The sequence below is a fragment of the Anolis sagrei genome, chromosome 2 (genome assembly GCF_037176765.1).
Source record: "Anolis sagrei isolate rAnoSag1 chromosome 2, rAnoSag1.mat, whole genome shotgun sequence".
Lineage (NCBI taxonomy): Eukaryota > Metazoa > Chordata > Lepidosauria > Squamata > Dactyloidae > Anolis > Anolis sagrei.
The window spans coordinates 86,479,166-86,586,294 of record NC_090022.1 but is presented as its reverse complement, the minus strand read 5'-3'; the positions used below and the strand labels follow the sequence as shown (position 1 = coordinate 86,586,294).

The following is a 107,129-nucleotide window of genomic DNA, read 5'->3' as shown; positions in this document are numbered from 1 at the left end:
CACATACTTATACATGGCTATCATGTCTCCTCTCAGCCTTCTCTTCTTCAGGCTAAACATGCCCAGCTCTTTAAACCACTCCTCATAGGGCTTGTTCTCCAGACCCTTGATCATTTTAGTTGTTGTCCCCTGGACACATTCCAGCTTGTCAATATCTCTCTTCAATCCAGTTCAAAGCAAATAATCTGGATTTTATATGGCAGTGTAGAAGGGGCCCAAGTTGCTGTGTGGTGTTATTATGTGTGTGTTCAATTCACCTGTCCATTTATGTTGGTCCCCTGAATTTCCTAGGGTTTTTCTTAGGTAATGTTTTGCCAGTTCCTCTGAAATCTAGCCCACAGCACATGGTTGATAGTATTCCATCCAAGCTTAGGCCCTTTCTACACTCCCATATAAAATCCAGATTATCTGCTTTGAACTTGATTATATGGCAGTGTAGACTCAGATAATCCAGTTCAAAGCAGATAATCTGGATTATCTGATTTGATCATCTGGATTATATGGTAGTGTAGAAGCAAACCAGACAGGATCCGGTACCTTTGGGGTATTGAGTTCTCTGAATACACAGCTATGACTACACATGCATTCAAAGGGATAATCTCATTATATCTTATGGAAATTGTTATTAAATATATAGACTGTGTGTATATATGCCTTTAAATCACCTGTTGATTTATGGTGACCCAATGACTTTTACAAGTTTTTGGGTTTTTTAAGGCAAGATTTGCCAGCTCCTTCTTTAGAAACATAGCCAACAGCACCCAGTTATCATTGGCAGCCTCCCATCCAAGGACTAAGTGAACAGGTCCTGTTTAGCTTCCAAGACTGGATAGGACCTGACACCTTTAGGGTATTGAGGCTGCCCACTTACTTCTCTCTAAAAAGCTCTGTTCTTTGTTTGCGTACATATTCTTTTTGCATTTATGAGGGAAGGAAGACAGCTCACCGTCAAGATGAGGCAAGCGCTGGGTTCTTTGTGGAGGCAAGAAGAAGAAGGAAAGGGAAGTAGCTAAACTTTGTTGAGTTGGTTGCATGAATGAGGTGGTGTTTGTATTATGCGAGGAAAACGTCTTCTGTAGGGTTGCTGAGTAAAAAACTGAAGACAGCCTTTTGTTGTCGAACATAGCACCAAAAGGATGTATAGTTCACCTAGGACATGCTAGCCAAAAGATATAAAATTATTTCCGTTTTCCGGCTCCACGAGGCCTCTGTGACCACATGATGGGCCAGAAGTGGCAAATGCCCCTCAATGCATACTTCCCACCTTATATATATATTTATTTTTTAAAAATCCACAAAGATGTGCTAATTCGTACCAGTGGACGTACAAACTGAATATGTTGCAGCGGATCTCTTACACAACAAACCCAATCTCCCATTTTGATAAAATATATCATTTCTCTCCCCCAATGTGTCCATTTCTATATACTTTTTATCATTTGCCCCATCTCCCCTCGCATTTCTTTCCCATATGTCTGTACCTATATGACTATCCATTTCTGTGCATGTGCGCATGACTGGAGGAGCCCCAGCTAGAAAATAAAAACAAAACTTTAACCTTCTTTAATAAAATACAATTAATATGATTTTCTCTATCCCCCCTGTATCCCTACTTATAAAATGTATTAATTAAATATGATTTCTGCACAAAACCAGCCTCAAAATTTCCTGTTGAAGAATTTTCTGACATGTCTAGGATGGGCACATTCCGAGACAAAGGTGACCATCAAGATCTATTGTGTACACATGCTGGACAACAGGTGGTTTCCTCTGTGGGATCTGATACCATTGAATTGGCTGTGGAAACATGAACTCCAAGTGTATATGCATATCAGATCCCTTTGTCTGGCATCCAAGACTTGATTGAGGAGAATCATCATCTTTTGTCTCAGGACACCTCACCCTCACCTTTACCAGGAAACATCCTCTTCACCCAACATTAAGGCAATTACAAACAATCAAAGATTTATTTGCATTTCCCAAGATGGACACAGAGTTTGCAGGTTCACCTCCTCCCAGGAAAGCTGTCCCTCAACAGCTGATTGGCCCTCCCCAGGCCAATCTCCTCCATCTCCTCCCCTTTGCCAAGAGAATCCCTGCCTGAAGGTGGCAACTTCAACAGAACAGCAGCCAATGGGAGCTCGGATCCAAACCTTGTCTCCTTCTGGCCAATCAGAGAAGGGAGTGGGAAGTTGGAATGCCTGTCAAGTGTATAAAGTCTTGCATTTTCTGTATTCATGTTATGTGTGTATTTTTGGCACTAGCCTTACATATATCCCTTCAGGTTGGATTGTGAATAAACCTCTGTAGCTGCTTCCAATCTTGGTAAGTGTGCTTTCGATTGGGAAAAAATTGGGTTAGTGTAACCCAATGGGCAGGACCTTATGTAAATGTAGTTCTTAATCTAAATTCAACTTCACCTTGAGACTTGCAATAGTTACCTAGAAGTAGGCATTTCAGCAGGTGTTGCTTGTTATAAGTTTGCATGACAAATGTCCTCTTCTGCACAATGATATAGAAGCGTTGGCACAGCAAGTTAAACTGCTGAGCTGCTGAACTTGCTGACTGAAAGGTCAGTGGTTCGAATCCAGGGAGCGGAGTGAACTCCCGCTGTTAGCCCCAGTTTCTACCAGCCTAGCACTTTGAAAGCATGCAAATGTGAGTAGATCAATAGGTACCACCCAGATGGGAAGGTAATGGTGCTCCATGCAGTCATGCCAGCCACATTACCTTGGAGGCGTCTATGGACAACACTGGCTCTTTGGCTTAGAAATGGAGATGAGCTCCACTCCCCAAAGTTAGACATGACTAGACTTAATGTCAAGGGGAAACCTTTACCTTTTTACACAATGATTAAAAGTAGAAGCAACTCTACATGCGAATGGGTATAGCTCTTTGCTAGACTAAAGGTTTTGCCTACAGAAAAGCTCACATTCAAATAAGCCTGCCTCACCAGCTGCACCCGTCATGTGAAAGAAATATAGGTCTATAATTTAGGTCACTAAAACAGAAATTATAAGTGAAAGAAATAAAGAGGGGGAGTTTTGGATGCATTTTGGAAGAAACTTTCAAGTGTTCTCTCAAGGATTCAACTCCCTCCTCCCTTTACTTATGTAAGACTTACCTGACTTGGTTGTTAAATTTTGCATGTGCATGTTAGTTCTGGATGAAAAGTTTGCTGAAACGGGTGGCACTGGTCTTTTTGTGGTTTAGGAACCTATTCCTATTCATTCCGCATTATTTTTATACCTCTGGTACCAAATTTCCTTTGTAAAGAAGTAATGCCCCAAAATACACCCACACTGAGGTATACTTGTACATAACAGTAATAATTAAAAACCATTAAAAATAGGGACTGCCTCTGTTAAATAGGACTGGAAAAACTGGAAGGAAAAGATGCTCAAGGATCAGCCTCCCATTTCTCTATCCACAATCATAAGAGAAACAGGTAAATATCAAACAAGTTACATAATTTTGCAGGAAGGGCAGGCACAGAGATAAGGTGATTAATGTGTTTGTTTGTGTCCATGTGATTTGTATTTTTACTGTCAGAAGGAGTGTTTGATAATTTTCTGGTCATTTTCCAAAATAATTCAACTGGGCTTTGATTTGGATGACTAAAGAATGGCCATTTTCTATTGAGCTTCAAGCAGCAAAATATCTCGGGTCAGCACTAGAAATAGGTTCAGAATAAGCACTAGAAATATGTCCAGCTATACCTCTCCCTGTGCCTTTTGGAATGATTCATTAATTTAGCTGCAAGGAAGCGAGAAACAGTAGACATATGTACACCTTTTCCTGGCCAGGGCAAGCAACAACAGCAAGTATGAAAAGTGTCAAAAAGTCAACCCTACTGTAGGATTGTGGGTTCCTTAGATGTAGCTTTAGTGTGCTTTCAGCCAGTAAAGGCAAGTGAAGTCATATTCTTATGGCTGTTAGGCAATTTTACCCTGACCACAAATAGAGCAAAACTAACACTTGACCTAATTCACAGCCAGAGGCAGGAGCTTAGATGTTAGCATGCTACTGCAAACGATTTGAAAGCCACATTTTTGCTAGTGTGCTGATTTGGCACTGCTGTTCGCCAGATGCACAACTAGCTTGCCGTGGGCTGGAAGCCAGGCAACCTGCATGGAAAGACACGTGTCTGGAGTGGAAATTGATGGCGCTTTCTTTGAAGATCCTTCAAGCCCTGCAAAAAAGGAAAACAAGCATAGGAAGAATTTGGTCGTTACAATTATCCTACAAAAAAGAAGCATCTTATGTTGCCCCAGATAGTGTATGGGTTGAGAGCCAATGTGATGTGATTTAAAGTGTTGGATCCACTAAAAATATACGTGATGGGGATGAGCTTTTTAAAAAAAATAGTGTCAGAAGCAACTTGAGAAGCTGCAAGTCACTTCTGGTGTGAGAGAATTGGCTGTCTGCAAGGACATTGCCCAGGGGACGCCCCGATGTTTTGTCATTCTGTGGGAGGTTTCTCTCATGTCTTCGTATGGGAAGCTGGAGACGACCGACAGGAGCTCACCCAGATTTGAACCACCGATCTTTAGGTCAACAGTTCAGCCAGCACTAGGGTTTAACCCATTGCACACCATGGCTCCATGGCTAGACTGTCTTATACCTACTCTAACCTTCCTTCCCATCACAGGTCAGTAATCTTAGGATGCATCTACACTGTAGAATTAATCAGCTTGACACCAATTTCACTGTCATAGCTCAACACTGATACAGCTCATACGGAGTTCTGGGAGTTGTGGTTTATTGACTTACCAGCACTATTTGGCAGGGAAGGCTAAAGATCTTGTAAAACTCATCCTCCTCCCATGATTCCATTGCATTGAGCCATGACAGTTAAAGTCGTGTAAAACTTCATTAATTCCACAGTGCAGATGCACCCTTAGTTGCTATCACGTTTTTGCTCCTTAGGTTTTACAGCATCTGCACAGAAGAATGAGATAATTGTTTCTACCAGAGGGACAGCAGGCAAGCATGGCTTCTACATCTTCACCTAGGGATTCCTGTCTGCTTTCCTTTCATAATGTATTTTCTACAAAAAAGGCAGCTTTCTGATTTTACTGACCATTGGAAGAGTCTCAATGTAGTTGCCTTCCAGGATGAAAAGTGTGCTCCTCCAAGCATTTTGTTTGCCATATTGCTAAACCCTTTCACTCAAATTGAAGAAGGGACTGGAAGCAGCAGTGGATGACATACAGGAAGCAGCTCCCTACTGAGCTATTGAGTTTGAGAGCACAGCAATACTTGATTAATAAGTTACAACTCCACAGAATGAGACTATGTCTACATAGCATTTCTCTGCCAGTTCCTGAAAAGGAAGCACTTAGAGCAGTAACAACCTGTTTCAGTTTTAGTACTGTGGAAAGCAACAGTTCCCAAAGCACAAAGGATTTCTCCACTCCTTTTTGTCTTTGTGATCTCTCTTTTGAAAAATACCTACTGTGACAGAGCTCACATAAGTGTATTTGTGCCAGAACCATTTATAAAATAAAGTGCAGTGGTAGGCCAATTAAGGGACTTTTCATGCTACACAATTGTAGCACTATCATTCAACTTGATAGCACTTTGATTAAATTTTAATTCCCACGGCAACAACCCATGGCATGGTTTGCCATTTAGGGACAGATATTAAAAATTCTCTATCAGAGAGCTCTAGTGTCTTATCAAACTACAAATCCTGAGATTCTATGTGTTATGATGTACTGAAACGTATCGCTATAGATTTGTTAATCGCTGCCTGTCCATTTGTTAATTGCAACCTGTAGCTAACTCTAATAACCTGTCCCAGTATTTGATTCCTCCTCCATAGCCATCACAACTATTTTCCATGAAAAGCTGTACCCTGATTTTTGTTTGTGAACATTCACAAGGTGGCTTCATCTTTAGACGCAACTCTGCCACCTTACCATACAACATTCGCGGGTTTCCCAATTTCATGGGGAAAAGGTGGTATAAATAAAAGCTGCCTAGAAAGTAGTCTTAGTCAAATCTGCTTTCTGGTCAGAATTAGTGCTTGTAGAAACATTGCAATACATGAACCAAACAAACTAAAATGGACAGGAATTGAACATTTTGAATTAGATAGCTGCATAATTATTTAAAAAAAATGAAAATCTAAGAAGCAGTGGGCTGGAATTAATAGTGAGCGATGTAGTGAAAGCAGTCAAATGATATAATGAAAACCCATCAGTATAATCATAACCCAAATTTATGTTCAAGCTACATTCGAGGCAGAAGAATGTAAAAGATTGCATGCTGGAGTCCAAGCAGAAATTGACAACAGTCCAAAACAGGACTCCTTGTTAATCATAGATTGGAATATGAAAGGAGGAAATAGCAGAATCCAAGATTGTATGAAGAAATTGGTCTAGGATGGAGATATGAAGCAGGAGAACAACCTGGGCAACTTCTACACAGCCATGTGATTCAGATCAGAATGTGGATTAAAGAAATCTGGTTCATTTCAGAGTGTCTACACAGGTACCCTATGAACCAGCTGGAAGCTGGGCTGGTGACCACAAAGACCTGCTGAGTGAGGATCTATCTGATCCACGATGTTGTTTCCTCCTAACTCCTCTGATGAGATATGCTGGTAAAAACAGCTTCACATTGCCTGATTTCAGCAAGATAAAGTATGAGATGTCAATCACGCAATCCCATGGGAATGTTGTGGTTTCCTTTCTGAGGTGTGTGTTTACCTTCATGCTAAGCTGTGTATCTGCCTTCTTTCTCCAACTGCTATAGCATTATCCCTACTAGGCCTGCTGTGCATTGTTTATACATAGATGAGCTTCAGTGGATTTTATGGCTTGATGAGAATTTCCTGTGAGTTTTTAGCATACTGTTTGTGTTGGAGATGTATTGCAGTTCAATTGGGGGTGTAGAATTTTAGACACCCCAACCTCGAGCTGGCCTCAAGCTGGATTTTAGTGCCAGCGTAGAAGGGCCCGGAGGTTTACACGTACATTATTATTGTTCTTTTCTATACAGTTTTATCTAGGGATGATGGTACCACACTGTTTCTCTCCCTCCCAACATTTATTTTGTGATGGCAGCTATATTTATTTGATCATAATTTTGACTGTGTGATGTAAAGCCTCTAAACAGAGACAACATAAGTGACTATGTAAAAGCCCAATTTGTGAAAAAAAAGTGCTGCTTTTTTTTAAAAGAGAGAAATGCTAAGTGATCAGGCAGATGAGTTTATTTTAATTTCTCCATGGATTTCTTACCTGACAATTGATAATCCTTGCAAAGAGCTCATTAAACAATATTAAAGAAACACAGATTGAATTTTTAAATAGCTTTTTATTGAAATGTATTACATTAGCAAACCCTAACTTAGAGGTATACACTACTAACGTATCAGTATATACCACACAGCTACAATACAGTAGTATACTTACATCAAAATAAGTAGACTGAGAATTTGTTTTTGTGGCTGCCAAGCTACAGCTTATCACACACGTTTGAAAATTTCGATTGTCAAGAGGGTGGCATCTCGCTTGCACATGCCTGGATTAGAAACAAGGCAAATAGTCCTTTTCACTTTGCCAGGCCTCTGGTAGCTTGTTTGCATTTTTCAGCTCTTGGTTGTTCACATTGGTATAATTCACAATATGGCAATGAAGAATTCAGATACATAGGCCCCGCCACTGTATTCTACATACACAACCCTTGACATTTTTAATCACTCTTGCCAATATAGTTTTCTTTTCTTTTAAAAAACCCCTTTCTGTTAAAAATTGTTCTCACTGCATTTTGTGCATAGTTAGACTTGGTCTGTACTTGGGGATCCTGAGCAGACATATAACCTTTAAGGACACAGCTATCTACTTAATCTTTTATCTGGGCTAACAGTCTGAACTCAAGACTGTGGTTCTATGTGCTGAAATCCTGGCTCAGCACACCCCTGAAATGGTGCTTCCATCAGCACTTTGTGATTGTAACAAAATGCCCATACAAATATGTTCTACCGATAGCTACAAACCAAAAGATTGCACGCATAGCCCTTAAATGGCACAAAAAGGGCATCTATCTGATATCAATTTCTTTCAATATGAAGTTGACCGAATAACTGAGATACCACTAGCTTTGTGCACTTCTGAGAAGTTTTTTTTAAAATTTCCTGACAAATAAGGCTTAGTGTGGAGATTTTATCACCACAGTGAGCAATGTACAGATGCAGAAGAGATAGGAAAGGATGACTAATGTTTAATTCTGGCGGTGGCATTTCCCCTCAGATCTAACAATGTTCATTTCCACAAATATCCAGAGATTGCTGCTTTCCCCCCATCCCCACTCTTTTCCTGGCAAGGCTCGTGAGGTTGCTGCATGACAGGAAGGAACCTGACAAGTATAGCTTTCTCCTCTTACTGAAGTTTTATGCCAAGAGGAGCTGTACAAATTCAATTTGGTCTAGGGTGCCACTGTCAGAAAAAGGAAAGGTGGCAAACCTTCATATACGTTCTTTGGATAGGTCCAGGTGTAAGGGTTTTTCATCCTGCAACAACAATTGTGAGCTTTTTGCCAACCACCACATCTGAACCTGTGCAGCCTAAATAATGATAGAGCAAGATTATTTCCTCTTCAGTGCCCATAACTGAAGACATTTTATTTGACCTTGGAAGTAAGTTAGTCAAAGCCATTGCAAATGTGATTTGCTTCTGTGCTGGGAAAAATAGCAAGTCTTTTTAAACAAGCTACGGAGCTGGGCAAGTGACAGCCATTTTACATGCGCTTTTTGTTACTGGAATTCAACCCCCTGTTAACAAATGTGATAGCTGGGTCTTTCTGAATTTCTTACATCCTTGTGAGCAGTGCAAAAATTACAAGAAGGCAAGAAAGGCCTGTCCCGTCTCCTGTGCCCCTCCCCACCCGACTGCTATTTCTGGAAGGCTGAAGGTGATCTCATGGTTTGATTTAAAATTGGGTTGAGACAGAGTTTGGGACTTTGGATTTCATTATCCTACCCGCCATAATTTGAGCACTGTTCTCCAAGTCAATAAGAATTTGTGATTTTAGCAAGTAGTTAGTCATTGCTAAGTTATTTACAAAGCTGGCAATTTTAAGGAGATAAGGCATTGATCCTTACAACTGTGTAGATATCTTGGAATCACTGGCACTACACCAATTTAGTAAGTTAGCAAATCATCTCCTTAAAATGATAATCCACTGTACTCTGTTGTCTGAATGCACCAAAAAGAAAGAGAGATAAATAAGCGACAAGGAGAGCTGACCAAATGTAATTGAGCAAACACTGAAAGAATAAAAGGAATGGGAGACAGTAACCAGGGTCACTCCACAAAAACTGATCACAAAGTATCATCCAACATGGTCCAGCACTGCAGAATGCCTGACACCTATAAGGGAAATTTTGGGCAAATGGAGACATAAGCAAACAAGCTGTGGTTCTTTGCACAAGTGGACAAACGTGTAAGCATTTATATAGTACCATCCATGCAAGAAGCTTGCTATTCATAATTATCAACAAAGTCTCACACAATTCCTGTGAGCTAGGAAACGGAAGCAATGAACAATTAGGTGTTCTGGACCATCTGGTGTATTTGAGTATTTTCTGTTCAAAACTTACAGTTTCCAGTCTGGTATGTAACACACCAGATTATTTTCATTTGTTTTGCTGAACTGATAGGAAAGTGAACCAAAGTCTCTTCCTATGGCAAATGCATTAGTATAGTTATAGAAATACATTTGAATACATTCTATGTTTGCCCTTCAGAACACAGTAATGTTTGGGTGTGCACATTGCTAGTTTTCTGCAGATTAGTTTTTAATTACTACTGAAGTTCTCTTTGCACTCTAAACTAAGATTATCAGGAAATATAGACTGTTAAATGTTGCATTACATAAATGACTTCGAGAAATGCAGTACTGTCCCATCACTGCATTTCAGAATGAGTTTGACATATTGATCAGCATCCAACATGGAATTCATGTTTACTGTTTTAAAAAGCAGGGCGAGTGTTTTTGCTAAAACTGATTATTAAAAAACATGTAACCTTCTGAACGGTGCTGATCCTCTTTTAAATAGGTGTTAATGTGTGGTCCTATCTAGGCGAGACACAGTACTCTTGTGTCCTTCCCACAAAGTCCACCCAGGTGATCTTTCTATTATCATAACTTTTTGACCATTGTCATTCTATCTGCAAGTGTTCAAGTTTGCAGTTACAATTTGTGCAGTTGCTTGCTTCACTGTGACTAGAACATACACTTCTGATTGTGTTTCTCACTGAAATAAAGAACAACTAAAAAGGATTAAACACTTTCCCGCTAAACCTTGGGAATATTTAAAGTACCATTGATATTAACTAGGTACAAATCAACACTCATTGGAGAAAGCTCCATTTTCAATTTCTGCTACCTCTAGGTAAGTTTAAAAAAGGATTCTGATTGAAACCTTGGAAAATGGATGCTAATTGGTTTCAACATGGGACAATGACCAGACTTAGTATAAGGCAGCTTCTTAGGCTCTTAACAATAAAACCAAAATGTTCTTTTATTAATGGCGAAGCTCTAGATGAAAAGGACCATGTCTCAGTATTTAGTATAGGGGTACCTCAGAATGAAAAAGATTGATTAAGTAAAATAATTGGTAAATTGAGGCAAAGCTTAATGTAGAACAGGCCAAAACAGAGATATGTTTATGGACTGAGAAAAGTATTATTTGTTTACAGCACAGAGATTTGTTATAACTCCTGTTACAAATATGATATCATTTTCTAAGATTTTATTTTCTAAGCAGGGGTTAAAACATCAAATGAATTGGGGGAATAGATTTGTCCTGTTTGTCTCCACTAGATGTCACCATAAACAACAGAAAGTTATGGGAACCCATGATGTCATCATTCCTTTCTTTATTCTAAAGCCAAACAGAGCTACAGAAATATAGGCTTGCTGCACTCCTACAGTTTTTCTGTGTTCATGCAAGTTTTAAAGAGGCAGATTATTTCTTTGATCTCCTTTTATAGCTTTTGATAAGAGATTCAGCCATAAGTAGCTGTTATAAGGCATACAATGCTGTGTGTGTCTTGGCGGGGAGTATGTACCAGGCAGGGGAGTACAAGGACAGTTTCGGGAAGTGAACACAGAAAAAAATGAAGGTAATGGGAATATTTAGCAGCAACCATCAGTTGAGCAATTTATTAAAAGAGATCCTCTTATCTGAGTATTTTTAAAAGGGGGGGGAGGGGAGATTCACATTTTTTGTGGAGCATAAAAATTAAACATGAATACTCAGGGATAAATAGATGGCCTAGATGCTTTAAGATCACCCAGCTTTAAAAAGGCATTACCAGCTGACACAATCTTAATTGCTTCACGCAGATGGGATGTCTCTGTGGGTGGAAAAATGAGTAACACTTGAGCAAGGTCCATGGACTGGAAAAATACTGCATCATTCAAAATGGGATGAAAGCTACTTTAAGACTTCGCTTTGATTTTTTTGTCTTCTCCTCAAATACTAAATCCTCTCTTCCAGGCAGTGACATCTCCAGCCCATCCCATTTGGATAGCAGCCAGCACGCCAACAACTTAAATAAAAAAATAGTTTTCTAAGATCTACAGAGACAACCGCTGGAACACCTCAACAGGCAAGAGTCCAAAAGTGGCAGGCTAAAACCCAGAACCTCAATCAATGGCTCATACCAAATGAGAGACTCCCTCCTGGGCACACAGAAAACTGGGCAACTTGGAAGGTGCTGAACAGACTGTGTTCTGGCACCACGAGATGCAGAGCCAACCTTAAGAAATGGGGACACAAAGTGGAGTCCACGACATGTGAGTGTGGAGAAGAGCAAATCACAGACCATCTATTACAATGCAACCTGAGCCCTGCCACATGCACAATTGAGGACCTTCTTATAGAAAAACCAGAGGCACTCCAAGTGGCCAGCTACTGGTCAAAGGATATTTAATAGAATGCCAAGTTTGCAAACTTTGTATTTTTTAAAAATAAAATGCAATGCTACTGTTTGGTTCACTCCTGACACGTTAAATAATTAGATAAATAAACCTTCCACCAAGCCAGGTCAATGATTTAGTTCAGGAGAGAGAGGCCTAACAATGTTCCTCTTTTTGTGCAAAGAAGGAAACTGTTTGGGGGGGGGGGGGGGGAGGCATGTGAGATATTAAATGTTAGTGCCATCAACTTTGTGAGATAACAGAATCACCAGCATTCTTTGGGGGAAAAACTGGTGGCAGAAATGGCAAAAATATGTATTTGTGTAGATATGCCCATGTTTGCAACTCCTTGGTGCTTAAGACTCAAAAACTCAAGACTCCAACAGTCATAAACAAAATGCTTGTCCTAAGTTACTGACTGGCCTCATTCAGTTCTTTCCCCATTCCTTTGGGACAATTGGATACTTCTGCACACAACAAGATGGATGCTTTCAACTTATGGATTAATTACTATGAGGAGTTCTTTGAGGAGGGTCTCATACAAATAAATTATTACAATATGAATAAAGAATAGCACTTAATGGACTGAACTGAATGATTCCTCTGCAATTTTGCATGTACTTAGGAAGGTCACAAAGATGACTGCATCAAAGCAGAAAGTAAACCATCATTCCATGTTGTATTTTCTATGTACAGTTTCTTTTTTTTTTTCACAGTACTCACATTTTCTGCATGGTTATATATTTATTGCGCTTTCTTAGGGCCCCTCCTAGAAGATCAGACATAAAACAGATCCTCTTCCTATAAGTCCACCTTTGACACTTTAGAAGCAGGCAGGCAGAAGCAGGCAGAAACCTAAATCTTATTCACACACCTAGCAGGCCATTAGTACTCTTAATTAACTTGTGGCAGAGCCTCCGGTGGGGACATGAGAGAAGCATCCCTCAAGGATGATAAAACATCAAAACATCCAGGTGTCCCCTGGTGTCCCCTGGGCAAGGAATTGGAATATGAAGGATTCCAATTCCTTCATACCAGAAGCGACTTGCAGTTTCTCAAGTAACTCTTGACATGGAAAAAACAAAAACTTCTGGTACAAGTTATATCACTTCCTTCGCCATGATACATACCATGAAAAGGATGATTCATGGAGAGGTTGTGGGAAATTATTAGAAACAGGTTGTGGACTTGGCCCCCTATGCAGTGCATGCAGTACATGAGATAGGAAATAGTTACATCCTCCTTCAACACAGACTCTGTTGCACATTAAGTGTGTGAACACATGTGTCTTGCCATAAAGTCCTCATAAAGTCTATTTTCTTCCAGAGCTGCCTACAACTACAATGCTAGGCTCTGGAATAATAATGAGAAAAGGAGAGGGTACAATCTCAATGGTCTAAGCCACTGTTGCTTTCATCTGCAAGAGAACTGGAGACACATGAGACAGTGGGACTGCAACTCCTAGTATATCTAACTATTGGCTAGCTGGCAGGTGTTGATTAATGTTAAGCCCAACCCTGTTCTCTATATTTGAAAACAGTAAAATCTGGGGAATTTTATTTTAAAAAGCATCATTGTTCTTAGACACTGTTTCTGCAATGATATTACTTGAAAGAGTTCAATTAATTATTATATACATTAGCTGGGAAAACTTTGGCATTTCAAATAGACCTTCTAGTCATTTTTGGACAGAATATTATTAGGATTATGGCATTTACCATCATGGCATTTACTGCCTACAAAAAAGTGAACACATCCAGGTATTTATAAAATGATTGCTGCCCCTGAAGCTGTGAACTGGGAAGAAGTATTGGCAATCGGGCAAAGATAACTTGGCAAAAATATCAAATCCCAGTCCAAGCAATGCTTCCTGTAAGACAGGGTACATGGACAAGGATATTTCTCAGGCCATAGTTATGAAACTCATTTCCATCTGGGGGAGGAAAAAAAAAAGCACAATTATCTGTCTTATATCTCCCCACCCTCCATTAGACAATCTCTGCATAGAAAAAAAATGTTATGGCTATGCTTTTGCTATAAATTTTTGTTGAACGTTTTTTAGCATGCAAACTAATCACTAACTTCTTATTTAAGTCTTTTTTTAAAATTAAGCAATGTTTCTGCTTGAAAGGCAGTAAGAATGAGCAAGTTTATAAATTGTTTAATTTTCTGTGGTTTGCTTTCTATAGATTGCTTTCTATTTCTCTGTTTTAAAATACTATTACACATACTTAGATATTTAGACAAAACCTGTGACCATTCCTTTTCATCTATGAACAGATATGTCCACCCACTTCAATTTTGAGAATCAATTTGCATGTGCTCTCATCCTAAGCCAACTTATTTTCAGAAATTGTGACAATGAAAAAGCTACCATAGAAGAAATGAGGGAATTATATCCTCGTGGCATAAATGAGCATTTGCCTCTAAATATAAGCCATTTTTCTTCACAGGGTGACTACATATCAATTGCTATTTATTGAATTTTATTCTCCCTGGAATACTTATAACAAAATGTAAAATAATGGAAGATAGACAAGATATAGAGGGGAAAAAACAGTCCTAAAAACACTGAGATAGGCATAATTGAGGCAGAAGAATTATAACACTTCTCCTTAAGGATATTGTTTTTAAAATACCAATGGTGCCTAGTGGTGAATCCACTCTGGGTTTTGTGTGTATTTAAAGCAGGTGTCCATGGTGCTGAACACTATCCTCAGAATAGGATGAGGATTCCCCCCCCCCCCTTTTTAAATGTCAGAGTCACACTAGAATGTATAGCTTAGCAAAATTTGAAAAGCTATACAGAAATGAATCAGAGAGATATTTGAATGCTTTCATTATTAAAACATAAGGTAAGCTTTTCTCCAGCTAAGGCGATCCAGAAATTTTGGACTAAATTTCCCATCAGCCCCAGAAACATTACCGATGATGAGAAGTGATGAGAGATATAATCTAGAATGTTCGGAGGGCACCAGCTTGGTCTAGGTTCATATAATTATATCCTCATGAGTCAATGTATCCAGCATTGCAAACAAAACAAAACAAAAACCAAATTCTTAAGACTAAGATGAGTTAGTAATTAACTGCAGTCATTAAATGTTTTATGTCTTATTCTAAGTGCTCCCTTTATATCATTGACTGCAGACACCACTGCCAATGCTTAGACCACCAAATTAAAATATTAGTGATGGGGAGACCGGCTACAGCCATGCAATTGAAGTATCCTGAGAGGATAGCACAACTTTGAATGGAGAAATTTCCAAGTTCAATCCCAAAAAGCTTTAGTTAAAAGAATCACTGATTCCAGGCCCTGGGAAAGAACCTTTTGCATGTGATTCTGAAGTAAAGAAAGACAATGCAGAGGTACAGCAGTGGCTGTAACTGTTTAGTTCCCCAGATATTAGACTGCAACCTGCAGTATTTTTCACCATTGACTGAGTTGCCTCGGGACTGCTGGGACTTGCAGTCCAACAACATCTGAATGACTTCATAATTGTCATCACTGTGGTAGGAGAAGTAATGGTCTGCCTGATTTAGAGAGGAAACTAGTTTGTTTTTCCTAGCAAACAATAATCCAGTCTTAAACCACTTAAAAACTAGTGATTGCCCTATTCATCTCTATAGAGTGATTCCAGTTTGAAAAGTTAAAAGGTGGACACTGGACGCAGGACATTTTGCTGAAAATTGTACAGATTTGTAAGAACAATGGGGTTGATGTCTGTTGAAACGTGTCTATATTACAATTCACTCATGAAACATCCTATCTACATCCTATATTTTATAGAGTTGAATTCAAATGTAAAATAAATCAGGTATAATTAAGCTCTAGAAACAATATATTTGAAACAGAATTTAAGAAATACTCTTTCCTCCTCTGGATTGGGTTCTATTTGCATTTTAACATGGGGAATGTATTTTGCTTCCAATTAATGTTTTCTCACGATCTATCCAATTCACATTCTTTTAGCCTGTGGACTACCCATTTCATCCCACCCTCACCCAGTGCTCAAAGTTACTATTGCACTACTATTGGAATTTGCAAAGCCTGGTGCAATCAGCACTTCAGAGTTTTAAATTATAGCTTGTTAATTTTCTAAAATTCAGATTTACCAAAAGTGTGCTGTTATGACTTAAGGTACAGCAAAGAGTACTGAACTTGATTTAGTTTTTTCTTATCAAAGTTCTACTAATATCTTTTTCCATGAGTGCACTTTACATAATGTGATACCACTTTCCAATCAACAGTTGAATGTATACAACATTGGCAGTTTGTACAAGGAAAAATGAATGCTGGGTCTGTGTATGTGTCCATTCAAGTAATATCACTGTAATCTTTTTAAGCATATTACTATTTTTCTCTCCCAAACCTCTAAATTTAATTCACAACACTTCAAGACTGTGCTTTAAAAATATTTTGTTTAGAATTTCTCATGGTTAGTGGTGAATATTAAAACTTACCTGGCACAAATAACAAACAAACGGTTGCCAGTGATAAACCCTTAAGCTCTGCACCATCCAGTCAAGAATGATTGGACACAATATGGCGATCACAGCAACGCAAACCAAGCATCCCTATTAATATCCCCCCCCCCCCCCCCCCAAGATAGCTTCACAGAGCTACCTTCAAGTCTTTGCATCAAAGTTCCACTACATTCCAGGACAAGGGAGTTCTTGTTTTAGTAAGAAACAATTTCCCAGTTACTGTAAATCTTTACTCTCTGTAGGAAAAAGACCAAGACGCTTTCCATCTGGCTGCATACAGCTTAAGTTGCCTAATTGTACCCACACAGCATTCCTTACCTTTTCTTTTGGCTTCCAGGCTCTTCAGCAATCAAGATTGACAAGAGAATTAAGCTCATGTTCACACTACAAGGGTACCATTTCTATCTCTACATAGCTCAGATTTGCAGTGGGGGAAAATGACACTTGTCAGTTGTTAATGTTTCATGTGGCATCCTCAGCAGGAAAACCTACTCCAGAGAAACAATTCCACAGTTCAAATCAAATCTGAATATTATCATACTTTTTTTTTTGCTCAAGCAACACTGTTGACAGTTTTTTTTTTAAAAAAAAACATTAGTCTTTCATCTTTAGCTGTCCATTTTTGCATCAGAAAATTTATGTCCTGCTACTCATGTCCCATTATAGTAAAAAGGGATTCATTTGGATGTCAAAGCAGCTGCTGATTTACCTCCTTGCTGTATTCATAATATTTATGTCCCCTGGAACAGGAGCAGCTTTGGAAAAAAAATGTTTGTTGCTCTATAATGTGGAGTTATCTCAATAAAAACATGTAGGAAGGAAGGTTTCCAGTTCCTTCAGCATATAACACCAACATAGCTGGCTTCTTAAAAATCAGAGTGAAAAAACAACACATCTTTTAAAAACAAGCAATAACCTATTGTTTTTTTTTATTTTTTATTCCTGGATTCTTCTTAAGATGTCCGAAATCACCTAAAGGTCAAATATTGGGTATATAAATTTCAGCAGCATATTTTAAAGTTAGAGATTCCTTCTGGAGAAGGCTGGAAAAATGGCTGTGTTTTTGTTTTGTTTCGTTTTTTGCATTCTTTCTAAGCAGGTTTTGTCCGTAGTTAGGCTCAGCAACAAAACACAAAGATCCCCAGAATCTTGTATGGATGTCGCAGGCTGTAAAGTTGGTTTGCTCTGCCATCAGCCTGTTAAAACAGCAAAGCTGGGATGTTAATACATTTCTTGGAGATCCCTTTGAAATGGGGACTGTTCAGTGTAAGAGCAAAGACAGAACAAAGAGTAGCTGGAGCGCTTTGGGCAGTCAGCCTGCCCCCTCCTCCGTCAGGCAATGAAGCTGGCAAACACTGCAATTTTTGTATTAAAAAAGAGAAATACCATGTGCCTACTCAAGAGAGGTGATTGTTGTACAAAATTAAAACCGAGTAGGGTAAACCTCTAGCATACTGACACCATCATTCTGGCACTGCTAATGGCAATTCTGCCATTCGGCAACCTCCCACAGCCGACGTGTGTGCACACTTCATCCGTTCACAGATGTCATCCTCAGATATTGCCTCAGCTGAGCTTCACCTTTGCAGCCTGGCAGCCAGGCACATGTTCTGGAAAAGGCAGCTCTTCTTCAGACAAAGGACACCCATGGAAGGAGTACACAACAATAGGAATGAGAAACGGAAAAGGAAAACGGGAAAGAGAGCAAAGCAAGAAGGATGCAGATCCTCTTCAGGTCTTGTTCTCATCATACATGTCCAAGACGGGCTCAATGGAAGAGAAGTCATTCTCATAGACCAGGCTCCGAGGAGAGAGAGAATTGCGGTGGAAAAAATGGCCACCTGCAAACAAACAAAAAGCAATTGTTAGAACAGCCCTATTAGGATTGAGGCAGGAAAAAAATGTGGTTTGTTAACAGCTGTCCATAATAACCCACTCTCTTCCATTAGTTTCCATTCAAATCCAGATAATCAAAAGTATCCATCCTTTGAAAAGTTAAACCAGCACTACTTTAGGCTACAGGAAACATCGGAAAATGAGAAAGAGAAACCTATTTCCTGTTATACATCACTGCATACAAGCACTAATTCAAGTATCATATGGACATGTCATCAGTAGGAATCAATGAAATCTTGATTGATTAATTGAGTATTTAAGATTTAATTTTAAGTTTTGATTATACTGCTATGACTTTTAAGATCAATTTGAATCCAATCAATAATCCTACTAGAAAGACCCATTAACTTAGGAGTAGGTATGCTCCAGAGCTCACATAGCTTCAACAGCCAAGGTTCGACTCCCTCAAAACTGAAATTTTTGGGGGATGCTGGCTGCTAAGGAGAATCAATGGAAGTCCTCACAGCCATCTTATTCCCTCCCCCAAAGCCACAAGCAGCCTGCGGGCTGCATAATTACCTTTCAATGACATAATAGCAACTTGGCAACTGAATACTCATGTAGAATCCATTGATCCAGTGTGTCTACTCTATGTGGGACTAATGACTGGATTTAAACCAAGGTGATTCAAATATTAACTTAAAAACACAAAAATTCTAAATAAAAAGTATACATTGCTTATTTTAAATGACAGCATTGTTCAATTAGAAGAATCATTCTCCCTTCTCCCACCAATATCTGTCTTAAGAAACAGAACTTTTTCTTGACAGTTTCTGTTCTTTTTAAAAAGTAATTGTAATAAAGATTTTTAATCCACCAGAGACACCTGTTCAGTTGACAAAAATAGGAAACATCATCTAGCTGAAAATTCCATTGAAAGGGGAAAAAACCTATTTACTATTTTCCATCTACTATCATTCTCTTCAGTGCCCCATGGGTAATTTCAATTTTCAACAAACAGAATTTGGTTTCCTTCACAATACAATAAAATAACATTGAAGAAAAGAAAAAAATCAGCCACAAACTTCAGTGTGCTTATTAAAAATATCACCCTAGTTCCCAGTATCTTAAATGTCACTTTACTATTCGTGGTAAGTAGAAATGGAGGCAGGCTACACCGCATGCCTAGCCATGCTGCGTCTTCCACTTGTTTCTATGAGAGCCAGGTTGATAGCTCAACCTGGTACCTTCACATACATCTTTAAAGATTTGAAACATCTGTGTTGTTGTTGCTGTTGTGTGCCTTCAAGTTGTTTCCAATTCATAGTGACCTTATCATGGGGTTTTCTGGGGCCCCTCTGTGGGTTTTTGTGACTGAGCAGAGAACTGACATCTGGGCTCTAGAACTGTGGTCCAACGCTCAAAACCACCGCACCATACCATTTTCCCCCAAGAAAAAACTTTAAATATTCCTTGCAAAAAATGCAGAATACTGCCCTTGAGAACAATGTAATTGTAAGAGTACCAAGCTGTTGTCCACCTGGACCGAGAGTGGGAAGCTAATTCAAAGTTAATAAGAGACACAGGACAGGGAACTACCCATTTCATTCTCTACTGTGCTCTCCTGGTCTCCTCTGTGCATCCTTTGTGCACTGTAGCAGGGCTTGTGCTAAAGATACTGAGATGCTGGAGGAGATTGAGGGGAACACAACCACCTACGACAAAATTGGATCACCATGAGCCCAATATAGTTGGGCCTCCTTAGGAATGATCGGCACAGAGTGTCTGAAATGAACATGTTGTATTGAGAGACAATACCATCCTTCAATTTCTCCCTCCTGATACTGGACTAGCCTCCATCAATAGATTATCAACAGGGTAGGAATGGATAAAGGATGGCCTTTGTGGTGCATCTTATCTTCAAGACAACCTTGAGCCACTCAAATTTCACAGGCTTCTCTTTGTATAGGAAAAAGGGGCTGAATTATGTTTCCCATGGCAGCAATTTATGCTAACATATCTCCCTCTAGATATTTTTAAGCCACTTCTTATTTTATTTTGGAATGGCATTATTTGGCAGCCCAAATAAACTCTGGAGTGTGTCAGAGGAAGTAAGCAAACCCTGATATTGGGGGGTGAGTGCAATTCCCCAGTGGCCCAGGTCAGACCTTCCCCAGACATTCTCTTTCACTCTTCCTAACTATAGTCATTTTGCTACTAATACAGATGGAGAGTTTCATGCCTGTATCTGCATAGGTCAGAGACAGATGTCCGCTCTTGCCTGATTTCTCATATGAATTTCCTTCTTCATAATTGATGAAAGAACTCTGTCAAGACACAATCCACTCCTGCGTATATTACTTTCCTGAAAAACCTTTCAAACAGACAAGCAAGTTCAGTCTTTACTGGAAGCAGGTCAGTCGAAACTCTCACTCTTGACAGCCTAGCTGTACAAATATACCATAAAACAAGACTAAAAGAGGCCTCTTAAAAGTAATATCATTTATTTTAATCTTAAAACCTTGGTTTCTTGCTCAAATGTGCACTGTTTTTCTTAACAGAAAGCTGAGTGGGAATACGGTGCTGATCAAACTGAAAGCAGCTTCACAGCGTCAGTTAGGACAGAAATAGAACCATTATATGCTATGATGCTACGCAAACGATTACATTACATAACTCTCAAATTCAGATATTCTGCTCTGCTAATCCCAAATCTATAGAGCAGAAGGCATGCTAATTATCTACATACTCCAATTCCACTCTTAACTTTGTTCAGTGTTTGTCTCCCAATATTTTCTGTGTTTTCTTCTCAGTACAAAAAATCTGGTTAAATAAGAAATGTGCAGCTATAGGAAGACATTCTTTATTCTGCCAATAAATCTTGCTATTTCTGTTATGCACCTTCAACTCTCACCTATGGCAACTCTATCATTAAAAAATATTGGCAAGAATTTGTGGGGAGAGGTTTGCCATTACCTCCTGCTCAGTCTGAGTGAATATGATTTTCCCAGCTAAGTGGGGATTTGAACCCCAGGTTCCCAGAGTTTACTCCAACATTTAAACTACTCTATCATGGTGACTCTTGCTAATAATATACGCATCAAGAAGACATAAACATCTCGAAGACATAGTCAAGATCTGGAATAGGAATCAAATCCACATGTTAAGCACCAGTAAGCATAGCAACTAAGTTTCTGTTTCTTTATCGTATTATATATGTAGGTGTGTAAACGAGGGTGTGTATGTAGGATATATGTGTGTCTCAAGAGGTACAGCAGAATGGAAATAGAGCATTAGTCAACATGCTTATTTCAGTAAGATTTGAGAATTGCATCCCACTTGAGCTCTTAGCATTCTTGAATATCTCAGTAAAAATCACTGATCTGCCTGGGGGAAGCATCTTTCAGAAAGATTGAAGTAGTTCTTGACACAGGTTTATTTAAGACTCCTACTCAGCTTTGGAAACAGGGTCATGTGAACAATCAGAAAACTGTGCCACAGATCACACACACACAGAAAGAAGAGCAATTACTGAAAACCCCATTGCCTGTATGGTACATTTTAAAATACTACCTGAAGTAGAGATTTTATTCTTTGAAGCTCCATCTCCTACAAGTACAGCTGGCCCTACATATCCAGGGATTTTGCATCCACAGATTCAATCATCTACAGTTTGAAAATATATTTAAAAACCCAAGCTTTCATTTCCCATTTTATATAAGGGATATCACTGTACTATGTATATAATGGAACTTCAGTAACTATGAATTTTGGCATCCACATGAGGTCCTGGAACCAAACCTAGTAGATACCAAGGGTTCACTGTATTGGGTGAAGCTATCCAGTTTGTCTTCTATTGACTTTTTTTCATTAAGCACATTGTCTGCAATGAATAAAAACCTAATATAAAAAACTTTATCTACTCATGTCACAAAACCCATTTCTCCTAATAATGGAGGTATTTCTGAGCAATAACTGCATTTTTTTTAAAATGAGGGAAACATTCTTTATCTCTTCATTCCACCACTACAAGGAACACTCTCCTTGCAACTGGAACTCAGTAGAGCACCTGATGAATCTAATTCAAATGTCTGCATTCATTTCCCATGTTCTATCTTTAACATTGTATCAAGTGCAGATTCCGAGGTAATCAACTAATCAACTTTTTGAGTTTTTTAGTTCATTCTTCCTGGAATTTAGCTTTGCTTGTAGCCTGATGGGGAATTCAGGAGAACTTAAAAACATGCATGTTGTTTATAACCCGTGTTTGACTTAATATGCAATCCGCCTTTTTTTTCTCAGGACCAAGAGGGCTATCTTTGTTTTTGTATAGTAGTCAAGGATTTCAAAGCACAGACACCGGGAACTGGGAAGCACTGGCCCTTGAGCACTCTAACTGGAGGCCAGCTGTAACCAGCGGAATTCGAAGAGGCACGAATGGAGGGTGAAAGGGAGAAACGTGCCGAGAGGAAGGCATATCAAGCCAATCCTGATCGGGACCACCTTTCACCTGGAAACTGATGTCCTCAATGTGGGAGAACATGCGGATCAAGAATAGGACTCCACAGCCACCTACAGACCCACTGCCAAGACACCACATCTGGAAGACAATCATCCTTGAGCTAAGAGGGATCGCCCAACCTTTAACAAAATAAAAATTAAATTACAAAGGCTTCTGAAAGGGAAGGTCTCAGTCTGGCTTCTATAGGAATATGCCAGGTGGGTCTCCCGTAGGAAGTCATTTCACAGACATATGGCCACTATTGAGAAATTTCTTTCCCTGGCAGTCACCTGGTATGTATTTGTAGATGGTAAGACTTACTGAAGATGATTTTAATAATTATGTTGGAGTACATGGTACAGATATACCTTTAGGCACAGTGGTCCTAAGTCATTTGGGGCTTTGCACTATCATAGTGATAAAAGTACAATGATTAAAAGTAATAATTGCTAAAGAAAACAAATATAGCCTACAGTATACAGCACATTATTAAAGGCCCCTTTCCAACAAGCAATTAGTTCTCAAATATCAGATACCCAACCCTGGAAGATATAAAGTCATTGATATCCAAGCCACAGGGACACTTTCACAATTACTTGCACAGCAAGGTCATCCCAGATGACAACCAAGGTAATCCACTAATGAAAATCCACTGAAAGCTCAACTGAAGTTGACTACCAACTCAATCATCAACTGGCTGCTGATCCTCAATCTGATACCACTTCGCTCAGCTAACACAAGGAGATTTCTGGGCAGCAAGGAAAGGATCACAGGAAGAAAATCCCTAAGTAGTGATAAGAGCTCAGTCAAAGTCAGGTGCAGGCCCTCCAAACTGTGGCTAACCCAGACAATATGGAATTCTTACAGACTGTTGCCAACTGTCTTTGTCCTCCTCTGTCCTGATGCTCCACCAAGTACTCAAGTGAGGTCAGCTGTGATAGACAAAACCCATCCTGTTCACTCACATCTTGGTGATGCACACCAGTTTGGTTTCTGTATGCATGACTAAATCATTTATACAGAAGGTGCTATTGTGAACTGACCTGGCATCAGTTATTAGGAACTGTAGACCCAAGGGAAATCTGATAAGACAACCAGTCTGGTCAATTTGATATGAGTATCACTTATACATGATATGAATGTGCATAAATATATGGCAAAGGGAAGAATGAGAACCATAATGCATACTACTGAATAGTATCCACTTCAAATACACTGTAATGTTCATGGCATAGCTTAATACAGAGCAAATTACATTTAAGTCCATGATTCCAGTGTGCCTAAGAATGCCAAATTATGTGTTAGGACTGTGGCTATTATGTATAGACACATAAATGAGAAATCTGATTTTCTTTTTAAAAAAATGAAGTACCTTCATCAAAAGGAACAGGTTATAGCCAAGTTCTTCAACATGCTCCACCAGAATACAAAATGCTTCATCTGGCAATGTCTTCGTCACCATTCTGGGCCATTCCAATAGACATTCTGAGTCATGTAAAAGGGGAACAGAACTGTGCCTATGTCAGATTTCAAGCTGACACAATGTACTGTGTGTGCATGTGGAATTGTTTTAAATTCAAGCATGTAAAAAGTATAACTACCAGAATAACCTAGAGTTACATTGGTGTAATGCTCCAACAATATTTTGAATAATATGTTTACTAAACGCTGAGAGAGAGCCAAAGTGTTCTTAGGCAGCCCAGTTATCCAAACAGCAATTAAATGATTTTAATCCTGACAGATGTACAGCATAGCCCAATTCAAACTACAAAAAACACACAGTGAGGATGACTTGCTGGGCAACTATTAGGGACTGGAGTGGATAATTAACTAAACATGAATCGTTAGTGTGATACTGTAATACAAAAGGGCAAAAGCATTTTATCCCAAGACTCTGAAAATTAATTTCCACCTCTATTTTGTTTGCCCTGACATGACATCATTTGAAATACAATGTTAAATTCGAAGCAGTGAAATTCAACAGGACTTTAGCAAATTAGAAGGGAAAAATATTTCCATGTAAAAGCAAAGAAAGCTAATCTTGTCAGGAAAACGTAGAGATACTCAATCTATTGTTGACACATTTAAAAATGACAGCAACAATCATGTACTTGTTCTCTCAAGGATATTAAAAATAGTTTGGAAATTGCAGAAGATTTATCTAAGTTTATGAAAAAAATTCCACCCCAAACAAGTCTTTCAGAAATAGAATATGGTGCCCAAGATATGAAGGCGTGTTTATTTACAAGAGGCATCTTGTGCCTCTTTATCATCATCTTGTGACAGCATTAGATTTGACCAGAGAACTCAAGGATTCCCTTCAAAGTCTTTCAACCCATACCAACATACCTCTGACAAAGATGGTCTTTTTTACAAAGGTCTTTTACACCCAACCCCCCCCCCCCCCCCCGCTTTGCCCAATGTTAAACAGGATTAGCCTTGGGAAAATGATGAAAAGTTAGGGAAACACAGATTTTGGGTAGAGCTCTCTACAGCAGTGCCTATGCTGCAACTAATGCAGTTAAAGCTTGAGGTCAGAAAAATGGGTTTCTACTCCAACTGATACATGTGTGCCTGCTTATTACGTTTATGGTACACAGCAGCTGAAAAAAGGGAAAGGAGATCAGCTTGCCTCGCCAGCTACATCAAACATGTTATAAAAACATAGATCTGTAAAGTTGAAGTTTAATCCAGACTAGAGAGAGTTGCTGCTGGTCAGTCAAAGGACTGATCTAGGAATAGGGTTTCAGCCTGTGCTAAATGTGGTCATGCTCCCCCTGAAAATGCAGGTTTGCAGTTTGGGGTACTCCTGAATTCAGCTCTGAACCCGGAGACTCAGGTATCAGCAATGACACTTTTGCACAGTCAAAGCTAGTGCATCAACTGAGCCTGTCCCTGGAGAAGTTGGATCTGGCCATGGTGGTCCATACCTTGGTTACATCCTGGTTGAACTATTGTAATGCACTTTATGTGGGGCTACCTTTGAAAAGTGTTCAGAAACTTCAGTTGGTTCCAAGAGCAGCAGCCAGACCGCTTACTGGGGCTGGCTACATGGAGTGTACAACTCCTCGGTTGCAGCAGTTCCACTGGCTGCCAACATGTTTCTGGGCACAATTCGAAGTGCTGGTTTTAACTTCCAAAGCCCTGTATAGCTTTGGACCAGGTTATCTGAAGGATCGTATTGCCTCCTATGAACTTGTGAGACATCTACGATCAACTGGGGAGAGCCTTCTCTCTGTCCCACCACCTGCTCAAACATGTTTGATGGGAACAAAGGAGAGGGCTGCTCCGAGCCTGTGGGACACCCTTCAAGAGCAACCAGGAGAGCCTCATCCCTGATTCCTTCCACCTTTCTCTATTAGCTGGCATTTGGGGAAGGATAAGGGAACGCTGCTGGGGAGGTGTGGGAGGGAATCAGGGGAGAATTGTGAGTTTTAAATGCTATTTTAAGTGTATTTATTATATTTTAACCTAAATTCACACTGTATTATTGTTGTTGTTGTTGTTGTTGTTGTTGTTGTTGTTGTTGTATTCACTTTGTTTTAAATTATGAACAAAGTTTGTGATTGTTAGCCACTTCAGTCCCCACTGGGGGGGGGGGGGGAGAGGCGAGGTATAAATAAAATAAGTAAATAAATAAATGAAGTTTGGCAACCCAAATGGAATTTTAAAAAGTGAAGGCAGTTCAAAGAAAAAAAGAACCCTTTAGAAGAAGGGTTAAAGTAGACTTTAGAAAGTTGAACATGTTTCCGTATACTTGTACAAGGTTTACTTGCCCTGGTTGTTTTATTTCAAATGTAAATATTGTTAAGTTTTGAATATAAAGTTTGTTGGTGAAGTGCTCTCTTTTGTGGTGTAGGATTCCATCTCTGTTTTTTTCCATGTTATTTTTGTCTCTGGTACCACATTTCTGTTAAAGAAGTAATGCCTTGGAATGTATCTGCTTTGTTAATTGAGGTATATTTCCCTAATGAATCCTACAATTTCTGTTGTGCTTCCTATGCATGATAGTTTCAAGTGAAGTGATGCTCAGATATCACCATAAACACTACTAGGGAAGTGGCCTCCGAAACTACATACAATTTTTAAGGGGGTAATAATAGGTGTGCATGGCAATTTTGCTTTACCTTTGATTTTCATATTGGCACACCTTTCTGGGGGTGATCTTCTCACTGTCTCTAGAAATAATATACCTATATTGTATCTAAATAAATATCCATCAGTTCTGCATCTTTTGGTAAAATATCCTGATTTACTTTGCCTATTTCTTACAATGCTAGAACCTATGCTCATCCATTGAAGCAGCATGGAGGGAGTTTCAGGGCAAAACAAAGGAAGTGCTACACATAGAGCAGCTACATTCTAATTAAATTCTACAAGATGTAATGATGGCCACTAGCCCGTCATACATAAAAGATTAGACAAATTCACAAAGGGTAACACATCAATGGGTATGAATCATAATGTCCGAATACAATACTTTTTGAGTTGCAGGTAGAGATGCTTTGAGTCTCCTTGTGGAGAGAAAAAGTGGGGTATAAACATCATCATTGGTGGGTAATAACATTATTATTATTATTATTATTATTATTATTATTATTATTATTATTTTACTGACACAAAACCACAGTATGTCACAGCAAACGAGATCTATATGCTGGATTTCCTATCACAAAATCACAAGTAAAACACTTCCCAAGCGTCTAGGACTGTGTGATGTATTTTCAAATGATGTGTGCAGATCCAAGAAAGGTTGCCTTCTGCAGTTGACAGATTGTTGTTGTTGTTATTATTATTATTATTATTATTATTATTATTATTATTATTAGACACAGTAATCTCTGAATACCAGTTGCTGAAAATCACAAGCGGGAGCATGCCATTTCGTTCAAATCCTACTCAAGAGCTTGCCAAATATATCTCATTAATCAAGGTAGGGAAAGGGTTCTGGATTAGATAGCCTTTTGGTCACATCAAACAGGGCTCTTCCTGTGTTCTTCTCTATTGACCAATTGAGTTAGATTTGCCTCTAACCACATATGCTTCTCACTCTCCCACTCACACGCATTCCCATTGCTTGACCTCTGGCAGTTACCACCTTTGTCATTTGGATTGCCTCACCCACTCTGCTGAAAGGCAAGTATTCCTTTAAGTTTGCATGGCCCTTTTCCTCTCAGTCCACCTTCCACTCCTTTATTTCATTTTTTTTACTCTAAAAAGCCTTATACCAGTATAGCCAGATCACGGGTAAACAGATTTCTGCTGCAGTTAAGTTGACTGACAGTCTGAATTGATTTGTATCAGGGGTTTGCCTTTCACCGCTGAGAAAGCAGCAGCGTGGGCTAAATTTAAGCACAGCCATGGGCTTTTTGACTACACTTTTGTTCAATTTTCCTAAACTCTGCAATGAATATGATATGCTTACCTGAATGTGCTAAAAAGTGTTTTCATCACATCTTGAATGAACACATTCCTAATTTTTGCTTTAGTCTGAAGGACAAATACTATGAGTTGATATTGTGGTCTCAGTTTGGGTTTTACCCATGACCACAGTCTTTACCTGTAACCGTAATGGTTGACAGTGGAACCAACATCTAGTAAAATGCATGTTTGCTCATCTTGCTCATCTTGCATCTGACAAAAAATAAAAATAATAAATAATAAAAAACCCCAGATGGGCCCATTTTAAGAGGGATTGAAAGGACTGGCCTCTAACATCACATTAATTTCCTGTTCATTTTCATTTGTAACATTTACAAATGAAATTGTTGCTATGTCTACATATAATTTGATACAATCAATGCAAACATTTATCAATCTAGAAAGAATTTCAGGGTTCCACTACTGTAATATTAGGAGCATTATAAACAATGTAGAATTTCTGGGCAGCTTATGATTCTCAACCACATTCAACTCATTTGGTAAATGCAAAAGCATATGGCTTTGCTAACATATAGCACAAAAGCTGAGATTTCTCATATTAGGCACTGCCAGTATATATCCCCTGGCCTATGCATGATTTTTAAATATTATTTTTTTCTGCCTGAACTGTCAAAAATGTTGTCACTGTTTACATTAATCTATTATACGACAACTCTAACCTGATCATATAGAAAAAGGCAGGTACTATGAATGCAAAATAGAGTCAGGTTGTGACAACTGCCTGTACTATCTAGCTGTAACATGATATTTGGATCAGATAGATTCTGAAAATACTAGCAAGTTTGGTTTATGGATACTGAAAAGAAACCTAAGACTAGTTGTATGGGGCTATAGTCCTTCTGAAGATACAAGTCTGCAGTTTGGAGGTACTCTTGGACTTGGTGTTGAACCCGAATGCCCGGTTTTTCTGTGGTAGCTAGGAATGCATCCATACATTTAAAACTTGTGTGCCAAATGCACCTGGTCACTGAGATATTGGATCTGGCCATGGTGGTAAATGCCTAGTTACACCCTCTTTGGATTGTTGTACTGTGCTCTATGTACAGCTGCCTTTCAAGTGAGTTTGTAAACTTCAGCTGGTCCACAGAGCTGAGGCCAGATTACTAATTGGGGCAGGTTACAGGGAATATTACAATAGCTTCACTGGCTGCCAGTCAGCTTCTGGGTACAATTCAAAGTGTTGATTATGGCCTATAAATCCCTAAACACCTCATATCCAGACTATTTGGCAGATCTTATCTCCTGGTATGAACCTGCTTAGACTCTGAGATCACCAGGAGAGGCCCTTCTCTCAGTTCCACTACAACCGCAAACATGGTTGGTGGAAATGCAAGAGAGTCTTCCTTCTTGGTGGTTGCTCCTCAACTCTGGTCCCCTGCTGTCCATCTGGTGACAGGCTAAAACCATTTTATTCAGGCTGGCTTTTAAAGAAGAGAATTTTAAAGACTTTGTGTAGTGTTTTATGCACCATTTTAATCATTTTTAATTGTTTTAAAAGGTGTTACAGAACTATTATCCAGCTTTTTTATTCTATTTTAGTGCTTATCTGTTTTACGTTCTACGTTGTATATTGTATTGTTTTTAGTATTTTCTGCTGCTTTGGGCTCCTTTTGGAGAGAAAAAAGATATAATAATAATAATAATAATATACCAAACCCAGTGAAGCTTAATGAGAACCTTCTTAAGCAGATCTTCTGCACCAGTCATGTTCTGTTTCTATTCACTGTGTGAAGTAATAGCTATGCATATAAATAAGAGGTCTTAATAGTGGTGACATTCAGCACTAGTTGTAATTGATGAGACTTGTTAAAACTTAACAAATCATTTACATTTCAATAGCTGTATTATTTTTTTTTTAAAAAAGCTGTATTATAAGAAGGGCTTATGTTGGATTCAACCCATAATTGTTATGTATTTATAAGGAACCCCCACAAATCCTATATACTGTGAAATGATTACATTGGATACTACTAGTTACCTGAAATATTTCCAAAAATTTCCAATAACAATCTAGCCAACCCTTCCAAGAAGCATTGACATGTTTAAAAGAAATCTTTACATGATCAAGAGTGTGCATAGAAATATTGAGTCTAAATCTAAATTTGAGAATATTAATTAATTCTGGCCTGTTTCATATAGTTGGTACAAGGACAACTAAGAAAACACGTGATAACTTTAAACATATTAAAGAGTGTTGTATAGCTATTATCCAGCTTTTTAAAGCAAAAAGGAAGAGTTTGGAGATCCTGATAGTTCCCTCCACTTAAAAGTTTTCTGAATTTTCCAGAGCAAAACAAATATCCTTTTTGTGACATTTCTCTCAACATTTAACAAGGACATTTTGAAATCTCAGTTACCATACATTATAGAAGCTTTAACACACTTCATTTCTAATTATAAAAGCTGCCTTCTCAGCTGAAGCCTTCTTGACAACTACAAATTAAGCACTATATTAATATAGATTTTTGGCTGCTTTCCCAAGTTCAAGGAGTGCCTTTTAAGTTTCCATCTGTTGTATTTATTAAAGAGCAAATCCTATTATAAGAAAACCAGTTTTTAATAGCTAGAAATAAAAAACTGTATTATTTTAATTAAACAGGGTACTAAATTAAAAAGTAGGTTAAACTCTGATTGAACAAACACACAAAAGGTTCAGGCTCTGGCCAGCTTATGCACTGTTGTCTGCTGATTCAATAGTCAATCTCATTAAGTCTGACATTAGCTTTTGGCTAGAAATCAGAGCTTAACAGCTCCATGTTCGCTAACAAGGGCACTATTTTTTTAAATTTGAAAGATCTACTCTTGCAGAATGAATAAGCATGCTTTCTGTGTGCAACACAGAAGAGCAAATAAGCAAAGAAACCTTTTTAAAAACAGAATAAACAGTAGAGACCTAGCCACCTGATGTCACAAACCATATTTCATCTTAAAGAATTTCATTAGAAATCAATACCATGGAAAATACACATCACATCCAAAATTTGAATAAGTCTCCACACTATTTGAGCAAAATGGTAAATATTGCCAATATGAGCCCTTAAAGAATAATCTGAAATATAGATGAAGCAGAGAAGGGGCAACCAGATGATTTAGAAAGATATAATCCTGACCTTGAGTTTACGCAAATAAAATTACACAATTAAGCTTCCATTACCAAATCATAATAAAATGTCTGGGTGTGTTTTCACTACATTGGGAGTGTATGAATCAAGAGCATTGAAAGAGAGAGAAAACTAGTTTGTGAAATGCATAAAACCAATGACTGAATTATATAAAACAAAACCTGAATTAGCTTGTTTCTATGCAGTCAAATTATGCCTAGGCACAGAGTGAGCAGTAAGGATCGAGTCACCTGTTAACAAGTAGTTCCATGATTATGGGTAAAAATAGCAGGGAAAGTAAAAAACGAAAAACACCATGCAAATATGTTACCGAGTAGTGGCTGTGTAAATGGTATCAAGTAACATTGAGAACAACTGAAGGCAGTCCACTTCAGCACAGAGAACTCTATAATGGGAGAGAGGGATTTGTTAGTTGGACAGGAGTCAGTCAGCGATAGTTGGAGAAGTCTGTTATGACAATAAGGGAGGGGATGTGGACTGAATGAAGAAAAGGAGTTCATATGCCTATGTTATATTCAATGCTCCACCTTGCTAAACCAAAATTGAGCAATTTTGGTAACCTTTTAGCATTGACTCTAACCAGCTTTCTTCAACCTGAATCAAGGGGTGGTCACATACCCCTTTTAGGGTGGAACCTGTTCGCACCAACATCACCTGGAAGCCCAGGACCTGAATACACAGAGGGGTTTTATAAGGGGACCATAAGAAAAGGTGACAGTGGCAAGCTTCCAAAACTAAGATTTTCAGGACCAGCCTTGAGAAAGCATTCGTCACAATGAGCATCCACGTTTCTCTTTTAATTGCATTTGCCTTTTAACACAGAAAAATAACAGGAGAAAAAAGGCAAATAAAATAAAACAAATAAACAATTCTAAGTTAAAGACTTCTTGAATTTCTGTGTTGTAATATATTTTAAAAAATGGATCACAGAATCATAGAGCTGAAAGAGACCACAAGGGCAATCCAATCAAAGCTCTCCTGACAGATGGCCATCCAACCTCTGTTTAAACACCTCCAAAGGAGATTCTACTACAGTCCTCAGCAGCATATTCCACTGTCAAACAGTTTTTACCATCAGGAAGTTCTTTAATGTAGACTCTTTTTCCTGCATTTTGAATTAATTGCTCCATATCCTAGTCTCCCAAACAGCAGAAGACAAGCTTGCCCCCCCCAATGTGCCATCCTTTCAAATTAAATAACAAACTAAATGTGCATGGAACTATCAGATAGTATTCTTCTACTTTGATTATTGCATTACAGTCATAAGCTCTATACATTCCCAGTACAAATGGAGTTGTACTCATAGTTCAGGAATTTCCAGTGTCCTCCATCCTTCTAAAGCATCTAGAGAACTGCTCTTAAGAATTAGATGGATGAGAAAATATATAGAACTCATACACATACTGGGTCTGCCATTTACAATATTATTTCATTGGACCCCAGTAACTAACTGAATGTCATTTTGTTTGCTTATAATTTTGTGTTCATGAGTTGTGGATGATCAACTTAAATTCGCATGTACAAATGTAATAGAATCAAGCTGAAAGACTACTGAATTAGAAGACATGTTCCTTCCATGATCCATGCAACTGTGAACAATAACACTCAATTTCAGCCTTTTTTTAATAACTAAAGCTTTATTGATATATATCTTAATACAAAGTTTTGGCATTAGCAAATTATGAAAATAGAAGGTACTAGCATATTGTGTTACATGATCAGTAAATGATACATAAAAATATGTTGCTTTTTCTCCAAAGTAATTGGTCAGATGTTATGATTCAGAATGGCCAGATTTCTTTCAATACCACTCAGCTCTGTAAAAAAGTATGAGAAAATCATATAAATAATAATATTTTATTATTAATCCTTGTTTATAAATGTTAAAAATCAGTTATGTACAGAATGCTATACACAAATAGCAAGTAAAACAATATATGATAGCATTTCCAGTGAACTGGAAGGACGGCATGAAGCCATTTTTCTGTAAGTGGCCACCACAGATACTGAGAATCAGAAAAAAAATTGGGAACAAGCAATGAATCTGTTCTGACATTTTGATTTGCTAAAGTGGTATTTAAATATTGTCAGAAAATAGTATGCCTGTCATGCTTTCTGATCACTTCCATGTGAACTACTGAATAAAGCTTTGATTAGTAAAGTGGGACTGTTTGGATGAGAACTTTCCAAACTGCATGTTGTGACACATTAGTATGTTGTCTGCAGTTTGTAGGTGTGTCACACAAACCTAATGGGAAACCTTTGAGTCTATGAGAAATAAGCAATAAATTGATATTTTAAAAAATACAAATGAGATAAGTTGTGTTCCCATATATTTCATTATTACAATTTATGTATGTGTCTATATCTTGCTCTCCTCTAGATATTGGTTTGTTTAGCTGTCCACTTTCAAAGGGGAGTTTTTTTTTTTACAGGGCAGGGTTGGAGGGCATAAAAAAGGGGCTGGGGCTGCATGCTTCTTGCTGATCACACTTTCTCCACTTTTGTGCTAAAGGGAATCAAAGGCCCTCATACACCACTTGTCCCTGGATACATAAGACAGCAAAAAAAAGTATTAAATAAAATAGCACTTTTTTAAAAAAAAGGTCATTATTTTATTTAATACTTCTGTCTTGTTGTTATATACATTTAAAAATCATTTCTACTTTTTTGCACTTCCTATTTAACCATCCTTTTTTTCTAGAATAAAATCAGTAAAAGGGTAAAAAAAGAAATCAAATATAACTTCAATTTTTTCCCTTTAAAACCTGTTTTCAAATTGCCAAATTATTTTGTAATCAACACAGCAATGGGGAAGCACTGTAGTTTGAATATTTTTTAGATCTTGTCCCTTCTAGTTCTTCTATAAGAATGTAATGCTATCATAATACCAACACTGTGAACATTTACTTACTCATCAGCATTTAAGCTAGCTGTGGCTTTGATGATCATGTAGCAGAGTGTCAGGGCACTCAAGAGGCCAAAGCTGGCAATAATAAACCATTCTTCTGTTGACAAAGGAAAGGGAGGAAATCACTTGTGGAAGAAGGCTTATGTCAAATCGATGGCAACATTGACCTCAAAGATCGAAAGCAGTCAAGAGAGGCACCAGGAAGGGAAACTCCAGAAGAAATCAGAAGGTTAGCCATAGAAGGTACTAAATGGAAAAGGCTAGCAAAGAAGTTATGGGGAAAAGAAAGAAAAATAGGCATGATCCAATAATACTAAGAAGCGGAGCATGTAAAATGCAAAATAAGAAAAGTATAAGCAAAGGTTTTACCTGCAATTAAAAAGTTTCAAAATTGAGCATCTCCAATGAAGCCTATATGTAAGAATCTATGAATGCTAACATCATATATACATACATTTCATACAAATGTTTCAGCATTACACCTCCTTTATTCAAAAGGGAAGCAGACAACGTATTAAAAAAAAACAAATTTCCTTGTGGAATCAATAATACATAAAATGATATTTAATTTTAGTCTATAATTGTTTTAAAATAAAGTACAACTTAACATATGTATGATTATTTTACATTGTTTTAGTTAAGTGATGCATTCTTAGATGTTTACTATTTGTATGTGATGTAGAAAGAGTGAGAAATACATATGCTTCTTCTCCTTTATAATGGCCTTCACTTTTGAGGGGCCAGAAAGGGAAGAGGACTGAGGTTAAGTTAATATACTTACTTTTAAATGTGTGGGTGTAAAATGTATTTGTTGACAACATTTTTGAATTTTGTGAAATGTAAACCACATAAACAAATCTTGCATATCTAGTCAAATGAAAGAAAGCTGCTAATTCACTGGCCATACACTTCCTTGACTATTCGGCAGACATATAACTATTGCTAATTTTCAAGTTGGCAGAGCCATCAAAACTGCACAAGGATGTAGAGAGGTTTCAGTATAGCTGTATATTTCATGCTCATTTTATTGACAAAAATAATACTGTCACATTAGGCCTAAAGCTAATTTGTAGTTGCAATTAGTCCACATGTTGGTTCCAACCAGAGTAGACCTCAGGAATTCACGGAACTGCAAAGTTCCCACAGATTCAATGGGTCTAAACAGCTGGTTGGGTTTAGGTTGAAGAATTTCAGGGCTACAAGTTCAATTATTTAAGAAGTAAAACAGAACAAAATCCGATCCCTCCTTGAGCTTTTGCAGCATGTATTATGGAAAACATTAGGGGTAAAACTCCTCACAAACTGCCTGGTAGCTTTTCCATTTTCAGATTGATAATACTTGTTATGGTCATTCCTCTTAAATTAGTAGTTCGTTAAGCAATACCCAAGTGTTACTTCTCAGGAATTTCTATCTATCTTCCACCATCAGAACAGGATCAGGTAATTTCTAGCTAGCAAATGAAATACATCCAATCAGGGAAATAGGACACAGTTCACCAAATAAAGATCATAAGAGTCAGTATAATCTGGTGTGCTAGACAAAAAGAAACCTACACAAAATTTGCTTATTATCAGAGACAGACTACACCAAGGCAGAACTATATCTTTTTGACTGAATCATAAAATTCCCATCCGTATATCTGGTACAGTCAAGATGTTACACTTTCTCTAAAGAACACTCCCCTAACTCATCTAACAGACACAATATAGGGTTTATTTATTGCTACAAAGAGTTTACAGGTAAAAGGTAGAATCCTTTAAAATATTTCAAATGGTTTTTTGATGAGGCTCAGACTATAAACTGTTTGAATACTTTATCAAACACAAAAATCATTTCTAAAAGATAAAAATATATTATAATTAAATATTTTTTAATATTTTATTAACCTTCAAGATGATAATTTAAAAAATATAAGAAAAATATTGAACAAACTTTAGTCAGCAGCACTTTTACAAGTATCTTAGAGATTATGAACCAGTTAGCCCACTTCATTCATCCCCACAGGGAAGAGATGGAAGTTCAGTTGTTCCTCCATGTTTGTGGGTTTAACCTTAGTGGATTTGATTATTCACTACTTATCTGCTGGCACCTCTACTGCTGCCCTACACAATTTCTAATAAGGAATTTGAGAACATCAGTGTCCATCTTGAACTGTGTTCAATGAACTCATACTTAGTAATTGGTCAAATCTTTAGTTGTTGGAGGAAATCAAACTGATGGGGTGGCTAGTACCAGGCACATGCACATTACTTCAGTTACTCGCATGAGGAAGGTGATGGGATAAGGGAATGGGAGGAAGGAGGGTGGATGGTAGGCAGGTCTCCAGGACAGAGGTAGGACAACCCCATTGCATTGTCCTTCTCTTGTCATCACCCTCTTCCTGATCTGCCTTCTCCTCCTCCCCTCTCCCATTCTCTCCATCCTGGAGTTGTCCCTCTCCCTTCTCCCACCCCCCTGTCCCATGCCCCCCATCTGCCCAAGCAAGTGAGTAAATGAATGCACAAGAGGATACTTGTACCCTCCCCTCCTCCTGTTGTCCACCCTGGCAAGTAAGTGAGCACATGAGGGAACATGCATACCCTCCTTCCTCCCATTCCCACATCCCTTACCTGCTGGTTTGAAAACACGAATAAACTAGTAAGTAAATTAACCAGACTAATACTTCAGCAAACTGAATTGCTTCTCATATAAATTATCTTACACAACTTATTTGCACAATTATTATGCAATATTTTTGCCATCAAACTGTTTTTAATTTTATTATCTTGATATTCATCCTTTAGTGTCTTGACATCTATTGTTATCCAAAATAAATATATTTATTTTATTTTTTAAAATATTTTTAAATATATTATATAATAACACTCCATGAAACATGTTGTTTACATGCGTTCTGTAAAAACAAGAGAGTAACACAAAACCAATGATTTCCATATTAAAAACAAATTCACTTACTCGTCACAGCTATATTTATCTCTCCTGTTCTTGGAGTAAGCTCCCCATCTTGTGGAAATTGTGATATTCCAGAGGTACGCAAGGGCTCAAGAGTGAGTGAAGTGTCACTGCTAAGGTCACCAAGTACTGATCTTCTGTTGCCTAGCTGACCTCTGGTAAGCCTTTCCATATCAAAGGCCATATTGTCAGCACATGGCACATTTGTCTGGAATACAATAATATGATGTCAATGTATTTTATTTCTGAAGGAACTGTCAGTTATGTCAAAATTTTATAGAATGTATAAATGGGATATACATATAAGCAAATGATAGTAAATAATGATACTCTGTAGTACTGTGCCTTCACTGCTTAAACTAGTGAAGTGGAGATATACAGGTTTTCAGCACCAAGTAACATAACCTTAATTTTCACTAAGAGTTAATGATAAAGAGATGGGTGACTCTATTCCTTGTTGTAGGAAAACACCACCTAAATTTTTACATTTACTCCCATATCTAAAATGCTTAGTAACAGAGCTATTCACTTAAGGAAGAATGTAAAGGTATACTGAAGCCTAACTGTAAGAACAAATAGAAGCTTCTAATACATAAATGTTGAGAAGAGACCAAAATCAATCAGCAGTATACAAAAAAATAGAAATGCCTTCCAGACATGGGTGTATGGCAGCCATGACACAGATACACTTTATAAACACACTTTTGATGCAGCGGCAAATCCAAAGGGAAGAATATGATTAGAAGCGGTCACTGCCTAGAGCAATGGTTCCCAACCTGGGGTCCCCAGATGATTTTGACCTACAACTCACAGAAATCCCAGCCAGTTTAGCACCTGTTAGGATTTCTGGTAGTTGAAGGCCAAAAACATCTAGGGACCCCATATTGAGAACCACTGGCCTAGAGTAAAATGAAAATATCTTTCATGTGCAGACCACAAGTACTAAATAGACTTCCTCAAAAAGGGGAGGGGTAACTTGCATGAGGGTCATTATCTGAGAACTTCGTTGTGGTAATAAAATCATTCAGGATTTGTCGGTCTAAGGAAACTGCTGCCACTCTGGTAACAGAAACAATGGGAATAAAATCTGTGTGATTCATCTCCTGTGGTAAAGAGTCAACAGTTCCCTTTTGCAGCAGATTGCAGTAGACTGAAGCAATATGGGAAGTGAACATAATGTCTGGACTTCATTTGGTGCACTCTGTTCACAGAACAGCCCATTACATTACCTGCTACAGTGTTTATTTATTTATTTATTTATTTATTTATTTAGTACACTTGTATACCGCTAATATCTCAGCCTAGAACGGCGACTCATTGCGGTTTACAACATTTAAAAACAACAATAATACAGATTAAAAATATAAAACACATACATATACAATACACAGTATTGGGCCACCAATACAGACCAATGCATCTCTTAGTTAAAATCATAATCCAATTTCGTTGTCTGTGATTGCCAGTCCTTGATCCAAAAACTTCATCGCATCGGATTAGCCGAATGCTTGCTCAAACATCCATGTTTTCAGTTTTTTCCGAAATGCCATCAGCGAGGTGGCTGATCTTATCTCTATAGGGAGGGCATTCCAAAGCCGCGGGGCCACCACAGAAAAGGCCCTGTCTCTCGTTCCCGCGAGCCGCACCTGTGAAGCAGGCGGGATGGAGAGAAGGGCCTCTCCCGAAGATCTTAGGGTCCTGGTGGGCTGATAGGCCGAGATACGTTCGGATAGATATGTAGGGCCAGAACCGTTTAGGGCTTTAAAGGCCAAAGCCAGCACTTTGAATTGGGCCCGGTAGCTAATCGGTAGCCAGTGGAGCTGGTACAGCAGAGGAGTTGGTGCAGTAAGGGAGACACAATCCTCAATGGTACCAAAAAAGGAGATTACTGTCTCCAAGCAATGCCTGACTTCCACAGATATGTCCCCTGAGGTAGGCACTCTGAGGAGAGTGGCTTGAAAAATTATCTGACTACAGTAGGACAGGCAACTGTTCATGTCTATATTCCAAGTTTTATCTTTGCTCCAAGATTCCCTCCCTGCTGGTAAAAGCCTTTGAGGGTACATTAAATAATATTTCTAACTGTACTGATCCACTGCCTTGCCAACCATGAAAGCTGACAATCTCTGCCATTTCCTTTTGCTGCCTTTACAAACCCGTAAAACAGCAGGGATTAGGGAACACTTATGACAGCTGGATGATAAATGTGTTTGGACTAGAAGAGGACAGGAGATCAGGCCCATGTTCCTGAAAAGGTAAATCTGAAAACTTACATAATATGTTCCTTAGAAGCTGAGCCTATGATGCAAGCAGAAAATGACATTTTTATTTTCTGGAGTTTGTTTTCCCTTGTCTCCTTGTGTTCTATTAGAAGAGGCAGAGAAATGTGAACTCCAGAAAATGATGAAAATATCACTCATGGGGGAAATGAAGAAAAAGTAGTTCTTTGCCTCAAGCATTTCTTAAATTTATCCAACATAAGTGACACTCTCAGGATTTAATGACACTATTTATTTATTTATTTATTTATTATGAGGAGCATTTCTATCTTGTCCTTCTCGCCTCCGAAAAAGGACTCAGGATGACTACCAACAGGCACCATTTGGTGCCAAACAATAAAACAAGCATCATATACAATTAAACTACATTAAAAAACAATTATAGATACATTAGAACAGTTCACCATTTTACGTCGTCTTCCAAATCAATCCATTGCTGTTAGCTTAAAAGTCAATTAAAACCATCTATTCTACGAATGCTTGATCCCATAACCAGGGCTTGAGCTTATTCCGGAAGGTCATGAAGGAGGGGGCAGATCTGATCTCATTAGGGAGGAAGTTCCACAGCTGAGGGGCCACTACCGAGAATGCCCTGTCTCTCGTTTCCACCAAGCATGGCTGTGATGGTGGTGGGACCATGAGAAGGCCTCTCCAGACGATCTTAAGGTCCTTGGGGGTTCATAGAGGGAGATACATTTGGACAGGTAAGCTCGGCTGGACTGTTTAGGGTTTTGTTGGGACTCAGCGTGTGATTGAACCTGAGCCTGTGGGGGATGCTGGGACTGACTCTGAGGTGCAAGATGGAGACACTTTGGGCAATGAGTTTCATGCAGACACTCACAGAGAGGTTTTGGGGCAAAGGGCAGATTCTCATGAGAATGCTTCTGTCATGCCTTGGGAGAAAGGTTTATTCCCTCCGTCTGTGAGCCCTTCAGTTTCTAGTTTGGGAAACAGTCTGACACCTGCTAAAGTTAATGAAGAGTCAGATAAGCAGAGTCAGTGGCTGGAGATTAGCCAGAATCGACAAGAGGCCCAATGTTTACATAGATCCAAAAGAATTCGTCAATTAAAGTCAAAGACTAGGGGAAAACAAAATCTTGGGATTTAAGGTTTGCCAGTAGAAAATCTTGTCAGATCAGGCATTGTTTGGAAACCTAGCACAAGCCGCATGGAATTCCTGTTCAAGTGATCTCGTCTTCATGGTTTTTTCTAGCCTTTCAACTTGACTAGCAACTTCTGGTTGGTTCTTGCTTCTTGGTTAATTCCTGTCTGGATTATCAGTGCCTTGGAATATTATTTTATGCTTTTCGAACATTGCTTTTGAATGCTACATTTGGACGCTGTGTTTTCTTCCTGCCTTTAAATGCCTTATTGCTTTTTGGAATCTTATCAATCTTTACAAGCATTTATTTTTACTGGCTTTTTTTTTGCTAAGCTTTAATAAAAAGGATTGTTCCTTCACTCAACGTGTGGTGTGTTTATAGTCAGAGGGGCCATTTCCTGTTCTGGAGGGCAACAGTTTTATAGGTCAAGACCAGCACTTTGACATGCTTTTTCAGATGATTCAAAAAGTCCGGATCATTGACTATGGTGGCTATCAGTACCAAAGCAGCAGCTGACATCATCACCACTATCAGGCCCGTAGCCAGGATTTCGATTCGGGGGGGGGGGGCTGAGTTTGTTTCAGGGGGGGGGGGAGCTGAGTCTGAGTGAAAGAGGGTCTACCCTAGCAAACCTTTTGTATCGTTACCCCAATACCCCCATGCATATGGGATATATTGAGTATGGTGATCAGATCATGATATGAATAAACATAACAGTTTAAATAATGCATCAGTAAGGCCTTTTCGCGAACCACCATGAGAATTTGGGGGGGGGGGGGCTGAAGCCCCTAAAGCCCCCCCTCGGCTACATGCCTGACCATTATGGATGCTACAAGCTGCTGGTCCTATGTTGTCTAATAGGTGAAGAACAATTAACCACGACCAGACGGTTGAATGTGTGGGAGAATTCAATGCCTCCAGGATCTTTTTCCAGAGGCATAAGGAGCAGTTTTCTCTGGTCTGTTTGGCAAAATGTTGATAAATTAAACATGCATCAACATTCTATCCCTTGCTCAAGTAGAATAGGCAAAAGGAGTGACCACCAAAAGACTGAATCATGTTTTGTATAATGAGGGAAAAGGCCCCTCGTTGCCATGAGCCAGCAAATATCAGAAGAAAAAGCACAAGGCTAAAGATGATGACAATGAAAACAGACATGAATGTACTGATTTGTGATATTTTTGGAAAGTAGCTTCCACATTCATGACTTTTTAAATAAATATCAACTTACCACAATTCCCAGGGCCTTCAAAATGTTCAGTTTACACATAGGACAGGTGCAGTGTTCACTGAGCCATGGATCTACGCAGGTTTTGTGGAAAACATGTCTGAAAAAAACACAACGAAGGTCATTTGTAAACTATTAAAATCAAAGTTCTGGGTAGGCTGTAACATTATAAGTAGCTATTTTAAATTCATTTAGGGGATTCTAAAAAACTGGCATGCATCCTTCAGTTGGGATTAGTGAATGACTATGTCCTTAATAAGACATTTTAGTCTCTTCTAAAGTGTGGGTTATATATTTCACACTTTGCTTATTAAAATTATTCTGAACTTAGGAAAAACATTGGAAGTAAGAAACTGCCCCACAGCTTTCAGAGATACAGTGTGTGGTAACAAGGGAGAGGATCCTGAAGCTCCCTTCCTAAAGAAGTGAGACCAGCACTTTCCATTCTATCTGTTAAATAGAGGTGAAGACCTTCTTATTTTGACAGGTCTTTGGGGGCTGACTGTCTTATTTCTTATTATTTTTAATGCTTATGCTTTTAATTTTGTTTGCAGTTTAATTATATTTTTGACTCTTGGATGATGTAAGCCTTTTAGATGTATCTTTTAACTATTATAATCATCCTTGAGTTCAAGACTAGGGAAAATAATATTATTACCTGCCTCTCTTTGTAGCATGCAACATAGTTATAATGCATGATTAAAACAAAGGTCCATAAAATGCATACATTAAAAACTTAGAACGAAGATGAAAACACCAATACAAATAAAATGTATATTTAAAATTCATAGTTTAGAACTGACTGGGTAGGCCTGCAAAAAGACATAGGTCTTTAATTGTGTTTTAAATTTTAACAGCTCATTTAGCTATCAGAGCTCTTCTGGCAGGCCATTCCAGTGACTAGGAGCCGTCAATGGAAAGATTCTCTGGGTGACAGTTGCCAGTTGGGTTCTGGCTGGCTGAAGTAAAGGTTCCCCAGAGAACCTAAGTGTATGGGAGAAGGGGATCCTCTAGGTAACCTGGACCCCAAACCATGTAGGGCTTTAAAGTTAATAACCAAAACTTTGTTCTTTTGCCCAGAAAGTAAAGGGCAACCAGTGAACTACTGGGCAATAAGTAAATAAGTGAATGTTTGACTGAGTATCTCATTTGTTCTGAATATGCTTCCCTGTTATTGTTGCCTGTAAGACTGGAGATTGATGTATTCTCTTTCTTTGGAGGCTTTCGAACAGAGGTGTAAACACTCTTTGAGGAGTCCTTTAACTGTGTACTTTTGCATAGCAGGGGATTGGACTAGATGGCTCTTGGGCCCCTCCACATAAGTATAATTCAAATTTAAAATGTCCTATTTATGCTTAAAATATTTGTTAAAGGCATGTTGTAAGAACACAGGTGTTTTGAAATGAAACCAAATCTTTCCTTGCACATCAAATAAATAAATAACTTGTTTTGGTCTTAGTCAAAATAACTTGTTTTGGTCTTAGTTCCTATATAATTAGGAGCAAATGGAAACAGTACAGGTTCAGGGCAGTATGCATGAAATATCATCAATGACCAAGAATTATGTTTTTTCTCGATTACTGAAACAAACTGAGATTCTGGCATGAATCGAATCAAGCATCCTGTCCACATCATCGATGCCAACAGCTAAAAGCCATCCAACCAAGTCTGCCCACATGAGCTTATTAATGAAGTATATTTGCTTCTGTTTAAATAGATACACGGAAATGTAGCATTTGTATATAAAATCCTAATTAATAGAAAGTTATGTAGCTTGATTGTAAATACTAATCCAGACCAAATGGCTTGTTTTTACATCCATCTCATTTACTAAAAAAACAAAACAAAAACATTCCTTGGTTTGAGCAGGATAAAAATTATCAAAGAAACTGATTTGAATACCATGTTGCTTGTAGAACTGGCTTATGGGGTTTACTGGAAGCTACCACAAGATATTCCTGAGAATATACCAGAGTCCTGCTGAAAATCACTGGGAACTTTGTTCCAGAAACTTTTGCCCCAAACTTCTCAATTATTGCAGCTAAAGCAAGACTACTAAAACTCTCAGTGTAACATAACAGTACTAATAAACAGTTAAAAATGCCAGCTGCAAAATGAGTTTAGAAGAAAAAAAAATAAGGCTGTTGCTTGTTAATAGATATGAGTCCCTTTTGGTTAACCAAAGGCCATCTATTTAACAACATGGAGTTATTACAATGAGGTATCCACTTTAAAATTACAAATAAAATAAAATAAAAAGCACATATGAATTATAAAAATCTACTTGTTAGCAATAGAAATAGGGATCAATACTATAGTATCTTCCTCATTTTTCTTATTAAAAATATACTATAAATTAGTACCGTATAACCTACTAAGCCAGACCACAGAAAGGTGCCAGGCCTTCCATATAATGCCACATTACCCCCCTCCCCCCCTCTCTCACACACAAACTTACTGTATTACACAAACTTACTGTATTACTGTGGCATAGAGAATTTGTTTTTATAATTTTATTACACGACACACTATAGCATAAAATTAAGAAAGCAACTGGAGATACACATTAAGGTTTTTTTTTACTAGCTATAGCCAATTACACTTTTCATCTTTGCCCAAAAAAGTATCTCTGCTTAGCGAAGAAGAACCAGGCAAGATGGGAAATTGTTATTCTAGTTGCAAACTTGCAGGACACCGAAGCTATGCACCTATTTGCTCTTCTTTTCATTGTCCATTTCTCGTTTAACTGAAGCAAGTGTTGAGTAAAGATTTGCACAACTCATAATGTGCTTATTGAAGAGTAAACAGACTGATATCTAAGCTTGTGGTCTGTTGCTCATGCCAGCCATAGATGCAGGTGAAATGTCAGGAAAAAATGCGATTAGAACATGGCCATGTAGTCTGAAAACCACACAACACCCCAAGAAGAAGTTAGCAGGAAAATCGTCATTCAATGAATAAAGATCAGATTGAGAAATACAGAACACAGACTAACTGACTCTAATGAAAGAGGATGCAAGTTCTTGCTTTCTCACATGCCCACTTACCCCTTACTTTCCCTACCACATTCAAAGCTTTTTAGTTCTGTCCTCCCTTCCTCTCCTATCACTCCCTAACCACCCCTTTCCATTCTTTCCCTATCTTTTCCTTATAATTCCGCTCAATTGTTCTACCCCTATTTTATGTAAACTTGCCCATTTGAAATGTACCTTTGCACCATTGAGTAACTTATGTATATCAAATAGCAACATGCTAATTAAATCCATTTCAACTTGAAAGGGAGGTGGGTCAATATTTCTACAGGGCTCTATACAAATGTAAAGGCTGGCTATACAGTATTACTTTTCAATTGCTGCTTCCATCAGATGCGGAGAAAGGCAATAATTCAGAAACTAATGTAACCTCACAATTGACAATGCACACATTATGTGCTTTGCTATTTAAATTAAGGTACTTTTGTTATCAAGTTTAAAATCAGGTCTTAATGGAAAGGTGGACAAAGGAGTTGAGCAAGTGTAACTGGGAACTTGCTGTTCTACCACAATCTGTTTCTTTTCATGAGATTGTTAATCTCTTGCTAGTTACTTGGGATAATTACTTCTTTTGTGTATTCTACTATGACACCACCAGTGGTATTTAGTGTAGAAACCAGCTTGTATGGGTTTTCCATTGATACAAATATTTTCATCATGGAGAAGTTCTATAAGAAATAAATGCAATATGATAAGGCACAAACATATATTAAAATACCTTAAGCCTGAAGATGGGATCTGTATCTTTGTAGAGCTTCAATGAATCATAGAAGTTTTTAACCTGGTAGGCAATATGCAGTATGTATGCAGCTACTAGCATCAATTCAAGCAATTCTTAACATGTTCTTGGCTATGCATACCTACACACATCCTGAGAGGGATTTACAGTCAGGATGGCCAACAGTAGCTACTGATCTAGCTTTGTCTTTTATATATCTAGAAATCAGTATCAGCATTAAAAATATTTAACTTGCCTTTCGTTATTGATCCATGAATTCCTCTATGATAAACCTTTTGCTTTCCTAGCCCCTTTTCACATGGTTGTACCAGCTCACCCCAGTGGAAACATGACAAAGAATACATTTAGTACTCACATTTCTATGATAGTAAGTGAAACCAATAGTAACAAAAAACGATGAAATATTGAACATGCTTATTTTCTAAGATTACACATTCTTTACTAGTGTACAGAATTGTTGGCTTACTTGCATGGCAGGATGCGGACAACGTCATTCTGCTTGTAGCTTTCAATACAGACAGCACAATGGTCGAAGTCTGGGTCTGTTTCCTAAAATAAAATGAAAGCTCAGATAATAATGAAGTGAACTTATACATAAAAGTAAATATGTTTTAACATATTTTCTAAAGTTTGTGTATCTTGTAATTTTTATATGTAATGGTCAAAACATGTCACAACATTTAACCAGAGAATGGAAATGTAACTGTCTTGGACCAGAACAACCAGAATACATCAACTAGCCTGACCAGTGGCATGTTGGCTGACAGATTTTGGAAGTTGTAGCCCCATGCAAGCCTTTTCCAGAATCTGCCAATGTAACGTTTCTGCTATCCCTTCTTAATAGATTGATGTACAATAAACAGAAATGAAGTTGGCACTGCTACCATCAAAGATATAATAACTGGTGCCAATCTATTTTCACAGGAGAAGAGCTAGAAGATCTCATGTAACAAAACACCTGGAAACTATGACAAAGGAATGGTTTTAGACTTCCATATAGAACAGTTTTTCCCAAATCTATTACAGATTTATCAACTCACTTCTTATGATGTGATGCACTGGATTTCCCAACTGGCCTACCATTTTAACATTATTTCAGAAAATGTGAGATATGGCCAAAGTTGGGAAATTAGATTTGAATATTAAGGTTACATTGTTAAATGTTAGAAATGGAAGATTATTTCATTACTAACATCAATGATCATTATTTAACTTGATGTTTGAAATTTACTTTCCAAGGCAGTTTATGAGAAAGAAGAGAATGGTGACTCTATTGCTCGTTTGTTACTGGCACCTTCAAAAGTTACCTTTCTGTCATATTAAGGTTGCTTTCCCCAACTTGCTTTATTTTTTACTTCAAAGCTAGTATTCTGGCTGTTGCTTGGAGATCTTTACCATCATCTGTATACAACATGTACGCTGCCCCCTTTTACTTCAAATGCCTTGTTTATTAAAGGTTAATAACAAGTTATGTAACAGCAATGATAGGAATAGTGTACACCTCCAGAAGTTGTTAATCTGCATCTCTCAGCATACTTCACCACTGTCTATGATAGCACAACCACATCTGTAGAGTGACATTATTTCTACCCAAGTTAAAAGAGTAATAAAGAACGAGAAGCACTCATTTCAGCTACACAATGTGATGATATGTAGACCTGTGCCAGACCATGAGGCATTTCCAGGAAAGAAACAAACAACTGAAGCCAATGGGCACAAATATACTGCTAACTCAGATTACATTATTAAAAAAACCCCTGTGAGCTACCCATCAGGTTGCTTAAGAAACACTGTGCTAAAGGACACTAACTTACTGGAGATAAAACAAGAACTGGCTAGTTACAAAGACCACACAGTGAACTAAGAATGTACAATTCTTAATGTCTGGATAGGCAGGAGGAGCAATTCACAGAACTTGGGTTTCTCCATGCTCCAGCTGGCCAGGCAGGTGTCCACAATTCTTTTTCAATTAGATCTGTTGACTCCTCTCCCTTTCCTGACTTGCCAGCTGGTCATGGTTTTTTTTTAATTCCTTTTGTTGGTTTACAATGAAAATAGTTAATTAGTTAAAATGGAGGCTTTTTTGAAGAAGAAAATAATATTGTGGGACAAAGCAGGGAAGAGAACTATGGCTACAGTTCCAGACAAAAAGAAAAACTAAAGCTCAATACAAGTGACAACAGAATCCATGGCACCAACTGTGTTTTTTCACCTCTGAACATACACAGAATATTTCCTGCACAACTGAATCACTGCGTGTCCTAATTCTCCTTTCCTATGAAGAATTGTGAGCTGTAGAGATTAAAGGTAGAATATGGAGTAGATTTTTAAAAAGAAAGTTATAAACAGGATTTTTGGTGGGGTGGCATGTGAATCAAGCTCTAATACTAAAACACACAAGCATGTGATTCACTGAAAGTGTGCATGTGTGTGACACATTTGCTGGAGTGCATGTAAAAAATAGAAACCAGAGAACAATCAATCTGAAAGAAGAATTTAAGAGCATCACTATACAGAACGAAGAACAGACCAATAAGTGGTGGCAGGAAATGACACTTTTTCAGGCCTAAAAGGCATTGAAGTCTGCAAAGGTTATGATGCCCGAGGGCTAAGTAAACCAATCACTCCCCTATTCCATTCAATTTCACATCAGGACTCATTTCCCCTCCTTTCCATACTTCTTCAATTGCTTCAGCTCTTCGCTTGTTCCCAATCATTATTCTGCTGTACTTTCAGAACTTCCCCTATCACACTGTTCCCAAAGACCAAAGATACAACAAACAGATTAAGCTGCCTAGAAACAAAGCTGTGTGATGCATTTCCTTCAAATCCTGTTCCTTATTAGGGATTCCTGTCTTACTGTATGTGAGATGAACAACTATCCAGTTTAGCCAATTCTCACTTTATAATGCACAACTTTAATCAGGACACCTAGTGAGTGAGAAAAATCTTAAGATAACTGACAAAATATTTCCAAGTTCTGACACTACAATTTATCAAACAAATATGAACAGTTAGTAAAAAGGTAAAGGTTGTCCCCTGACATTAAGTCCAGTCATGTCTGACTCTGGGGTGTGGTGCTTATCTCCATTTCTAAGCCGAAGAGCTGGAATTGTCCGTAGACACCTCCAAGGTCATGTGGCCGGCATGACTGCATGGAGCGCCGTTACCTTCCCGCTGGAGCGGTACCTATTGATCTACTCACATTTGCATGTTTTCGAACTGCTAGGTTGGCAGAAGCTAGGGCTGACAGCGGAAGCTTGCGTTGCTCCCCAGAATTGAACTTGAGACCTTTCGGTCAACAAGCTCAGCAGCTCAGCGCTTTAACCCACTGTGCCACCGGGGGCACCTTAGTATAGTTAGTATAAATGGTAAAATTTTATACAGTTAGTATAAATGGTAAAAATGGAATGTATACTAATAATCATATTCAAACAGGTTAAATACAAGTTTTACAAAGACAAATGATATAAGAAAAATGGTTAAAAACCCTGCACAATGATAGACCAAATGAACATGTCATGCTGCCATCTTAGCTTGAACAGTAGGAGTCATATTATTGAGGATGTGGGGAGAGAGGGGGGGTTTATCACATATTACAGCACTATGATTCCACTTTATCTTCTAAGACTCCATCCTGTGGAGTCCTGGGATTTGCAGTTCAGTGAGACATTTACAGTATCCAGCCACAGAGTTGTGCTTTACCAAACTACAAGCCTCAGGATTTCCCAGGATGTTGACATGGCAGTTAAAGTAGAATATAGCACTATAATTGTACAGTGTGAATGGGCTTGGGCTTTCTGTAAAGAACTTTGTCAACAAATTCCAAATGAGACTCTGTTCAGCTATATATATTATGCCCAAAAACTACAAAGAAAAATACAGTGCAACAAATAAGAGTTTGATAGTTTTTTAAAATAAGCAGGAAACGTGTTTTATTTTTTTGAAGTAGCAGAAGTTTTTTTGACCGAAAGTTTGACCGAAAGTGATTTGTAATATTTGGTGGTCCATTTTGTGTAATCCCCCAAAAACAGAATGGGGAGGAGAGAACCGAACAGCAGGGCAAAATGGATCAAGAGAGCCATATTTATCAGATACTGGATGGGGTTAAGTCTGCATTATACCTGAGGCAGGGGTCTGCTGTGGAGCTCCTGGAGAAGATCCTGCAGCATCTCTTCTCCCTCCCTGGCAGTGGAAAAGTTCCCCAGGCTCCTCCTCCAGAGAGAGCCCTGCTGGAAACTCGCTTTCCCAGAAGCATTTGCATTGAGCGAGAGTTGAAAAGTTCTGAGTTCCTCTTGAAGCATGATGGCAGTTGAAGTTTATCTCTCTCTTTGTTTCTCAGTCAATAAAAGACCTGGTTGTTTCCATGCTCTGATTGATTGAGAATGGACACAACCAGTGACTACAATTCCCTGAATCCCCTCTAGCGGTTTGTCTTTGTTTAAAAAATGTTATGGTAAAAATTTAAAATAATTCTAAAAAATCAGTAGGCTGGTGAATTGTTCGGAAACTTGGAAGGCCTGCAGTTGTAAATGGAGCCTAAATCTGAGGTGGGTTTCGTGCAGATAGGTCTGAAAAGAACCGAGGATTGAGCCTTTAAAGTTTCCCATTGTAGTCAATGGGTCAAATCTTTGCCGAATAAAAATGGCAACACTCCTTCCGATTCAAGTTATTTTCCGGTAAACAAAATGAAGGGTTAGTCGAAAATGGCCCCTGAAATGGCATGCCTTTTAGCCGAATTGCAGAAGCCTATTGTTTAGTAGTAAAGCAAAGCTGTTCTCACAAAACTGGAAAGCTTTGCATTTGAAAGGCAACTCCTGCTGCCACCAAAAAGGGAAAAGAAGAAAAAGACTGGGAGTACAGCACACTTGAGGGCAGGGAACAAGTCTCAAAACAAGCTCTAAACTTCTCACAACACACATATAGAATCCATATGCTGGACTGCGTAGAAACCTAGGACAAACATTTGTTTTTCCTCTGGCTTTCAAAGCATAGCGCTTGCTATATTTGATGAGCTACCATTCCTAGGTGATAATATCGGTTCTTTAGCATTCCTATGTAGTTACAGTCCAACTGAACAATAACTGCACAGTCTCTGTATCACAGATTTTCAATATCATTATATTTTTATAAGTGTTTCAGTATTTTGGAGTATATGCAAAGCCTATTTTTTTTCTGAAGACAAACAAATCATATACATTTCCTCCATATATAATAAAGTACAGGCACAGACTTCAAAAAGCACCAGAAGACAAAATTAGCAACTTCACTGCTGGAAATGGACAACCAGTATTTCACACAGAGAACCCTGATGGTTAACATTGATGAGTGACAGATTTATTCCCATATGCCTGTCAACTACATGTGCATCCCCTGCTGTGTGAATTGCATCCTCCAAATAATTCAATCTTGGATCAGTGTCATGAGGAAGGTGGCAACTTCATTGTCAGTATTCATTATGGGCAATCACTTGTGGACAAGTATGATTGTCTTTCAGAGGTAGAATCTTGGTGGTGGATCTGTAAGTGATTGTGAAGTCCTATTCTGGATTCACACAGTCTTTCACCTTGTGGACATATATTGCCAGATGGAAGGCAGTCACAACAAGGATTTCCTTGAGGTGCCTTCTTGACACATTTCTTACTTTTGTCCTGTATTTGTACCTCTTCAAAATCCATAGCACTGTTGGACTTGGCTGACCTCCAATTACAATGCTTGAGTGCTTGGGCTTCCCAGTTCTTGTTGTTTATACCACATTAGTATTAATACTGCTCTAAATGTATGTATCTAGGTGACTTTCTTAATGGGAAAGAGTCTTGTAATCAATTACAGGATATCTCTGTAAATTAAATCTCTTTTCTGTCAATGGCATTCAGATGATGGTGAAGGAGGGCTGGATAAAGACTCTGAGGAGTGGATTGCAGCAGCATGCCTGCAGTAAACAATGCAATAAAACTTGAGTTGGGAAAAGAGTGGGATTATTTTCTTGGTGATCATGCTGCAGATAAGTATAATTGCATACAAACAGAAAGAAAAGGGGAAAGAAGATTAATTTGCCTCATCAGCCATTCTGGAATGTTGAAAAAACATAGATGTATATTATTAAAGCCCTGGCAGACCTTTCAAAAAAGAATCTGCGAACTCCACCTCCTCCAAGATTAACTGAACCACCTAAACTAGGCGTTACAGGCCAATGGATACTCTACCATGGACATCAGAAGAGCTGTAAGACCATCAACAAGCCACAAGAGTAAATACAAAGATCCACCCAGAGAAAAGTGTTCTTGCCATACATCAAGGGAACCACTGACTGCATAGGGAAGCTGATGAGGACAACCTACAAACTATCTACAGACCCACTAAGAAAATCCACAGATTGCTATGTTCAGCACAGGACAAGCGAGATCCTCTCACCTCTGCAGGAGGCTACCATATACCATGCAGCTGTGGGCAAGTCTACATAGGGACCACCAAACGCCGCATCGCCCAAACACGAATCAAGGAAAATGAAAGGCACTGCAGACTAATTCAACCAGAGAAGTCAGCCATAGCAGAGCACCTGATGAACCAACCTGGACACAGCACATTATCGGAGAACTCAGAAATCCTGGACCACTCTAACAACTACCATGTCAGACTACACAGAGAAGCCACTGAAATCCACAAGTATGTAGACAATTCCAACAGAAAGGAAGAAACCATGAAAATGAACAAAATCTGGCTACCAGTATTAAAAAACCCTTAAATCATAACAGTAAATAAAGAAGGATCTCCAGACAAGAAACAATCAGGGACAGCTAATCACCTTTCAACAAAGATTTCCCCCAGGCAGTAACAGGGCACACCTAAAAACTATCAGGCCGTCAAATGCTAATCAAGGTATCCAACTGAAACATTCACACCTACCTAAAACAGACAAGGGCTCTTTCTCTCACCCCATTTTCCTAGTTTCCAACAGACCTCACAACTTCTGAGGCTGCTTGATATAGATGCAGGCAAAACGTCAGGAGAGAATGCTTCTGGAACATGGCCATACAACCCGAAAAACTTACAACAACCCAGTGATTCCAGCAATGAAAGCCTTTGACAATACATAGATGTATATGCTTCATCACCAAAATTGAATCATAAGAAAGTGTTGAAAGAACAGGGCTCTCTAGAATATTCAATATATTTTTGTTTATATATGCAAGGCTTATCTGACCTAGTTGTTTCATTTCTAATATACATAATATTAGTTTTGAATTAAAAATTTGCAGAAACATATTAGCTTCTTTTCTGTGGTATTATTATTGCCCCCAGGTAGCAGCATTTCTTTTAAAGTAGTAAAGCCCAGAAACACATCTATGTCATTAACTGAGGTGTACCTGTACTTAGAACATAAAATAATTTGGAATAAACTGAGAAAGAAAAATGCTTGAAAGCTCAAATGAACTTTAATATGTCTCTAGAGAAAAATACAAATAATAGGGCAATAGGGCAATGCTGGGCAAAAGGCTGGGAACCACTGATTTAAAGCTTATACATATAGTATGGCAAAGGAACAATTGAAGAATTTGGTATGCCAACTAAAGAAAAAATAAGTTTATCCCAACATCACAGATAAGCATTGGAAAAAAGGAAGACAATAAGCAAAGACTGGAAAAATAACAAGGTTTAGAAAGATAATGTAGACATGAGCCATAATAATATAATATGGTTTCCAAAGCTGCGATGGGGAGACAGTCAGCAGCAAAGTGGGACAACAAAAAGCATGTTTGAAAAACCTGAAAAATAATGATTGAAAATGGAAAAAAACCCTAGAATTAGGGGGATATATCCAGGTGTAATTAATAAAATTTACTGTGAAATAAAAGAAACAACTAACATTTTGATCATATGACTATACCTTATCACCTTTCTTCACAGTCCTCGTTGTCAGTTTACCAACAGCTTTCTTGGCAGCATCTCCAAGACGGCGCTATATAAGAAAAATATTGAGATTAGATACTGGACAAGAACATTTCCCTCTTAAATTTCCCTTTACAACATATTATGTGCTGTATTAATTCAACTACTCCAGTATATTTCATAAACATTCCCTGGAAACTATGAATAATATGCTGGTAGCTGAGGGCATTTGTGAAATTCTTTGGCAATAAACATCAAGTTCATTTCTTTATGGGAATCCATTTTGGTAACAAGCAAGAATATTTGCTTACAGTGCTAATTCCATCTTAGTCACATCTTCCAAGACAATTAAGAATGACTGTCTGCCAGCTAATGAAAACCATTTCTATGGTAAGTCACTTTTACAGAGGAAATGTCACATTTCTTTGCTTCACTAACTAGGAAACCTGACAAGAGAAGGGCTATCTTTTGCAATGGCAATCAGGCAAGGCAAGTTGGTTAAAAACAAAAAAACACCATGCATTTAAGTAACTATAATTATGTCCTTTGAAGAATTACTTTGAAGAGTCTATCCTAACAATGATATTTTCTTGCGTCTGTCTTGATCATTTTGTAGCTTTTCTGTAAACTGTGGAAACCAGAAGTTTGAAAAGGGGTGCTTACATTAATCTTTTCTTAATTTTCTAAGATTTGACAGGAATATGTAAGAAGACATTTGATTTTGAATTAATTTATCCTAGTATTTATGTGCCATTCTGCAATGCTTCTTAAAAAGAAAATTCTTAATTTAAATATTTCACAGCCCCAAACAAGTAAGTCAACCTATATGAAATATATATATGAAGAAACAAGACTCCAGCATACAAACACATCAAGTGCTATACATTGATTTCCTTAAGAAAATGTGGTGTATGAGTCCACATTTATCAACACAGATTGGTTTTGAAGGACATGTTACAGAAAATGATTTCGATGAAGCCCTGTTTCGGGGCAGTGTATGTACTCTGACAAAACATTTCACAGATTAACACTATAATAGTTCTGTAAGACTGACTTCTTTTGGTGACTTGTTCGTTTTGAAACATTTTTGAGTTCAAAATGTGATTTCTTAAGTATACTTAATTAAAATAATATTGTTTTAAAATGGCCTCATTCCTTTTCATCGTTTTAGCTAGGTTCTATAACCAAATAAAGACTAAGATGTAATTATACTACCACCAGTAGTAAATCATTTCCTTGCACATAGCCTGTCCAAAATTTAATCCTTGGCATATCAAGTTAAAACTATGAGGTAGTAGGTGATCACAAAGTCCTCTTTCAAAGATTTTAAAGTGCAACAGTCAGTCATAGTAGAAAATACTGGGATAGATGGACAAAACATTTGAGACGACAAAAGGGTTAATATTAGAGCGAGGGTTAATTGTCTGATGAAAATTCTAGTTTACTGAATGTTATGACTGAAATTGTCTGACAACAAAAACGATGTGGAAAATGGATAAACCTGGGCAAGATTGCAGAAAAATCTTGCAGTACAATGTTGCTGACCATAAGGAAGGCTGAGCGAAAGAAGATAGATGCCTTTGAACTGTGGTGCTGGAGGAAAATTCTGAGAGTGCCTTGCACTGCAAGAAGATCTTCAAACTACAAGAGAGGAGATTCCATCTGAACATGAGGAAGAACTTCCTAGCACCCTAGCCACCAACAGAAGGGACCAAGCTGGTAGATTCTGCAGACTACTTCAAGGAAACTTAGACTAAGAAAGCTTATGTCACAATTTTCATTCTCTCATTGAGATGTTCAGGTACTACAAAATTCCAATCTCCTCTCAAAATTCATCTTCCCACAAGTATAATCCTCTTTTGAAATAATTTTTTGTATGATTCAGTATATTACGCCTTTTAACATTATTTTAACTTGTGGTCTGTGGTTGTTTAGTTTTGAATATTATTAAAGAAATAATTTCATTTTACATACTGGCACCTCTCCTCAAATCTAGCCTCAGATCTTGTCGCCTTTGTTTTATAGTTTGGTATTACAGGTCTCACTGTGTCTTTGTGAATAGTAATGTGAACTGTGCCTTCACTTGCATTTTTTCTTGTGTATAGAGAAAAGTACACACGACGAATAGAGTGGGTGACCTACTCAACCTCTCACCCATAAAGAACCCTCTTGTGTGAATTTAATGGCCTTCATCCCCTTCACCACCACATCCAGACACTGGCCCATATGCATATCACCAACTTATTCAAAAAGTTACCATAGCTGATGGTATCAAAATCCACTGAGAAAGCCAAAAAGACCAACATGGTACCATCCCACCTATATATTTCTGCTTATAAAGATTTAAGATCAAGTTGGCTATTTGATTCCATAATAGTGCTGTAACAAAAACTGTTGTGGGTGCACAGAACTGCCTTGAATCCCAGTTTTGGTAAAAAGACAGGATAAAGTTAAAATAACTTCAGTATTTAAATTGATGGCTATGCTTACCAAGTTTGGCCGAGATCCATCAAGCCACATAGGAACCCTTGTGGATCAAACAACCACCCATCCATCCATGTAAACATACTTACATGTACATTAATGTACTTTGTATTATATATATATATAGATGACCGATAGGTTCAATAATGTTGGTCATTCAAGGAACCAACTAAGAATCTATTTTGCACAATACATATTTGGTATCTATTTCTACATTTTCTTCCTTTAGTTCTAGAAGGCCTGTGACTGTTCAAATGCATATATGAAAGGGTGATATTCTGATAATTTTCAATGTTAAGAAGTAATAATTGTAGTTTGCTTCCAAACTGTGTGAAGTCAACACAAAGAAAGTGAACAGTTATTCTATCATTAACTGCTGCTGCCTCTTCATGAAACTTTATAATAGCTAAACTTTTCAATCTGGGCTCTAGCTGTTGTTACCTCTTTATGAAACTTTAATAGGATGTGCTTTTTAAATCATATAAAATTTTTATCAGATTTCTCTTGACCTTTATGAAATTTGGAAGAAAAATGATCTTAAGATTTTTACCCACAGAGAAATAAGAAATATACAAAATAGGATGAATACACAAGTCACAACATAGAAGACAATGATCCAAGAATGGGCTCTAAGCCTTAAAAAAACCCAGTCCATAGATGCACAGTGCATTGCTGTTGTGTGCCTCAAGATATTTCCAACTTATGGAGGTCCTTGGGTAAACATATCGTGAGGCTGTTTTGTTTTTTTTTGCAAGATTTGTTTAGAGGGAAGTTGTTTTTGTCTTCCTCTGAGGCTGAGGAACCCTGCCCAAGGTTACACAGTAGATTTCCCTGGCTGATTTGGATTTGGACACTGACCTCCAAAGTCCAACACTCAAACCATTATATCATGCTGCCTATCTGGATAGTATATAGTCATTATAAGTAAGTTGATGTTCCCCCTTCCCTGTAACTGTAACTGAGAAACACATCTCAAGAAAACTGGAAAAATCTACTTCATTTTTTACAGCACAGAAAAACTAGAATTGCCTTTTCAGAAGCCAGCTCTTCAAGATCATTTACTCGAAATATTTATGTAGAAAACTAGATAAGGTAACAAAATTGCTCTCTATGCACTGCTACTTCAAATATATCTCTTACTAAAAAAAGAGGACTTGTGTTAAGCACGTGATAGCTACACCTTGACAAATAGACATTCCAATGTGCTCAGTTTCCTCTATGTAAATCTGAAGCAACGAATACTGATTTTCCAACACATTCTGCAAAACCTAGTCTACATAAAGCCATTATGTCAAGTCCGAGAAACAATGTGGGAGTGAGACCCGCAAAAGATGCATCAAAATCTATGACACAGTAAACATCCTACTCATGTAAATGGAGCCATAAAAAAGCAAAGAATTGACTGCATAAATTCCACATTCTGAAATCACAAGGATAATAATTATTTCTTAAAGACATTCTTGTAAAAAATTTAAAGGAAAAATATCTGAAGGAAAAATGCTTGAATCAACATCTGAAAGGTCAACAATAATGCACGTAAGTGTGCTTTCACATGCTCATGCATTTACAAACAGTTACCAGTTAATTTCACTTAATATAAAAGCTAGAGAAACCTGAAGCTAGAAAGACTCAAGGCTCGCTGCACTGAAAATGAAAAATTTGTAAGACCTCATTCTTTCACTGGACATATTATGCTGGTATGTTCCTCAAAACAAAATGTTTGTCCTCCGGACATGCAAATCTCCACTCTACATTTGTAGGCTTCGTGTTACATGTTACAGATGATAGAAAAAAGATGTTAATAAAGACACTTGATTCTACAATCATTCAGTAAGCCCTGAATACATTCATATGTAAGTTTTGAAATTTTATCAAAAAAATTGACACAAAAACCTAGATGATTTATCCACAAGTCAAAATATGTACTGTATTTTAACCCTTCTGAGGCAATGCTGGTACTTTCCTCTCTCTGCAGAATGACTATCAGCTTATCTATGGTCACGTAAAAAACTGTAATTTTGGCCCCAAAGCATGACTGCAACCAGAATGTTTGTTCACCTTATACGTATACTGTTGATGTTGACTAGGGGAAGTATGTGAAGTGATCCTCTGAATGCTGTACACACATTAAGATTCTACAGGAGACTGGCATTCCAAACCTCTAGATTTATAAAAGGAGTATAGCCATCAACATGTTACAAGTAACGGAAGCAGCTAGAATCTAGCCTTATAGGTCATCAACATGTCACAAGCAATGAAAGCAACTGGAATCTGGCTATATAAGTAAGTTATAGCACAAACTCAGAATTTGGAATATGACTTTAGGAAAAAAATACTATTAATTGTGCAGTTCAATATATTAATTTCTTGATGTTAATGTCAGTAGCAATTATATTATTTTGCTATAATATTCAATACATTATGCATTACCTATTAAAGAAATATAACGTGGCACTAAGTGGTGGACATGAGAAGAAAATGAGCATAATGGGATTATGACACTGCACCTACTACCTGAAATAGCAGAAGTGCTTCTGCCTCCTTTTTGTTTGCCTCCCTTTGTCCCATGCATGAGGCCTCAATTTCTTGTTGAAATGTATACTTTGTAAGGCAGCACTATGTGCTGAAATACATCTCCTGATGGGTTTTTGAAGCCATAGATTTTGGAAGGGATATCCTTTGACATGATATAGACACTCTCCAGCGACAACCCTTCTGTAATGTCTAGCATATTCTTTAGAACCAAACATTTCAGGCCAAGTTGTTGTTCTGTAAAGTAGTACCAGCCACTCTGTGTGGCCAAGTATGTGTATGGACAGGCAGGTGGAACAGAACAGATGCAGAGCATCAAAGCATAAAAGAAAGGTATTTGCGTGGTGAGAGTAAAACAAGAAAGCAACTGGGAGGGGGGATCAAGCTCAGGAGGCAGGACCAGGAGTGATTCTGCCTTAAGATGACATGAGAGTTTAGGCTGCCATTGCTACATGATATTCATTTCCCTCTATTAACCATTTTAGTGCCACTACACGGTTTGGGACCACCCTACCTGCGCGACCGCATCTCCATCTACGAGCCCACACGCTCACTTCGATCATCTGGGGAGGCCCTGCTCGTGATCCCATCCACGTCGCAAGCGCGCTTGGTGGGGACACTGGACAGGGCTTTCTCTGTGGCGCCCCCCCGACTTTGGAACGCCCTTCCAAAAGATCTCCGACAGGCCCCTACCTTAGCAGTTTTCAGAAGGAATTTAAAAACTTGGCTGTTCCGCTGTGCCTTCTCAGAATAGGAACCCCCATCCCAAGCCATAGTAGCACTTTAGCACAACTAATGTCGCTGCACACCGCACTTTTATCCTACGTTCCTCCTACCATTTCAGCACTTTTAACCCTGTACCCCATTGCACCGGCCGAGCCAGTTTTAAATAATGTCTTGATGTATTGCCATTGTTGTCGTTTTGCTTAATTGTTTTGATTTGCTTTGTTTATTGTTGTGTTACGTTTTTTTATTGTATTGTGTTTTGAGGCTTCGGCCTGTGTAAGCCGCATCGAGTCCTTCGGGAGATGCTAGCGGGGTACAAATAAAGTTAATAATAATAATAATAATACACAAGTAAATAGTAAAAAAACCCATTAATATTGAAACAAATTAATGTTCAGCGATTTGTGCACAAGGCCAAGAATTACTATAATAATCAATACAGAGAAAAAGAAAGTGAAAGGAAGAACAAGCGATCTTTTCCACAAGATATTAAAAATTAACTGGAAATTTAAACCAAGAAAGGGGGTGCTCTATGACCAGCAGGGGAACACATTACGTGACCAACAGAAATAATAAGTCAATTGTAGCAATACACTGAAGAACAATATAAAAGAGATGAAAGGATGATAGATTCATTCAAGGAAAAACCATATGAACACAACCACCAGATTTAGAAAGCAAAGTGGAAGCTACACTCAGAGCATTACGTAATTGTGAAGCAGACAATGAAGACACTAAAATAGTTCCAAGATTTTCTATACCTTGGCACAGTCATTAATCAGAATGGAGACTGCAGCCATGTAATCAGAAGAAGACTATTATTTACTTTACTTTATTTCTACCCTGCCTATCTTACCCCGAGGGGGGCTCAGGGCTGCTAGGAGTTGACTAGTAGTTGAAAGGGCAGATATTAAGGAACTAGACAAGTTCCTGACATGTCAAGATATATTACTTAACCATCATTTCCCCAATTTCTATGTATGATTATGAAAGCTGGACAGTGAAGAAAGCAGACAAGACAAAAATCAAATCACTGAAATATGGTGCTGGAGAAGAGATCTACAAATACCATGGACTGCTAAAAAAAAAAAAAAGACAAATAGATAGGTCCTAGAGCAAATCAAATCTCAACTCTCTCAAGAACCCAAGATAATTAAACTGAGACCGTCATATGTTAGTCTATCATGAGAAAACATGGTTCACCATAATAGACAATAATGCTTGGTAAGATAAAAAGCAGTAGAAAAAGGGACAGGGTGGATTCCAGATGGATAAATTCAATCAAGTAAGCTACAAGAATTAGGCTGTCAGACCTGAGCTAGGATATGCCTGCCCAGCCCTAAGTTATTTATTGTTCTGGATTTCCTAGCACTTTACTTCCAGCCCTGGCCCTATTGTTCTGCATTTTTGCACAAGCCTTGCCCTTCCCTGTAGAATTTGAACATGCCCACTTTTTCCATTTACTGGTTGTGATGTTGATTGATATATTTTATTATGTTTCTAATCTTTTGGTTTTAATTGTTTTAATTATTTTGTTTATTTGTTATTTGTTTTTTTAATTTTGTAACTTTGAATTCTCTATGTTGGGCTTGGTCCCCATATAAATCACCCTGAGTCCCTTCAGGGAGATGGAGGTGGGTTATAAGAAGTATTATGATTATTATTATGATTATGATTATGATTATTATTATTATTTTGATGTTACTTGGAGGTCTCTTATTCATGAGGATGCCATAAGTCAAAGCCAACTTGATCGAAGTTAACAACAACAGTGTGTGTGTGTGTTCCATAATTAAAATGGTGTGTGTGTGAGCCAGCGTAATGTAGTGGTTTGAGCACTGGAATATGACTCAGAATACCAGGGTTTAGTCAAGGATACCCACTGGTGGTTTTGGGCACCTCAGCCTCAGAGTAAGGCAAACACAAAATCCCTCTTAGAATCACCATAAGTTTAAATCATTTGAAGGCAGACAACAAGAAATTGAGTGTGCACTTTACTTTCAATATTTTTTTTTGGTAATAATGTTTTCATGTTTTTAATCATTTTAATCCTCTTCTTTAAAATATTATTTAATTCTTTTAATACTTGTGTAAATTAATGTTTTAGCTTAATTTTTTTAAATTATGATAAATTGCTTGCCCATTTTGGGAGTTAAACAAAAAAATGAAGCCTTCATTTAGTGAAAGCATAGTTGTTGTGAGAAAAGAGAGAACGAACAATTAATGTATTATTTTAATTCATTACTGTACTTTCAAGCTATTTAAAGTCCTTGATTCTTTATCCTATGACAACTAATTATGATATTTATTCTTAACGAGTTAAAGAATTGAATTCCACACAACACTGTAAGATTAGCACACTGGGATCAAGCATTTCACTAGAGAGCTTTCCTTGTCTTTTTCTTCCTCTGTGCCTCTACTATCCTTTGATTCTGGTATTTTTAACCACATGTTAAATTTCAGAGTGTAAAGTTGTTGAAGCAAGAATTCCACTTTCTAAAGCACTATCTGCAGTAATGATACAATATTAGTAGTGATAGCAATAGAAAAAGTAGTGGTCATAATGATAAAAGTAATATCAAGGAGGAGAAAGAAGAAGTGGTAATAACGGAACATATAAACACAATTGGAAATAACTGTCGTTGTGGGCAAGTTCCAGAATCAACTAGACAGACTGAGCCCTTTTATATAGTTGATAAAAACTGGAAAACCAACTGGACTTCTTATAATGGGATCAGAACGTATGATATTTACTTAATGTTATTTCTTATTCCAACATTGCGCTGCCACAATTTTAAGCTTTGGCAGTATGAATGAAATGCCAAGAGATAAACTATTCATTGGAACCTTGGACAGTACAACATCATAAAAATTCCTTCAGACTCTCGTAACATGCATTTTTGAAAAAAAAAACCCCAAATTAATTATTATATGTAAAGACAAACAATCTTCACAGGTGTTTCATACAAGATGGAATGGTATGAGCTTTAAATTTAAGGATCATAACCAGAGAAAGATGAATAGAATTTCAGAAGCTTAGAAAAACTTTAAATAAACATATTTAAACATAGAACTTGGAAATGTTAATTTTGGGATGCCATTTCCTGACCCTCTCATGTTGGCTGTGGGCTCTGGAAGTTGAAATAGGAAAATCTAACTTTTCCAAGTCCTAATAAGCAGCTGAAATTTTAGGAAAGACTCACCTATGGAAATCGAATAATCTAGGGTTGTATGGGACTTTTTTCTCATTAGACCGGGCATCCTCAGACTGCAGCCTTCCAGCTATTTTGGCCTTCAACTCCCAGAAACCATAGCTAGCTTCTTCAATGGTTAGGGATTCTGGGAGTTGGAGGCCAAAACAGCGGGGCAAGCTGCAGTTTGAGGATGCTTGTGCTAGACACTCATCTAGCTTCCTCTTCATTGTTGATGTAGGATATATATTTAAGGTGAAATTGATCAATCTGGTACAAGAACGACAACTGTAATGCTACAAACACTATGGCATGGGATTGTATTCATTATGTGAGAAGTGAATTTCCCGTTCTAGCGGTATATTTCCCTCATTTCCTGTTGTCTCGCTTCCGTTCTTAAGTATGAGTCATTTATAAGTTGAATGTTTGTAACTCAGGAACTGCCTGTACATTCTATGACTCTGATGTACAGTATATTCTTTCGCAACCTGTCTAATACTTTTCGCAACCAGCATGATACTTTCCCTAAAGTAGGACTTTCGTTTGACACAGATAAGGTCATCCTCCCCCATCATATAAGGATGCATATTAAGAGAATCTTAAAAATCATTCTATGTTATTTTGAGAAAATAATCCATCAACATTTAGCCCCTCAATACCAGCAGATGGAAGAGATATAGTTGAATCATTTCACATTTTAAATAGCTGTGGAAATTGATAACCAGCCTAAAAGATCTAATCTACAGATCCCGAGAAAAGCCCTTAGGCCTTGTGAAAATTGCGAACAACTTGTCCTGTGCTTCTCCTGGCTCATCACCCACAAAATGTTGTTTTTCTGTGAAGACATGCAGAGAAACAAAGGAAGGGCAACCTGCATTGTACACAAAGATACCCAACTCAAATTGCTGATTTCTTATGTTACAGATAAAATAGATGCTGGTGAGTCACATAGATTTTATCTAGTACGAAGTTGACATGTTTCGTTACCTTGTATCGCAAGGGAGTGATAATTGGGCAGGACTACAATATGTGGACTGGAATTCTTCCTATCAGTTATTTCTCCCACAAACAACCCAGTTTGCCCCAATTTATCTTTTATCCTTTTATTCCTAAGCTTATTTATTGAATCCATCATTCTTGGCACACAGGTCTGTGACCAATCTAAAAACAACACCACCCACAGACACTGCTGAAATATTTCAGAGTCCAATGGGACACTGGATTTCTATGAACAACCATAGTGATCAAACACATTCTCTTACAGTGTTGGAAATCCTACCCTCTGCATCACATAAAGTAATGAAAAGAAAATATTTTAGAACAAACAGTAAAAAACAATGTAGCATTTAAGAGGCAAGAGGACAGCAAAAATAAATAAATAAATAATCCAAAATGTGCTGTTCACATATTTGAAATTGATAACCAAGATCTGCAAGGAAACATCAAAACATCACTTTCCCTATTTTCACCCCTTTCCTATGTTTTATCTCTTGACCATTTGTCCTGTCAGTTATTATGTATAGTTAAATTACATGCAGTAGAGTCAAATCTAGCTGCAATTATTGTGCACTGTATACATATGTTAACTGCTGAGAATGGGGAGGAGTAACATGAAAGAGGTGTGAATATGTTGGCAGTAATGGTTGGTATTCTTTTGTCATATCAAAAACTATTAAAAGAGGGAAAATATTAGCTTTTTGTTAATTTTGTTAATGATCAGCCCCATTATTATCACCACGTCATTAACATATTAGCTAGTAATATATTGTTGCAATGACAAAGATTTCTACAGGAGAGAAATACAATTTTACCAAGTTCTTTTCTTTTCACAATTGCTGACATTATTTCAACTTTAACACTTGTAGAACTAAAAAAATGTCTTTCCCAATGTTCGAGCTATGTTCAAGGTAGCTTACTACAGTTCATAACAATCACAAAAATAAAAATGTATAAAAATGTATAACCACAATCAACCAGGAAGACAGATTCACTTACCTGGTTTCGATCACGGGCACTTGTATATCTTATCTTCTGAATGAAGTAAAAGATTAGCCACGCTGAAGAAATTATCATCAAAACTATAAATGATATTGATACGAAGACAAGTGAGCTACGACTAAAGTTTTTGTTTTGAGAGCGGGTTCCAACTGCTATTGCAATTAGGACAGACATATTTTTTTCTAAGTAATTTAGGATCTCCTTAACCTTCAACTCGGTGATCATGACAGTGACTATGTCACCAGTTCCTACAAAAAAAGCAGATGAAACAAATTAATTGACATCTGAATTAACGTGCGTATTTTTTTAAAAAAAACAATTTTTCTAGTTGCAGTCTTTCAAATGTGTATTGAATGACGACTGAGCTATATGTCATGCTGGAATGATTCTGATTCCCAGTTGCTTAACTACAGTAGTAATATATAAACTAGACTGATGAAACAAACAAATGAAAAGCTAGAGGTTAAGAGCCCCTTTTCCTGATTGGGCTTTTTCTCTGAAACACGTTACTTCTGTAATGGAGGGCATAGATGGAGGAATGGATTTAGACTGGACAAATAACATCTGAGGAAATGAATCTTCTTTCAAGCTCTGATACAACTGAGGTGGGAAGCACCAAAGTTTTTTTTAAGAAGTGCAAGCATCACACAAAATCACAGATCTCTTTTTTCAACAATTCTCACAAATCTTATGAAGCTATCTGGTGCTACATAAAACCACAAAGCTATTTAACCAGTCTTGCTTATAGAACATGTGCAAGTATGTGCTAAACCATCTTCCCACACCAAGTTTTGCTACAACATAAAAGTTGAATCTGTAGTTCTAAGGGCATTATTAATACATAATTGCTATGATCAAACTACAGTATTGGGAATTGGGTAGATTGCAACAAATCTGCAATTGCACAGGTGTTCTGTCAAATAAGCATCACTCAAATCCCTGGCAAGATATAAATGGGAGAGAAGCAAGACAGGGGATTGGGATACTCACCAGAGAAAGGGGGAACTAGAATATGAGATTACATGTAATACACATGAGTGCATAAGAATTTATTTATTTATTTGCCAAACTTGTATCCTGCCTTTCTCAACCCCAACAGGGATTCAAGGCAGCCTTACAAAGGCAACAATTCAATGCCACATGTATACATATATCAATGGATAAAGAAAACATTAAAACCATCCAATTAAAAGATAACATTAAAACAACAATTAAAATCACATAGTCTGGGTCATATTTCAAGACTAGTCTGGATATCCATTCCACCATTTTTCTTAACATGTCCTAAGCTGAAGCAAGGAATTTTATTGACCAGACGGAACCTGAAGATCTCCCTGAAGCAAAAGTTTGATTTTAAGACTTTAAGAAGATAAAGTCTATCTAGCCATAAAGTTATTTCTCAAAGTAGCTGAACTGAAAGTGACCCATGTTCCCAACTAGTAAACAATGAACATTAAGGGAACACTCTTTATGTATACAGGCGAAAAAAGATACCAGTAGTGGGAGAAAGTCTACCTGAACATTATTAAGAGACCCATCTATATAGTGCACCCTTTAATGGTGATAAAACTACTCATGTTATTATAGAGCGCTAATTGCTCAGATATTGTTAGAAAAACCAAAAAGGCACTGGAATGCAATGTTTTAAAGTTATAGCAGGTCTAATAGCTATTGGTCCCGAGACTGTAAGTGCCCTCTAGGTTTCAAAGACAGTACATTTCAGTGCTGTTTGGGCTTCCATTGGGTACCTGCCTAGCCCCTGTGGGACTACATGAACAACCAGAATGAATAAACAGGGCTCTACTTAAAATGGGCAAATGAGATTCTAAGAGCATGGAACTGAAAAAGATGAGTAGCAGAATAGGAAAAGGAAAATGGGAAAACAACAATAAAGAGAATATATGCACACTGCTGGGAACGTCAAAAGTTTATAAAATTGAAATATTAACTTAATATACCTTTGGCTACGAGGCTGTAGTTTATTTTCATGTTGCTACAGTCTGTCTACACTGAGGGTGTCAGAACTTCACTTTTGTTTGTAGGCAACATGTTTGGGTTAAATTGCACTAATTCTGTTTTGGATGCAGTGCAAGTGAAAAATTAGTTTCAGGCAAATAGAAACAAGGTTCATATGAAACATGCCTGAACAAGATTTCCAACCCTAATCATGTGGGGATTTTCCTCTGTAATCTTTCTCAGAAACTGACAACTATCAAAATTGGGAAACCTTGGAGAAAAAAAAGGCTCTGCTATAGGAATGTAATAAAACATTTTCTATAGATTCCTATGTATTTTTTTTGCAGAAGATTTGGTCCTGCTCCAAATGTCTGCCCCTTTTCTCCTACATTAGCAAATTCTGCCCCTGTTAGGTGTATTTATTGTTGTGAGCTGTCAGTCTTTGTTCAACATCTCTGACCAGGCATATGTGTTTATATGCATGTAAATATGTATGTCTAGATGGCATCTCCAAACTGTCTGCCTCAGAACAAAGAGAAGCTGGTAAGTAGAGGCTTCTCTAGCCAAATCCTGCAGCCAGCACCTACACTGAAATAATGTGACACCACTTGAAGTGTGTCAAGAATATGAATTATATTCTTGGATTTACACGTATATCCCCAGGCTTTGTGCTTTCTCTCCTATTATGACATTGTTAAGATTATTTACTTTTAGCATTATGTACAATATACAGCATTATGTACTGAAAATGGAACTAACAGGGGAGGTCACCTTTGGGACAAGGCTAATCCTGTATGTCTTTCTTATTTAATAATAATAATAATAATAATAATAATAATAATAATCTTCCAGTCAGATATGAAGCAGCAAATGATGCAATATAGTGAGACACTAAAACACTGCAAAATATGCAAGCTTGACAAAGCATAAAGACTATTTTCTTTCCCCAAATGCTTTATAAACACTCAAAATTCCAAAGACTGATCATCTTAGAGGAAGGGTCTCTATCTTTTACTACAAATGTATGGGTGAACATTCTACTTGATTAAAAACACAGCTTCCCAAGGAGAAAGTGCCTCCTTGCTTCTCTAGGCCTCTTGTGGAATCACTATGAAAGTCTGGAAGTTTCTCTTTTCAAGTTGAAATCATTGAAGTCCTGGCTCTAGTTTGGTTAGCTAATGCTCCTCTTCTTTGTACTGCTCTGAGCAAGGGGACAATGTTCTACATTTTTTCTCTGCAAAGGTACAGGAGTTAAGAAGTAACTTTTGCCATCACTTAAGTTTATCTTTGGTAGGGGCTGTTATAGAAAGTATTATATCCCCACTACTTTTGATCTGCCTGTCTGTTCCTCTTTTAGCAATGCCTGAACTTCAGACTGCTCCAAATCTTCTCAGCCTCACAAGTTAGTTTGTCTGAGTTAATAGCTGCCCATCTTTAAAAAACTGTGCTTTACTATTTTTATTTTGTATGTAATATTTGTCATTTGCTAAGATAAGAATCCACTATTCCCAAATGCAATTACTGTGTTTGTTTTGGTTCTTGTGTGTTAAATAAACTTCTCCTTTTGGATAGTTTTGAGTGGATGTAGGTTATTGGCCCCAATTTGCCTAAGATACCCTACTGCTAGGTTCACAAGATGCTTCACAGACTGTTCATGAATACATACTTGTGCTTTGAGAGCATACCTGGTAACAACATATATTCATTTAATAGTCGAGGACCATACTGTGTCTATGGCCTATAGCCATACAGTTAGTGGAGACTGCTCATCTACAACTCTGTTCAGCATTTTATCACAAAAACGACAAAATAAAAGTCTATGCTAGATAAGCATAACATTGCTATTTATTATTTACTATTAAATATTTGGGCCCACCTTCTGAAGACAAGTCACATATTTTCATATTTGAAAACTGGCAATAGTTCAAAAATACTTTTAAATAGTCATATACCATATAGGACATAAGAATGAAAAACAGAGGAGAATGGAAAGAATCTGCCATCTTAAATTGTACCTTGATGAGTCATAGTGACAGGCTCCTCTCCTGATACATTGTTGTAAATTACCACAGCTGAAGCATTCTGTAAAGCTGCTCGCATTATTTTTTGTTTAAAGGTGCAATTTCCTCGCTGCAGAAGAGCAATCCACTGTTTGGTGTTTGGGGGAACTTGAAACCGTGTTCGTTGATCACAGCCTAAACGATCTACAACTGGGGGAGAAAAAAGTAACAGTTGGTGAAATAAAACAGATTGGTGAAATAATTCTCTGGCTACTAGAAAAGCCAAATGTCCTTTTAAGGGTAAAACATTAATGAGCAGGCATGATATCTGATTACACAGTTTCTAGGCTGTTTCCAGTTATATAGTACAGTCTTAATTTAAAACGTATACTAACTGTAGAGTTAAGGATAACACACAAGCCTCTTCTGCCAATCCTCTTCTTCTTTCTCATCTTAAATATCTGCTGACAAAAATGCTAACAAAACTTCTCTGTTGGCTACAACTTGTTGGCAGAATAGCCAAATGGCGAGGTAAAGACAGGGCAGGGTGAGAGAGCTAAATCAGGGCATATACCAATTCCTCTCAAATCAGGGACACAGCTATGGTGTAAGAGCAAATTTAGGCCTGGGTAGTTCAGAATAAATTCCAGTATTTTCAAGATGGTACTGGGGAGTGATTTGAATTCAGTAAAGCTTCACGTGGTCTAGTGTCAAGTCAGCTGCCTTTTGGTTGTCTTGGCCAATTAGCTTTGTGATCTTAGTTTATACTTCCGCTAGATTCACTGAAATCAGCAGGGCTTAAGTTGGTCATGACTAATTTAAGATCTATTGATAGGACAAATTATTAACTAAATTAAGCCTTGCTTATCAATCTGAATGGAAGGAACCTATTGCTATTTTCTACCATGGCACAACATCCCATCACAGAAACATCTACACAGAACTTTAAATTTTCATTCAGAAAGTTTCTGTTGTGTTCTTCCACATTCAAGAAAAGAGCTTCAAGAAGTTTTCCTTGGCATACTAATGAGGCATTATACCATTTAACAAAAACTGATTAACTTTTGTTTTTTGTTACATACAGATTGACTTTGAAAATATTATGGTTTGTCCAACTGTCATTACAAGAGTAATATCAATTCTGGACCCTTCACATTTTTCTTTCTCATGACAATGTATTTTAAAAAGCTTTGCTCCCACTAGCTACCATTACCTGAAGTGCAGCATTTCTGACCTACTCGGCAGGATAAAATGAATCAGCATGTTTTTTAAAACATTCATCTCACCTTAGCTCTTCTACTTAAAAAAAAGAAGAAGTAAGGACCTTTTAGTTATTCAAGGAGTGATAGAAAATAAGTACAAAGGAGGACAGAAAATAAGTTGCGGTATACACCTGTGTAAAAATCTAGAAATTTCAGTCAAGACTGACCCTAAAAATCTAGATCAACATATCCATGGGTCCAATTAAGTACTGTAACTGAACTCTTATCAAAAAAAGAATCATCTCCTTCTCTGAGTAGAGTGGTGAATTGACATATATAACAAACTAGCCATCCCCTGCCACGCCTTGCTATGGCCCGGTCTGGTGATCTGGAAAATAAAGTAATGAGAAAGTGTTGGTTTCTAATATATGTAATTTCTTTATGCTTGTGGGTAAATGGTCTTTCTTGTTTCTTTGTCAGTGTTGTTGTAGAGATTGTCTGGTTTGCCTACTCTGAAGCATGCAACATATAATTGTCCTTTTTAAGGGGACCGTTTCAAATCTATGATACTTGATCTGTCTTATACACAGTATATGTGGGTGCGAGTGTTTGTGAATCTATCTATATCTATAGCTGGATGGCTCTTTGTCAGAAGAGCTTTGTGTTTTCTTGCTCAGGTGAAGGAGGTTGGGACCCCTGGGGGGTCACGAGGGGGTGGCAGAAGGGTCGCCGAAGACCACCAAAAAACTCAGCATTTTCTTTTGGTCATGGGGGTTTCTGTGTGGAAAGTTTGGCCCAATTCTATAATTGGTGGGGTTCAGAATGCTCTTTGATTGTAGGTGAACTATAAATCCCAGCAACTACAACTCCCAAATGTCAAGGTCTATTTCCCCCAAACCCCATTTGTGTTCCTATTTGGACATATGGAATATTTGTGCAAAGTTTGGTCTAGATCAGAGGTCCTCAAATGTTTTAGGCAGAGGGCCAGTTCACATTCCCTCAGACAGTTTGGGGGGGGGGGGGGAGACGGGATGACGGGACGGGACTATAGTTTGAAAAAACAAGAACAAATTCCCAGGCATACTGCATGTGTTCTATTTGTAGTGTCAAAGAAACATGAAAGAACAATACAATATTTAAAATGGAGAACAATCTTGACCAACATAAACTTCCCAGTATTTCAATAGGAGGTGTGTGTCTGCTTTTGGCTGGTGAGATAGTCAAGTTAAATAGGATTATTATTGTTGTTGCATGCCTTCAAGTCGTTTCAGACATAGGGTGACCCTCAGTCTAAAGTTGGGGTGGGGGCCAGGTCAAGGGCCTTGGAGGGCCACATCTGGCCTGTGGGCTTTAGTTTGGGGACCCCTAGTCTAGATCCATCATTGTTTGAGTCCACAGTGCTCTCTAGATGCAGATGAACCACAACTTCAAAACTCAAGGTCAGTGCCCACCAAACCCTCCCAGTGTTTTCTGTGGGTCATGGGTCTTATGTGCCAAGTTTGGTTCAATTCCATTGTTGGTGGAGTTCAGAATATTCTTTGATTGTAGGCTAACTATGAATCCCAGCAACTACAACTCCCAAATGACAAAATCTTTTTTTTTAGTGGTGGTCACTCCTTGGGTTAGCAGGTGTCTTGTGGCCAAATTTGGTGTGAGTTGTCCAGTGGATTTTGAGTTATGATGTCACTCAAAACAAACAGAGCATTTTTATATAGATGGGCTATTTCTCCCCATGCAATGCACTGTTAGGAACCTTTTAGAGCTACTACATAAGGTTCTTGGTGGTAACTCATTCAGGTCTTAGGCACCTCATGTTTCTTGCCTAAACCATCAGTTTCATGGATACTGAAGCATCACCATCTAAGGAGAAACAGTGAGAGAATGCACACAGCATGGGAAATAAACAAGATGAACTGGAACTCAGCACAACAAAACAGTTATGTAATAGGCATCACTGAAACCTAGAGGAATGAGTCCTATAACTGGAATGTAGTAATGGAGTGGTATAAGTTATTTCAGAGAAATAAACCAAATAGGAGAGGGGACGGGTAGCAATATATGTTAAAGATGTTTACACCTGTGAAGAGATAATAGAATAATAGAATAATAGAGTTGGAAGAGACTACATTGGCCATCTAGTCCAACCCCCTGCCATGCAGGAAAAGCACAATCTTACTTACTTAGGTGATGACTTGTTGTCCGAGTATGATGGCCTTCCAAGTGTAGGGTCTTGGCAGTGGATACACAGGTGACTGTAGAGCCCTATTCTTGATCTGTATTGTTCTTCCACAGTGAGGGTATCAGTTTCCAGGTGGAAGGCGGTGCTGGTCAGGGTTGATTTAACGCATCTTCATCTTGGCATGTTTCTTCTCCCTTTTGCCCTCTATTCATGCCTCTTTGAATTCCGCAGCTGTGTTGGTCACAGCTGACCTCCAGTTAGAGCACTCAAGGGCTAGGGCTTCCCAGTTCTCAGTGTCTATACCACAGTTTTTAAGGTTTGCTTTGAGCCCATCTTTAAATCTCTTTTCCTGTCCACTAACATTCTATTTTCTGTTCTTGAGTTTGGAGTATAGTAACTGTTTTGGGAGATGGTGATCAGGCATTCAGATTATGTGGCCAATCCAGCAGAGTTGATGGCGGAGGAGCATCGCTTCAATGCTGGTGGTCTTTGCTTCTTCCAGTACACTGACATTCGTCTGCCTGTCTTCTAAAGAGATTTGTAGGATTTTTCTGAGGAAACGCTGATGAAATCATTCCAGGAGTTAAGTGTGACATCTGTAGACAATCCAGTTTTCACAGGCATATAACAGGGTTGGGAGGACAAGCTGGAACATGTCCAAAGAAGGGCAACTAAAATGATCAAAGGTCTTGAGACCATGCCCTATAAGGAGTGGTTTAAAGAGCTGGGCATGTTTAGTCTACAGAAGAGAAAGTTGAGAGGAGAAATGATCACCATGTTTAAATATTTTGAAAGGATGTCCGGAGGAAGAGGGGGAGACTTATTTTTGCTGCCTGGAGAATGGGAACTAGGACTTGAAGCAATGAGTTCTGATTACAGGAAAAGCGATTCCATCTGAACATTAGGAATAATGTCCTGATTGTAAGAGCTGTTCAACAGTGGAACTCTCTGCCTCAGAGCGTGATGGAAACTACATTCTTGGAGGCTTTTAGACAGAATTTGGCCATCTGTTGGAAGTGCTTTGATCATGTTTTTCTTGCTTGGCAGGAGGTTGGACTAGATTCATGTGGTTTTTTCCAATTCATGTGGTTTTTTCCAACTATGATTATATGAACATTGGGTGGGTTGTGTGAGAAGACAGGCAATTGAAACTACCCATTTGGAAAAATGGTGCAATGAAACAGGCAGTTCTTTTCTCTTAGACAAACTGCAGATGAAAATATGGATGGCATGATTTTTAATACTGAATGTAATGTTTTTAAATGTTCAATATGTATTAATTTTAATGGTCATTGGAATTGTATGTTGTTTTAAGGCATTGGCCTATATGTAAGCTGCCTTGAGTCCCCTTCGGCGTTGAGAAAGGCAGGGCATTAATAGAGCAAATAAATAAATAAATAAATAAGGAATTCAGTGATCCTGTCCAAACAGAGGACTAGGGTCCATGTAACATGAAGGCAGTGAAGGCTACATCCCATCTCTGAGGTAGGCTTCTGCATAAACATGAACAGTACAATGTCCTGATTGATGTGGAACACTTATACCATCTTGAGCAGAAAAGAGATGAGAACCAACTTGTTCTGATGACACCAAATATTCACTCTCAGGGTGTACAACTCTCCAGCTCTCCTGGCAGTTGTAATATCTACTATGACAGTGGTTCTTTTGCATAGACCTAATTGCGATGATTGAACCACAACAGAATTTGATTTTGGCTGATCTACTAGCCATTGAAAACCAGACTCCAAAATCCAATAAAAACCATTAAGTCTTTTCAAGGTGAGTTATATAATAGATGGAGAAGGTATGATTTGTGAGCCAATTTCAGAAACAACAAGAGCAGTGGATGGAATTTGGAACCTTGGCCTGAATTCATCTGTAGACTGGATCAGTTAGTTTCACCTCAGGCTGTTTTACTTCTAATTCCAAAGCTCATACCTTCCATACCATCCATTCCACAAAAATATGAATGTCATCAGCAGGAGAAGCTGACTCATGTTCTCTCGAAACCCTTGGGGAAGGAGGCGGAGAAAACATTGGAAATGTATCAGATGTGGAAAAATAGGCGTCTTCTGAGGAAGAAGACTGAGGATTAACTCAAGGAGGCAGGGAGACTTCTGAACCAGAGGAGGAAGCAGTGGAAATTTCCTTTTCATGGCAGATCCATAGATCCTGAACTCCAACAAAGGGACAGATCAGTGTGCCAATACAAAGGTTTGGAAAGGAAGAAGTTCCTTATTGGACTGCTCTCAAATTGGAGACTTTTGCCTGTCTGAAAGAGATGGTACAGGTCTCATGCCAGTATGATGACATGCAGCCTTGCTGGTACTATGGTTGTGGATGGTGATTACATGATGAATTGCAGTGAAAGTTAAGTTGGGTAGGTTCATGAAAATGATGCCAGTCATTATCAGAATCTTCATAATCTAAGTCAGAAGACTATTCAAACTCAAGACAAAAGGAATGTTGATAAGACTTATCATGATCACAATCATGGTCTTCAGGAAAAGGACCATGATGGCGGTGGATAGATCCATGGCAATGGTAATAATTTAGTGGCTAGTGCAGGATCTACTTAAAAATCTATAATGCTATTAGCTTTTCTTTTCCTTGTGGTGCCTTTTTCAATCCTGTGATTAACAGAGGCTTCCTAGTCAAGAAAACAGCCTGGTGACAAATAAACCTCAGGATGGATGTTAGCATCATTACAGGCAATCAGAGTAGAAGAAGCTTTAGTGGTAGGACAGTATTGAGGATCCTCTTTTGGTGATTCCACGGGACCTCCCTCCCTTGCAAAGATCTCTTAATCACCAAATGAACTGATAATTCAGATGCAGTTCAGGCCAAAAAAGATCAACGCAGATGCCAATGAAGAAAGCTTAGCAGAGAACTACAAGGTCTGCTTATACAAAAGATTGGTTCTGCTGTGTTTGTGGGGAAAAGGCTTTGGAATAAAAGCCTTTGCTGAAGAACCAAGAATGGCATCCCTCTCAGGGAGTTTACTTTTTAAATGATCTAGAAAAGCCATATAGGTCACTAAAGAGAGATAAAATTACCATAGGCAAGTTAACAAACCAAGTCAAAATGAACCAAGACAAATAATGATCCAAATAATCGTCTGAAAAGAAATACAGATTCCAAAACTGTAGAGATAAGAATTAAAGATGTGCAGCAATATAAAATTCAAGTCAAGAAAGAACAGTCCAAAAGTCAAGAAAGGCTGAAAGACAACAATGCTCAGAACAGTATTTGATGCTGAGGCAGTGGTAGATGAAAAGGAACTGAGAGTTTAGATGGAAAGCAAGGAGACAGGGTACCTAAGAATGGGCAGAATTACCAATGAACCTTTATGTAATAATTTCAGAAAGTTCTGAATTATGCACTGCATAGGTACAAATAATCCATATATGAGTCACAAAGACCAGAAGAAGTACTTTATGCAAAATCAAAAATATGCTCATGTGAACTGCATCAACCAAGTCTAGTAAACCTTGCATAAAAACTCATTTTGAATCTTCTATAGGCTTCTTCCACAATGCATGCATAGATGGATTTTTCTTTTGTTCCCTTCCACTTTCCTTATAATATTTATTTTTGCAGCCAAAATTGTAGATGCATGCTATTAATCATACTATGCATAGCCGGTGAGGCAAGATACTCTAATCTACTTTCTTCTTCTTTTCCTGACATGTTCAAGGGATTTCCTGACATGTTCAAGGGATTATGGTGGTAATTGCCCTTGATATCTGTTTGGAAGCTGCAACTAGCATGCAATGCAACAGCCAGAGCAGTATGAGTATGCACTTTATAGGCCATATAACACAAATCCTGGAATAGCTGCACTGACTTCTAATTTTGTCCATGCTCCATTAAAGGTGCAGTTGTTTACCTACAAAACCCTACATGACTTGGGTCTGGGATATCTGAATGACCACCTAATCATATCAGCCTGCCAGAAATTTTGAGACCTTCAAAGGAGGCCTTTTTGTATGTCTCAATACATTGTGATGTTACTTTGGTGGATACATGTAACATAGTTTTCTCTGTAGCAGCACCTCAACTATGGAACTCCCTGCCCAAGGAAATTAAGTTGTGTCTTTAAAGCTTCTAGTGGGGAAAAACTATGCTATTCCATATCCATATCATCATCATCATCATCATCATCATCATCAGTGATACCCCGCTTTTTCTCTCCCCAAAAGAGACTCAAAATGGTTTACATTAAAAGAATTCAATACAGTTTAAAATCCAAAAATATTCAAACATTAAAATAAAATTAAACATCCATGATATTAATTAAACATTAACAGTTAAAATCCTTAAAATGATTAAAAATGCAGTCAAAACTAAAGCTACAGCTTTAAAGCCTTCCTGAATAAAAAGATTTTAGCCTGCTGCTGTAAAGAAAGCAGTGAGGAGGGGGCTATTCTGGCTTCCCTGGGCAGGCAATTCCAGAATCGAGGAGCAGTCACTGAGAAAAAAGGCCCACTCTTCTCATTCCCACCAACTGAGCTTGAGATGGAGGTGGAAATGAGAGAAGGGCATCTCCTGAAGACCTCTGGGCCCAGGCAGGCTTCTACAAGGAGATGTGGTTGGCTGAATAGCCTGGCCTGAGCTGTATAGGGTTTTAAAGGACATAACTATCACTTTGAATTGTGCCCAGAAACAAACTGGCAGCCAGTTGACCTGCTGCAATAGGGGGTTGTATGTTCCCTGTAGCCAGCCCCAGTTAGGAACTTGGCAGTGGGTCTTTGGACCAGTGGAAGTTTCCCAACACTCTTCCAAGGCAGCCTCACGTAGAGCATGTTACAGTAATCCAGATGGGATGTAACTAAGGCACGTACCATGGTAGCCAGCTTCAATACTTGAAATGGCTATTTCAACTATTTCAAAACTGGATCTAGGATTGTTTTAGACTGCTGTTAAGCGTTTTAAAATAACATTTAATGTGTCTTTAAAATATTTGTTGGTTGTATTACTGTAATTGGTTTTTATTTGTTCATTACCTTGGAAGCCCTTGTTGGGAGGCAATACAGAAATACCACAAAACATACCTTGCCTGTTTTAGATAGGCACACTTGGCTATCTAGGAATTGTGAGAGTTGAAGTCCAAAACACTCAAGGGGATGAAATTTGCCCATGCCTGCTATAGCAGGCATGGGCAAAACAGAATCCAACCTTTCCCAGCTTGAACTTTATAGCATTTTTACTACAGATGTTTCTGCAACCTGACATTAAAAGTTGTGTTTTTCCAGCCATCCTCTGTTGTTTTTTCTATGTTGTTGTGAAAAAACTTCCAGCTAGATAAAGCTTGAGAGGGGAATAGGGGAGGTGGCTTTGTAGCCATAAGACGATTTTGTAAAAAAGGAGTTTCACTATCAGGGGCTTTGAGGCATACTTGTACTGTAATTTGTTTGCTACCAGAATAAATTTGTAAGTGACAAATTATGCATTATCAGTAGTAGCCACCATATTCCTCTCCTTTATCTCATTCCAAATCCTTGATACCAGAATTAGAACAATCCTTCAGTTCCTTCCAGGCTTGATCAGTATGGAAAATATAATCTCCCAATTGATGCTGGATTTCAACTCTCATCATCCATATTCATCGTAGCCACTCATACAAGAGTATACTCATAGCTGCTAGACTACTTCTAGATGTCTGCCACATGTCGCAAGACAAGATTCCAAAGAATCAAATTAAAAGAAAACAGAAAGGAATGGGATAGTAATGATGATACACTGAGCAATATCAGGACTGTGAAGATAGGAATAAGATGGTCAGATATCACATTGAAACAAAAGTCAAATTATCATTTTCCTTGCCAACCCCTTTCCTGCCAGTTAGGTTAGAAGTTGTTAAATGTTTAGGAAAATCTGAACTCAAATCCATACAAAAAAATCTACTGGCTAGTAAATTCTACAAGAGAATCTAAATTAGGTAATATGTAAGTCATCTTAGCAATCTAAAATGAGCTAAGTTGCTTCTCTGCAAGCATCAGGAAATAAGATGCAATTAAGCTAGCATTCTCACAGAATCTCCCAAAATTTACTGGAACTAGGGAAGATTACTATACACCTCAAGTGCCAGACATATCAATCAGCATTGTAAAGGATACAGACAAACATATCAGCAAATTTAATTGTCAATAGTTGTCCATTACCATTTGTCATCCACAATCAGTTATTCAGCATCCATTTGCAATGTATATTTTTCCTGAGCCGAGCTTCTGGATATATATGTTGGAAAATCTCCATAACATAATGAAAAGCAATTTAAGAGTAATTTCAAGCTAATACAAATCATTTTTAAAATATGTGGTCTGATGTCATTTGTGCGATGTCACTATTGTACAAAAAGCTCAGTAAATAATATTTGAAGGAGTTGCCAAGTTCCATAACTTGTATTATTTCAGGTGAGTTTCTAAGGATAAATGCATTCATATTTTAATTCTGCATTGCTGTGCACCCAGTTTACTCACAATATAGCCTAAACTTTTTAAGTAGAGCAATTTGACCAAGTTTATGCTACACTTCCCATTCCAAAATTTATCTGGCTCAGAATACATAAAATTCCTTCTTTTTATTCTTCTTCTTACAATCTTGGTATATGAAAAAAAAGAATGAAAGGTATAGGTGTAGCATACCTTGATTTCAGTATGAAAAAGTCCCACATGATAGAGTTCCCCATGATATTCTTCAAAATAAGCTAGAAAAATGCGGGCTTGACAATGCTACTGTTAGGTGGTTTTGTAATTGGTTGATCAAACTCAAAGAGTGCTTACCAATAGCTCCTTATCATCCTGGAGAAAATGAATGAGGTGCTATAGGTTTATATTCTAGATCTAGTGTTATTAAACATATTTATAAATGACTTGGGTGACGGAACATGCTTATCAAATTTGCAGATGACACCCAATTAAGAGGGGTCAATAATACCCTATGGGACAGAATCAGAATTCAAAATGCTGACAGATTAGCTTGCTGGACCAAGACTAACAAAATTTATGTATCAACAAGGAGGAAAAAAATGAAATGCATAGATATAGGATGGGTAACACCTGGCTTGAAAATTACACATGTAAAAGTGATCTAGGAATCTTAAGACATAACAAGTGTGACATGAAGGTTTTAAAAGCCAGTGATTCTGAGTGGCATCACTAGGAACATAGTGTCTTATCATGTGCTAAACGCAAGGGCCGTGGGCTGAATCTGGCCCATCACATCATTATGTGGCCCCTGAGACTTTAAATGCCAAGGCAATATAGATACATTTATACAGTCTTACAATTACAAGTGGCACTTTGAAGGCAACTATAAAGATGACGTGGCCCTCAGTGAAACTGAGTTTGACATTCCTGGTCCAAATCAAAAGATGAAATAGTGTCCAGTTCAAGGTAAGAAAATTCAAGAAGGATTTTGATAAGCTGAAAAGTATTTATGTTATAAAAGGTCCAAAAACCCTGCCCTATGAAGAAGTTGGATACATTTAGCCTGGAGATGAGACGGTAAGAGGTGACATGATGACTGTGTTCAAATGCTTGAAAGGATGTCATATTGAATATGGAGCAAGTTTATGTTCTGTATCTCCAGAAACTAGGACACAGAACAATGGATACAAGCTCCAGGGAAAAAGATTCCGTCTAAGTGTTAGAAAGTACCTCTTCATGGTAAGTGCTATTCAACAGTGGAATATGTTGCATTGCGATGTGTTGGAGTCTTCTTTTTTTAAAACAAGACCCTGCATGCCCACCTGTCGGGGATGCTTTGCTTGTGTACTCCTGCCTAGCAAGGGGTTATACTCCCTACTCTCTTTTATGTTCTCTTCCAACTATATACTTCTATTCCACAAATTGCTTCTCTCCAGGATGAAAAACAATCACTGGTAAGTACTATTTGGGTTCAATTCATCAACCAGTTATAAGGTAAAGTTACAATAGTAGTAGCCCAGATTCTGCCAGTCTGTCTGCAAGAATATCATGAAAGACTTTGTCAAAAATCTTAATGAAAGCAAGATATATTACGTTAATAGCATTCTCAATGTACCAATCCTGTAACTCTGTCAACAAAAAGCAAGAATATTCTGGCATGACTTATGTATGAGAAACCAATGTTGTTGTTTTTTTTACTAACCACAGCATTTTCACAGAATGGCTTTTTAAATGATCTGTTCTAGAATCCTGCCTGGCACTCAGGTCAATTGACTGGCTGACAGATACTCGGGCCTTCTTTCTTTTATTTTTTTGAAGATAGGGACAATATTCACTCTCCTCCAGGCTGCCCAAATTCTCCTTGAAGAATTCTTAAGGATGATCAAAATGGTGTCTGAGATTACATCTACAAGTTCCTTTAATACCCTGGGATGAAGTTCCTCAGGTTCTGGAGACCGGATGTATTTGGAGTATCTAGGTACTCACTTAGATTAACTAGGCTTTACTTATTCTGGGATGAACCTCACTTACTGCATTATTTGTTCTATGTTCATTAGGTAGTCCTCAAATTTGGTTCAATTTCTGCATCTATGTGGTGAAGATCTGTATTGTTGTGAGTTCATTAGGTTTTCCTTTTGGAAAACTAATCAGACTAAACACATGTTCTGAAGTGAAAACTTTTCTTTGTCCTCTGTTAGCATGCCCCCATTTTCTCCACACTGTTTTCCTGTTCTTCTTGCTAAAAACATAACCAATCCCCCCTTTGGAACTCTCTCCCTAAAGTAAATAAAACGTCCCACTCGTTATCGTAGAGGTGGATTTGTTTTTGGGATCTGGGTAGGTTGGTTTTTTGTCTTTGTCCAGTCTCTTAATGACACTGAATGTTTGCCGACATTTGTTGTAAACCCCCCTGGGGAGATAAGACGGAATATAAACTTTTATTATGATTACAATTTAAATTGTTTTTTAACCTATTACTAAAAAAATGAAATGAAAAGATACAGGATGGGTGAAACCTGGATCGACAACAGTACATGTGAAAAAGATCTTAGAGTCTTTGTGGACAACAAGTTAAACGTGAGTCAACAATATGATGCAGCAGTGTAAAAAACAAATGGGATTTTGGGCTGCATCAAAAGGTGTATAGTGTATAGATCAAGGGAAGTAATGGTGCCTCTCCAGGTGAGGTATTTCCAGACCTCAACTGGAATACTGTGATCTCTGGGAACCATAATTCAAGAGAGATATTGACAAGCTGGAATGTGTCCAAAGGAGGGCAACTAAAATGATAAGAGGTAGTGAGACCATGTCCTATGAGGAGCGGCTTAAAGAGCTGGGAATGCTTAGCTTAAGGAAGCAAAGGTCGAGAGGAGACATGATAGCCATGCATAAATATCTGAAAGGATGCCATAAGGAAGAAAGAGCAGACTTGTTTTCTGCTGCCCTGGAGACTAGGACTCAGAGAAATGCATTCAAATTACAGGAAAGGAGATTCCACCTGAACTTAAGGAAGAACGTTTTGACTGTAAGAGCTGTTCAACAGTAGAACTCACTGCCTTACAGTGTACTGGAAGCTCCTTCTTTGGAGGCTTTTAAAGGGAGGCTGGATGACCATCTATCAGGAGTACTTTGGTTGTGCTTTTCCTGCATGGCAGGGGGTTGGACTAGATGGTCCATGTGGTCTCTTTCAACTCTATGGTTCTAGCAAGCCTGAGGTTTTTTTTCTTTTCCTGACCTTTCCTCTACAAGTACTGGCTATTTATTTGTATTCCTTTTGAAGATTTCACCTTTCTTCCATTTCTTGCTTACATCTCTTAAACTTTAGCTTATCTGAAAGTGCTTTCTTTCTGCCAAGTAGGAGTCCAGGAAGTTTATGGTTTAACCATAATTGTTGGGTTTAATCATTACTTTTATTGAGGAAAATACTGTAGCATATTAACTTCACCTCAAAGTTCTGACATTTCAGAAGGAAAGGTACTATTGTATAGTCATTCTCTTTTTTAAAAAATAAGAGAAAGAGCAGAAACTTCTCGTAGACTAGTTCTTTCCACTATCTTTGGTTCAATTCATGCATTCTGTCTAGTGAAGCTCAATATAGTTGTGGGTTCTTAGTCAGCATCATATGCAAGAAACTACTTGAATGAACTGGTGTCTACAAGTGTACATACAGTTTAGAACAACCAAGATGTTTCAGTCACACAAGCCATATAGCCTGCTACCAGTACGATGTACTGTAAACCAGTGGTTCTCAACCCGTGGGTCTCCAGATGTTTTGGCCTTCAACTTCCAGAAATCCTAACAGCTGGTAAACTGGCTGGGATTTCTGGGAGTTGTAGGCCAAAACAACTGGGGACCAACAGGTTGAGAACTACTGATATAGAGATTCATCTCGTTAATGTCCAAACATATGTAAAGTTTCAAACAATATTACTGTATGTTACATGTTTGGAATGATATATTAAAAAATCTATCCTGAAAATCTCATAACCAGGCCACATTTTTCTAAAGTGAAAATCCTATGATTACGATTTTTATGCAATCATAGATTAAAAAAAAAAAATCTTTGGATGTGATTCATTCAACTGCAAGTCCCTGAAGACATTTCAGATTTCCCCTCTGATATTATATAACAGATTTCTAGCCTGCTTTTCCGGATTCAAATCTTCACAAAGCAAATGACAACTCCCTTTAACAACAATCTATAAAAATGTTTTTATGTTGTGCCTTACAAGCCAAATAGTTGATCTCAGAATCACCAAACATTGTGAAAGAATGGAAGCAAAACAAAGACCATATAAAATTTAGGCCCAACTACTTTAGGTAACTGAGAAACAATAATTCTTGTTTTTCTATCTCTAGTGCACACAATTATGACCCAATAGTGGCCAAACATGGTATTTACACTTTTGATTACCACCTTAAACATTTTTGTTCATGTTGAGAACCCCCAAAGTATTACTGTGCTGGGTATAAAACAAATTTTAGGTGCTACTATCAAACTTCTGTTTCGTTCAAATAAAAAAAGCATCAACCTCATTATGGGCAATGGCACATAAAACTATTAAAATAACAATCCAGTTATTATTAGAGTAACAAACAAAATAAGCAAAAAAAAAGTAAAAACAGAAAAAAACTTAATTAAAAGCTAAGATTATTCCAAAGCACTCAAGAATATATAGATTTTTGAAAGCTTCCTAGACATATACATTTTATGGTAGAGAGCATTCTAAATATCCAGATGTACATAGAACAGAAGCTCTAGTCGCAATTTAATAATCTCATGACTCTCACTAGATTAAATATTGGTTACAATATTTTAGTTTTTCTTTTTGTAAAGAAAAAATCTTACTGCAAGAGATAACAGATATTATCAGAAAACACCCACTAATTCAAACAACAAGGTGAGAGTACAGTCTGAGAGAGAAAGTCTGCATGAATTTTCCCCACAGAATCATAGCATCATAAAAACATACAGTTGGAAGAGGTCACCTGGGCCATCTAGTCCAACCCCCTGCCATGCAGGAAAAGCACAAAGTACCCCCGACAAAATAAATCTGTTAAAATAAAAACGAAAACATTTTAAAAGTATACCTGGAAATTCCACCATGCTTTCAAAACTAGAATGCAATGTAAGTTGTTTTATTCACAGAGTATCAAACTAGACAATTCAATGTAACAAACATTCATCCATAGCAGTATAATAATTACAATTCCTAAATTCAGGACCAGTTAATATTATGTCAGTGGAGAAAGTTCAATATGATGACTTTCTGTAAGCAGAAATGGGAGAGAAACAGTCTCTACTCTGGAGATCTTGCACCCCCAAAAAATCTGCTCCAGCAAGCTGACAAACCCCTCAAAATCAGTTACCAGGCATCAGTAATGACTACAAGGGGAGGGGAAGACACTTTTGTGGTGGACCCTAGTACAATGCTGGCTCTCAGGCAGTGTCATTCTTAAAAACCTGGACCAGCTGTATTTCTCATAAAAATAAATAAGGATATCACATCTAAATGAACTGGTATCTTACTGCCCCTCAGAAACATTACTAAAAGCATGCTCATATTCTCTCAGCAACAAATTATGCAGCAATTAAGCAAGAAGAAACAGATCAAAATTTTGCAAGTGGCAGCTCACAGCCTATGTCTAGAGGGCATCTTGTGTTTGGTGCCATACACAGAATCCAGACTGCACTGCATCAACACAAATGTCACCTTCTAAACATTTTCTGAGGATACAGAAGTCTGAATTCTATATTTCACAACAGAAGCATACAAAACAGTAACGTGTAGAATGTCCTTTCTGTGTTAAAGAATTATCTGACCAAGAAGAATTTAATCACTGTTGGGAATCCCTTTTTAAAACTCATACATAAAATGAGTGTCTGAAGTCAAAGGAACACCAGATGCAATTGTAAAGATTAAGAAAAACGTAATAAAAGATAATCAAGCATATTGTAAATTACTAAGTCAAATGCCGTCACATATTAAAGATGTGCCTCATAAAATTTAATAATTCTCATTTACTGTTATAAGATCTTTCTGTAAGCAGAAATGGGAGAGAAACAATGAACCCAATACAAAATAACATCAAAATTACCTTATTTATTTATTTATTTATTTATTTGCTATATTTATATACCGCCGTTTCTCAGCCTAGCCGGCGACTCAACGCGGTTTACAACATAATATAACAATCAACAGTATACAGTTAAAAGCATAAAAAACATAAAAAACATAAAAACACAATTCATGCATCAATACCAATCCAGTTCGACTCTTAACTAAAAACGTGATCCAGATCGTCATCCATGTTGCCAGTCCTTTAGTCAGTTACCATTCGTTGCATTGGGTTAACCAAATGCCTGCTTAAACATCCAGGTCTTCAATCTTCTTCGGAATATCATCAATGAAGGGGCTGATCTTACCTCCAAGGGCAGGGCGTTCCATAGCCGCGGGGCCACCACAGAAAAGGCCCTGTCTCTCGTACCCGCCAGCCGCACCTGTGAAGCAGGCGGGATAGAGAGCAGGGCCTCCCCAGAAGATCTTAGGGTCCTGGCGGGCTGATAGGCCGAGATACGTTCGGATAGGTAAGTTGGGCCAGAATCGTTTAGGGCTTTAAAGGCCAACGCCAGCACTTTGAATTGAGCCCGGTAGCAGATCGGCAGCCAGTGGAGCTGGTGCAGCAGAGGAGTTGTATGCTCCCTGCGCTCCGCTCCCGTTAGTATCATGGCTGCCAAACGTTGGACTAGTTGGAGCTTCCTTATCTAGATCAACAACAACAACAACAAAAAGAAAATATATAACCTCATTACTGAACTGAGACAGCAATACCACTTGAAAACTGCAGTGATTTGGGAGACTGGTTTTCATGAACTACCATACTGACAAGCTGAAAGCAAAACCACTTATGGAATGCAAAAAGGTGCTTGAATTCAAAATAACAGCGGCAAACAAATAATTGGTACAAACACCGTCTCAATTTTTTTTTAAAAAAAAATAGGGATGTTACTTTGAATGGATTTCAGTTTTACAAAAACATTTAAAATTATTCTTGTTCTGCCTGAAAAAATCTTTCCCAAGTAAGGAAATAAATTACTGGTATCTCACTATAGCTAATAATGAAACACCTTATATGTTATTATAGCAAAGGGTATAAAGGAAAAAACCAAAAGGGGAAATAACAACAAGAAGCCCAAAGAATTGAGTTTGAAGAAGAAAATGCAAACGGATCTCAGAGTAAACTGCACAAAAATTCTAATTAAATGAATCTCTCCACAAATTCTATTCAAAATATTTTTGAAAATATTGTTTCCAATGTACTTTGTAGTAGATATCCTTTTATATTGCACACTCAGGAAATGGCACACTTTTAAAAAAGAGAGATTTATCCAAGAGGCTCTAAATTCACAAACAGTTACTATTAAACAGATTTGTAAAAGAATCTAAAGAGGCTGGGGTAAGTTAAACAGTTTGTCCTAGACAGATGTCCATAATGCAAGGAATAAGGTTTAAAGGCTGAACATTCCTAGACTCAGTTTTATTTGGAGAGCCGAAGAAACTGCTTGGCATTGGTTATATCAAGTTGGGCAATTTTTGACCTACTAGATGTTGCTAGACAGTATCTTCTACACTCCTAGTCAACAAAGCCAACTGTGACATTCTGCAAGTTGCTAATCCCTCCGTTATATAGAGAGCTGCTTATGTTCATTGGGAATCCAGCCATGTCAATCCCCAAAATGTAACAGCTGGTGTGGAAAAAAAACCCTTTTCTGTACCCTAAGATCCTGAAGGATGGGATGGAACAATTGGGGGCTTGGAGAGAGCAAAGGAGTAGAGAAAATCCACTCCTGTAGCAATGGATATAACTTTCCAGCCAGAATGTTATTGAACTACACTAGCAATCCCTTCAAGTTGTTCCAAACTTTTGGCAACCCCAATGTAAATCTACAACCTGCACATTTTTTTTCTGGGCAAAATTTGTTCAGAGGTGCTCCTGCTTTTGCTTTCCTCTGAAGCTGAGAGTGTGTAGCCTCCCCAAGGTCACCCAGTGAGCTTTCATAGCCAAGCGGGGGTTGTACAGGTCTTTTTCTTTCTGGTACCACCACCTATGCTGTGGATACAGGCTTCAGATTCAAGAACCTTATCTTCATTATCCAAACTATAATGGGGAAAGATGCAGCAATTTCAGTTTAACTGATATAGGGTTGACTCTACATATTGCACAATTTTTCTCTCAGCTAGCTTAAGTTACAGTTTTCTAACAGACTATAAGGGGTGGCTATTATCTGAAACATCCCAAATAATGTAGGCCCAGCAATCTTTAGAAGTACCTCTTTTACAAGTAAGACTATCTTCCATCACTCTTATTTCATGAAAAACAACATGATGAGAGGAACAGCATTTTCTCTGTGACTCTACCATAGCTTTGGAAAGTTCATTCTCTTGAGAGTAACTGTCATTATATCATGACTGTAGACACCAGGTGAAAGCAATTTGAAATGAGCAGTTAATTATTTTGTTAAATTTTATGTTGAATTGGTTATTTTATGTCATAATACTGGTTTAAGCCATTTTGAATATCAGTTCTGATGGTAATCCAGAAGTTCTGAAAGATCGAAATATTCAAATAAAATGTTTCTAACAAGTCTTGGATACATTTAACTTGGATGTACTTACTACTGGAGACATCTAAGTCCTATCTCAAAAAAGAAGAAATTAAAACTGAATGTTGAACTCAATTAATGCTACGCTGCCTCTACTGAACACAGGTATAATCTTTTGTGGTAATGATACTTCTCTGTTATAAACTTGAAACAGACAAATTAGTGCATCCTAGACTACTCTCATATGGCTCTTTTTCTGCCCCTCTTCAAAACTTTACAGAGATATTCAGAATATGAGTTTATAAAAATGCCTCTGTGGTACTTTTATTGATTTTGCTTTTTCAGATTTTGCTTTTATTTACATGGCAGACACATGAGAATCTAAAGATATTTTATAAATATAAAGCAACTCAAAACTTCCTTAATTTCCCAGATAATTTCAACTCAATACCCATAACAATAACTATGATGGAATATTTGGAAACTATATAAGCATGACAATTGAATATTTGAGGAAATAATACTTCACAAATCAATCATTTCTCATTAGACCACTGTGTGTGATGAGAAAAAGTACATATTTGAACACTGTAGTCTTGGAAGTTGTTCAAAACAGCACTTCCAAAGGAGATTTCTCTTTCTTTGAAGGCTTTTCCATTCCCAAGATCACAAATGACAATCCAGCAACCAGCCAGGCTTTGAAGCTGCAAGGCCATCAAATGATAATAACGGTGGCCAATTGCAACATTCACACCTGTCTCAAGCAGACAAGAGTTCTTTCTCCCACCCTGGACGTCCCACAAATATTTAAACCTCACTTGCCCAGTTTCCAACAGACATCTCAACCTCTGTGGATGCCTGCCATAGATATGGGTGAAATGTCAGAAGAGAATGCTTCTGGAGCATAGCCATACAGGTCAGAAAACTCACACCAACCCAATGACAATAAAATTCAACAGACAGATTATATGTGATCCTTAGTTTGACTCAACCACTAATAGTATAAGACCAACAAATATTAAATAAACAAGATATTAGTATGAAACTTTACATTCTTTGAAATAATATTCAGCAAATGCCTTTTTGGTAAAGGAAAGACAATATGGCACAGCACTTGATAGGTTGTGAGGGACTAAATTAAATATTCTCTTCAACGGCCCTGAATGTTCACCATATTGTCATACATCATTATGTCAGCATGCCAAACCAGGCCTTTGGGGGTAAATTTGACAGGTAGCTTCAAGTCAGCCCAACTGTCTGATAGGAATGATACAGTTTACACCCAAAGACATTTGTTAACCATTAAATAACTAAGAACTGGGTTGCTGAAAGTTTTTCAGGCTGTATGGCCATGTTCCAGAAGCAATTTCTCCTGATGTTTCACTCCACATCTATAGCAGGCATCCTCAAAGGTTGAGGGATCAATCTCTGAGGATGCCTGCCATAGATGTGGGTGAAAAATCTGGGGAGAATGCTTCTGGATCATGGCCATACAGCAAAAAAAACTCACAGCAACCCAGTGATTCCAGCCATGAAAGCTGTCGAAAGCTATAAGAACCTTTGTTGATTCCTCTGCAACACACCTTAGAAATATCTAAGAATAGGATGCATATGTTTCTAACCATTCATACATTTGATGTCTCTCCTTAAAAGGTGTCAAGGGCAAAACAACCCTTGATCGTATTCATAGTCAGCACTCAAAAGGTGCCACAGCATTTTCGTTTCCATCCTTACAAGTGACCTACAAAAACACAAAACCTGCCCTGAGCCTTCAACATTTGGAGTGAAGAATGTTTCTGTCATTTCCTGCAAACTAATTAGAATCTATATAGCCCAGCGGGGGCACTGAGGGCCCTTCCACTCAGCCATATAGCCCAGAATATCAAGACAGAAAATCCCACAATATCTGCTTTGAACTGCATTATCTGAGTCCAAACTGAGATAATGTGGGATTTTCTGCCTTGATATTCTGGGATATAGGGCTGTGTGGAAGGGCCCTGAGTTATCTGAGGGTCCTTCCACATGGCCATATAACCCTGAACATCAAGGCAGAAAATGCCCCAATATCTGCTTTGAACTGAGTTATCTGAGGGCCCTTCCACACAGCCCTATATCCCAGAACATCAAGGCAGAAATAGCACAATATCTGCTTTGAACTGAGTTATCTGAGGGCCCTTCCACACAGCCCTATATCCCAGAATATCAAGGCAGAAAATGTCTCAATATCTGCTTTGAACTGAGTTATTGAGAGCCCTTCCACACAGCCCTATATCCCAGAATATCAAGGCAAAAATGCCCCAATATCTGCTTTGAACTGAGTTATCTGAGGGCCCTTCCACACAGCCATATGACCCAGAACATTAAGGCAGAAAAGGCCACAATATCGGCTTTGAACTGAGTTATCCGAGGGCCCTTCCACACAGCCTTATATCCCAGAATATCAAGGCAGAAAATCCCATATTATCCCAGTTCAAAGCAGATATTGTGGGATTTTCCGCCATGATATTCTGGGACATAGGGCTCCATGGAAGGGCACTGAGTTCACACTGTCATATATTCCAGTTCAAAGCAGATAATGTGGGCTTTTATTCTGCTGTGTGGAAGGGGCCTTGGACACAGAAGGACGAGGCAGAGAGGAGCCTTACCTCCATTGATGGGCAAAGGAGCCAGCAGCAGGCCCGTGACCCCTCTTTTGGGCGAATCCTGCCCATAGCGACCCCGTATGAGGAAAGCAGCACGCTCTGGATTCAAGACAGTCACATTCAGGAAAGCGGTGTAATATGCCTGGTTGGTATTATCTGCACTGGCAAGCAGAGCGTAACAGTTCAAGACGACCAAAATGGGCACGGAGGAGAGACAGGTCCAGTAAGGCAAAACCCACTTCAGGATCATTTTTCAGCCTGGAAAACCGCTCTTGCCGCCACCGCCAAAATAGAGCTCTCCTGAATCTAGGCTGATGGGGGGCAGAAACGCATATTCTTCCAGGCCAGCGTCAAAGGCGAGTGACAGCCCCCACATGGGGAGAGGGAAAAGGCATCTTGGCCCTGGGGAAGGAGGAGCTGGTGGCGACGGAGGAGAGGCGAGAGGGAAGCGCTTCAAAACAAAGGTGGAAAACCAGCGAGAGCGTCGATGACAAGGGGCGCAGCTGGAAGGCAGGCGAGGATGCGGATCCTGATTCCAAGGGAGGGACAACTGGCGCCGAATCGGGCTCCAAATGCCCAAGGAAGGGCGGAAGGAAGGAAGGAAGGAAGGAAGGGCCCTGCTCCGGCGGCGCCTGAATTTCAGCCAAGGAGGCAGGCAGCGGGCGGCGGCCACCAAGCAGCACCGGGGCTTTGTTTCTGTTTCTCCACCGAGCGCGGCCTCCTCAGCCCCAGGCCAGCGGCTGCGGCGGAGGCAGGAACGGCAGCTCCATGGAGACTGGCCCGCTTCCCCTCAGTCAGTCAGTCAGTCAGCCAGGCCACGCTTGGGCGCCGAGCGAGCCTCCGCCGCCTTGCCTTTCCTCTCAGCGACTGCCGCCGAGCCTGATGGCGGAGCCACCAACGGCAACCTGCCTGCCGGTTAGGGTCTCGCGCCCACTGCGCAGGCGCACTGCGCCAACCCCGCGCTCCCCCTCCCCTCGCCACGAGGAGGTGGGCGGGGACTCCGCTGGAAAGGCACACCCACTCCTCGGAGGGGGGGGGAGGGGGAGGGAGGAAGATGGAATGACCCAGGCATGGGCCAACTTGGGCCTTCCTCCAGGTGTTTTGGACTTCAACTCCCACAATTCCTAACAGCCTACCGGCTGTTAGGAATTGTGGGAGTTGAAGTCCAAAACACCTGGAGGAAGGCCCAAGTTGGCCCATGCCTGGAATGACCTCTTCTGTGTCTGTCTGAGAAGAAGTTCGGGTGGTACAGCCGGGCTCTGTATCCACGGATTCTGTATCCGTGGCTTGAAGACCTTTTATTTTACAAAATCCAAAAAAAGCACACCCTATGGTACTTCATCTTGTCGACGGGAAGCTTCCCACCCGGAGTGGAAATCATCTAGGCTGTATGGCCATGTTCCAGAAGCATGGCAGGTGTCCTCAGAGGTTGAGATTTGTTGGGTTTACATATCTGTGGAATAATGTCCAGGGTGAGAGAAAGGACTCTTGTCTGCCTGAGGCGAGTGTGAATGTTGCAATTGGCCAGGTTGATTAGCATTGAGCAACCTTGACCACTTGCCCATTGACCACTTGCCCAGTTTCCAACAGACCTCATAACTCTGAGGATGCCTGACATAGATGAGGGTGAAATGTCAGGAGAGAATGCTTCCGGAACCTGGCCATACAGCTCGGAAAACTCACAGCAACCCAAATTGTATTAACTCTACAGTGTGGATGTGCCCTTGATTGCCTATCTTCACATACTAGTTCCTCTCACCGTAAGCCTCTGGTGCATTATTATACTGGGCCTCACATTTCTGCCCACAATTTTATTGGGAAATTATCTAATAAATTGGCTTTTTTGCTACTTGGACATCGCCTCATGATTTCCAACAACTGTTTACTTCAATTGTGCATGACCTCACAGTCTGCCCACTGCTGATGTGTATTATTAACCTCTTGGTACATGTAGGCAGGTTTCATTTGGTTCTCATTTAATAGCTAAACCTCATGTGGTGGGCTAAGACTAAAGGGTGAAGGAGAAGTTAATTCATATTTTCTGAGTGTGAGAAACAAGCCGCACAGCAGCTTGATGGCAGGATTATGTCTTTTCTTTGGGACTGTTACTATCAGTCAGCCCTTGGGCCCAGAGCTCAATTTCTCTGCCCTCAAGAAGAAGAATCTAGCACAGACATGGGCAAATTTGGGCCCTCCAGGTGTTTTGGACCTCAACTCCCACAATTCCTAACAGCCTAAGTTTGGAACCAAACTTAGCTGAAATGTATTTTATGGCTAAGTTCGTGGTGCAATCTTATTTTACTTTGCAGCAACTCTCGGGCATAAGGAGTTCCCCTTACTCAAAAAGAGGAAGGAGGGGAATGTGAGCAATACAGAAAAGCCAACGTGACATTCATAACAGGAAAGGTTCTAGAACAATCATTTAGTCAACTCTGTGAGCCTTAAGCAAGGGAGGCTCAGATTAGTAAGAGCCAGCAAGACTTTCTCAAAAACAAGTCATGCCAGGCTGATCAAATGTGCATGTGTGTGCTTGGTTAAGTTACAAACTTGTTAAATAAGGGTATTGCTTTGAGTGTGGTATATACTGATTTTGGTACAATTTAGTCCTTCATATTAATTCTTCCTGGTGAGTTGGTCAATTTTACAATGCCCTTGCTATTGGGGTTTGTAGTCATCTGAGGGGCTGATGGTTTCTCACTGTATTAGATAGTGGAGATACTGGGTGCCATAGGGCTCTTTCCTGGGTACCGTGTTGTGAATAAGTTGGGCCTCATTTACACTGCCATGTAATGCAGTTGCAAACTGCCTTATCTGAGTCTACACCAGGCATGGGCAAACTTGGGCCCTCTAGGTGTTTTGGACTTCAACTCCCACAATTCCTAACAGCTGATATGCTGTTAGGAATTGTGGGAGTTGAAGTCCAAAACACCTGGAGGGCCCAAGTTTGTCCATATCTGGTGTAGACTCAGATAAGGCAGTTTAATTGAATTAAATTGCACTATATGAGTCTACACTGGCCATATTTCAAACTGCATTATATGGCCTTGGATGAAATTAGCGAGAGAATGCTTTTCAAATTTTCAGATAACAAAAGTCAATTGCTCCAAAAAACGGATTCAAGTTGACCACCACAGATAGAAGAACTGGTTTCTTAACAAACACAAAGATTTTCAACAGTGATGAATATAAGCTTCCACGTTTTAGTAGGGAAAAATCAAATTAATAAATATAGAATGGTTGACACCTGGTTTGACAGAAGTAGTGCGTGTGAAAAGGATCTAGCATCTCCAAAGAGCACAAGAAAAACATGAATTAATAATGTGATGTGGCAGGAAAAAAACCTAATGCAGTTTTAGCATCCACTGGACAGTGTCCACATCAATGGAAGTCATCGTACCCTTTTGTTCTGTTGAAGTCACATCTCACCTATATCTGGTTCTCGGCATCACGGTTTCAGAAGGACAAGCAGGAAAATGTGTTCAGGGGAGGTCAAGCCAAGAGAGCGAAGGCTGAGAAGTGAGTCAACATTTCACAGTTATAGAAGTTTGATACTACTGTTACTGTCACGGCTCTGTTCAATTACAGCCTATGGGTCTATAGTATGGTGAAATATTTAGACTTCTTTGCTGTAAATATGGAGAATGCCCTAGGGTTTTCCTGTTTGTATTCTAATTATAAGAAAGGAATGGAGGTTATGCATGAATATGACAAATGATGAGCTGTTTGATAGTGTGAAACTGTAAACCTTCCTTCATTACAGGTTTTTCAAACACATATTGCCCTAGCATTTTCCTATGGAAAATTCTAAGTGTGTACCCAAATAGCAAATCCTTTGAATACGAGGAAGACCCAACTTGTGAGCTCTCTGACAATGTGAAGTTGCAAACTTTCCTGCATTAGAGTATTTTAAATAGAAGTTGGGTGGGTATGTTTTAGGGATGCTCTAGCTTTAGATTCCTGCATTGGTAGGTGGTTGAACTATAGGATAGTCACCTTGTGATCCCTTCCAATTTTTTACAGTTTTGAGGTTCTAGGACTGGTTTGTTTTGGCTGTTTCCAGTCCTGCAATGTAATTAAAGTCGTCCAACTCATCCAGCAAGTTAGATCTTGGCTGGATACACAGTTCAATTCATAACTTCAAATACTGTGCAGTAAATTTATTGAACCCAGGTTTGTTGAATTCATTGGGGCCAAATGAGGTCAAGATGATGCTTTGCCTTCTTAACATGACTGTGCGGTAAGCCCAGTAGGTGTTAAACTATAAAGAATACAGCCCGGAGCATGTAAGGTGGATGAGATGTGGGTGGCATTGCTTGATAGCTTGTTTTATTTAAGTTCCTTTTCTAATGATTTTCAACATTTGCCATTTTCACAGAAAAATCATAAAAACAATTTCCACAGGAACCACATACTGGTTGATGTTATGCTCACACAATCCAAATCAACCCTCAAACTCTCTCTTATTGAGACTCAACTTAGAGCTCATGATGATATAGTTTAATGCTATATATGTGTGTAGTCAAGGAAGCAGGAGTGTGGTAGAAAAGTAAGAAATAGGTGATTTTTACCTCTTCAAAATTACAAAGCTGTAGAACAAGAACGAGAATATTATAATGAAGAGCAGGTTGATTAGGAAACTAAGGGCCTGTCCAGACAGTACCTTTCTCCCAGGAGCTTCCGCAGCAAACAGGAGGGTGGCCAGACGCTGTTACCTGTAAATGCAGAAGCAGTCGCCACAAAAGGCAAAAAACGTGAGATTTCCAAGTGCTGGAATATCGCTGTTTTGAGCCAAATATCTGCAAGACAAGCAATCAGGAACAGCAGGTATAACCCAGGAACAGCACCCTGTTGCTTGATGCCACAAGTACACAAGATCTATCTGGACAGATGGCCAGACAGTCAGGCTCTAAAAAGTGTCAATAATGACAGAGTTCTGTTCCTGGCTTGAAAGTGTGTGTTCCTGTTTGATTGTGCAGTGCTGGCTTGGGCAGAAGTGGTCCTATCCCATTAACTTTATTTGTGTGGCAGATACTTCATGAAACGTCTGGAGGACACAGTTTCTCTGGCCAGGACAAAAAACGGAATTTTTGCAGTGATTTGCTGCAGTGATTCTTTGCATGTCTGCATATCCACATCATGAGGGTTTTCTTTTAAAAAAAAACCTGATGAAGTTTCCAGCGGAAATCCCCCAGTGGCTGTCTTGGGATCCTCTAAATCTTGCAACCAAGCATCAAGTCTGGGCAATGGAGGCAGAAATCCTGGAACTAACTTGTCTGTATGTGGATCTCTTCTGAAGTCCCGGGATATTTTTGCCTCTGTTTAAAATCCGTGATTTTGTCCTATCTGGAAGCACCCTCAGTCCCACTCCCTCCTTTTATCATGGAATCCATAAGATTTATTAATGTGTCAACTTCAATCAGCGATCGATTGAACTATTTTATTTTAGTTGGGACTAATCAACAGGATGGCACTATTTCTTTCTCATTTTTGCCCAGTTATGATGCTCACTGACTCCTTGGACTCAGTGAGCATCGTAATGTTTCAGTCTAACCTCCCTCGTGTACAGTTATATAGCCCCGCAGTGGGTCCTCATTCTCCTTGGAGAAAGGATGGAATGCACCAAATTAAAGCTATTGTGTACATACTGCATTTCAGTGGTTTAAAACATAAGGAACAGTGTGAATATACTTGCCACATAGATCTACTCCAACCTGAAGCGCACCCTAGCTTTGCCATCAGCTATGATCTGATTGGGGGGCATAGGCACAGTACAATCAATGCAATTTGACACCACCTCAATGCTAGGAGCCCCTGGTGGCGCAGTGGTTTAAACCCCTGTGCCGGCAGGACTGAAGACTGACAGGTCACAGGTTCGAATCCAGGGAGAGGCGGATGAGCTCCCTCTATCAGCTCCAGCTCCTCGTGCGGGGACATGAGAGAAGCCTCCCACCAGGATGATAAAACATCAAATCATCCAGGCGTCCCCTGGGCAACGTCAATTCTCTCACACCAGAAGTGACTTGCAGTTTCTCAGGCTGCTCCTGACACGACAAAAAAAACAACAACAACAAACAAAAACAAAACAAAACAAAAACCCTCAATGCTCAGTGCTGCAGACTTCTGTGATGTTTATTTGGGTTAAACTAGTGTTAAACTGCATTAATTCTATAGTGCAGCTGCATCCTCTGGCTAGAGCCCTGACAAAGCTAGTTTCATCACTATGCTACCCACTAAGGAAGGAGATGAAGTAAGTTGTCGGTGTTATCTCTTGTTTGAGGAATTCTTTTAATTATTTTGTTTTATTGTGTTCCAATATTTGGCTGTTCTAAATGGACTGGCTGCTGTAGTGAATTTTTAATTGTTTTATTGTATTTTCAAATCAGCTTAATCCATACTCCAAGAAATAATGCCTGGCTGCTCATTGAAAGGAAGGATATTAGAGGCAAAAATGAAGTATTTGGGCCACATCATGAGAAGACAGGAAAGCTTGGAGAAGATAATGATGATGGGTAAAATGGAAGGAAAAGGGAAGAGGGGGTGACCAAGGGCAAGATGGATGGATATATCATTGAAGTGACCGGCTTAACTCTGAAAGAGCTGGGGGTGGTGACGGCTGACAGGGAACTCTGGCATGGGCTGGTCCATGAGGTCACGAAGAATCTGAAGCGACTGAACGAATAAACAACAACAATATTTTAAGTTCCTGTGTGATGACTCTTTTCTTTGAGACATAGGATACGAATAAATAACCATCAGTAAAATAATATGCCTGAAACTGCTTTAAATCAGGCATGGACAAACCTAAGTAAGCTAGCTGGGATTTCTGGGAGTTGATGTCCTAAACATGCCTGCTCTAAATTGTAGGCTAAGGTAAAGGGTTTCTCCTAACATTAAGTCCAGTTGTGTCTGACTCTGGAGGTTGCGGCTCATTTCCATTTCTAAGCCAAAGAGCTAGCGTTGTCCGTAGACACCTCCAAGGTCATGTGGCCAGCATGATTGTTTGGAGTGCTGTTACCTTCCCGCCGGAGTGGTACCTATTGATCTACTCACATTTGCATGTTTTCGAACTGCTAGGTTGGCAGAAGCTAGGGCTGACAGCGGAAGCTTGCGTTGCTCCCCGGAATTGAACTTGAGACCTTTCGGTCAACAAGCTCAGCAGCTCAGTGCTTTAACCCACTGTGTCACTGGGTGCTCATAAATAGGCTATCTTCTCATAAATTAATTGATACAGCTAATAATATTACAATATAATGGTATAGTACAATATAGTAATATATAATACTGATATTATACTATGCTAATAATATAATGTATTGTATGTATATATATCTTGTAAGCTGCTCTGAGTCCCCTTCGGGGTGAGAAGGGTGGCATATAAATGTCATATATAAATAAATAATCCAAAATAAAACTCAGATACAGCCCTTTAACATTTTGCAAGGCAAAATAATTAACAAAGCTGTATGACAGCTTAAATATACTGTTTGAATGTTCACAGAGGGAACTGAGTTTTGCACCATCAGATGGAATTTTGTGATATACCTGATCACCAGTGTGAGAAGTCTCAAGGAAAACCTCTTTGTGTTGGTCTCGTTTTCCTCCCATGGAGGCCACATTTACCTCCACTCTCAGCAACTGTACTGTGCATTGTTTTGCTCATGAGAGGAGACACTGACCTGCAGATTCGCTCACGAAAGGCACAACTTGTGGACCCGCAAAATCTTCAAAGATGTTGTTTATGAAAAGCTCTATAGAAATGTCAATACAATACAGGAAATGTTTTTTGAAGCAGTAGCTAAATGTTCTGCTTTCACATCACATTTCCCCCCTCTCCTGCTTGGGAAACGCTGGGTGATGGACCACAATGATTTCACTAATGGCCTCTAAGCATTTTGCAAAACTCTTCATCTTTTGCCCAAGGGATGATGCAGCAACGATAACGACAAATGTTCACGTTTCACTCGTGTCCTTCCCTGGAAATATTTACTGCTGTGTCTCGCCGTGCCTAGAATAGGGACTGGGGCTTTATTTTATGGGAAGATTGATTGCTTGGCAGTAGATAAGACAAGTGTGTTCCAACACATCTTTGGATCTTTTTTTCTTACAAAATACCAGTTTTGTCCTAGGAATCAAAAGAGGTGTTTGGGGTTCATAGTGACTATCAATGCCCCAGTTGCGATGTCCAGAAAAGCTTGCCATTGAGATCTTTCTGTCCCCTTTTACACTGTCCTATATCCCATGATCTAATCCCAGATTATATGCTTTGGACTGGATTATATGAGTCTACACTGCCAGATATTCTGGGATCAGATCCTGGAATATAGGGCAGTGTGGAAGGGGCTTAAGGACCCTTCCACACAGCCACATATCCCAGAATATCGAGGCAGAAAATCCCACATTATCTTAGTATGGACTCAAATAACCCAGTTCAAAGCAGATATTGTGGGATTTTCTGCCTTGATGTTCTGAGATATAGGGCTGTGTGAAAGCGTCCTAAATCTGTATTGTAGGTTTTTACATTAGTTAAATAAGAACCTGCCATATCCTGGTTGAAACTAATTGCCATCTGACTAGAGCTACCCTGTGGCTTTCTAGATACTGTTGGACTCTGTAAGTCATGACCAGTCTTTCTTGAGCATGATATAGGGCCCTTCCACACAGCCCAATATCTCAGAACATCAAGGCAGAAAATCCCACAATATCTGCTTTGAACTGGGTTATCTGAGTCCACTTTCAGATAATGTGGGATTTTTTTTGCCTTAATATCCTGCAATATAGGGCTGTGTGGAAGGGCCCATAGAGTTGAAAGTATAGCAACAAACAACGCAAATAATAATTTATTGCATATATGTCCTGAATCAAAAACGAAAGCACAGACATCAGTGGTTGAACTAGATCATGGACCCTTCCATGCTTTAAATCTTTCTTGCTCTCATTTTGGAGAAAGCAGACAGACTCCAGTCTCTTGGATCCAGTTTCTTCGATGATTGCTTGTTTCACCTGCCTCTCTCCTTTTCCCTGTGTGCAGCCTTTTTTAATTTCCCATTAAGACCTTGTCACCCAAGAATCTCCCTTTCTCTCTTTCTCTCTGAGCGTGCATTTATACTTAATCATCTTTTCTTGAGCCTGGATGAGCTCAGATTCTCTGGGTATTGTTTTCACTGGTGGAACATGAGTGCCCCTGCCCAATGCCTACAATAGATATCAGAAAGCTAGAACAGTTGGCTCAAATCAAAATGACTGTGTAATATTTTCTTTATTCATTAACATTATAATACATTCTTTTTTGAAGAGATGAATTCCCAAGGAAAAGTGCTAACAGCTACCAACTCAAAAGTAAGGCTGAGGAGAGAATTTGAACTATATACATCCTATTATTGAGGGCTTTCATGGCCGGAATCACTAGGTTGTTGTAGGTTTTTTGGGCCATGTTCTAGAAGCATTCTCTCCTGATGTTTCGCCTGCATCTGTGGCAGGCGAAACGTCAAGAGAGAATGCTTCTAGAACATGGCCATACAGCTCGAAAAACCTACAACAACCCAGTACACACACACACACATGCACACACCTTGGATGCATATAGTCCACATTCTCTCCTAAGTAGGTGCCAAATAAGATAAAAGCATCCTTTAGTCTTGCCTGATCATTAACCATGGATAACTTAGGCCCCATTTACATTGCCATGTAATCCCGTTTCTGAATCCAGATTATCTGCTTTGAACTGGATTATAAAACACTGTAGATCGAGCCTTAAATACGTGCCAATCACTGGAAATTTGAAATGGGATTCAGGCTTAGATTTGACTTACAATCCTATATATCTGATACTCTCTAACATGGTGTGCAGTGTGGGAATATGTTCCAACAAGGTGCATATGTTATTTGACCCACCCAGTTGATCACTATTGTAAGAGGAAGTTATATTTGTTGGATTGAGTTTTCCCACCTTGAGCTGACAGTAGAAATTATGAAAGCTGATATTGCAAAGGATCTAGCAACAGAAAGGATATCTATAAAACCACAAGTGTTAGATGTGGGAAACCCACATCTAATTACCCTTGACCCTTTTAAATGTACAAGAAGCCTACTGATCCTTCACCTGACAAGGGAATACATTTAGATCAGGGGTGGAAATCATAAGGACCACCAGATGTTGTTGGACTGCAGTTCCCAGCATTAGCTATTCTGGTGAGGACTGCTAGGACTTGGAAGTCCATCAACCTCTGGATGGCCTTATGATCCCTGCCTGTAATTTAAATCATGTATATGTGAGACTATATGTTTACATTTTTCATATGATTATGTTGAATTATTAAATATTTTACCTATGTTTTTCTGAGCAACAAGGACTGTTTTCCAGTCATGCTGAATTGCACATAGTTCAGTACATGGGCCAAGTCATGCAAATTTGTTGTGGGTCAAATCATGACTGTCAAGATTTAGTTCCAGGAAAATATAAAGTAATTATGAGCTTCACTTTGATTTGAAAAGCTAAGGAGGCTCTGATCTAGTAAGTATGGGAGACTACCAAAGACAGCGAGGTGTTGTAGGCTACAATTTAGATGAAGGCAGCTCTATGAAATCCATCTGGATGCAGTAAACTGACAGATGACTTGAAGGCACACATGACCTCCAAGTACACTTGCTGTTTGCAAAGTATTATGAAAGCAGTTTCTTAACTCTCAAGCATCTCCTTCCTTTGGTTAGAGTTTTACAGGCACAGCTGTGTACTATTGGATGTGTGATTGGGTGGATTGGATAAGAAAGAAGGGAGACATGATAAAGTGGCAAGCAGAAAACAATATTTTCTCATGCCTCAGCAAGGCAAAAGACCCATTGCTAAAATTGTGCAAATGATTTTGCAGGAAGAATTTTAAGGATGGGAGATACAGTACAGGTGAAGCGGTTTCACTTACTCAGAACTGAGAAATATGTTCTTTAGGTCCTCCAATGTGATTCTTTAGACTCCTTATGCTGGAATTTGTTCATTTCCATAGAGTTTGCTATGGTTTTGTATTTCTATGGTAAGTCCAGGGACTTATCTCCCATGGATATGGGGATCATACTGTAAAAGCTTTATTGTTTACAGGGGAATGTGGGAAGCAGTTGAAAATTTCCTTGGGCTGTATCATGGGGATGGAAATTATTTCCCCAGGATATGAGGAGTTTCCATACCTTGAAGTAGATTCAATCACAAACATACTGGTAATTTGTTATACTGCTATACCATTGTAGCAATGTCCGTGCTCCGCTATGGGCATTAAAGAGAATGGAAAGGAGCTGAGGAAAAAGGGAATGAGTTGGTGGGCATAAAATGTGGTTTGTTTAGCACATGGCTTACCAAACAATGACTAAAATTGTATATGTAAAGTGGCAAAATCATGTTATGTTGTTTTGTATATAACTAGTGTTTCAGTCTATTCTGAATTCTTTTACTGATTTTCTCTTATGGAGAAAGTTAACAAGATCCTTTTGGATGGCTTTTCCTCCCCCCACTTCCACCTTTGTCAGAAGTGATTGAATTTTCCCTTGAATTTCTCACAGGTCCCAGGTGAACCAGTTCCTGCAATTTTCTGTAGCAACTAATTTATCCCCATTCCCAATGCAAGAGGCCTACATTTCATAATGACCTCTATTTTTCATAGAGCAGAAACACTAATGTGCTTCCTTTCCTTACTACCTGCATTATGTTTGTACCAACAGCTTCCAACACGTACAGCCAATGCCCTTACCATCTGCAAGCTTTTTTTTTTTGGGGGGGGGGTGGGGTTGGGGATGGAGAGTTGTAGTCATCCCCTTCACAAAAAAGGTTCCCAAGCTCTACAAAATATGGTATTGGAGTTCCTGTCCAACACTTTGAGACTTCAAATGCCAGGGAGAAATTGTGTAAAATTCTTACTGTTGTGTTATTCTTCCTGATATTAAGATCAATTCTTTTGACCATCCAGAAACAATTGGACCTGGGAATAGTCTTTTCACACAACAGCATTCTTAACTCTGCCCATCACCGTGACATGCTAATATCTCTTATTATTACAGCACAGTAAAGCCAGATAATTAGGTACAGTGCTTTATAAAAAACAACAACAATAAAACACTCTTATCAGCAAAGCAAGGCAACATCTGGAGCCGAGCTTACTGTTCTGTCAAATGCTTTGAAAATTAAAGCTTTCGGATGTGCCTTGCGAGGCCATTGCCTGCAAAAAGAAATTTCCCCTAAATTCATAGACATCTGGGCTCCTTATGCATGAGATGGGGTAGTGCACTTGCTTAATTTTATAGGTCAGAAAGAGTAAAAAGGGAGTGACTTGGCTAAAGTCACAGAGACATTCTCTGGCACAAAAGAGGGCTGAACTAAAACTGGAAGTTCTGCTCTATAAATTATTTTAGAAATGCTAAACAAAGACATTTGGAGCTCTCAAGGGTTTAGTCGTTCAAAGGGATGTTGGGGGAATCCAGAGCTGTGAGCGGGGAATGATTCTTTCTGACATATCCAATTAACATACCTTGGCTAAGTCTTCCTGAAGCCTTTGTATAAAGAACACCTTTCTCTGCTGTGTGTTTTTATGTATAATGCATAACATACTGAACTATATTAATATAAAATGCATTATTAACATAACATAACATAACATGTACCAGGCTTTATTTATTGAATGACATTCTCAGGCAAGATAAGAGTTCTATGCAAATCAAAGCTTGCTATTAGTATTTGAAGCATCAGCTAGTCCACCACTATTTGAAATATGCCAACTGTGGTCTGAATCTTATTGCTAGTGTTAACCAAAGTAGAGCAATTCAGATAATGGAACTGATTTGTGTGCTCCCTATTCAACAATATATTCAGTTGGCCCACTGCAGCTGGGACAAAACAACAGGATCTAGGCTTATATTAAAACAGGCAGTTGGCATACGGATTGCTAAACTAGACTTTCAAACTTGTAACTGCTTGAATTCATAATTATGGTCATAGTACCACAAATGCCCCTAGGACCTACCTTAAAATCCAGGTAACTATACTGAGTGAGGCAATTCTGTACCACCGGCCTGAAGGGCTCTGAAGGATGACACATCCAGCCCCCTCCTTCCAGTGAATTATGGTGCGAAACGAAGTTTGATGAGGCCCTGTAGGAATCTCTGCCACCCCTGCTTGTGGTATCGCAGTTCATTGATGGAAGGAGGCTGAACATCATCTGCAGACAGCTTTCAAAGATCCTGGAGGTGTCTGCAGATGCCTTATATCACGGACATCAGAAGTTGTAGCTATGGAAACGTAGCTTCATGACATTCCCCAATTAAAGAATTTGGCCATTATAGTGTCAGTTTTACAGCAATGATGCTTAAGTAATAGGGCCTCATCACACTTCAACATTTTTCCTAATTTCACAAAATAGTGGGCAGGTGGGCAGGGGAGACAGTGAATCTGCACCTTTGTGGGTATGCTTAGACAGGTAAAAGTAAAAGTCACTGTGTCCAGAACAAGCAGTAGACCATTAGGATATGGTCTAGGCCTAGGGTCTCTGGGGATTCCTGGTTTCTCAACAGAAATATAATTTCCCTGAAAGATAATTTGCCTGTCACTTGCAAACTGAGCAGGCACCCAGGGAGCCTTGTCACACTCAACTATGTTGAAATGTAGTAGTTGTTTTTGCATTGGTCTCCATCACAGATGCTGTCCTATGCAAATCTGCTGCTTCTGTATCTGCTTCTCCTTTTTGCTCTTTTGCATTTCCTCTTTTTTGTTGATGATTGGACATGCTGCTCCAAACCAAAGCAACTGTAAGGGCCAGGCCATAATGTGGATCAAATTGACATATATATATTTTACTAGAATCCCAAGACACACTGCCTAGAGCTCAGTACAAAAGGCCAGCCACTTATAATTTAAAGTACAAGGTGCTTCTAATAATATTAGGATCTACAGAAATGGCAGATATGAACTCACTCTCCTTTCACACCAAAGGACACTCCTGGTTATTCTAAGCATTCATATTTCTGCAAGTTAGTAAAAATGGAGAATATTCTGTTGTTGCTAATTGTGAACAACTGAAAGTTTGAAAGATATGTTGACTGCCTGCACACCTAACCAGAAGTCTACCAGTTTTGGCCATTACTGCCTCGGAAATATAATGGCTTAAAACATTTTTGGTTTCAAAGCAGAAGTATGGAAGTTTTCTTGCAAATATATAGTGACTTTCCTTTGATGCTCTCAAGCCATGTGACAGATGCTCACTAAAAGTTAACAAAATTAAGTAACAAGAATGAAAGTATTGCCAGTTCTGATTGATAGTAATGAGCCAAGTCTTCAGGCAACATTCTTTCTTAGTCCTACCTGGCAATGCCTTCTGCATGCAAAGTATGTGCTTTATCATTGAGCTACACCCTACTATCTATAGCCATTATCTAGCAAAACTGACTCATGGTTATTTGCTAGGGTTTCACATTAGATTCTTTTTCTACCCCAATCTCTATCCTAACTATTCCTTCTATGCAAACACTAGCAAGATGGTCTTCCATCAAAAGGATTTACCTTGCATAGCTTTCAAAATCAACCCAAATTAGGCATGTTCAGGATGACAGTGTGAAGGATATTGTTGAACAAAGTGATGGGTTTTTGCCTTCTCCATGCCTTCAAATACAGCCTCAGCTAAGGAGGGCATGTCTTCTCTGAATGAGTGCCTGGAGGAGGCAATGGGCTGGATGTGGAAAAACAAATTGAAACTGAATTCAGACAAAACAGAGGTGCTTGCCATCAGGGGTCCTAATCAGGGGACGGAGGTATGCTAACCAGTCCTGGATGGGGGTTACATTCCCCCTGAAAGACTGTGTTCACAGTTTGGGAGTTCTCCTGGACCTGTCTCTCCACATGTCAGCCCAGGTAGATGTGACCATCAGGAATGCTTACTATTAGCTTCACCTGACACACCAGCTGTGCCCCTTCCTAGATTTGGAGGACCTAAAGATGGTAGTCCATGTGCTGGTAACCTCAAGGTTGAACTTCTGCAATGCACTTTACCTTTGTACCAAGTTTGGAAACTCCAGTTGGTTCAAAACACAACAGCCAGATTGGTCACAGGGACATCTAGGTGTGTGCCTATCATATCCATACGAATGTCACTCCATTGTCTGCCAATTAGTTTTCTGGCCAAAGTGTTGGTTTTGATCTTTAAAGCCCTACATGGTCTGGTTACCTAAAGGATTGCCTTCTCCCGTACAATCCGTCCTGCACATTAAGGTCCTTTGGGGGGTGGCTACTCCAGTTTGCCAGAACCCAACTGGCAACCACCACCAAGAGGACCTTTTCATTGACCTCAAGACTGTGGAGCAACCTGATAGAAGAGCAGCAAAATGAGCTGTCGGAATTTTAAATTTTGCCAACAGCAAAATGAGCTGTCGGAATTTAAAAGCCATCTAAATACCCATCTCTTCTGGCAGGCCTACCCAGCCAGTTTTAATCACGAATTTAAAACTTGCATCTTATGTTTAATCCTTGTTCTGTGTATTTTATTTTGTATTCTGTAGAAAAAAAATAATATGTGTATTTTGTAGAATGTTTTTAGATGATTGTGTGTTTTTAGCAATGTTGTAACCTGCCTCAAGCCACAAGGAGAAGTGGGTAAGAAATAACAACAACAACAACAACAACAACATGATACGAGGATTTAAAGATCGAACTGCAAAGACTCTGGCACAAACCAGTAAAGGTGGTCCCAGTGGTGATTGGCATACTGGGTGCAGTGCCTAAAGACCTTGGCCTGCACTTAAACACAATTGGCACTGACAAAATTACCATCTGCAAAAGGTCACCTTACTGGGATCTGCACGCATTATTCACAATTCATCACACAGTCCTAGACACTTGGGAAGTGTCCGACATGTGATCGAATACAACAGCCAGCAGAGTGATCTTGTTTGCTGTGGACTCATCTTGTTGTGTTTCAAATAAATAATAATAATAATAATAATAATAATAATAATAATAATAATGATAATCATAATAACAATTTGAAGACACACAATAAAAACAATAGCTGGAATTTACTTGGGCTGTTATGAATAGGTAACCACCATAGCTAGATAATTATGCTGTGACTCCCAGTCCAACCCTTGTGCCAAGCAGTAGTTTCTGTAAACAATGCAACAGGCAGAATTAGGATCCCTGTCACCATTCCCCTTCATGGTGGAGATTGCTTGCATAAGACTGTGTGTATGTGGAACCATTAATCAGCTACTTTCCAATTGACAGGGGGAATAGATCCCTGTTGAACTCAGTCACTTCAAGAATAATCCCTCCATTTTGCCCTTGGGTGGTCCCTCTTCCCTTTTCCTTCCATTTTTCCCAGCATCATTATCTTTTCCAAGCTTTCCTGACTTCTCATTATGTGGCCAAAGTACTTCATCTTTGCCTCTAATATCCTTCCCTCCAGTGAACAGTCAGGCATTATTTCCTGAAGGATGGACTGGTTAGATCTTCTCATGGTCCAAGTCACTCTCAGAATTTTCCTCCAACACCACAGTTCAAAAGTGTCTATCTTTCCTTTGCTCAGACTTCCTTATGGTCCAGCTCTCGGATTGTTAATATAAAACAGAATTTCAGCTAACTACCTCAGCTGCAACCTTGAGCTAGCTTAATCCTGCAAATATCTTTGGAGAATGACCACTCAACCCATCCGGTTGTTTTAGCCTATAGATGCCCTCAGAATAAAGCACCTTCCCTGCCCCCCCCCTGCAAATGGCTAAATCCCATGGCTCCTCCCTGTTGGGCTCCTCTCTTACAAATGCACTTTCATCCCTATCTCATCCAGGGTTTTAACTTTTTAACATTTTACCTCATACATTTGGCCCACCCTCTGTGCCTGATTTTATTATGCTATTTTATATTGTTGATTTTATTTGTTATTGCATATTTTATTATGATGTATTTTGTTATTGTGTGTATACTATGTTGTATTATTTTGGGCTTGGCCTCATGTTAGCCACCCCGAGTCCCCTTCAGGGAGGTGGTGGTGGGTTATAAATAAAGATTATTATTATTATTATTATTATTATTAAAAAAGTTGAAGTCAATGAGACCACTACAAGACAAATGTCACTTAATGATGCTTTCAGAACATTTGGTTTATAACAGCCCCCCCCCCCCCATTTTGAGAAGTATGCATTAACAGTCCCTACACTTTTGGGCCATGAAAGTCTCCCAGTCTGCACTTATCAGGAAGCATCTGTTGCAATTGACAGAGGTCCAATCCCTGTTGCTTGGGAAGCAGCTAGCTGCCATTCCTACTCCCTCTTAATAACCTTTGGAACGAACTGGGATTGCAATGAAGGTTCTGATTAAGCCCACCATATTGGAGACTGCTTATAGGGAGGGTGGAAATACCAGTTCTCTGCTTCCTGAGGAACAGGGACTGGATATCCATTGTCTGCAGCAGCTGGTGTCTGGTAAGTGATTTTTGAGGGTTGAGGGGTTGAGCCAGGATTCTCACAATACATGTCATACAGGATATTGGCCAGTATTTGTATACCACTGTGAGTCCCCTCTCTTCTGACAAAGAAGTATTAATTTAAATATAAAGATGTGTATGTACAGAAATAGGAGACCTTTACCCCTTCCTACTTTCCATTAATAACTGCAGACCACAACTCTACACTTGTATAGATTTAAAAAATGTAATAAAAAAGGGACAAAACATTGAGTGTACTTGCACAAGGTACAAAGCAACGTAGA

General features: G+C 38.7%; 1 protein-coding gene across 2 annotated transcripts; it reads right to left on the bottom strand.

Moving 5' to 3' along the window:
• Positions 1–16,638: 16,638 nt before the first annotated feature.
• Positions 16,639–90,359, bottom strand: RNF130 (ring finger protein 130). 2 transcript variants are annotated; one of them, XM_060765414.2, is made up of 9 exons: positions 89,408–90,358; positions 68,361–68,555; positions 64,387–64,637; positions 53,457–53,528; positions 46,035–46,117; positions 41,801–41,897; positions 37,191–37,395; positions 34,238–34,331; positions 32,941–33,140 (listed from the first exon to the last, which is right to left on the bottom strand). In XM_060765414.2, the coding sequence occupies exons 1-9, from the start codon at positions 89,652–89,654 to the stop codon at positions 33,125–33,127; spliced, it is 1,260 nt and encodes a 419-aa protein (XP_060621397.1). In that variant the 5' UTR covers positions 89,655–90,358; the 3' UTR covers positions 32,941–33,124. The 2 variants fall into 2 exon arrangements, with proteins under 2 accessions (XP_060621398.1, XP_060621397.1); XM_060765415.2 differs by lacking the exons at positions 32,941–33,140; positions 34,238–34,331 and adding an exon at positions 16,639–18,263 and having other exon boundaries at positions 89,408–90,359.
• Between the last annotated feature and the right edge of the window lie 16,770 nt (positions 90,360–107,129).

Coding starts and splice junctions, on each gene's coding strand:
- RNF130 (XM_060765415.2), bottom strand. CDS start 89,654: ATGATCCTGAAGTGGGTTTTGCCTTACTGGACCTGTCTCTCCTCCGTG. Junction 37,396..41,800: donor TGAAGGCCCTGGGAATTGTG/GTAAGTTGATAT, acceptor ATTGTATTCCAG/ACAAATGTGCCATGTGCTGA. Junction 18,264..37,190: donor GATAAATATAGCTGTGACGA/GTAAGTGAATTT, acceptor GTTTGTTTGCAG/GTGGCCATTTTTTCCACCGC.